Raw genomic sequence first — 144,179 nt, 5'->3', positions numbered from 1 at the left:
CCCCTGTCATGGTGGAGATCATTCAGGTCTGTGGATAAGGAGCTGCCCAATATCAATAAGTATATCTAAGGATATCTAACCTTTTTTAATGCAAATGTAACATTTCTATACACATCCATTTTTCGTAAATGTTGTACATTTTCCCATGGCCAGTTTTTCCATTATTGTACGGCCTGACTGTACTTTTTGAGATTTGGATCTTTAAAGTTGATCCTATGTTCTATTATTATGAGCTGCGCAGTGGTGGAGGCAGAGAGAGAAGAGTCTCTTAGCAGTGCTGCCCCACGGTGGAGCTGCAGGAAACACACTGATTCACTTCCTGAAGGGCAAACATCCCCTCTCTTCCAGGGGTATTTTCGTTCTCTTTATTTACACCATTGTGGAGCGTCTAAACTCTTGATGTGTGTGTTATTGTTGAGCACAGACTGGCTCCACTATAAAGAGGAACAGGAATAGGGGGAAATCACCAGAAGCCCCCGTGTAGCAGTCAGTCATGGACAGCTTCCATCAGTGCTATAGATCAGGAGTCTTCTAATGGAACAATTAAGGGTCAGCACAAGAGACTGCATGTCCATCTGCCTGTCTGCACTGGTTTTCTTGTGCGTAAGAATGGTTTTTTCATGTGGTATTTATAAACCAGCAGGAGGAACTGTAAGGTCCACAGAGACAGATAGAAGATAGGTGTGATTGAACAAGGACACCGCTGCATGTCTTCATACTAGATCATCTGTTCATGTAAAAAAAAAAGGGTATAAACACAAACAGCAAAAACATAGGCAACCAAACACGGCTATTATAGCAGTCACCATAGAATAAGTCTGTTTTCAACACTAGAAAACAAATGTTGTATTTGGTAGTGGACTAACAATATAGATGTGTTTCAGGAAACCATTAAAATGATCTCAGACCCCTACTCATTATCTCTGTAGTAACTGTGGTGAAACTAACTGTGATTTTGAACCATGTGATGAAGCTAACTGTGGTGAGGCTAACTCTGATGTGGAACAATGTGAAGAAGCTAACCGTGGTGAAGCTAACTGTGAATTTGAACCATCTAATGAAGCTAACTGCTGAAGCTAACCATTTCATCCGTGTTCTTCCTCCCCAGGCTTCGTGCTGGTCATCGGCCTGGTGACGTTCTATCGCATCGGGCCGTACACACACCTGTCCTACTCCTGCTACCTGGACATCGCCGCCTGTCTGCTCACCACTCTAGCTGCCGCCATGCTCATCTGGAACATTCTGCATCGCCGTGACGAGTGCATGGCGCCCAGGGTCATCGTCATCAGCCAAAGTTTGGCAGCGCCCTTCCACCCCCGACTGGACAACGATTATGTTGAGTCGCCCTGCTGAGCGGAACAAGCCCCGCCCCCTTGGGGATCGCCCATGTCTAATGGCCCATGGAACCGTGGCTCCTAGAACAGCACTGCCGGTAGACGGCCCAGTCCACATATAGCACATACAGCGTAGAGCTCTGCTCCTTCAGGGTTCACTAACTCTTTCTTCAGGTCTATGAGGAGATTTTCCAATTAGTGGCACATGAAAAGAAGAAATGCAATCTCAGCTGATTTGAATTCTTCAGTTCAGAGAAACAAAATCAGACCAACCAGTTGGAATAATCGGATTAGAATTGGAGATCACTCTGTTTAGGCGTGTTTTCCTGAATCTCATTAATGTATAAAAGTGCGTGGGGGGTGAAGGAACCTATGTTTCCATGATGACATGACTCTTGGACAAGCAAGGTGTGTCTAAGCTGTTGAGCAGCTTCAATTTGGGACCAAAGATGTAAAGACATGAACTACTATCTACTGTAGGCCTTCAGCGCTAGATTCTACACCACCAGTTGTCCCACTGGGGCGTGGACGGAACAGACTGGGGGGCTATGGAGCATGACTGTAGTCCCTGAGAAGGTGGATATCAAGCTGGATCTTGAGGCTCATGTAAAGTTATACCCCTACTGCCTGGCGCTACCCTGTCTTTGGAGTCAGTTTATATTGTAGGATTAGCATCCCTTCAGCTACATACATAGCTTTAGCATACCACTATGACTGCATGCTTGTTAAAGCTTATAGATTGGAGAATAAAAATGCTTCTAAACAGCGATACCAAAATACCTCAATAGTTTCATTGAGCCCAGGACTCCTGCGATCTGAAAGTTGTAGACAGAAAGTTATCTACAATGTTTCAGAACTAATACTTCAAGGCTCAACCTCTCTGGCCTAGCCCTGTTTTATCCCTCACATTTCCTCAGAACACATACCAAAGATTCTGATGATAGATTTGGTAAATTGAAGGCGATTGAAGACAAACAGACAAAGATGCTAATCAATCACAGATGAGTGGTTGGGTGCATAATTATTTAGGTAATATATTTTAGTAGACAACTCTAAGTTGTGGGATGGCAAAAAAACATGTTTTGATATTGAAGTACATTATTGGTGATGACTCAATTCTGCTTGCTTGTGGTACATGGAATTAAATTAAAAATAGTGCTATTGTTATTATTTTGCCCAACATAGGCATACATAAAAATAATGTAATATATCTAACCAATAAATCATTTCCTCATGGAAAAACACAGGCACATGCTGTTGCATTTCATTTCATATTTCCCCTGCCTCCCTGACTATCTGATGGTTTCCCAACACAAACTCTCTTAGAATTATCTGGTGGTTCCTCATACAAACACTCTAGAACTAACTAATGGTTCCTCATATAAACACTCTAGAACTAATTGATTGTTCCTCATGTAAACACTCTAGAACTATCTGGTGGTTCCTCATATAAACACTCTAGAACTGTCTGGTGGTTCCTCAGTACACACACACTCTTAGAATTATCTGGTGGTTATTCAGTACACACACACTCTAGACTGTGTGCACAATTATTAGGCAAGTTGTATTTTTGAGGATTCATTTTATTATTGAACAACTACAGTGTTCTCGGTCAATCCAAAATGTTAATGAACCTAAACCTGAATAATTATATATGTGCACAATTATTAGGCAACTATTAGTGTGCACAATTATTATGCAACTAAATGAAAAAACTAACATTTTCCCATCTCACTTGTTTATTTTCATCTGTTAAAGTGAGAATAATAGAACAACTCGAAATTTACAAATAAACCTTTCTGACGTCAAAAAAAATAATCAGTGACCAATATAGCCACCCTTCTTTTCAATAACTGTCACAAGCCTTTCATTCATGGAGTCTGTCAGTTTCTTGATCTGTTGACGATCAACTTTCTGTGCAGCAGCAACCACAGCCTCCCAGACACTGTTCAGAGAGGTGTACTGTTTTCCTTCACTGTAAATCTCCCGTTTAAGCAGGGCCCACAGCTTCTTAATAGGGTTTAGGTCAGGTGAGGAAGGGGGCCATGTCATTATTTTTTCATCCTTAAGGCCTTTACAGGCTAGCCATGCAGTGGAGTACTTCGATGCATGCATTGTCCTGCATAAAAATCATGGTCTTCTTGAAAGATAGACTTTTTCCTGTACCACTGCTTGAAGAAAGTGTCTTCTAAAAACTGGCAGTAGGTTTGGGAGTTGATTTTGAGGCCATCTTCAACCCGAAAAGGTCCAACTAGCTCATCTTTAATAATACCAGCCCATACCAGTACCCCACCTCCACCTTGCTTGCGTCTGAGTCGAAGTGGAGCGCTGTGTCCGTTACTGATCCAGCCACGGGCCCATCCATCTGGTCCATCAAGATTCACTCTCATCTCATCAGTCCATAAAACCTTTGATTGGCCTATTTTTTGGCCCAGTCTTGACGTTTCAACTTGTGTGTTTTGTTCAGTGGTGGTCGGGTTTCAGCCTTCCTTACCTTGGCCATGTCTCTAAGCACTGAACACCTTGTACTTCTGGGCACTCCGGGTAGGTTGCAGTTCTGGAACACACTCTTGGAGGGATGGTGGATTGACAGTCAGCATAGTCAAGGCCACCATGAATGAGAGGAAGTAGCCCAATGCTGGTGACAGCAGAAATAACATCCCTGACGTGACAGATTGTCTCTCAGGCACGGCTTGCGGAGTACGCATACGTGTGTGTGTGTGTGTGTGTCCATGGGTACCAAATTGTGTGTTTGCAGACTCCTGGGCTATGAACTGTACATACAGGTGTTTTACCATAGTGGATGAACAGGCTATTGACAAGATAAACTACCTTAACCATCTCTTGACCTCTTACCCACACTCTCTCTCTCTCTCTCTCTCTCTCTCTCATAAATATCATACATTACAGTCAAAAATAACATTGTCATGAATAGACAATTTTCATAATAAACAAGTTGTCTAAATCTGAATTAGATCCTGTGATATAATTAAAACACATCTACATATTGTATGGGTTTCTGGTGTCTTTATGGCCAGGAAAGACAAAGAGGAAGGTGTGTTGAAAAGGAGAGGGAAAGGCCGTAGCCCAGGACCTGCACAGGGAGTGTCTCTAGCAGGTTAGCACGCTAGCGGCCTGGACCTCCCTCCTACTACCATGAGTCTCCACATGAGACCTCTATGGGAGGGCGGGAGTTATTCTCACGCCCCGCATAGCCTGTCCCCAGCACCGATACGTGAGAGTACTGGGCAGTTCAAAGAGCGTTGCCGTGGAGACGTGTCCCAGAAGATACAGGACCAGCCGCCTGACACAACACAGGAAGTGCATCATCTCATAGCCGGGAAAGGGCACAATACCCATCCCTTAAAAAAAAAAAAAAAAAAGGATGTTTCTGGAATATAAATAGCATTGAATGAGGAACTTGCTAAAGCTGTCATCACGTCGGCTGAAATCACCGTCCGGAGTACATTCCCCTCCACTGTGTACTCTGTATAGGTATTTGCGTAGTACTCATACGTGCCAGGGGGGATACTGCAGTGGAGAGGGTGCCCTGTATCACGTATTCTTCTAGAGATCATATCGCATGATTGTTCAAATGAGTCTCATACATAAACTCAAGCAAACCCAGGAACACACACACACACACAGTCCTACAGGAAGGGAACAAGCACATCCTCTCTGTGACCCATTTGCTGTGAACAGGAAGGAATGGGCATGTTAGACACACACACACACACACACACACACACACACACACACACACACACACACACACACACACACACACACACACACAAACATACACACATGAAGCCCAGCAGGCCATGCTAAACAACAGCAGAAACAGTACCAGACCTTCTCATAGACCAGTGATGGAATGCAGAAGGGGTATGACCCCCAGGGGGGAGGTCAGGGCTTGATCAGTTCCTGTCCCTCCGCATCTCTCACTGTGGAGGCCATGAGAGACACAGGGTATGCTGAACTCTGGGGAACAACCTGTTTTTGCGGTTGCGCGCGTGCGTGCGTGCGTGCGTGCGTGTGTGTGTGTGTTGCCTCAGGGGGGCAGCATGCTGGAGTCAAGGTTGCAGTAACAATACACTCCCCTGGTCTTTCCTGAGGCTTTGAAGTTAATAGCAATCACTGCCGATTAACAGCAGCCTGGTGGGGGGCGGGACGGGGGTGGGGAGAGGGTAAGAGTGTAGGGGGGCGGTGGATGCTGGTTGGGTTAGTAGCGGGTCAGAGTGGTCTGGGTCTATGGGTGGGGTAGTAGCGGGGGGGGATGGTTCACGAACCAGTGATGGACAACATGGTCTTCTGATGATAGAGACAGAACACAACCCTGACTGATCAGTGACAAAAGAAAGGGGGGCAACAGGGCTGGGTTGCACCAACTGGGCGTAAGCCTGGTCTTAACTACGCCTGGTCGTAACTTGGCGTTCTAAGTCCGACCTAACCGTTACACCGGTTGCACCAACTGGGCTTAGCGTTGTTTTCACTAAGACCAGGCGTAAATCCTTCGCCTGGTCAGGGGCAGGCGTAGAGTTGAAATTCCAGGCTGTTTCTATAGCAATTACATCCAATCCAATGCAGCGCTACCACCATGCTTGCAACTGCTCATTGCGCTTCGCTTCTATGCAAACACGGCATTTCAAAACACAGCCGGCGATATGATCAGTGTTCACAGATCGACCGCCTGTCGGGTTATCCGGAGGGTTTCACTGCCTTCATGGGGAGATGCGGATGCACCCAGAACGGGTCTGCACAGAAATAGCTGCGTGCACGGTTCTGCACAACATCTCCAAGAGAATCCCTCTCCCCAGACACCATCAGCCACCGGCAGTCCCAGAGGAAGACGTGCGTCCAGCAAGAGCAATTGAAGATATCGCTGGCCGATTAGTCCGTGCTGAACTTATAATCAGTTGTGAATAACCGATCTCTCCTACAGTCTCAAAACAACTCAATTGTCATTTGATGATGTTCAATGCATTGCTTCTGTCAAAAAGAACCATTCCCGTCTAAATGCCTGCTCGTTGTAAACCAGACATTACAAATACATATTTTAATTACATTTGTTTGCAGTGTTTAATTGTTAGGCATTAACACAATTGATGAATGACAATGAATGAAAGAATGAGTTATTTATTTCGGTGTGCAACAGCATGTCAAGTAAAATAGTAAGTAGCAGTCGGCACGAAGTATCCTAGCAACGCAGTGATATGCGCATTCTATGGAACATTCACATGGCATGGCTAAGACCGGGCGTAGTTAAGACCAAGCTTAAGTCCCGTTGGTGCAACCGGCGTTAGTTCCATTCTAACGCCAGGTCTCGACTAAGACCTACTTAGCAGTTACGACCAGGTTTAGTTAAGACCAGTTAGTGCAACCGGCCCCAGGTGGTTGGTAGTTCAATTCCCAAGGCTGCCAGGGGGCTAGAGCCTGACCACTGCAAGTGCACGAGATGAGCTACTGTGAATGGTCCTTAAGTAGGACTCAATTTTCCACTGCTGTTTAAGATTGTAATAAATAATTGGTATATCGTTTTACGATTTGTTCTTCTTTAGTTTTCATGGGGATTATATTTATTTCAACAAAACTTCTCTGACAGTATTTTGTTATAAACGGGGTAATATGTCTTGTGTGATCTTCAACATAGTATGAATAATGTTATTCTTATTTAACCAGTTTTGAAACGTTCCATTCTGCCAGGAACGTACGTAACTTTGTCATGGAAGTGCCTTTAAGTATTCTCTACAACGTCACGACCAAGGGACACCGGCAGCGAGGTGTGTGGAGCTCGGTTTGGGCATCCTAACCCTCTGACCCTTACTGTATAACATAACGGTGTGTGGCCATTACATATACAACATCGCTCATTTTAAAGCTCACACCAACGATGGCACTCAAGAAGCATCACAAAGTTGTCCTCGGGTCTTAACCATGGGGACGACACGCCACCCCCTACCTCCTAGTCCTCTCAGCCTAAAACACATTTTGCTGAGTCTAATACTGTTGGGATGAGGTACTGTTCTACTGACTGATCCTCTGAGGGGCTCTCACCTCTTGATGAGCTTGATGGACCTGAAGGCCCCGTCCATGTTGCCCACCGTCAGGTAGAAGCTGAAGTTGAGCATGGCCTCTCGCGTGCTCTTCTCACAGCCCTCCAGGCCCACAAAGTCCCTCATGGGCCGTCTGGACACCATGTGGGGGGGGCGGCCAGCCGTGGCGGAGGGGGTGATTTCCTCCCCCGCACCCTGGCCGCTCTCTCCAGGCTGGGGGGGACCGTGTGGTTACTACCGATCATCTAACACACATCTAACACACACATTGTTCTCTACTAAACTTAACATCATGTCTTCATTAGGAGACATGATGCTACCCAGTAACATCAGTTACTCAGTGAATTCAGGTGCACGTCATTAAGGAGCAGGTATGGGCTAGGGGCGAGTTTCTCACGGGCATCAGGATGCCTACAGGATAGGATGTGGACCTTGGGAATTCTTCCAAGAAAAGGAATTATGAGCGGTCCTGGAATAAGCTGGTGATGTATTGGGCGTCGGTCTCTTTCATTGATAGGTTGGAATGTCATCCAGTAAACAACCCCTTAAGTGAACATTAAAAAGGCCTGCGTCATTACATGCCATTAGTAAATATCCCCCGCATTAGTGACATCACTAGTACGGACTAGGGGGGGTCCACCCAGATGGCCGTTGACGCAGGAAGATGAAGACGCTGTTCCCTCAGAGCTGGGCGCCATCAGGGAGAGGACCCAGGGCTTCCTGAGGAGCCCTGGAGCCTCTTCCTGGACCAGCGGAGGGAGCCACGGTTAGCGGACAGGATGCAGGCCGGGGACAGGGCGGATCAGCCTAGATGTTGGCAGCTCAGTGAACAGAGCTGTGCTGAGGCTCCTCAGTGTTTCGACAGCTCAGTGAACAGAGCTGTGCTGAGGCTCCTCAGTGTTTCTACAGCTCAGTTAACAGAGCTGTGCTGAGGCGTCTCAGTGTTTCTCTCCACTTAGTGCCACTTAGGTTGGTGTTTTTAAAGAGCTTACCCTAGGAACAATATTTCACACCAACATCAGTACTGTGGCTTTGCTTGTCGTCACTGTCAACTTGCTTTCATGAAAAATGACCTCATAATTCACCGATTAGTGCACAATAGAGTGGAACGAGAACATGTGATGTCAATCATGTAAGGTACTAATCCACATGGAGCCTGGTGGTAAGATGGGGCCAGTTAAAGCACAGGACAGGTCTACCACATCATCAGGTTCAGGAAGGGGGCCGCACGAGACACAGGGGACCACTGAACCACACTGAGGGGGGACGGAACTTAACATCGACAGGAACTTACTTCTGGCAGATAGACACCACCCCTCCAAAACAACAGCTGGGTGTGTTGTGTGTTGACAGAAAGAACATGTTCACACACCCGCCCACACTCACATACACACACACGCATTCATAGAGAGCGCAGCAGTTATCATTACTCACTGAAATATGAATTGCCGGCATTTATGAAGTTTGTTCCTAGCTTGCCACACAAAGCCCAGCAGTAAAACAGCTTGCATCGGGTCCCATCTCAGTAAGGGCAGTGGAGTGCCATGCTCAAACACAGAGGATCTCAAATGCTTCTACCCTAACCAGCATAGTCCCAGTAGTACAGACCAGCCTACCCAGAGGGCTTTGCGGCGCTTCCTTGTGTGGGAAACAGGACATTTAAAATTACATTTACTTTGAATCTTTGCATTTAGCAGACACTTTATTCCATAGTGTAGCGTTGTAGTAACTGCTTTGCAGCGCTACATGGTGTGTGAGGTAGCCAGCCCCACAACTATCTGCCTACCACTGTTGGTTTCTCTGGAGGTCAGGCCCGGGACATGTGGGTGCGGGTAGAGACGATGGAGGGTCAGTAGGGAGGGCTCGTCCATCTGGCCAATGTTTTATCCCCCAGAGCCCCAGGGGGGAAAAATGCCGCTCATTGCAGGAATAGGTGTTCTGCCAAATCCTCAACCTGCCTCCTAATCCATCATGACCCGTTAATCAGCCCTGGTCTTTTCCTTCCTGAGGAAAAGACCTTTGGGCGCATACGGGCTGCCATGCAGCACCCAAGTGGGAGCTCCACACTGGTAGTGGATGATGTGTGATGTGACCACACACACACACACACAGTCAGTATATAAAGCACTTTGACTGCTTTGAAAGGCGCTTTATAACTGCAGTTAATTATTACTAAAATGATAAGTAGTCAGGATCCACGAGGCATGTAAAAACAGATGCTAGGCAGGTGAGTGGGCCGCTGGATTCTGTGGTGGCAGGGGCCCAGAGGGAGTGGTGGGGCTACCTTGCGTGTGAAGAAGTAGTGGGGGACGTGGAGGGCCAGCAGACCCTGCAGGCCGGGGGGCTTGGGGAAGACGTCGTGAAGGAGGAGGCCGTGCTCCTGGGTGCAGAAGAAGGTAACCACGGAAACATCTGCCTGGGAGAAGAAGAAGAAGAAGACAGTGGACGCCGGTTCGAGGTGATCCCACCGTGGTGTTGACACAGAAGACCAGCAGGGGTGGGGTACCATGTCCGGGTGAGATGAGGTGGCAGACTCCGCCCCGACGGGGACCGTCTCGCAGACCAGCAGCCGCGCCTCGCTCTCGTCCCAGAAGTGGGACACGGGACAGCGGGCGCTCAGCTCTGGGAACTGAGGCTGCTGCCTGGAACACAACACACACACACACTTTAAGGAAATGCTGTCATTTAATACATTTGTGTTAGAAGGAAAATGTCCCTCCCATAAAAGGTTACTGAAGAAGAAATATTCTGACTCAGTAGACAATGAGTTAAGGGGAGCTACGGTAGAGTTCAATGATTGACTGAGAAAACGAGCGCCTTGCATCATGCATTCAGTAAACCAAGCCAAGCGGAAACTGTAAAACTGAAACCAGGTGAATCCACAGCATCTATAGAATCAATACAAGTGCCAAGTTAAGGTTGGTATCTGAAACATTGACAAAGTTTATGCCCAGGATTTATATCAATCAACTCCAAACTTTGAACGTCAGAAATGTGATTTCTTTTTGAAAAACATACAAGATCTACCAACACTAAAAAGAATCAAAGGAAGCAAATATAGCTCGGCCCATATCTATGGTGGAAATTGAGGCTGCATTGAAGTTAACAAACAAGGCAAATCACTAGGCCTAGGTGGGAAGTGTTACAAATGAGTTTTGGGAACTACTGGGACCAGTGATATATTGTTAATGTTGTCTGCTAATGAAAAGGGCTTTTTTTTTTTTTAAAAATCGGTGATTATTGTGTGTTGATCAATTGAACCCAGCCCTAAAAAATACAAGACAAACAAACGCTGCAAAGTGCATCTGTGGCAAGATGCGAATCGCATGGATGTGCAAATACGGGTGCATATGTGTAGGTTAGGAATGAATTGGTTTTCCCAATCACAGAAACGGCCTTTGGTATTCTTTAGAAGTATGGTACATTCAAAATAATATCTCTAGCCCTGGACCTATCTATCTATATATGGATCAGTGACATCAGTGATAGGTTAGGAATATTCCCTCATCAAACAATACGATTGGTTCCCTCTACACAAGTCAGGTAGGGAATCAAACCCTACCTGACTTGTGGGGGTTTTGAGAACCTTGCTCAAAGGTTACCGTTCAATGTCCTGGGATAGGCTGCTTAGGGGGCGTCCCATGAAGAAGTCAAAGTGCAGCATCGTGTCCATCTCCACGTCGTATACATACACCTTACGGTCCGGACGCCCGTTCACCTACACAGGAACCTCTGTTACAAAATCTGCATTACACCACGGCTAGTACACCAACTGCACTAGGTACATCACATCACCTGCACTGTTACAACACCGGCACTGCATTAAACCACGGCTAGTACACCACCCTGATCATGTCTAATACAACACCCTGATCATGTCTATTACCCCACCCTGATCATGTCTAATACAACATCCTGATCATGTCTATTTTACCACCATGATCATGTCTATTACACCAGCCTGATCATGTCTATTACACCACCGTGATCATGTCTATTACACCACTGTGATCATGTCTATTACACCACCTTGATCATGTCTATTACACCCTGATCATGTCTATTACACCACCCCGATCATGTCTATTACACCACCCTGATCATGTCCATTACACCACCCTGATCAAGTCTATTACACAACCGTGATCATGTCTATTACACCACCTTGATCATGTCCATTACACCACCCTGATCATGTCTATTACACCACCCTGATCATGTCTATTACACCACCTGCACTAAGTTGGTTCCATCACCTTTACTGTTCCATACCTGAGTGACAAGGAGGCTGACTTGGCTGCCGCTGGCGTTGCATTTGACCGAGTGCAGAGCACCCAGGTTGGGAATGAGCTCAGTCAGGTTCTTGGCGTTGCAGTGGGCTTTGGCTTCTCTGAAGACACACATTTTAACTCTTCATTTAGGTCCACAATTTAAAATAATAAAAGGGTAGCCATTTCAGGAAGGTACTATGATCTCTATTCTTCACATTATGGATGTTTTAATATAGATATTAGTGGGCCCCTAACACAGTATTTGAAGACGTTCCCAAAATTCATCCGTGGTGCAGAATTACAGCCTCTACGAGCCAGTTGCACATTGAGCTTTCCCCAAACGCGCCGTTTCGGTGTCTGTAGCTTTAATGCAAATGAGGAGGAGAGAGGCGGGTCAAGGAGTTTGGGGGTTTGGCCCTGAGCAGCTTGCGGCCACGGTACCATGTACTCTTTTTACAGTGGATGTATCGCAATGGCGAGGCCGCACAGCTTTTGGCCGTGTTCTGTAAATATTCTAGAACACTCCGGGTGCTCTGGAGGGAGTCCTGGAGCTATATATCTAAATAATATCATATTATACATAGATATCTATATCATATAATATATATTATCACGGCCAAAAGCTGTGTGCACCTCCAGACGATATTATGAATCAAACGACTGCGTCAGGTTCTCCGACGTCTCTGGTTCTTTAATTTCCACATCAATCTGAAGTAGACTGAACCGCGACATTAGGAGAAAGGGGGTTCCTCGGCAGCGGGCAGAGCCAAGGAACCAACGCCCCGCGGCGGTGGTGCCTCGCAGCGGTGGCGCCTCGCGGCGGTGGTGCCTCTCAGCAGTGGTCAGCGGGCAGCGCTGAAGCACCACCACCCCGCGGTAGTAGACAATATTTTAAATCTCAAACAACTGCGTCTGGTTTGTCAATGTCTCTGGTTCTTCCAATTCCACATAAATCTGAAGAAGACTGAAACGCGACATGGAGGAGAAAGAGGTTCTTGTCCGTGATTGTTGCCCGCGATTCTTTCCCGTTGGAGCCCCGCTGCCGCGAGGCACCACCTCCGCGATGCACCAACGCCGCAGGACCCCACCACCTGCTGTCTGCTGACCGCTGCCCGTAGCCCTGGCAGTGGTGCCTCGGCAGCGGGCAGCGGGGCTCCGGCGGGGGATGATCGCGGTCAATCCCTTTCTCCTCCATGTCGCTGTTCATGTAAACTACTTCAGGGAGTCAAAGCCAAAGTTCCTTTGCCCCCAATTCCTTCTCAACCATGGCTGAGATAAATCCCACTACGAGTCTCGAGTCTCGTTGTGGAAATATCAGAGACGTCAGAGAACCTGACGTGTTATGCGCCATAACACCAACAGCAGAAGAGTTATCCAAATAACAAAGAAGTGTACCACACTTGCGTTACAGTGTGCACATGTGCCGCTTGCACGGTCGTAGCTCATTGGGCAAAGCAAGGAAAGGAGAGATAGCATGTCTCCGTATGACGACATACGGGGAAAATTTCCTAAACAGCGCGTTTGAGCTTTGTTTTCTCAATGGCAGAGCAGGATAGCTAGTGCTCGTTTTACACCTAACGCAATTTCTAGCTACTGGGGTACCATAAGCAGGCTAGGTGAACTCAAAATAATGTCAGAAAAACCTAATAAAGTGAAATAGTCATGCCATGGGACCTTTAAACCAAGAGACTGGGAAAGCCCTTCCTTAATACTGTTTATCCATTAAGGCATCTTGCTCAAGAATGGCTACAGGTTACAATGCAGAAATTGGGGATCGAACTTGGAACCGTTAAGCTTGGAGTTGAACAGCCTTACCCATACTGTTTCACCCTATAATATTGTTTGAATGTTGTACCACATTAGAGTGGCCGAATTCCGTACCGTCTGGTCAGGTCGAAGACTTTGACGTGTGCAGTATCCGTGCCGACGGCCAGGTAGGTCTGGCACACACTGAGCAGCACAGGGTTCCCCTCGGCCTCCGAGAAGGCCAGCAGCTGCTTCACTGTGCCCTGCAGCACCGTGATAACCATAGGCTCACAAAGGTCCCCACAAACACCCACAGGTCCCAACAAACACCCACAGGTCCCAACAAACACCCACAGACTAGAGTCCGAGAGAAACTGACTGCACACCCATGAAATGCGCATGTGTGAATGTGTGATGTGTGATGAGTGTGCGTGTGCGTGTGTGTGTGTGTGTCTACTGACCTGTGGTGTGCGGACCTGCACCCTGTTAGGCTCCACAGTGTAGATGTTGTCAGCCTGCACCGCTAAAACCTGAGAATCACACTGGAACACACCTGGAGAGGAGAGGAGAGGAGAAGAGAGGAAAGGAGAGGAGAGGAAATGAGACGAGACGAAAGGAGAGGAGACGACAGGAAAGGAGACGAGAGGAGAAGAGAGGGGAAGAGAAGAAAGGATGGGAGAAGAGTGGAGGAAAGGAGAGGAGAGGAGACGACAGGAAAGGAGATGAGACAAGGGGAGAGGAGAGGAGAGCAGAGAAAAGTATAAGAGAGGGTAGGAGACAAGATGAGGTGAGAGAAAAAGAGAGTCATATCTATGCCGCAAGCTCATATATCTGCATGGATTTATCCGCGATAAGCATTGATAACTTTGTAGCATTTGTACTACTAATGTGTTTTATAAGTAGCAGTAGTGTGTTGTATTAGTACACGATTAGTGAGTGTGGAATATGTCCGTACCTGTACTACGTAGAGCACCGGCCGAGAGCTCGTAGACGATGACCTGCTTCCCACTCCACACAGTGACAGAGTCCTGTTGAAACACGGATCATACCTCAGGTATATCTCCATGGTGACACACATCAAGCAGTGCCTCCCGACCCGGAGCACTGGAACCCTACATGAGCAGCTCCAAGGGCCAGAACCTTTTCTTGATGTTACCTGTTACCTTGATGTAACTGTCCATAAGAATTAACACATGCAATACCACATGTGGACTCAAGGAACAACACAGCATGTTCTAGTCCCACAGCCCAGGACCCGGGGACCTGTGTTCATGTAAAACCCTGTCTGGGATGAAACATGCATGGCTGGATGCAGCGAGGATGTGTGTATGGTACGTATGTGTGTGCGTCCGTGTGGCGTTTGTTAGCGGTTACCGCGGTGACGCAGACCCCCTTGATGTGTATGTGGGTGCGTAGGGCGAGCGGGGGGTCCTCGGCGGAGAGGCTGACGCTGAGCTGGGAGGGGGCGAGCTGCACAGCTGCCACCTGCTGGCTGAAGTGGGCCAGCATCACGTGCTCCAGCAGGATGAGCACCGACGACACGCTGCCCACCGCCAGGAGGTTCAGGCTCGAGCCCCACTGGAGAGGGCAGAGGGCAGGGGTCAGGGGTCGGGAGACAGGAAGGGAAAAAGTCAGGAACATGGAGAAAGACAGAGAGACAGACGGAGAGACCGGCAGGCTGCAGGCAGGCAGGCAGACAGTACCTGGAGCTGGGTGACGTTGCCCTCTGTCTCGGTCGGGGTCTGGAGTTTCCAGGAGACCCTTGAATCAGTCCTGCTGTTGCTAGGCTGCAGCATCATCCTCCACATAGCAACCTTGCCCAGACTGGTCCCTGCTGCTAGCACCTCTACACACACACACACACTATGTATATAACATGCATGCTCTGCGTGCGTATGTGCTGAAAATATGTGCTGTGTGTGTGTATATGGGGGGGTTGAGTGTGTGTGTGTGTGTGTGTGTGTGTGTGGGGGTTGAGTGTGTGTGTGTGTGTGTGTGTGTGGGGGGGGGGGGGGGGGTGAGTGTGTGTGTGGGGGGGGGGTTGAGTGTGTGTGTGTGTTCAGTGTTGAGTGGCTGTGTGTGAGTGTGTGTTGAATGTGTGTGTTGAATGTGTGCGTGTGCCTGTGTCTTTGCGCGTGTGTGTGTGTGTGTGTGTGTGTGTGTGTGTGTGTGTGTGTGTGTGTGTGTGTGTGTGTGTGTGTGTGTGTGTGTCCGTTCTACCTTTAGCGCTGCAGTAGGAGACACAGTTGATGAGCTCCCCTCTCTGGAATCCCAGAGCCTCGTCCAGAGAGAGGACGTAGTTGTCATCCCTCTCCAGATCCCACACCCTGCATCAACACAACACTGTCAGCCTTTCTCAGAGGACTAACGTGCTCCAGCAGGGCACAGAGCCTGGGCCGCATGTCAAACACTGTCCCCCCTAGTTCCCTGGTTCATTTTAGAGATATTCTACCCAAGAAGACTCATGAGCAAGAGTGAGTACTGCTTTCACAGTAGCTCAGGAGGTAGAGGGGGTTGCTAGTTCGATCCCCGGCTCCTTCTAGCTGAGTGTTGAGGTGTCCCTGAGCATGACACCTCACCCTAACGGCTCCTGACAAGCTAGTTGGCCCTGCGTGGTTGACTCCGTCGTCAGTGTGTGAATTTGTTAATTAATGGTTGTAAGTTGCTTTGGATAAAAGCGTCTGAAAAAACCCAAAATGTTAACGTAAATGCTTTCAGAAGGGGATTTAATATGTGTATTTATACAGTGGACAGTCCACCCAGGGGCTGTGATCTAAACTGTGTTTTAGCTTAGGTTTACCAGGGCTGGCCAAGATTGTGTTTGCCGTTAGCCAATGACATGATTGATCCCCTTCTCAAGCAGCTTGATTGGTCTAAACAAATGTGTGAAAGAAAGTGAAGTTTCCCGTTAACACAGATTTGAGTTTTCTTTTGTTGTTTATGTAAAGTCTGATTTGTGAGAATATCATAGGACAAACCAGTAGACGGAAATGAGTGAAGGCATATTGAACTGGGCCTATGTGTCTCCTAGGACATGAAGCAGATTCCTCCTCAGTGCGTGTGTGTGTGTACCCACCTGATGACCTGTTCTCCGGTGGCGGTGAACAGCAGACCGCTGTCTGTCCAGACCACATCAGCCTTCCTCCCGCTCTGACCGCTCAGTTTCACCTGCAGACACAGTGCCTCTTCAGAATAACAGCGCACCAGTGCCCCTCTTCAGAATAACAGAACATCACAGCAACTCTTAACAATATGAGGGTATCACAGCACAATTTCATAATGGGGCTTGTATATCGATGCTAAATCACATCACAATGACCGCATCCATTTTGGAAGCATGGGAACATTGGAATGTTAGATATTGTTGGGGTAGAAATTATTATTTTGGAATGAATTAAAAATGTTGTCATTATGGGAAGACATTGTTGTTTTTTAAATGCCACAGCGTTTCTAATGCAAGAAATCCTTGTGATAAGCCCTCAAACAGCATATTATAGCCCCTTTTCACTAGCCTTGCCAGACCACCTCAATCGTAGATTGCACGTTGGTCTGGGGAAGCTGCTGTCATTTCCTTAAGCTCAAGAGGCGTGATCATCGGGCCTAGTTTAACTGACTCTGTACGCTGGCTGCTTGCCGCCGCTTCCCTGTCATCATTGTGTTAAACCAGCCAATAGCGCGCCAGGGGTAGGGAGAAGCCAGCTTGGTGATTGGTTCCCGCAAAAACGTATAGGAAGCAGAAAGAAATGTATTGCTCTTAACCAGACCCTTCAGCAGGGCGAATTCAATCGCCGGCAGAAAATGCGGGGATACCCAGTCTACCATTTCACAACATTATCACAGCATGTCCTCATCTTTTCAAAATTACAGCGCATCACTATTCACATTCCCCACTTCAAAATAATGGAGAATCTTGTCCTCACAAAGCTGCCTCTCCCAGGAAAACTACATTGTGTGCTGTGAGATTTTGGTATTTTTATTCTGTATCTATCAGAGAAACCTTTTCAGAATAACACCATACGGCTGCTTTTGGCTGTAAAGTAAGAACTTTTACTAACAGGTAGAGATTTCAGTTTTTGGCTATAAAGTAAGAACTTTTACTAACATCATGTAGAGATGTTGATTTTTGGCTTTAAAGTTAGAACTTTAGAACAGGTAGAGTTTAGGGGTGTAACGGTACACAAAAGTCACTGTTCGGTACGTACCTCAGTTTTGAAGTCACGGTACGGTACAGGACGGTACGGTTCATAGTTAAGGGAACATTTTTTAAAAACTGCTTGTTTGTCAACAACAGAGAATGGCCGTAGATCAGCAGCAATGAAAACACCAATAAACTTGGTTATGGCATTTGCATTTCTGAATTCCCAGACAGGGGTTGTTAACATAGTGTTGTGAGCTGGGTTTGCACAGCTCGTTTTTTTTTCACAGCAACGGTGATAGTAACACCTGGATGGTGCCTTTTCAAATGCGTGTGAAATGTTAAAGTGCTATAGTTAAAGTGACACGGAGAGCCCTCTCTATAGCTGGAGAGCCTGTCGGAAACCCTCTCCGTAGCTTACGTGCACATCCAATATTTTTTCCCTATCCGTCGACGCCATGGACCTATTGGTCGACGCAACGGAGACGGCAAGGGCTGTGATTGGTCCTCTAACAAAATCATTTCCGGAATCACTTCTCCGGTTTGACTTTGCACCATTACTTTGTACATTGTTTACTTTGCACCTTAAGGACCAATAAAACACCAAATAAGATTTGAAAAGCTTGGAAGTTAATTTACAGCACTGCTTATATGGTTTGTAGTCAACGTATAAGATCGGGCGGCGAATTGCATTGCGAATCCGACATTCCGACGGAGAGCTGCTGAGGGGTCTCCGTAGTTACGGAGTCGGATTACGGAGTCGGAGTAGTGTACTTTGGCTTAACGGTCCGGGGGGAACTCCGACTTCAAGTTTTAAATTCCGCATCGCAAAACAAGCCTTTTACATTCGCCATATTAACGCTATGTATAACACATTTACGCACCGCGGTCCACCTCTGTAACCACACCGAAGTGCCTGCACCGTGACGGTTCGGTACAAATACGTGTATCGTTACACCCCTAGTAGAGTCTGCTTTTGGCTGTAAGGTAAGAACTTTTACAAACATGTCTAAAGAGTAGTGTGTTTGACTCCGAGCTGAAACGTTCGCAGGTTCAACAGTACGCTCACTAAAGAAGACGCCCCTCCCCTTAGTGCCTGCTCCTCCATGACCTGTATCTAGTCCCTTTGGATACCAGCATCTGCTCAGCGACTCAATGAACCAGTCCTAGTGGTCTGACCTTCATGAGCTCCTGGGCGCCCCCCTCTGGCCCCAGAGTGTACTGCGACAGCGTGAGGCTCTCCGTGACCACAGCCAGCGCCTCTCTCTTCTCCAGGTAGAAGAGCTTCTGGACGGGGCTGTCCAACGCCAGCAGCCCTGCCGTCTTGCCGCGCTCATCCACACTGTGCACCTTGCCTACACACACAGCACACAAACACACACTACCTTTAATGGACTGCATAGTATGGTATAGTACACTAAAGTTTAGTTCGCCTTGTGCTGTGTGTTTGTATTGTGTGTATTATAGTGAAATGTATTGTTGTATTGTGTGCTGGTTATGCATAGCGTGTGGTGCATGTTGGTGACATGCTGTGTGTTGCATTGTGTGGTGTATGGTGGTGTCATGCTGTGTGTTGAATTGTGTGTTGGGTCATAGTGGGTGGTGCATGGTGGTTTTCATGCTGTGTCTTGTGTTGGGTGGTGCATGGTGGTGTCATGCTGTGTGTTATGTGTTGGGTCATAGTCGGTGGTGCATGGTGGTGCTAAGCCCACCGTCCACAGTGCTGACGTAGAACACCAGGCCCTCCTGCAGGCTGCTCTTTTGGCCCCTCCCCTCCTTCCCCTCCCTCCCCCAGGTGAACTGGTCCAGCGCTCTCTCGTCTCCACCCACCGCTGCTCTGGCCAGCACCGCCATGTCCCTGGAACCACACACACACACACACACACACACCTCAATGTACACTCTACCTCAACACACACACACCCTCTACTTCAACACACACACACCTCAATGTACACTCTACATCAACACACCTCAATGTACACTCTACATCAACACACACCTCAATGTACACTCTACCTCAACACACACACACCTCAATGTACACTGTACCTCAACACACACCTCAATATACACTCTACCTCAACACACACCTCAACACACACAATGGTCCTCAACCCACACCTTAATGTACACTCTACCTCAACACACACCTCAATATACACTCTACCTCAACACACATCTCAATACACACTCTACCTCAACACACACCTCAATATACACTCTACCTCAACACATACCTCAATACACACTCTACCTCAACACACCTCAATACACACTCTACCTCACTACACACACACCTTAATCTACACTCTACCTCAACATATACCTCAATGTACAGTTCTACCTCAAAATATACCTCAATGTACACTCTACCTCAACATATACCTCAATGTACACTCTACCTCAAAATATACCTCAATGTACACTCTACCTCGACACACACCTCAATAAACACTCTACATCACTACACACACCTCAATATACACACTACCTCAACACACTCACAAACACACCTCAATATACACTCTACCTCAACACACACTCTACCTCAAAACACACACAAGGCACCTCAATACCAGCTCAACATATCTCAACACCACACATACCACCAATACATTACCAATACATTCATAGGTGGCCTTATGGCTGTCCTAGCTATGTGTTGTCCTTCAAACCAATATATTTAGACTAAGATCTTTGGTTACGCATTAAACACCAGAAATATAGGGTATGCGTTCGTGCACATGTGCGAGTCCATGGGTGTGTTGTACATACTCTGCGGGAGGCGGGGCTCTGAAGATGCAGCAGCTCAGAGCTTTGCCGTAGTCGTGCTTCACCAGGGGGGTTCCCTGTACTCGTCCTCTGGCGTCCAGCTTCCACACTGCCAATACGCCCATCTAAACACAACACATTACACTGGTTAAACAGAAGCTACAGTCCAGCTTCCACACTGCCACACGCCCATCTAAACACACCACATTACACTGGTTACACACAGGAGCTACGTTCCAGCTTTGGGACAGGAATGAAACAAGAGCTTAAAACACTGGGACATCTCCGTTGGAGGGGATTCTTCTTCCATGTTGTGACACTTTTCGTAAACACATTTTTGGTAAAACTAGGTATTGGGGCAGCAATTGGGGCAGCAATATAGGAAGGAATGGGGTTTGGTCATTGAGGATGTAGTGGTCGTCTTACTGGTGGGCTTAAGCGGAGTGATTAGCGTCCAGTGAGTGTTCAAGCACCTGAGCTGGTGAACACTAGCATAACAATCAATGGAAGGTGCTTTTAGTGAGTGGTGAACGCTAGCATCACAATCAATGGAAGGTGCTTCTAGTGAGTGGTGAACGCTAGCATCACAATCAATGGAAGGTGCTTCTAGTGAGTGGTGAACGCTAGCATCACAATCAATGGAAGGTGCTTCTAGTGAGTGGTGAACGCTAGTATCACAATCAATGGAAGGCGCTTCTAGTGAGTGGTGAACGCTAGTATCACAATCAATGGAAGGTTCTTCTAGTTTGGACTTTTAGTTTATTTTGCTAAATGTTTGTAGACAGAGCCATCGAACGCACCTTGCCCGGTTTCCTCAGATCTCGAAGCGAGCGCAAGCATCAACCCACCATTTTCCCTCATAAATTACATCGTTCTTTGTCTATTTCTTGCTTCCAATCTCAGCGAAAGGTTCTTTGCTGACCGTGTGTGGGTTCCACGGTCGCTCTCACCTGGTCCCCGGTGACGAGGCGGCTCCCGGAGCAGCTCCACTCCAGCAGGGTGATGTGGGCGGCGTGCGTGGGGGGCAGGGGGTTCTGCTCCCCAGAGGGGTGAGAGAGGAGCAGGACCTCGCCGCTCTCCCAGCCCAGCACCAGCAGCGGCTTCATGGGGTGCCAGCGCAACACCGTGGCCTGGTCTGGACGCTCCAGGTGGCAGCTCTCCACAAACTCCCCCTGCAGAACAACCACCAGTCAACTTCCTAGATATACATATACAACCTACACAGGTACTGACAACATACCAGGTACGAATGTATGCGTTCAGCTAGTATAGAAAGAGACATTTTCAATAAGTCTATTGTACTACGTTTTGGATTCTTTTTTGTTAGCACCTTTGTTAGCACCTGTGGGGGCCAGTGAATATTCAAAATACTTGCCACTATACAATCCAACCAACTACCAAGCATTTGAGATGACCATTACAAAAACGACTGGAGTATGTTACACATCCTCAAAGTCTGTAACACCATGTAGTAGAATGTTACACATAATCTGAGTATGTTACACATAATCAGAGTATATTATACATCATCCCAGTATGTTACAAATCATTGATACAAATGGCAGCAGTATGTTACACAGGTCCTCTCTGACTGCTCGTTCACCTGCTGGAGGTAGAGGTCCACGTTGCCTCCGGACGTGGAACTGCTGGAGGCGACGGCCAGGATGGGGTGCCTGGGGTGCCATGCCAACTGGGAGGGCACCTCGCTGCTGGGAGGGGCCTCGATGCGGTGGTCGAAGTACACCGCCATGGGTGGGCCACTCTGCAAAACGGAGGAGTGTTTAACCTCACCTCAATCTGGCGGTTGGTAAGACTGCAAACAAGTTAGCACCACATTAGTACTACATTATAACTAGCAGCTGGTTCCCTCCCATTATATAATTCCATTAGTATTAGTACTATATACTACTTTTTAGTAGTATAGTACTAAATAGTATACAGTACTAACGTTGAGTCTACGTAACCTTCGAACTGTATTAGGTTAAAGTCATCCCAGCACACACATACACATTGGCACACCTTTAAAGCTCATGAATGGAATGAATTCTAATCGTCTTACTGATACAATCCTTACACATCACGCTATGAAGCTGAGGTACAGAGTTGAATTACATTAAGGATTATTCTTTAACTAGCAGACACACAAGTTAGCATTCACGGTATGCACTGTTTGAATAGGTTTCGCGTTTTAAAAGATACAGTGCACGATACACTGTGGCTCGACCTCTAACGTGTGTCTCGAGAATACACTAACATAATAACAATTTATGTTATCAATAACAATAACAACGTGACACTAATCCACTGATGTGGTTAGCATGACAGCTAGCTAAGGTTAGCATCCGAGGCTAACCCTTATTGGAGCGCACATAATAATTATAATAACATAAACCACTTCATACGACAGAGAGATTATCACACTGCTACCTGCGGACAGTCCTCGCCTTTCTGTCGAGGTCAGATAGCTTTAATCCACTAAAACCCGGAGCAAGGCATCACTTTATGATGGGTGTTTAGCACCGTAGGTGCGCGAAGAAGCGTCGCTCTGCCGTTACCCTGACAACTACTTCTGACGCTGCAGGGGGCGGGGTCGGTCTCCCGTTACCCTGACAACCACTTCTGACGCTGAATGGGCGGGGGCTACAGTCATTGATAAAGCCCTGATCGTTTATCCACGTTTCAGAATCAGAATCAGAGTAACTTTTACTAAACCTTAAGTACACAAGAGTAAAATTCTTAGGCTTGGTTCCTCAACACTCACATAGCAGCCACAATACAAGATAAAGCAAATAAAGACGTAAAAAAATTAGCAGCATCAATAGAATAAATAACAAAAACAAATAAATTAAGTAATTTAAGTAGAGAAACTAAAACGGTGTTATAGTTAATGAATGTTGACACGTGTGTGATGAAAGAATGAACTGGATGGAACTTTGATATGAACTCGACAATGGGTTAACTTGCCGTTCAAGCTATACTCAGGCAAACTCATCCGTCTTTGGTTATCTCCATGGACCAATCAACAGGTGGAGAGCACAGACCATCAGCGGTTTAATCAGCATTACCGTAACCATTACCGCCAACGGATCAGAAAAACAAGCCCATATCTACTGAAGAGGAGTAGGGTCATATGTGAGTTTAAATAATGAGATTAAGAGTTCTGAATCAAAAAACCTGAATTCTGGCTTTGAACTCAGAACTCAAAAATTAATCACATGTGGTCCTAATCCTTCTCCTTACATATCCTAAGTGTTAAGGCTGGAATAGTTTGTGTTGTACTGTACTTCTTGTGTCTGGGTGAGTGCTTCCCAGGACATCCTTCATAAACACGATGCAGTGCAGGGAGGGAGATGTTTCTTCACAGGAAGTGGTCAAAGAGAACATCCTTTGCTCTAGCACAATAAGAGTATCCTGTGATTCAGTCTCAATAATTTCAGCCTGACCAAGTGGTGGTCCTCATAGGATGCGAGGGTTTGTGTTATCCGACGCTTTAACCCAAGGCAGGGTGGGTCTTGTCTCGTGTGTTCAGTGGTCGAGCAATCATACATTCTTGAGAGTGCCTTTGCTATGGCAATTTGGTCATGACCAAAGAATCTTATAGCCATAGAGTCAGGGAGGGTCAAAACATATAACACTGTCATGGCAACAGCACGGTGGCACGACAACTGCCCGTGGGCACGGCAACATCACACATCCACCAGGTGTCCATTCTCAACAGCCACGGATTGTGTATCAAAGCAAAAAGCTCAGTATTATGGAATGTTTTTTATTTTATCAAAAAATAAAGATATATCCATGGGGCATAGAGCTCTTCCTAATATAGTATCACAATTCTCTCCACCTTACAACCATCCGTACTTAAAATCATTTCAGTGAACCAATCCCTCCTGGAGGGCCGGTGGGGGTCGGAGATCCTCCAGACCAAGACGTGAGCTTCATGGAGCCTCTAGCTGTCTCTTCAGACTCTTCTCCAGGAGAACAAGGCTCTGAACGGCCAGACTCCTGCAGTCTGCATCGGTATCGGCTTCAGCCACGTCTAGAGAGAGACACGACTATTTAGACATAGTTCCCCCTGTCAGGCTAGCAGAGACTCAACAGGACATGCATTTACATAAAATCGTTTTTGGGTCGAACTCAAAATAATAGTTGATTAGGATGCTTTGAAAAGTATTAAGTATACGATAATATCAACTAATAATAACTATTGTTCTTAAAGTTATAAGTTAGCATCCTGCCAGATGTCTAACCCCTACCTGCTCCTTAATAACATGTATCTGAATTCACTAACTCTGGAGAGAAGTATGTGCTATGAGTTAATATTAAAATAGTTATTCTGGTAATTTCCTGACTGAATCCTCTTTTTTCCTTCAATTAAAAACTGAGGATGTGATCCCTGGAGCGTTCAAAGTAAAAAATAAATAGGATGAATCTAACGGAAGATGAGCTAATCCTGTCACTGCTGGTCTGCACAGGACATCCTGGAACACTCTTCATTTCCCAGAAGTCTTCGCAGCTGGGCGCGCGTGTGTGAGTGTGGGTCCATGTGCGTGCAAAGTGGGGAGGTAACTTTCTGATGTCTAGCAGCTGCTGTCTGAGGTGACTTTGCAGCTACCTACTAGCCTACATGCCTTGAGTACTAGAGCACCACAAACGGCACACATAGCCTTTCAAAAGCTAACTTAGCCTATACCTGCATAATGAACAGCATTGCTTTTACTGGCTAGCGTGAGTGGGTGTTTGATGACCTGTGCGTTTGGTGCCCTGTTATCTTGGCAGCAGTGTTGACTATGCATGAGTTTGACGCAAAATGAAACAGAGTCTGTTAAAAACAGGTGGAGGAAACAGGTTGGGCAGTAGAGCAGAAAGGGTTGGACAATAGAGCAGAACAGAGAAGAATAAAAAACAATAAACATCTAACATAGCATTTACCTACCAGCCAGGCTCTGATACAAACATGGCGGTATAAGCTAATGTTTACCTGCTAGCCAGGCGCGGGTCTCAAACAGCGTCTTGCTGAGCTCCGTCAGGAGGCTCTCACTGGGCATGCTCAGAAAGATGGAGCAGACAGCGAAGAGGACACCACGCCTCACCATCCTATCACAGAGAGATCAGGTCAAAGGTCAGTTAGAGAGGGGTGGAAAAGGCTGGACACCCCCATCACATCTACACCTACTTACTGGTCGGCGTGGTAACGCAGTGCCCAAACGAAGTCCAGGAGTGCTCGGCCCATCTGAGGGGCCACCTACAGGAGCCAATCAGAACAGAATAGAGATGAGCACAACTGAATACAAGCACTGTTTTCTTGCTGTAAATAGATGAATATATATATATATATTATATTTTACATGGCAGGATATATAATGTTTGTGTAATATATGTTGAATTTATATATGAACAACCGATAAGACATGATCAAAGAGCACAAAAAACAAGAACATTTTATAGATTAAATATCTAAACTGTTTATGTTAGAAAATGTTCGTTTCAGTCCTCTGTGTTCTGTGTGTGAATTCAGCGCCCCCCAGTGGGAAGCCATGCTAATAACTTCTTTATAATTTGTAATTTGGCTGCTCACCGGAGCGTTGACCGCCAGGTGCACCAGGAGTCCCAGGGTGTGGATGAGCCGTCCAAGAACCAGGTGGTCGCTGCCCAAAAGGTCGAAGGTCACCTGTGGCCTATGGGAGATGTAGGTGACATTCAGGGGACTGCACTGTGCAGGTGTGTCTCCAGGGAGTTTTGTGACACCCTGGAGAGCTCCTACCTGTCGTGGTTCTGCAGCAGGGGGAAGAAGAAGTGTCCGGCCACAGGGGCATAGCGGTTGGCTGTCCCCTTAGCCGGAGGGCGTGTGACCCCCTGTTAGAGAGAGAGAGAGAGTCAGGGGGAGCACAACTCACCAACCCACACAACCTATGACAGCAAGACCAGTGTTGCCAGATTCGGCCAGATTCGGCCGGATTGAGCGGGGAATCTGGCACAATCTGGCAACACTGAGCCAGACACACACCTGATGCCTCCAGAACAGACCCCATTGGACACCAAGCAACACACCACACACCCCTTTTTAATAAATATCTTTATATAATACATATATATACACATATATACATATAAATATACATACACATGTAACTGTAGCCATTTTGAAATCAATTCTAGTACTATACTCATAAATACTGGTAGGATAATAATGGTATTCGTAGTAGTCGATACTACTGTGCATTGATTCTTGTCAGCCCCCCCCTCAGCTTGTTTGTAATACAGAAGTGGTCGCCATAGGAACACATCTGTGTAGGTCTAGTCTGGTCTGGTCAGGTCTAGTAGCCGATAGAGGAGTGAATAACCTTGATGATGCGTCGGGTCTTGCCCTGGATCCGTTTCTCCACCACCTGTCTCCAGTGGACTGGGTCGTCTCCAGGATATGACGTGACTTCCGCCACCAGCGCCGCCCTCTCGTTCAGAGCCTCTCCTGCTCTGATTGGTTGAGAGAGCTCCTGGGCGGACATGGCCAGCACCTGATAATGTACATAAAGATTATATTATTTAAATTCTTCATTTACTATTTAGCCATCTAGCGGAACTAAGCTTATTCCGAACAGCCAAAGCAACTTCAAGTGATTTCTAGTGGTGGGGGAAAAAATTGTATTGCCGTATTTAATAAAAATAAATAGAATAATGGATTTTCATTTATGTGCTTGGAGCTCAGCATTCATGTGAAATGACTACTATTCACAGAATAATTACTAAGGTCCTGTGTCCTGAATTTTTCAAGGAACAAGTGTTTGCACTACCCTCCTAAGTTTTTGCACTTCAGTTAATGTGTAGAAGATGATGTTCACAGAATTAAATGTGACATTTGAAGTGAGTTGAGCAGTCTTATTTTCCTCATTTTTTGTAATGCCTTTAAATGATATGGGGGACATGAAGCACAATATATTGCAGAATCGAATCGCAATACCTGCTGTGTCGCTATATGTCAAGAATTGCAATAATATTGAGTAATAGTATTGAGCCCAAATATTGCAATACTATCAAATCATCACATTTTTGACAATTCCCACCCCTTGCGATTTCAGACGTCATTAAGGAGCATGTAAGGGCTAAGGCAACTAGCTCTAGGATGGGTTGGGGTTGGGGTTTGAACCCAGATCCTTTTGTTTAGTCATCAGTAGACTATACTAGCCACGCGGGACCAACCAGATATTCAAGATTGCATTTCTAATGATTATCAGGCTGCCCTCAGCTTGGCTGCCGTCTATTTCTTCAGGTGAACGTGGCCTCATGTTGACTACCCAACTCCAGTTCAGGGTCTGGATGAACCGTTTGCCCACCAGCCTCTGAGGGCTCTAGCAGGGTTAGCAGGGATTTGGTCGTACCTCCAACATGTCCAGGCGCTGGCGGAGGCTGTAGTTGAGAGAGTAGAACTCTGAGGTCAGATACTTCGCCACCTGTCCAGGAGATAACCAACACGACCGGTTAGTTTAATCAAATCGATTGACCAAAATACTGCAGAGTATCTAGAGAACACACACAGCCCCAGTATATGCATGAGGGGTAGTCGAGTGGCTGGTAGGGGTTAGCACAACGGGATCCAGCCGCTGGGCGGTAGTTGTGTTTCACAGAGCTTCACTCCTGGATGGTGAACGCCGCTTTCCACTCACCACTTTCACTCCTAAGCACAGCATTTTAGCATACATGCAGGGATGGTTTTCGATGTACAATGTACATGCGTTCTGTGGTGCCCCCTGTGGAGCCCATGTTAACCGTGAGCTGAGGGTCGCTGATAGGGCGCAGCAGCAGTTCCAGGGGAGCCCCGGGCTGCTTGTTCCATAGTGTTAGATGGTGTCATGGGTTAGCTGGTGGCTGGTTAGCGTTAGAGAGTGTAGGTGAGCCCTTACAGGAGCGGGGTCGGTCACAGCGAGGGCCACCATGGTGGTGTGTCTGAGGGAGAGGAACCCGGGCGTGCTGAACCGGTCCTCCAGGTGGAGCAGGACCCGGGCCATCTGGACGCTGACCTGGACACACACACACACACACACACACAGGGGTGTTGAAGATAAATAAAGTAAGAGGGTGTGTGTGTGTGTTAGTGATGGGTCGGTCGCGAACGATTCGGTCAGAACCAACTAATCCCGAAGGTGAACAACGAGAACTGATTCTTTTTTTTTTAACATATAACAAAAATATGGTCACGTAAATAAAATATACAAACGAACAGCGCTTTGTCTCCCTGCGAGCTTATATTGATTGAGTCTAAAACGTTCTCATCGATTCAGCCAATGAGAGTACTACAGCAGGTAGCAATCGCTTTGCCATGGCACAACAAATGATAAGGCACCACCACAGAAGTTAACTAACGATCGCTGTAGGCTTCAATATCATGCAAGCACTTTGTTTTCTTTTTATTTTGTTCTACATCGCAATTGTTTTTACCTATCATTACGAGTCTCGTTTGGTCTAGTAGGGAATTCGCACAATGGTGATTCACTGCTTATTAGCACTACTTGGACGATACCATTTAATTCTTACTGCACCCCATTATGTATTAAGGATATTTATGAAAAAAAAGGCACGTATTTGCTTTATATATATGCTTAATATTTAAACTTAACCTGGGTAATTTCGCCAGAACATTAGAAAGTAGTAGGCTACATGCATGTTGATTAACATTTATTCCATCATTTCTGATTCCCTGTGTGTGTGTGTGTGTGTGTGTGTGTGTGTGTGTGTGTGTGTGTGTGTGTGTGTGTGTGTGTGTGTGTGTGTGTGTGTGTGTGTGTGTGTGTGTTATTTGAGGAACTGAAGGTGTGCGGCTGATATTTCGCTCCGTCATAGACCCAGGGACTTCTACTGGTTTTACTGGGTTCTGACCTCTTTGGTGGTGGAGATGTTCTTCCTCACCAGACCTTCGGCGGCCCTCAGACTAAGCTCCACGTGCCCCACATCGGAGGAGGTCTGCAGGGCTGGGGGGGGGGGAGCAATACAGCATTGCTTCACCACTATGAACAGACAGCAGGAGCCACTACTACCTGGCTGGTACCGCAGGCCTAGGGGTCCTAGCCACTATTACCCATTAGTCGGTAGGCTGATCTATCCAAAGTAGACCGTATCAACACACTGGACTGTACCAACTGGTAAGTTGGTACAGTACCAACTACAAGTCCAATGGATTGGCTGGCCATTCACTGACCAAGCAACATCACACCTGGAGGTAAAATATGGATTGGCTACATATTGTAAGTACTGAAAATATAATATGAGATGTGTTAAAATCCCGATACCGTCCATGCAGTCTCTCAGGTAGCGAGGGGGTGTTGCTTTGCTCAACTCCTGGTCGCAGGACATGTCGTAGGGAGTGAGGTCATCGTCACTGGACACAGACAAGAAATCTCATTGTCCATCAGGAGAACACTTCCTGGTTACTGTCAGGTTAAGTATGTAGAGCTACCTGTACAAGACATTTTTATGTTCATGTTTCCTTAGAATCATCCACTCTAGATCAGATCAATCAGTTTCTATAGATTTTTGACAGTAGCCTGTAGCTTATACATTACGAAAACAGTCTGCCCGGTATCGTCAACTACAGGTATGTCACAGTATATCTTGTGGGGCTTGCTGATTGGCCGATTGAGTGTTTCTCCGAGCCTAGCTGCCTGCGCCACACTGCTGTGTCACCATCTCATGGCAAAACTGGAAGTGAGCTCGCACGATGGAGGCTGGCTTGGCGAGGCCAATAGTTACCTGTACAGGCGAGCATGAGGTGAGCAGCTGAAGTTACCTGTCCAGGTCAGAGTCTGGCTCTGCTGGTGTCTTCTCCAGCTCAGGGAGCATTGGGGACTCCCTGGAGACTGGAGTCACATCTGGACAGGGGTTTATTCTACATTTTGGGGCAAAGTCAAATCCTAATATCAAAACGAGAATCCGGTCAGATTTAATTACTGCCATGCTAGATATGTAAAGGAATGTTTACTGACCCGTCCTCAGGGTCGGGGTCCGACTCCTTGTCCTCCTGGGGTGTCATCAGCGACCTGAGCTCCTCCGTCTCCTCATCTCGCTCAAACTAACACAACACCACCACCACCATCATCATCATCATCATCATCTTACACCAACACAGGACATCGCCCTCGAACCCTGCTCATTAACACAAAACCTTCTTCATCATCTAAAAACTAACAAGTAGCCTTCATCATCCTCCACCTTATAGTAACACCAAAATCACCATGGTCATCATCACACTGATTTTGCCCGCATACACATCATCATAACCCGAGCTTGATAAGCACCTAGCTAGCAGTTAGCGGTCACCTCAAAGGCTAGCTTGGTGCCATTAAGGTCCATACAGGAGCTGAGACACTCGCCCACCACCATGCCCAACCTCCGCAGCCGCACCACACCACTGTCCAGGTGAGACTGCATGCCTCCCAGCATGCACTGCAGCAGCTCTGACAGAGAGAGAGGGAAAGGGAGCAGTTCAATCAGAAGCTTTGAGTGATTGAGTGTGTGAGTGAGTGAGTGAGTCAGTGAGTGAGGGGGTGAGTGTGTGTGTGTGTGTGTACCAGAGCGTAGCAGTGTTATCTCCTCTCCTCTCAGCAGGGAGGCAGACAGCAGCAGGACTCTGCTGATGTAGAGCTGCTGTTCTACTGGAGTGTTTCTCACTGAGCTGGGGCTGGACCACGTCTGACACACACTTCTTAATACCTACAAAATATATGCGTTACAAAATATACCATATATCATACTACTTATACTATATGCAAACAAACGTTACTGCCTGAATGTAAATACATCCTGTACAAAACAAACAACAACACCTCAACTCTTCCACGGATTGACAGGTCTGGGGACGCTTGAGATCCACAGTGGACTCAGAAACACACACCTGACCTGTGGGGCTCACCTCTGGGAGGAGGGCGTGTCTTTGTGAAGTCAAAATTCAAAATTTCAAAGTTTCTCACTTGTATGAGCAGAGGTCTTCTCTCCCTGTCGGCTGCCAGGTATCCCAGGATGGTCCTCAATACGGCCGTCTGTAGGGAACCACCACCATCAGTCCAGCACCACCCATCAGTCCAACACCACCCATAGGTCCAACACCACCCATCAGTCTAGTCCAACACCACCCATCAGTCTAGTCCAACACCACCCATCAGTCTAGTCCAACACCACCCATCAGTCTAGTCAAACAACACCCATCAGTCTAGTCCAACACCACCCATCAGTCCAACACCACCCATCAGTCTAGTCCAACACCACCCATCAGTCTAGTCCAACACCACCCATCAGTCTAGTCCAACACCACCCATCAGTCTAGTCAAACAACACCCATCAGTCTAGTCCAACACCACCCATCAGTCTAGTCCAACACCACCCATCAGTCTAGTCCAACACCACCCATCAGTCTAGTCGAACAACACCCATCAGTCTAGTCCAACACCACCCATCAGTCTAGTCCAACACCACCCATCAGTCTAGTCCAACACCACCCATCAGTCTAGTCCAACACCACCCATCAGTCTAGTCCAACACCACCATCAGTCTAGTCCAACACCACCCATCAGTCCAACACCACCCATCAGTCTAGTCCAACACCACCCATCAGTCCAACACCACCCATCAGTCTAGTCAAACACCAGCCATTAATCTAGTCCAACACCACCCATCAGTCCAAAACCAACCATCAGTCCAACACCACCAATCAGTCCAGTCAAAGAAAACCTTATGTTTCATGCATGACCTCCTCGCTTGGCACCAGGTTTGAGAGACTTACACAGAGAAAGAGACAGACAAACAGAGAGAGAGAGAGAGAGAGAGAGAGAGGGAGAGAGAGAGAGAGAGAGAGAGTGAGAGTGAGAGTGAAAGAGAGAGAGAGAGAACAGACACAGAGAGAGATACAGACAGAGAGAGACAGAGAGAGATAGAGACAGACAGACAGACAGACAGACAGAGAGAGAGAGAGACACAGAGAGAGAGAGAGAGAGAGACACAGAGAGAGAAACAGACAGACAGAGACAGAGAGAGATAGAGACAGAGAGAGAGACAGACAGACACAGAGAGATACAGACACACAGAGGGAGAGAGACAGGGTTCTGTAATGGCGTCTCACCTGGTGGTGATACTGCAGCAACAGCATCTTGTGAGTCAGGAGGAACTGGGCCTTCTTGTTCTTCAGCACCAGGTTCCCTAGCACCCTGGACAGAGCTGCAGGTCTGGGAGACAGAGGAGCACAGGGCCCACGGTTAGGATCACTCTCAAGAGGAAATCAAGTGTTAAGCTGAGCGTTGGTAGGATGGAGTACGAGGAGATAAAGATCCCATATCATGCTTTTTTTAAGGGTTAATAATTGCATTTGGGGGTACTGATAGAATAGGGTTACATGTCTGTATGTTAGAACCTTAACCAGGTTTCTTATTACTCTCACACTGTTCATTTCTGCAAAAACAATTTAAACATCTTTGAAAAAACTTTCTGTTTTGTGTCATGTCGCTGAAACGGGCCCCCCTCCTGAGTAGCCCAGTCTGCTGTGATTGGTCAGCATGCCCACTCTGTTGCGATTGGTCGAAGACTTTGCGCATGTGTCTGCAAATGCGCACCCCCGAGAAGTTGAAAACATTGCTGGTAGCCGGCTGGCGCGACTTCTGAACTTCAGCAGCGCCCACAGTCTGTTGTCACACTACTACTATGGAGGTATTGTTTGAGTGCATACTAGCTGTTTCACACAATTATTGAGGGGCGTTCTCGGTTGGAGCAAATTGTTCCCCTGGCTCGGACTTAGAATTTTCTAGCTTAGCAGACGTAAAACATGTATACATACGTCATATAACAGTCTAGAGCAAAGGGAAAAGTCTGACCTAACTCTTATGAATATTCCGAAGGAAGTATTTGTGGAATCAAATAGAAAGGGAAAGAGGAGCAGTGTAGAAGGATTTGCAGAGTTAACAAAAAGTCACAATGTCTTCTTCTGCCCAGTACATCTAGCAACCGCGGCGACATACCTGTGCAAAGATATTCTGTACATCAGTGACCAGTATAGGCCTGTCTATGAGATGGTTGGTGTATTATTTATTGTACTTTTGTGTATTATTGTGCATTATCTTTTGCATTGTATTGCATTGAATTGTGGAATGTTTTGTTTATAGTCTTGTATTGTGTGTTACATTGTTTATTCTATAGCCACAGGTTGCAAGTTTGACTCCCTACCTGCCAATGGCCAGCACCATCCCAGTGACCACGGGCTCGAGCCAGCGTTCCGGAACATTCTCCATCAGCTTCCAGCTCACACGCTGCCACACAACGTCTGAGCGCGTGCAGAGGGAAAGGCGTGGCGCCAGCAGCCCTAACACCAGCGCTGGGGGCAGAGAGGACCCACACACAGGAAGCTCACCTCAACACCACCTCCGTCTCAGAGATCCCCACTCAAACAGAAAGGCCTCCGACCACAATCCACTCTCTGTAGTTGACTACTCACCACTGTTTCCATGGATACACACTTTACCCAGCACCTGGGCCACGAACACCAGGGAGCAGTCGCAGCCATCTGGTGGAACAAGATACAAGTATTACACACACACACACACACACACACACACACACACACACACACATACACACATACACACACACACACACACACACACACACACACACACACACACACACTTCTCAGCGCTTGGCAGGTGTTCTCCAGGCCGTGGAGCAGGGCGGTGGCCAGCAGGGTGCAGTATCTCTCGGGGAGGAACAGCTCCCGGTTGTGGGGGTGGAGCCGGTTGGCCGTGAGGTCGGGCAGCCCCGCCAGACGCCCCAGCAGGGCCTCTCTAAGCTGGGGGGAGTCGCGCGGACCCTGGCCCTGACAGTAGGACCAGAGTAACCGGTCCAGACCCCCGCTCCTAAGGAACTCCTCCAAGATGTCGACCAGGTGGTCCCTCCCGGCGCTAGGGCTGATGGGTATATTTTGATTAATCTGTTTTATTGGCATTTTCTTCATAATTTAGTCTTGTTTTTATTTGCTCCTTCAATTATATTTCAATAGCTTGGAAAGCACTATGTAAAAATACAATCTATTTAAATAAATAATAAAGTATTATTATTATTATAAAGCACAAACACAGAACTAATATTAAAACCACCGCCGATCAACAAGACCCACCTCAGCGTCCCCAAACCGTCCGTCAGGACCAGCAGAGCCTGTTCGGGGGGACCATGGAAGAACAAGCCATCCCACAGGTCCCTGCGCTGGGCGACCGTCAGCTGCTGCACCCAGTCGGCGTTTATCCTGCTGATCAGGACTTGGAGAGTGCGGGTGTAGTAGGAGCTCTTAAATTCCGCGCTGGCGGCGCCGCACGGCACATCGGCCGTGAGGTCGTTGAGGGTCTGGAGGGTGGAGATTAGCTCTCTGGTGTCCGAGGAGGATTTGAGGGTCTGGAGGGTGGCAATCAGCTCTCTGGTGTCCGAGGAGGAGGAGGTGAGGGTGCGGACGCAACGACCCAGAGACGCAGGGATCTCCTCTTCTCTTGTCATTGACTGCATGTCGACATCTAGATTCTAGTGCCCAAATAAGACAATATACCACGAAACCATTACCATTACTGAATATTTACTATAGAGAGGATGTCAGGTAAGTCAACCTTAACCAGGTTTCTGGTTGACGAACATGACATCCCTACTAAGTTATAGTGAAGAGGTATTTTGTAGTCCTCATATTGAAACCAACATGTGTTGTGTGCAGTTAATAGCAGAATTAAGGATAGATTATTAATATCCATGAAAAACTACATGTTTTAGCGATAACATCGCTTACCTCTGCTGCGCGTTGTATTCGGTGTACCTTCAAAATATGTCCGACATCGACCGACAGTAAACGGCCAAAGGTTCCGGGTAACATGGTCCGCCACGGTTCTTGTGAAATCTCCCGTTTGGTACGTTATGTTATACACGTTTAAACTATATTATATTCTGATGTGTATTATTATTCGCGTCAATCACTTCCTTGTCTGACTACGAAAGTTGATTCTGTATAAACGTTGCTGTCGACTCCTTTGTTGTTGTTGTTGTTCCTAATAATGTGTATAACTTACTTTGCGTTACCTTTTGATCACCAACAAGGTTGTGGTTGGCTCAGGGTGTCCCCTAATAGTAATCAACCCCTATTGCAGGCGGACGACGGTAATCTCTATTTTATGATCTTGCATTAATTCTTGCAATAATTGTCTGTATTGTTAAAAAGTAAACCGATCTTGGATTGCAACTCTTTGTCTTTTTGTTTCATTATTGGTATTGATCTAGTCGGATCCACTTGTTAAAGCATGTCTCTGGGTGAGTGGCAGGGAAGGTTGCATTGTCTATTTAACAAGGCCAAAGTGCACAACCTGGCTTAATATAGAACAGTTCCTGACTGAGTGACTTAGCTATGATAGGAGCTGGTAGAAGGCTCTTAATGCCAATGAGAGGTGCTTCAATGCTTCCTGTCTTGTCTCCTTTAGCAACGGGTACACTGGGACATCCTCTAAGTAGCAGAAGGAGAGACCTCTCGGAAAAGTGGTTAGGAAAATACATAGGGAGCAACGCTTTGGACTATTCTACTGGAGCCTAGGTTTTGACACTGAAGGGACACAGTCACAGTGCTTGCTTGTATATTCTACAAACAACTGGCCATGTGTCTCTGCAGTCACTTATAGAGTTGACTTCGATTATCACTCAAAACCAGACTTTTTTCTGAAGTGGGACTTGATTGCTCACATTTGGAATGTTCTTGCTGAAAGAGGTGACCGGGCAGAAGCCATGGCGGGCCATCACCAGAACACCTCCACAACCCCAGGACTCCAGATGGCCATCACCAGAACACCTCTACAACCCCAGGACTCCAGATGGTCATCACCAGAACACCTCCACAACCCCAGGACTCCAGATGGTCATCACCAGAACACCTCCACAACCCCAGGACTCCAGATGGTCATCACCAGAACACCTCCACAACCCCAGGACTCCAGATGGTCATCACCAGAACACTTCCACAACCCCAGGACTCCAGATGGTCATCACCAGAACACCTCTACAACCCCAGGACTCCAGATGGTCATCAGCAGAACACCTCCACAACCCCAGGACTCCAGAGGGGAGGCACCAGAACACCTCCTCACCTGCAGGACTCAGGCACCCAGAACACCTCCATGCGCCCTTCCAGATGAAAGCTACGGGTCTCCATTATAGATGTCTGCAGCCTACCTGTGTGTGGGCGTCCTTAAGATGCCTAACATCGGCCTGTTTCTGACGTGTCTATTAGATCACTGTGAGTGGCTTGAATAAAGGCTGACAGATCAGCACCATGGCTAGCTCCATTACCTGCAGACTGCTGTGCTGCACGTTCTGCAGTGTGTTGTTTAAAATAGTCTTCTTTTAAATAGGGGATCCATAGTCCAGCCTGAGGGAATGTTGTGTCTGATGACTCTGGACATTTACAGGCATCATGTGATTTGGCTGGGCTCTCCCCAAGCAGAACAGATCATGTTGATACATTAATAATTAATTTTAACTTTTGATTGTACTCATTAACAAATCCAGGAAGTTTACTGAAAATACTAATACTGAATGTACACCTAAAATACCATTAATTAACCAATTATCTAGAACAAATATAATGCGTTAAGAACAACCAGCTCTAACAATTAAAAAATATAAACCAATAATTATATTTATGTTAGGTGCCAAAAGATGAAGGAGGAGCGCTTAATCAGAGCTCTCTTCAGGAAAGAGCCCGCTACAGGAGTGAGAGACCACCATGCAGAACCCGGAGCGCCCCCTTCAGGAAAGAGCCCGCTATGATAGGCTGATCAGGATGGCGAGACTACCATGCAGTACCCGGTATGACAGACAGGCCCCACCAGAGCTGGCTTCAGTCCGGTGCTAGGGCTCCCATCCCCCACCCCTATCAACATGCCATCCCCCATCCCTCACCTCACAGCCTCCCCCACCCTCCGTCTCAGCCTCAGAGCCTGCATCCCCAAAGGCAGTGCACTACCGCATGAACAGCATCAGCACTCCCCCACCCCCATTTTGTCTCTTATGCTCTCCTTTCTCACCCTCCTGTCTCTCTCTGCTTCCATTTCTCTTTCAGACCTGCTTCTAAGTTAAGATTGTCTTTGCCAGTCAATGTAGAGGCTCTCTCTCTGTCTCTCTCCCCCGCCCCCCCCCCCCCCCCCCCCCCCCCCCAGGGTTGAGCTCTGCGCAGACGCACAGCCGCGGTTGCTCCAGTAATGAGCACGTTGTCCCACGGGTGGGCATCTTGCGTCACTCCGCTCAGCAGAAGGGCTGGCGAGGGGAGATGGGAGGGGGGGAAGACAGGCGAGTGGAGGAGAGAGAGGGGAGGAGGGGAGAGAGGGGAGGAGGAGAGAGAGGGAAGGAGGAGCCTCTGCGAGCACACGCTCCATCTCAGCTGCATCAGCATCCACGTCGCCACTTCTACGCCCCTTATCACCAGAAAGGAAAAAAAAAACGCAATCACGCGGACGGTGGAAGAGAGTAGCATAATAACAGCAGCAGCCTTATTCCGTCAGCCTCGTGCGCACATCAAGGGGACTCCACCGAGCGCCTGCACATTTCCCCGCGATGGGAGCGGCTGTGCTCTGCATGGCCTGAGAGCAGCAGCCTCCCAGAGACATGGGCAACCAGGAGGCTAAACACAGGAAGGCTGCAGCCGCCGCGTCATCGGGGGAAGGAAGCAACACCGCTCTAGACGAGGGATGGAGAGAAGGAGACAAAACAAAAAGAGGCAAGAAAGGGGGGGGCGGAGGGGGGGAGCCGGGCACATGGCCAGCCAAGAAGAAAAACAAATCCGAGTCCAAGTCGTCCGTTTTCTCGATCCGCAAGAGAAAGAGCAACCTTAAGGGGAAAGGAGGAGCGGGCTCCAAGGAGGATGTGTTGGCATGGCAACAAGACGAGCTGGACAGCGCTCAATCCCAGGGCACCAAAACACCGGACCTGTCTGCGGAAAAGCTCGGCTCGTCCAACGCGGCTACGCAGCGCGGGGCGGAGGGGCAGAGGAGGGACCCCCCCCTCCAGAGAGAGGCCGGTGGAAGGGCACTAGAGGACGGCACACGCAAAGCACAGCCGCTGGCCCCCGCGGAGCCGGCCTCCCCCGCGGAGGAGGGCGGGCCCAAGGGGGCCAGCTCGGGGTCCGACACGGACATCTACAGCTTCCACTCTGCCACCGACCAGGAGGACCTCCTGGCCGACATCCAGCAGGCCATCAGACTCCAGCACCAACAGAAGCACAACGGGGGGCAGCTGCTCCCCGAGCCCAGTGGAGGGCAGGGCCCGAACCAGAGACCCGCTGGAGGACAGAAGAGCAGGCCGGACGATGGAGGGGAGGCCAGCAGCCTGACCTCCCCGGTGTTGCAGCTGAGCCCAGAGTTGGAGCTGGGCTCAGACGCGCTGTCGTTCCTAGACACCGGGAGGCCACTGAGTTCTGCCCGGCAAAACGGCCTCCCACCAACTCCTTGTCTCCCTCTGGCTGTAGCAGAGCCAGGGGGAGGGGGAGGGAGAGGGGAGCTGGGGATACAGCAGAGGGAGGGCGCACATGGGGAGGGGACGACACAGAGCGTACCGGAGGACCCTGAGGTCTCCCCAGGACAAAAGGACTGGTGTGTTTTGGAGGAGCACACCTCTCCTCATGCGTCCATCCCCACAGCAGACAATGGCGCTGCTTCGGAAGGCTTGGTTGCCGAGACGACAACAAGAGTCCTTCCCGATCTCTCGGCGTCATCGGAGAGTGTTGTTGAACCTCCAGCTCAGGAGCAGGGAGGGGACGGAGGTGTTGAGTGGATGATTGAGGAGGTTCAGGTTGGTCTGGATGGACCCAGTTGTTCTGCGGACGGCCGTGGTGAAGAAGACTCTCCGAGTGATGAGCCAATCGAGGGCTTGATCTCGGAGAGGGCCTCGCGAGAGGGGGGCGGCCCCCTTGGCACGGGGACCAGTGTGGAGTCTCTGTCGGAGTGTCTGAGTGCTGAGTCACAACAACACTGCTTCAGCAGCACCAGCGCCTTCGTTCCTGTTCCCCAGCCCAGGAGGGGCCCCAGTCAGTGGCCCCCACAGGAGAGCCCCACAGTCTCAGCACGGCTCCTCAAGATGTCTACGTGTTCAGCTCCTAGCTACTCCACACTGGGTTCCAGCGTCAAACCCTACCCCCCTATCTTCCCCTCGTACATCAAGACCACCACCCGCCAGCTCAGCTCCCCGGGCCACTCTCCGGGTCTGTCTCCCTCACAGAGTCCCCAGTCTCCCCGCAGGGTCCACAGCCAGGTGCACAGGTACGTGGACCCAGGGCCCCTGGCTCTCTTCTCTTTGTGTCGCACTTCAACCAAACTTCAGTGTATTCAGTTTAACTTTCGCTTTTGCTGTCTTCCTCATTTAAAAAGGGCAGGCAGGTTAGAGATGAAGGGGCATTTCTTTGGTTATTAAACTCTTCTCTGCTCTATTCCTTCCTACAGCGGCTTAATGCATTAAGGTTGATTGATTGATTCAGGTGCATTGGAAAGATTGTGTTTACAGTAGAATTAAACAAAGATCATACTAGCGGTGGACAAAGCAAAAATGGATGAGTACAGGAAGCAAGGTTGTAATAACAATATCTATTATCTATTCAGGTCATTAGAATGAAATGTATTCACAGCGGTGAAACTGCCAACATGTTTTTTGATGTGGTTATTAAAGGATGTTTTTTGAGCTCATATGTGGGATATATGACAAGCTGTTTTTTTAATATTATCATATCAAACATGCCACACATACTACTGTCCTAAAGCCATATCCTGTCTAGTTCAAACACACTTATTCAATCTTTATGAAACATTTCTTTATTTTCAGTGAGTTTAAAAGATAATACCAGTCTGTGATGAAAGCAAAGTAACAAAAACATTCCTATACCAATAGCATTTCTTAAAATCCCTTTGCTTATCAGATTCTGCCAAATTATTTCCTATGAGCTTGTTAGTCAGGATATGAACAGCAGTAGAACCATGGTCTTTGTGATGACATGTTTGTTATAGTGCAGTTTTTAATCTGTCTGTATTAATTACAAAATAACAAATTGCTATATTGCTATTTTCCCCATTTGTGGTCCGAGCACGCTTGAGCTAAACGCTATTTGGTACGAGCAGGTGGTTTAGACCAATGATATTTGTAACAGATGTTTTTGTGAAGCCAGGAGAGACAGTTACTATGGTTCAGTCACCCAGCCCGGAACTGCCTTTAAGAGGATGGGCAGCTACATCAGCACTGGGTCCTTTATTAGCTGCAAAGTGGAGCTGTCTGATGCGCCAGTGATGTACACAGAACGTCTGATGTCTGTGGGCCAGAGGGGCAGTCTATAGGCCACTTCACGGTTCCTCTGCCCTAGTGGCGGCCTAGTAGGAGCCTTACACTTTGGTTTGTAACATAGTCTAGACTCTAGAGGCACAATCACCTCACAGTGTTGTCTGTAACATAGTCTAAAGGTCCGACTAACAGTGTTGTAACATAGTCAGAGGTCCACCTTACAGTGTTGTAACATAGTCAGAGGTCCACCTTACAGCATTGTCTGTAACAGAGTCTAGAGGTCCACCTCACAGTGTTGTCGGAGGAGCATCCTAAAGGGAACTTCTTAGCATTTTCTGTCATAGTAGTATCCCAGTTAGTACCCTTTATTACTTTTTCTGTAACCTAGAGCACTTTGAGTTACTTTGGACTGTGGGCCCCATTTGATTGTCTCTACACCACGACCTGGTTCAGCCGCCCCTGCATCTGCTCCCCCACCGACCCTGGGTAGGGGAGGGGGTCACCTCAACGTGGCCGTACTTGGCCTATCGGTTTCACTCTGTTGTTGCCGGTTGTCATGGTGGTCGATGTCGCTGATATGAAATCAAAGCTCTTCCCTGATTGTTTTTCTGGCCTTCCTGTACGCTTGTCAGAGGCCAAACGGAGAGGCGCAGAGTCCAGCGCCGCCAGGGCCCCCGCTGCCTGGGGCGGCCCCTGAGCCTCTCGGCCGACTGGACGGAGGAGCTGGAGCTGGAGAGGGGTCTGCGGGGCCGGGGGCCCGGCGAGGGGAGCGAGGGCTCCTGGGAGTTTCTGGAGGGATACGGAGCCGGCTCGGAGGACCCGCTGCGGGGGGGCAGCCAGCCGCTGTGCTGCAGCGCCCGGCGGCCGTCCCTCGCTCACGCCCCCGCCTGCGGCCTGCAGGACGTCTTCAGCGGTGAGTGGCGGCCCAGACCAGGCCTGCTGTGGGGAAGGACTTCAACAGGAAGAACCTCAGCTTAAACACTTCTGGAGTAGACCCAAACTGGGTTAGACGGCCACAATCAGGAGTCAAGCTGAGTTACTGGAGCTGTTCCACTTTGGTCCATCAAATATTTAGTCCGTTGGCTGTAGAAATGCAGGCTGTCTCCAATTGCAGCCACTGAGCTTTTATTTGTTAAACTCTGCACCAAAAGGAGGACACTGCACACTGGTTATCCTTGTTCTGTGGGGTGACAGATGGAGTGTAGGGTGCAATTGTTCCTTCCCCCTCTCATGCCAAACTACCCCTCCTCCACCCTCTCCTCCACCCTTTCCTCCACCATCTGCTCCACCCTCTGCTCCACCCTCTCCTCAACCCTCTCCTCCACACGCTCCTCCATCCACTCCTCCAACCTCTCCTCCACCCTCTGCTCCACCCTCTCCTCAACCCTCTCCTCCACACGCTCCTCCATCCACTCCTCCACCCTCTCCTCCACCCTCTCCTCCACCCACTCCTCCACCCTCTCCTCCACCCTCTCCTCCACCCACTCCTCCAACCTCTCCTCCACCCTCTCCTCCACCCTCTCCTCCAACCACTCCTCCACCCTCTGCTCCACCCTCTCCTCAACCTCTCCTCCACCCTCTCCTCCACCCTCTCCTCCACCCTCTCCTCCACCCACTCCTCCACCCTCTCCTCCACCCTCTCCTCCATCCACTCCTCCACCCACTCCTCCACCCTCTCCTCCACCCGTCCTATCCCCTCAGGCCGGACCCTCCTCGAGAAGTTGTTCACGCAGCAGGAGCAGGCGGAGCCCGAGGAGGCTGAGAGGATGTGCTCCAGGATCCTGGCCATGGGCCTCCTCCTCCCCTTCACCGAGTGCTTCAGGCAGCAGCTGGGGGGCAGCCCCGCCCACATGACCTCCAGCACCACCACCGCTATGGCCAGGTTTGATGTGAGTGGACACAGTCACTACTGGGTACTGGTACTGGGGAAACAACATCCTCGCTGCGTCTCTGTCGTTTATCTCATTTTATTTAGCTCTTTTGGTTAGAACTATTTGAAAATAGGAAGAACAAAAGAGCAACATTAGAACAAAATCACGTTGCAGAAAATAGAAATAGTTAACCGAAACTGAATCAATGGAATTCATAAACCAAAAATACTTTTTGGTTTTCCATAGAGAAGAGCTCTGGAAGAGACAAGAGGTTGACAAGAGGTTGACAAGAGGGAGACCAGAGGGAGACAAGAGGGAGACCAGAGGGAGACAGGAGGAAGACCAGAGGGAGACAAGAGGGAGCCTAGAGAGAAACAAGAGGGAGAGAGGAGGGAGACGAGAGGGAGACGAGGGGGAGGAAGGGGGAAGACAGGAGGGAGACAGAAGGGAGACAGGAGGGAGACAGGAGGGAGATAAGAGGGAGACAAGAGGGAGACAGGAGGGAGACAAGAGGGAGACAGTAGGGAGACCGAAGGGAAACAATAGGGAGACAGGAGGGAGACAGGAGGGAGATAAGAGGGAGACAAGAGGGAGACAGGAGGGAGACAAGATGGAGACAGTAGGGATACAGGAGGGAGACAAGAGGGAGACAGTAGGGATACAGGAGGGAGACGGAAGGGAAACAATAGGGAGACAGGAGGGAGACAGGAGGGAGATAAGAGGGAGACAAGAGGGAGACAGGAGGGAGACAAGAGGGAGACAGTAGGGATACAGGAGGGAGGCTGAGCCGTTGGGCCTTGGACCCAGAACGTACGGTGAAAGCATAAGAAGATTTCTCTGTGGTCAGTCACCCTTCCTCCTCGTTCTCACCACTGTGTCTAAGCAGCAGGAGCAGCTGTACACATGGGCAGCAGTCAGCCAGCCCCCCAACTCCATGGAGCACTTTGAGGGACGCCTGCCTGCTCAGGTCAGGGGTCTTTGGCCCTCAGTAAGAGCCGGAGAACCTGACAGGACCAGACTACAACACACAGACAGCGGTAGGGGAGAGAGAATGCGACCACACGCATCCTTTGCTGTCTAACTTGGTCCGACTCTTTCCATTTCATGAAAGTATCTCTTTTAACAATTTTTCATCAATTGTTTCCTTTCTATATTTAACCGTCTTTAGAGGAATGCGAAGGTGAGTGTGAATAGAGTGTTATTCATTTAGGAGATGTATATTTGGATTTAGTTTTATTTATTGCCTGATCTAAGGTGTCAAAAGCACACACACACACACGTGCATGCACGCACACACACACACACAAACACACACACACATGCGCATGCACACTCACACACACGCACGCCTGCACACACCCACAAACACGCATACGCGGATGTGCACACACACACATAAACACACACAGCATGCACAAGAACACGAACACATACGCGTATGCAAACACACACACACACACATATGTATACAACCCGAACACAAACACACACACACACACACCCGCATGGACACAAAACGAACACACACAGACACACACACACATACACATACACACATGCGCATGCACACACACACACACACGCGCATGCACACACACACACACACACACGCGCATGCACACACACACACACGCGCACACACATACACCCACACACACACGAACAGACACGCACACACACACACACACTATTGTTTTGACTGTTCTAGCCACTGTGGCCAGATTGTGATTTCTATTTCTTGCATTGATGAAGAATGAAGCCATGTTGAGCTCTCTGCCTCACTTGGAGGTGGTCCTGGATGAAGGTGTCTAGTGTGAACATGTTAACCTTCTGTCCCCCAGAACATCTGTCAGAAACTATGGATCCAGAAACCAAGGAGGAGGGGATGAAATACCTTCCGGTAAATATATTTTCAGAGAAAATAGGCTTGGAAGATGACGGGGGAGCAAGCACACTATCAATGAGTAGCTGCAAAGAACCTTTAGAGCACTGGGCAATATGGACAAATATTAGATCACTATAATCATAATCATAATGTTTACAATATCTATATCAATGACTATATGCTTATGAATTATAAATTCAGTTGTGAAAAGTTCATGTGAGGGTAAATTCATTAGTAAGTGTTACATGGTCATTTTATGGTATTTTGTTCCTGATATTTGGATTTGATTTTCCTACCTCAACATAATATAAATTAGACTTCAAAACCCTATCAACGATAACTTAATAGCTTTTTGCAATGACTAAACAACAACGTCACAATACTGAACAATAACATTGAATCATTTGTATTATTATCCGGCCTTAGTTTTCCCACCTCTAGATGGCAGTAGCGTCATTTATTGTTTTGAGCGCTGTTTAAAGTAAGGGACCCCTTCCTCAATATGAATCTAGACGGGATGGTAACTCTTTGTGTTGTACTAAAATGTATTCACCATGTCCTTATTTTATTATAATGTGCAGTGGTTGTAATTTGGCATTTTTCTGGACACTCTTTCCCGTTTTCTACTTGCTGTTTAATGTATTATGCCCTTGTGTTTTTATAACACAAGGGCAGTGTTATAAAACGTTCCACAATGCATCACTGTACTCTGTCCGTCATGGCTGGCCTGTGTCTCTGCCCCTTCTGCTCGGAGTTGCTCCAGGATGACCTCAACATGATTTAGATGGTCTATGCATGACGGACCCAGAGTTGGCCTCAACAGCCTGTCAATGTTCTAGTCGTCACCTTACCTGGGGGAGCTCTATGAGTGATGGATGATTGATGTGCTTTACACTGTGACTCTTTATTAATGGAGAGGTTCAGTCAAAGCTCTAATGTTGTCCTCTGTCCAGGAGGAGTCTCTCCTGAAGACGGTCCATCTGAAGGAGGAGCACGTCAACGTCATCCAGCAGCTGGAGCAGACCATCGAGGACCTCCGCACCAAGATCGCCGAGCTGGAGCGCCCCGCCTCTCCGCCCGCGGCGGCACCCGACGCCACGGAGCTCACGGTGGACCACCCCGAGCGGGAGGGTGGGGAAGGCGAGGAGGCCCCCCCCCGGGCAGTGTGTGACGTCCATCTCCAGACGGAGGCCTGCGGGGGGGTCCTGCAGGCCAAGTCGGTGCAGACGTCGCCCATGGAAGACAGCTACCGGTTCGGAGTGCCCTGCACTGCGGACCCGCTGATGGTGAACGGCTTCACAGGAGAGGAGCAGCTGCTCCGGGAACACGGCCTCCCCGTTCCCACCTCGCCCAAAGCCGTGCAGGCCGAGTTTCAGTGTACATGCCAGCTACAGAGCGGAGCACCAGCTCTACCAGGGAACATGATGTCCCCTCCTCCACCCCCACCACCTCCACCTCTTCCAGGGCACATGTCAATCGCTCCACCCGCTTCCCTCCCACCACCATCAATACCAGCAGTTGCAATGGCACCACCCCCACCTTGGCCTGGCATGCCTGGAGCACCTCCTCCTCCTCCTCCTCCTCCAGCTCCTCCACTACCAGGTGGATTTGCACCTCCTCCTCCTCCTCCACTACCAGGTGGATTTGCACCTCCTCCTCCTCCACTTCCAGGTGGATTTGCACCTCCTCCTCCTCCTCCTCCTCCACTACCAGGTGGATTTGCACCTCCTCCTCCTCCTCCTCCACTACCAGGTGGATTTGCACCTCCTCCTCCTCCTCCTCCACTACCAGGTGGACTTGCACCTCCTCCTCCTCCTCCTCCGTTACCAGGTGGACTTGCACCTCCTCCTCCACCTCCTTTACCCGGATCAGGGGCTGGCTGTCCGCCCCCACCCCCGCCTCCGGGCGGCGGCCCCCCGGCCCCTCCCCTGTTCGGAGCGCCGGGGGCGCTGGGCAGCCTGCCCCCTCCTCTGCCCATGGGGCTGTTCGCTCTGGGCATGATGCAGGACAAAACCCCCCGGAAGGCGGCCCTGGAGCCCCCCAGGCCCATGAAGCCCCTCTACTGGACGCGCATACAGCTGCTGACCAAGAAGTACCTGCTACTTATTCAAATCATTAATAATGAGTACCTGCTACTTATTCAAATCAATAACACTGAATACCTCCTAGAATAGAATTCTCTTTATTCTGGTTGCACATAGTACAGCAAAATCGAAAGTTCATCCAAACGGTGCCATTCACAACAACAACATTTTAAGTATATAAGAAAGGTAAAAAATATGCGTATCAAATAAAGTTAAAATAATACAAAATAACAAATAAAGATGAAATATATAGATAAATAAGAATAGCAGCTGAGGTAAACGTCTTTACAGAAGTGTTAATTTTTTTTGGTGCAAATTGGTACATTCAGGATGTACTACTTAATCAAACCAATTATACTGAGTACCTCATACCTATTCAAATCAGTGATAATGAGCCCTTCCTACTTATTCTAATCAGTGATAATGAGTACCTCCTACTTATTCTAATCAGTGATAATGAGTACCTCCTACTTATTCTAATCAGTGATGGGTTAATGTATTAAAGGTGCTGTAGGATCGAGAGCAACTATGGGGAGACAGTGTTAGACAGGGCCTAGCCCACGATTAGCTGTCAGTGATTGTCAGCTGACTTTCTCGAACCACCTTCTTAACTCCCGACAGAATGATGTATACATGATGTATAAGTGCAGATGTGTCTAACATTAGTGTGTGTTGGTGTTGTCAGGGAGGTGGCGTCCACGCTGGTCTGGGAGAGCATCGAGGAACCCCCGGTGGACTTCCAGGAGTTTGTGGATTTATTCTCCAAGACGGCCGTGAAGGAGAAGAAGAAGCCGCTGTCAGACACCATCACCAAGTCCAAGGCCAAGCAGGTGAGTGAGGCGGGCGCAGGGGAACACATGAAGAACATGCTCCATGCTCCTGGGGGTCTACTCACCTTCACCCCCAGAAGCCCTGACCTTCCTCCTAACCCTTCGTCATTCACTGTATCCACCAGTCTGAGGTGAGTGCGACAGGAATATACTGGCCTAAACTATGGATCAAAGAATGGTCAGCTACTACAGACTTATACGCTGAACACTTTTTCAAAATAAATCTTAAAATGCAACTAAATAAATAAATCCCATGTTAACTTACAACGTGCCCCAAACAGGAGAGAGAAGCCCAGGACACATAAGGAACTATTTCATGAATAGTATTGTATGATATATCCCCATGCAACGCTGGGGTCTCAGGCCCTGCCAACTCCAGTACAGCACCAGTACAGCACCAGTACAGCACCAGTACAGGAAGCAGCAGCTCTTCCATAAGAGGGGGCTACTTAAGATTATGGGGAACACACTTCCAATGATGAAGTCAGATATATAGTTATTTAGTTATTTCCTTATTTTGTAAGGATTCTGTGTTCATCTTTATCCTCCCATTGTGTGCGTTTGGGTGTGTGTGTGTGTGTGTGTTTTGTGCGCATTTGTGTGTGTGTTTGTGTGTGTGTGTGTCTGTGTGTGTGCGTGTGTGTGTGTGTGTGTGTGTGTGTGTGTGGGTGTGTGTGTGTGTGTGTGCGTGCGTGCGTGTGTGTGTGTGTGTGTGTGTGTATTTCCCCAGGTTGTGAAATTACTCAACAACAAGCGATCACAAGCTGTGGGGATTCTGATGTCTTCTCTCCACCTGGACATGAAGGACATCCAGCATGGTAACTTTAACTTTAATTGACTTTAACTAATCATAATCATGAGACGAGACTCTGGCATTATCTTGGTTGTTTGACACCTTTTTATGAAGTCAATAGTTGAACTCTTTGTGGCCCATATGTTCCAGAAGCTAAAATATCTGTGTTATCCTCAGGTGAGCTCATGGAGGACAGAAAGCCCCTGTTGAGCAGAAGGGCAAAAGCTTGATTGATCGATTTATTGAATTCATAAGGTTGGGGTTGTTCTTGGCTGGGCTTCAACTGATTTCCACATATGAACATGTTGAAATTGGAGCCAATCAGATTCAAACTCTTCGTCATGCAAGATCCGGCCTGAAGTAAACCCAAGACATCTCAGAGGAAAGCCCTCAGTGCCATTCCGTTTATCTTTAAACATTGTTCCCCTTTGATTCCTCTGGGAATGTGGGCTGGACCTGTGAACGGGCCCATACAGTAATGTATAACAGATACCATCGCTGTACCAGTGGGCATACATGTGGGGGTGGTGTGGGAGTCTGTCCATTAGCAGATTGGACCCTATGCAGCTGTCACCAGGATTAGGTCTGCCCACTGGCTTGGGGGCTTTAAAGCTTTAGGTTGTCTCTCTGCTCTTTGAGGCTGTAGTTCTTTGCTGTTACACCATATAGCCATGACTTTTATTCACCTTGCTGCATCAAAGTACATTCAATACTGGAAAGTCCAAAAGCTGTTCTAGTTTCAGCTGACTGAGACAACCTCTCATTGTGGCTGAGCTTGACTTAGCCGTTGGCGTTATCCCTCCGACTGCGTGTCACTAACGTTGACCTTTCTCCAACCTCCACCGTACATTTCCTGTGTTTTTGCTCTCTGAATAATTTTTTCTGTTTCTCAGTTCATTATAGAACTGATTATGATGTATCAGTATGACCAGGTTAAACTCTAAGTAGAGCCAAAACATATCAGAGATGTAAAGCCCATGTGTGCCCTGTGGTCCCCAGCCATCCTGAACCTGGATAATTCTGTAGTGGATCTGGAGACCTTGCAGGCCCTCTACGAAAACGTAAGGAATATATTTACTGGTGTTATTGCTCATTTCCTTCCACATAGCCCTTTTAACCAAATGTATTTTTGAATTGTAGAGAGCACAACAGGAGGAGATGGAGAAGATCGATAAACATCTCAAGTCTTCAAAAGAGAAGGACCACGCCAAGCCCCTAGACAAACCTGAACAGTACGTCTTCCTGCGTCCACGCTAATGCTACCAGTAACATGTACAAACCAGATAGCAGCCCACCATGGTACCACCAGCAAGCCTTGTCCTTTCTTTCCTCCTTTAAACAACTAACTGTAACATGTTGGCTGGGTTTGATGCTGCCCGCCTGTCTCGTTCTTTCTCAGGTTCCTGTTCCAGCTGGCCCAGATCCCCAACTTCCACGAGCGAGTTTTTTGCATCCTCTTCCAGTCCAGCTTCACGGAATGTATTTCCTCGATAGTCCGTAAGCTGGACATTATGCAGCGAGTGTGCAAGGTAACAGAACCCTTCAGTTACAACTCCAGCATCTTGAAATCTCAGCAATTCAATAATAACAATACAAATCTATACCCACACACAACTTAAACTTCCATTATACTTTCTACAGCAGCTATTTACTCCAGGACAAAATATCTGACCTCAAAAGTTCCTCAGGAACAAAACAAGCCCATCCACGTGTGAATCCATCCAGGGTATTTGTATCTATACATCCTTTTTTTTCTGGTCCACTTTCACCCTAACCTTCAAAGCATCTCGATTGGCGAGATCACGTTCATCTAGAATCCATCTGGCCAAGCACCAAGTACTGTGCTTTTGGCTGAACCACAATGTTTCTGACCGATCAGCATCCTTTGAGGATTAGGTTTAGAGCCAAATGGTCCAACCCCCAGGAACGTTTTTTTCTTTTCCTTTTTGCAGATCAACGATTTCAGAACTTTGACTGTCGGAGTTTCAAAACGAATGCGCGACAGAACACTGCCAATAATCACGTGACTCAAAGCTTGCGCCTATGTGGTCAAATCTCTGAAAAGTCAGTGCTGAAAAGTTAGTTCTGAAAAAATACATTGCAATGGTGTAAATTTACACCTTTACAAGTTTTTAAAAATAAATATTCAACCTTTCAAAACTTATTTATCAATATATGAACACCTGTTTGCAGAATCCCATTTACAACCGGGAAACAATGAAATACACTGTTAGAACAGTGCTAGATTTGAAACTCTGCAAATGCGCTGGTGACATTTTTTAAACTTTGAAAATGTGTTGGTGAAAATGATGAAGAAGATAAAATAGAACACAAAATCATGTTTGCAGATGTTTTAATTTTTTTTTCAGGCTATTATCTCTTTTTTCAGTGTTGCAAAACCTTTTTCACAAGGTGTTGAGTTTTCAAACCCAGACTTACAAGCCTTTTTTTCAGGTTTGAATTATGGCAGGATACTGGCTCCATAGGAGGCAAGCCTGGTCTTACCAGACTCACGTACTTCATTTCATTTGAGAGAGAGACCAGAGAGTCTGGCCTCTCTCCATTGACAAACATTAACTCACTTAAGGCGGGTGTCTATTGGAGTTTAAAACTATTGGATCTGCCCAGTGCCACTCTGGATCTGCCATAACCAATCGCTAACGTTTGGCTACAGCTGAAACTAGCGCACAACCTCAACGTCATTGTTCTCAGCCACTCCCTCTGTTTGCTGATTGGACCGGCAAAATTTGGCCGGAGAAAACTTTCGAATATACCACAAACACAGACATAGTACTGAAGGGAAATGAAAATTGAGCGGAAGTAAGTAGGCGGGCGGAGCCAGGCTAGTGAGAGGCAAGCCAGGGACCGATCTCAGATCGGTCTCAGATTGACCTTTATTGTTCCCAGACTTTAAACAAGTGGTCTGATCTGCTGGCCTCCACTATGCCGAATGGGATAGAAACTGAATTCTATCCCATTTCGGCATAGTTACATTCATATTGGTCTTTGTTGCTCTCCTACTTGACCTTTAATAAGGGTTTGAGAACCTTGCTGACTCGTTGAATCAACTTCAAAACGTCAGTGGTCCTCACCCCAGTTTGACCACATTGGTCTGGATTTCCTTTGTGGTTTGCCTGTCTGTAAGGCTGAAATGTGTGATCAAGTATATTGCTTATCTGATCACAAGCCCATTGAAGAAGCCATAATTAGGTTTTCTGCATTTTGTCTTGACATTATTAGTTAAGTTATAATTATTTGTAATTAAGTTTATGAGAAATGATGTCAGTTTTTTTTTTTTACTCATGAATCAATGTACTTAATACTATATTTTGTTATTCACCTAGGACTCACCTGCATGTGTTACCGTAACCCCCTAGCCACTCCCTCTCAACGTGCCTCTGTGTAGAGCTTAATTGGCCCATTGAGGGTGACTGTATCAGGTTAGATGGCGGAGAAGGAACAGTTTTCCGACCGCATACGCATAACCATACGCATACGCATTAGCATACTCAAATACTTTCATATTGTTTAGTAAACGGTATTTGTAATTCTTTATTTTGAACTGCTGGAAAGTCAACCGGACTGTTAGAATAAACTCTCAACAAGAATTCTGCTCTCCGTGCGTGCTTCTTCAGAATGTGTGGAGAACTCCGCATCAGCCTCATGGCCAAAAAACCTGGTAGAATGGCCACAACACCCATTGTGTTTGATGCCCTGCCAAACGCTAGAGCTCATCTGCCTGGTCGTTGCTCTTTCTATATGAACTTTCTATATGGCTTCCAGACAGTTCTTAAACCCCAATATTGCAGCTTCTCCCAGGAGCCTGGAAAAACTGAAAGGACTTTGGTGGGAATCAATGAATTAGACAAAGACCAAACATCGAGGCTGGTCTTTTAATGAACAAAAATTTAGTAGTGGCATGTGTTCTAAACAGTATTTCCAAATATGTACACTACATGGTAGTCTAGTATTGTGAATTATTCAATGATATGCCACTACATTAGCCACCTTCTGTTTAATAGTTGAGCTATTCAACTCAAAAGATATCTACATACAATTATGTAAATGATATTTACCCAAAAAACATTTACATTACTTGTTTTTTCAAACTAACAAGGAAGAGGCAGTCCTGCCTTGCACACCAAGTCAAAGGGTTGGTTGAACCATTTTCTCTATATTGCCTCAGTTCCTAAAACACTAACAAAATAGTCACGCAGTATTTTAATCTGGGGCGGACCAGAAGATGAGAAGATAGCTGTTGTTCTGCCACCCTCTGCGATGACAAGTGGTCTGCAATGGTCACTGAGTGACGTGGTCAGATCTGCGTTTTGACTTGGTTTATTCAACATTACTATATTTTCTCCCACCCCCGGCTCCCCTTCCAGACTCTCCGGACCGGAGATGGCGTCATGAAGGTGCTGGGCCTGATCCTGGCCTTTGGTAACTTCATGAACGGAGGGAACCGCAGCAGAGGGCAGGCGGACGGCTTCAACCTGGACATCCTCCCCAAGATCAAGGACGTCAAGAGCGCCGTGAGTCAAACCAGACAGTGATTGACTGACACCAGACAGACAGACAGACTGGGGACTGTGTGAGGGGTGGCACTAGACAGACAGACAGACAGACAGACAGACAGACAGACAGACAGACAGACAGACAGACTAGGGACTGTGTGAGGGGTGGCACTGGACAGACAGACAGACAGAATGACACCAGACAGACAAACAGACTGAGGACTGTGTGAGGGGTGGCACCAGACAGACAGACAGACAGACAGACAGACAGACAGACAGACACCAGACAGACAGACAGACTGACTGACATCAGACAGACAACCAGACTGAGGACTGTGTGAGGGGTGGGACCAGACAGACAGAGGGACAGAATGATAACCAGACAGACTGACTGACTGAGGACCTTGTGAAGGGTGGCACCAGACAGACCGACAGACAGACAGACTGAGGACTGTGTGATGTGGCACCAGATAGACAGACAGACAAACCGAGGACTGTATGTACTTGTTATATTTATAGGATCAATATAGAGGCTGTAAACATAAAATACTTGATGTAGGATCAATATAGAGGCTGTATCTACATGTAATACTTGATATTGGATCAATATAGAGGCTGTATCTACATATAATACTAGATATAGGATGAATATAGAGGCTGTACACGTAAAATAATTGATGTAGGATCAACATAGAGGCTGTATCTACATGTAATACTTGATATAGGATCAATATAGAGGCTGTATCTACATGTAATACTAGATATAGGATCAATATAGAGGCTGTATCTACATGCAATACTTGATGTAGGATCAATATAGAGGCTGTATCTACATGTGATACTTGATATAGGATCAATATAGAGGCTGTATTTACATGTACTACTTGGTATAGGATCAATATAGAGGCTGTATCTACATGTAATACTTGATGTAGGATCAATATAGAGGCTGTATCTACATGTAATACTTGTTATAGGATAAATAAAGAGGCTGTATCTACCCTGTGGGCTGGTTGGTCAGTGAACATTTATTTAGTGTGTAAGGAGAAATAACTTAATAACGGTGTATATATAAATGTTTAAATGTTTAAATGTTTGCTCTCTGTTCACAGGATAACACCAGAAGTCTTCTGTCGTATATCGTTGCTTACTATCTCCAACACTTTGACGAGGTAGATAACCTTATCTTCCTACACATCTCTACGCTCCAATTTACACCATGTTGAAATGAAAGCAGCAGGAGCTACAAGGGGCTCACTGTGAACAGGATGTAACGTTCTCTGTTGTTGTTGCTGTTGTTGTCAGGATGCTGGGAAGGAGACGTGCGTCTACCCCCTCCCCGAACCCCAGGACCTGTTCCAGGCGTCGCAGATGAAGTTTGAGGAGTTCCACAAGGACATGCTGCGACTGAGAAAGGACCTCCGAGGTAATGAACTAACAATGAGCAGCTAGCTGAGCAGGTGGTAGAAGAAGAACAGAAGGAGTTCCACTCTGAGAATACATTGCAGAGGGGGAAGAGAGAACCTGAGGCTTCACTCTACCAGAGCGTCTGTAGATCTTCTGTAGATCTGCTCTCCAGAAGATATGAGAATGCATTACAGAGGTTGGGGTAACCTGAGGCTAGGGAAGATCTGAGAGATGTAAAGAGGGAGAAGGAAAAGGTTTTGGAAGATGAACAACCAATAAAAGGTCCCCTCCCTTTCAGCTCCCTCCCTCCTCCCCCTCCATAAGTTCTCCAACATTGAGAAGTCTTGCATTTCTGTGATCGACAGGCTAGATGGATTTGTTAAACCAATAAGGGAAGAGATGCCCTTATTGGACATGAGCTGAATCTAAATGGTCTCATACAGAGGCAGGCCACTCTAAATATTTTTTGTTTTCATTTCGATAAATACAGAAACACACTCAAGTTGAAATAGAAAGATAAAAGAAAACCGACCCCCCACCCTCTCTCCTAGGTAATACAAAAGGAAATATATATCAGAGTAAGTAGAATAAATATTGCGTATAGCACAAGGCCAGGCCCTGTCGCATACAACCTACAACACACATTGTAACGTGAGCGTTTGGCTGAACCCAAGTGCACAGACGGGCGAAGAGCGTGGAACAGTGTCAATCGTTTATTCGGATTCAGGATCGGCAGGCAGGATAGTCGGACAGGCGGGGATCAGGAACCGGCAGAATAGTCAGACAGGCGGGGGTCAGGAGCAGGCAGAATAGTCAGACAGGCGGGGATCAGGAACCGGCAGAATAGTCAGACAGGCGGGGATCAGGAGCAGGCAGGATAGTCAGACAGGCGAGGATCAGGAACCGGCAGAATAGTCAGACAGGCGGGGATCAGGAGCAGGCAGGATAGTCAGACAGGCGAGGATCAGGAGCAGGCAGGATAGTCAGACAGGCGAGGATCAGAGAGAAGGCAGGATAGGTGGTAGGTCAGGATTCGAATTGCGGGAAAGCACTGTGAAACACAAGAGACAATCTGGCAGGGAATGTTTGGGAGGAAAGGACTGATATAGGGGAAACACAGGTGAAGGTGGTTGGGTTAATTGGGAGTGATCAGGGTGGCAGACAGGTGAATGGGAAAACCAGGGGCGGATCATGACACACATACCCCATGTCAAAGAAATAATATACCATACACTCCCCATGTCACAGATATAATACACCATATATACCCCATGTCACAGGTATAAGACATACCCAACGTCACAGATATAATAAACCACAAGGATCAGAGACCACTCCCAAATACAAAAGACCACACTCTAGGCTGAAGACTAAAGAAAGGAACCCAGATCTCACCGTTCTCTGTCTAAATCCTGCCATGAGGTACCCTCTCAAGCGGCCATGAGGAAAGAACTTATGGGCCGTCTCTCAAGGAGCAGAGGCAGACTGACATTCAAAAGGATTCTTTAGTCAACCACCATGCTGGTGGTTGACTATTCAAATATACACCTTTTTTTGATCAAAACCAAAATCCGGGTGAAAGGTAACCATCTGATGCCACACCTCTATCACAGAAGGGTACCGTGGAACTGAGGGTTAATTATGATTTAGCTTCCTCTTGGAGTAATGAACTCTGTGCACAACCTTGAACTGTATAAGTTGGACCATGGCATCAATAGAGCATTGAGGAATTCTGCTTAGCCCTTCCTCCCACACCATGCTCTGTGCACCAGGCATCCTATGAGTGGAAGAAACATTTTATCAGACTGAAAAGTAATAAAAACAAAACAAAATACAACTGAAGGGTTTGGAGCCTGGTGCTGGGTTCAATAGATCACCAAACGGAGGCAAAGCAGGACAGCTTTTGTGATTGAGATATTGTGATGGACATATTGCTAACCTTAGTACCTGAGGAAATGGGAACAGGGAAGATGAAATATAGCTTGCAGCTGACTGAAGGAAGCTGAACATCAATGTGAAGGTCTTTCATTATACAAAGTCTTGTTCTTCCCGGATGAAAACCCTTATCAGAGTTTTGGAACGAAAATATGATTATTTAACATTTAGTTACATGCTAATTAGTTTGCTGCTTCCCCCTTAGATAATAGCATTGCAAAAAGATAGGTTTTTCGATTTTCATATTCTTCCATATGAAGCCACACACTAAGGATGTTTCCCCAAGGCAGTGATCTTGCCTGAACACGACAGCTGTTGCCTTAGTAGCCCAGCAATAGTGTTGGAAACAGGAGGGCTAGCCCTCCCGATCTCCAAGCTCCTGCTAGAGAGACGCCAAGTGCTTGATATCCCCAGATAGAAGGCAGTATCTGTTTAAACAATGAAGCAGATGGGCAGCTCCTGAAAGATAAAGGGATCTAGGGAGGGAGAGCATCGTTCTTGGGTCCCCGAGCCCTATCAGAGCTGCTCTCAATGAGCTCTCTACATTCACCCAAAATTAATTGAATATGAAAAAAATAAAAGTGGTTGTTTACAATTTCCAAAGGAAGTGAGCAGGTCCTCAAGTACAGAGAGATACAGCTCTCTGAACAGTCTGGATACCGCTGATATGAAGGGGATTTCTTATTCTAAGGGCTAGTGTTTCAAGCGCTAAATCCAAAATACAAGAGCTCATGCAGCAACCCTACCTTGTCCCATTATGCAGTGGAAAGGCATTTGATTTATCGTGTTACAACGGACGGTTTGGGGAGTGCACCCAACATTTCATTCCGAGGAACCCAAAAAGGCACCCAAACCAAAGCACTGGAGGACCTTCAACAGTTATTTAAAAATGTAGAAAGGTATATGATGCTATTATGGCAGGGTCGTTGCTTTCTATCAGGTTCTATTTTAAGCTTATGAAAAATACTTTTGGAGTAATTTTGGAGTATAATTAGTATCCTTTCCTGTCTCATACCCAGCTTTTCCTTACTATAGACGTTGTGCTTTTTAGTCTGCTGCTTAATACATGCATCCTTTTAAAGTGTCTGGTGCATCACTATGGTTCACTCCTGTCCTCCCCAGCGTGCATGGCCGAGGTGGAGAAGGTGGTGCGGCTTTCAGAAGAAGAGCATCTTCAGCCCTTCAAGGACAACATGGAGGAGTTCCTGAGCAAAGGTAGAGCTGCAGAACACCCTCATGGAGTTAATTCTACTCCTCTTCCTGTGTTCATCTCACTCCCTTTCCTATGTGTTGACCTCATGTGGCCCTGATCCACTCACTCCTCTTCCTGTGTTCTTCTCACTCCTCTTCCTCTGTGTTCATCTCACTCCTCTTCCTCTGTGTTCATCTCACTCCTTTTCCCCTGTGTTCATCTCACTCCTCTTCCTCTGTGTTCCTCTCACTCCTCTTCCTCTGTGCTCACCCTCATTTAAAGGTGGTTTGAGTTCCACTGAAATCATTTCATTTCCTTGGTTGACCCAAAGTGGAAGCGCCCATGGCGCTGTCAGTGCGTCACGTGCTGAGGGGGTACTCAAACTACACATAACATGTGCATCATTTATCATTGACTGGTAAACAAAGTGTCATTTAGGGTATGTTAAGTTATAGTATGGATGAACAAAGTCACGTGCCAGATGAGGGCTCTTATTTGTTTTTTACCGGTACATTTAATTGTGTGTGTATGTGTTCTTTTTTAACAGCCAAAAGTGAACTGGAGACACAAGACACACTACTCAACAGCACTCACAAAACGTGAGTGACCTCTGACCTCTAAGGGAGTTATTGCGCCATGTGCCTTTAGTAGTGGTTAGGTCATGGATTCATACAGCATGCTTTATTCATAACTCATACCATACCAGAATCAAACCAGTGTTTCAGGGACACTGGGTTTGATATGTGGTACGACGTTTGTCTAACAAACATCTGATAAACAATCACCATCTGGTGAGCAGACCAATCAAACAAACCTCTATGTTGTTACGATACAGGGACGTGTTGTGTGAGAGCTAACTGGCTGAGCTGGGTCCTGTGTAGACTGACTGGGTGAACTGGGTCCCGTGTAGACTGACTGGGTGAACTGGGTCCTGTGTAGACTGACTGGGTGAACTGGGTCCTGTGTAGACTGACTGGGTGAACTGGGTCCTGTGTAGACTGACTGGGTGAACTGGGTCCTGTGTAGACTGACTGGGTGAACTGGTACCGGTGTAGACTGACTGGTGAACTGGTCCCGGTGTAGACTGACTGGTGAACTGGTTCCTGTAGACTGACTGGTGAACTGGTTCCTGTAGACTGACTGGTGAACTGGTTCTAGGTTCCTGGAGCTGAGCGTGTCCTTCTCGGTGAAGGCCCGGTCAGGGGAGAAGGAGATCTCCCCTGGAACCTTCTTCACCCTCTGGCACGAGTTCTCCTCTGACTTCAAGGACCAGTGGAAGAGGGAGAACAAGCAGATGCTCCAGTACAGGTAGGCTCAGTACAGGTAGACTCAGTACAGGCAGACTCAGTACAGGCAGACTCAGTACAGGCAGACTCAGTACAGGCAGACTCAGTACAGGCAGGCTCAGTACAGGTTGGCTCAGTACAGGTAGGCTACGTACAGGATGTATAAGTACAGGCGGGCTCAGTACAGATAGGCTCAGTACAGGTAGGCTCAGTACAGGTAGGCTACGTACAGGCAGGCTACGTACAGGCAGGCTACGTACAGGCAGGCTACGTACAGGTTGGCTACATACAGGATGTATAAGTACAGGTAGGCTCAGTACAGGTAGGCTAGGTAGGTAGGTTTTCCATTAGCCAGCATACATACACACAACACAACACATATATAATAATACATTTTATTTATAGTGCCCTTTTCATCCGAAGATCTCAAAGGGATACATGTTAAAAGCAGTGGGTTTTTTTTGTTTTTGTTTTTTTAAACAAAAATAAAAAGGGGTTTAAAAACATCTAAGAGTGGGAGCCAAAGGTTTTCTTATAAAATACCCTTCTGCGATAGATAAATAAAAGTTTTAAGAACTTTTTAAAAACAATCAGTGGATTGTTTTGCCCTCAAGGTGTCAGGGAGGGCATTCAACAGGCGTGGGGCGGCAGCACTGAAGGCACTATCTCCCATGGTCCTAAGTTTAGTTTTCGGTACGTGAAGGAGGTTTGAGTGAGTGGAGTGGAGGGGGCATGTTGTGTTATGTTAGTTGAGAAGTTCTTTGAGGTAGGGGGGGGCATGTCCATGGATACATTGGTGGGTGAGGAGGGAAACCTTGTTCTCAATCCTGGTGGTAACGGGAAGCCAGTGGAGTGAGTGGAGGATGGGAGTAATTTGCTCATGTTTGCGCACTCTCATCAGGATCCTAGCTGCAGAGCTTTGTATGTATTGGAACTTCTTCAGGCTCTTGCTAGGGATCCCGATGAGTAGCGTGTTAAAGTAGTCCAGTCTGGAGGAGATAAAGGCATAAACCAGCTTTTCGGAGTCTGAGAGGGAGAGAATTGGGCAGAGTTTGGAAAAGTTGTGGAGGTGATAGAAGGAGGTCTTGAAGAGGTGGTTGATATGGGATTCAAAAGTGAGTTGAGGGTCCATTTTTACACCAAGATTTGTGATTGTTGATGAGAGAGGGATATTGGAGCCAGAAAAGCTGATGCTGGTTATGGATGATGATTTGGTCTGGTGAGAGGTGCCGACCAGGATGGCTTCGGTTTTGGAGCTGTTGAGTTGGAGGTAACTGTGCTTCATCCATACCTTTATCTCCTCCAGAAATTTGGTGAGTTTTTAGGGGGATGACGGTGATGTTGAAGGTGGGGTGGCAGCTGTGGTATTGACATAGAGCTGTGTGTCGTCAGTGTAGCAGTGGAATGAAAATCCATGGCGGCTGATGACCTTACCAAGGGGGATGAGGTAGAGGATGAAGATGATGAGGCCAAGGACTGACCCCTGGGGGACACCGCAAGTGACTGTGTGTGAGTTCAATTTGGAGGGACCCAGGGAAATGCATTCTATCCGGTTTGTGAGGTATGACTGGAACCAACTGAGGGGAGTGCCAGTGAGTCCAGTGGTGAGGTGGAGGCAGTTGAGAAGAATGTCATGGTCGACTGTCTCAAATGAAGCAGAGAGATCCAGATGGATGAGGAGGGAGGGGGAGCCAGCATCGGATGACCTCAGGAGGTCGTTTGTAACTCTTATGAGTGCAGTTTCTGTTCTGTTGGCGGAGCGAAAACCGGACTGGAATTTTTCGTAGAGGTTGTTTAGTTTAAGGTGGTTTTGAAGGTGGGTGGTAACTGCTTTCTCAAGTCACAATCTTTGATGTGAAAAAATCCATGAAGTGATTGCACTGTTCTTCTGTGGTGCCAGATGGTGGGGGGATTGTGGTTTGAGAAGAAGGTTGACAGTAGATAAGAGCTGTTTGGAATTTCTTGGATTGTTTCTGATGGCGTCAGAGTAAAAAAGTGACTTTGTCTCTTGAAGGGACTTTAAATATTGTAGTTGGTGCTCCCAGTAGATTTGATTGTGAACAGTGAGGCCAGATGTTTTGTATCGCCGCTCAAGGATTCGCCCTGCTGCCTTCATCTTCCGAAGCCCATCTGAGAACCAGGGCGCTGAGTGGGTGAAGGTGACTGCTCTGGTTTTAACAGGTGCATGGTGATCCAGGAGGCTACTCAGATGGCTGTTGTAGTAGTCCGATGCTTCGTCGGCTGATGAGAAAAGTGTGGAGAGATGCTGAAAGTCTGCTGCCAGGTGTTCTTGGTTAATGTTTTGGAGGTTTCTAAAGCTAATATTTCGTTTAGGCTCGGAGAGGCTGGATGAGGATGGCAACTCCATAGAAATTATCTTCTGGTCAGAGACACCAAGGTCATACACCTGCAGGTTTGTGAGAGGGGCAGAGTTTGTGATGGCCAGGTCCAAAGTGTGCCCCCTGGTGTGTGTGGGGACATCAACAAGTTGCTTTATATTAAAGCAGTCCAATAGTTGAAGGAATTCAGACGCAAAGCGGCAGGAGGGGGTGTCGACGTGGATGTTCATATCACCTAAAATGTTAACGTCGGCAGAGGATGTGCAGAAAGTTGTGAGGAGATTTGACATCTCAGGGATGAAAGATGAGTTTGGTTTTGGTGGTCGGTAAATAATGAAGAACAGAACGGAGGAAGGGGGCTTACATTTAAAAGCAAGGCATTCTAACAAAGAGAGTTCAGGCAGGGGCTGCAGAGATAGCTCCAGATCACTGCGATGGATGACTGACAAGCCGCCACCACGACCTGTACTGCAGGCTTTCTGGAGGTATCTATATCCTGGGGGACAGCTCTCATTTAAAGAGGAGAAAGTATCTGGTTGGTGCCAGGTCTCTGTGATGCACATAAAATCCAGACATTTATCCAGTATATGATCATATATGAGGCAGGATTTGTTGCTGATTGATTGGGCATTAAACATTTAAATGATGCTGCTGGATGAAGCAACAAATCTTTGCAGTGGCCGTAGCAGACTAGAGTCCACTCCATGTTTTCCATCCAGCTCCCTGAGAGGTGTTGCCATGGAGACGCCCAAACTGCTTATCCAGTAGTAGACAACGCTCTGATGACGTGTGTATGGTGCGACAGCTCGCGTGACTGACCAGCGAGTCGGGATATGCATACATACATATCCCACCTATACAAGAAAACATGCGCCCACAGTACATATCCCGGATAGTAAAGAAGAAAAGAAAGTGGTATGGATGGTCCATGTGCATAAGTAGCTATTACTTTTAGATAACAATACAAAATACTAGCTCTGCCAATGCATAATATGATGGATAAATAAAAAAATATAATGAAAAAGTGTGCAAATATACAGGTGCAAAAATACTGTTTAATGTATGCAGTTCAGGCTAAAGTTTAAATAGAGCTAAGTACAGGTAGGCTCAGTACAGGTAGGCCTAAGTACAGGTAGGCCTAAGTACAGATAGACCTCACCGGTAGGTAGGCTAAGTACAGGTAGGCTAAGTATAGCTAGGCCTAAGTACAGGTAGGTCTCACCTGTAGGTGATCTCCTTACATGTTGTCACTGGTCTGTTAATCGCTCAGTAGTGCTTGGATGCCAAATTGCGAATTTTGCCTCATGCATAACAATACTTCTCAGAATACAAAGGGAATAAGCAATTTGTTAGATACTGTTAATACATTTATCCAGTCCTTATCTTTCAATCTTATCAACAGCATCATTCCCTTCCTGAATATTCAACTGTGAATTCTAGGTTGATAAAGTCTTATTAAGCCTTGAACCTCCCACCCTCTGCCTCATCCTCCAGGCTGAAGGCTGCAGAGGAACGCTTCAAGCAGGCCAAGGAGAAGGCCACCTTCAGTGTCAAGCCCAAACAAGCCTCAGGGATTGTAAGTGTGTGTGGGGTCCACCAGAGCCTGTTATTGATCTGCATGAACTAGTTTCACTCATTTAGACCTGTGTTTCTTAGAAAACAGAAATGTTAAATCTTGTTTCCAACTGGGTAAACTACACTAAGCAGTTGTTAGTGTAGTTTACACTAACAACTGCGGTTAAGAAAACAAAAATGTTAAATCTTGTTTCAAACTGGGTAAACTACACTAAGCAGTTGTTATTCCTTCCTAACAGAAAGCCAAACTGGGAATGAAGACCTGACGGTTGCTCGTCCAATCACGCTGAAGGTGTATTTGCTCTTGCAGTAGCTCATCTACGTACGTTACAAATGTACTTAATTTCACTTCAATAAAATCCTGTATTTTAAAATTTGTATTTCATGGTTGTCAATTGTGTAAGGTAGTGAATTGGTCCGTGTACAAAGAATATCTGCAAAAGTCATCTTTTTGGAAGGACATCTTGTGCTTCATGTAAAGTTAAATGTCTTTATAATTCATTCTTTATGTCTGGTTTCACGACCAAATACGTTTGCTTGTATTCAAAGCATCAGCTCATGTTTCTTCTTTTAAAGACAAAGATGAGGGTTGTTTTGTATTAATAAACTGGAACCCATATGTCTTGTGGTTTGATTCCACTTTATCATGTTGTTGAATCCATACACAGATGAGCCGTGTTATGGATGGTCTAAGTTCAATGTTATAATAATGCATTATTATTTTCCGTTCTATAGAATCTATTCTCAAGTTTCAGCACTAGCTGTGCTGGACAGCGCAACCGCTGAATCGATCCCTTCAACAGGGACGTTAACTTTAGCAGCGGCATCTCGCTCACAATAGCGTTTGAGCATGTTGATATGACCAGTGGCGGTGGGTCAATAGAGGGCGCTAGGGCGCCGCCCCTCCGTGAAATATTCACTTGAATATATCTGCCAACCAGGGGCGTAGGAATGAGTTTAACAATGGGGGGGACACATATCGGAAACCTGACAGATCCGTTAATGGTTTGAACAGAAATATGTCATAAATTAACTACACTGAAAAAAATCACAAATATATTTTATTCTACTTAAAAGATACATTTGTAAATGTAAAGGAAAACACATTTTGAATGGCAGTAATGAACTGATAAATATCAAATCAATTATTTAATTGCACGCTCAATCATCCAGTTTTTTAGAATAAGAAGCAGTGACAAGACGCTGTGTTGCGCTTTCAAAATAAAATAAAATATTTTTCTCCCCCGGTATAATTTTTAGGTGGGACAGATGCGCCTGTCTCCAATATTGCAGGGGACACGTCCCCTCCGTCCCCCCTGGTACCTACGCCCTTGCTGCCAACTATTAATCAACTATTATCAATACGAAATAAATCAACAAAAATATATAGCGTTTATCCTTGTTTAATTGCGTGATATACTTGTCACTGCCAGCAACCATTTAAATGCGTCTGAATTTCAATGATTTGGGCTATGCTAGTTATTGGTCATTCATTATAAAGCCCTCCTCCAATTCAGGGGCGCCGGCCACGTTAAAGTCAATGTAAGCTCGCTAACTTTTTGCTGTCTATCAAGCAGAGACAGCTTTTCATTGGCGCAAGAAAATTCGCCCTCGGGTTGCACCAGTGTGCGCCCCAGGCCAATGGTATCGCTTTTTTTTTCTGGTATCACCACATGATTGGACAATTCAGCGAATCAATCAAATAGGCTACCTCCCTCAGCAGCACTCGCGCAACACAACTACATATAGAGAAGAGATAGATCGCTAAATAGCAGAGTTGTAAGCACTTTCCACCCTTTTCAGTGGAGGAATTGGACTCCCCATGCAATGTTATACTTAAAAGGAGCAAGTAAGTTACATATTAATTTAGTCTTTCAGCCTGTAGCATATCAACAAAATGAAGCAACTGTCCCATATTTCTAACTGCATTTAGAGTAGACATTGAGACTCACAAAGAATGGACGCTATAGGACAGTGATCATGATTTGTCTCAATATCTGAATAACAACAATGGGTCAAATAGCAATGGCTGGTGGAATGGCCATGAAGTACGTCTGTATATGCAGTGTAAGCTTGTCTAGGCCCTGCAAGTCAGGATGTAGGCTATGAATCTGAATGAATAGTAGGTAAATAGTTAGTGGCCATCCCCAAAATGCACCAGAATACAGGAAATCAAATCTATTAAATTCAATTTTTTTTATGGGGGGGGGATCCCCAGACCCCCTGCCTATTACTGTGCCCCACCAAGATTTTTTATCACCAGCCGCCACTGGATATGACACAAGCGAGATGTCTTCCTTCTGTCTGGTGTGTCTATGACGTAATTAACCTCACCGACACGTCTTTCGACACGATATGGACCGGTGTAGCGCGGTTGAAGAGCGGAGCCGAGAATGGGGGAGAAACACCATCACCTCATCCCCAGGTTTAAACTCACGCAGGACAGCTTTTTGATCGTAACGCTGTTTCATTAGTTTCTGGCTGAAGCCAAGGTTTTCCTTAGCCAATTCGCAAGCTCGGTGAAGCCTTACACTAATTTTGGACACACACTTCGAGGAGGAGATGTGTTCTCGGCCAGCATCGATTCTCTGAGCACCTTCAACAGGCCACAGACAGTATGCCCGAAAACAAGTTCCGATGGGCTAAAAGCCTAAAACCCAGCGACTCCCCACTTCACGCACAGCAAACAAGGCAAAAGGAATGCCTTCGTCCCAATCGCGCTTGAACTCGAGACAGAATGAGCGAAGCATTGATTTTAACGTTCGAGTGCGCCTTGTGTCTGCGGGTGATAACAGCTAGACGTGATGTGTTTAATACCTAGTTGTTGCATGGCTTGTTTAACCACTTTGGACAGTTAGTGCCCTGATCGGTTTGCACGATTTTCGGGAGGCCAAAGGTAGAGGAAAACGCCACGAGTACCCTAATGACGGCAGAGGCGGTGATCGTTCGGAGTGGGATGGCCTCGGGAAAACGTGCGCATAGCGGTGAGCAAGTACTCCTTGCCTGACAGTTCGCGGCAACGGACCAACGCAGTCGAGAATGACGTGTTCAAACGGTTCAGTCATGAGGTATCGGCTGCAATGGAGCTGGGGGAATAAGCTGGTTAGGCTTGCCTGTGACTTGGCAGAGGTGCAGTGGCGAACTTAGGCCTTCAGGGGCTGCAGGCGAACAGTCATTTTGGGGCCCCTGCATCTACCGGTCTAATGTACCTAATATGGCATAATGAGATACTCCATACAAAAGATGAGCAAAAGTCACTTTTCTTCTTTCATGCAACTGTTAATTATTTATTTACCTTAGGTTTCCAGTAAGTCACAGTAGGGGGTTGGACAGGGCATTGTGGTCTATTTGTGTCACCTGCAAAGTGAGAATAGCATACAAAACAAAAGGCTAGTTATGGTGACACATATTACACTGGCTGTTAACCTAAGATGTCATCATTTACCTTAGGTATCCTGTAGGTCACAGCAGGGGGTTGGACAGGGCATTGTGGTCTATTTTGTGTCACCTGCAAAAATACAAAAAGCATACAAAACAATAAGATAAATTATGCGGACACATATTACACTGACTGTTAACCTAAGATGTCCTCTCTCTCTCTCTCTCTCTCTCTCCTTCACTGCCCCTCTCTCTCTCTCTCTCTCTCTCTCTCTCTCTCTCAAAACTTGACTTACCGGTGACTGAGAGCAAACGATGTAGACGGCTGCTCTTGTTCCGCTGACGGTCCCGCTGTAAATAAACTCCTGCCTTTCATCTTTCTTATTATTATTTTTCTGTGACCCGCTTTGGTACGTTCCCTTCATTTCTCACTCGATTTATCTCTCTCTCTCTCTCTGCTATTTACTGTTTTGAATTTTACATAATTTCCGTATACTCGGGATGAGCGTGATGCGCGTAACATGGAATAATCCATGTAGTAATAATAATAAAGGATTTAATTTATATAGCGCTTTTCTAGACACTCAAAGACGCTTTACAGTGAAGGGGGGACCTCACTAACCTCCACCAGTGTCTAATTACTCAAAACATGAGTAATTAGACATCCCGATGCTACTAGATGTTGTGGATAGATTTTTATAAAAACAATAAATACGGGGAAAAAATATAGAGAGGGCATTTTGGGGGCCCCCAAAGGCCTTCAATGGGGCCCGGGGCACCAGGCAAATGCCTGATTTGCCTAATAGTACGGCCCACCTCTGCATATGTGACACGTCTTGCAATATTTTGCAACATCACCTTTGAGACCTGGCCAAAAGAATTGGCGCAAGATGCGATCCGACGTTTTATTAATGCCTAAATGACTGGAGAAATGATTATCATGGGCCAAGCACAGGATATCATTCCTAAAAGGGGTGGGTACAGCGACCTGCTTAAGCACCCGCCACTCATCTTTCTCAGACACACGTCCGTACATAGAGACGAGAGGGAGGAATAATTATTTTGTTGAGTGATGAGTGGTTCGCGATTAAGAGACGTTTTAGGAATGCAAGGAAGCACCGACAGTGGAGCAGACTTATTTGATTTCTCCACACTACTGACAGGCAAAGGACGAGCAATAAAAGTATCATACAGATGAACAAGCTCATCATCGCATTCCTGGACAGAGGTCTCGCTTACCTTTTGGGCCATTGCGCGCGTAACAACATTGGCGTGAAACACCTGCGGGAAATTCACGCTCAAATCGTCAGGACAAACAGGTTCTGGTGAGTTCGTTACGACAGGTCTTGGAAAAACAATTCCTCCCATTATATCATTTCCAAGCAACACGTGCACGTCTTTGACAGGGAGAGAAGGACGAACGCCCATCTTAAATTCACCGGTAATTAAACTGGAAACGAGTGAAACCTCATGGAGAGGGACATTAACAAAACCCATTTCAAAACCTTGTACAAGTACATTTTCTCTGGTATAAGACTTGTCATTGAAAGGCAACACACCCTCCAACACGAAACTCTGTGAAGCCGCAGTGTCACGAAGCATTTTTATAGGCACGCGCACATCAGGGGCACCCGGCAAAGTGACAAACGCATCCGTAAAAAACGGTGAGGAAGCCTGACTAACGTCCTCGTCTTTCCAAGACGTCGGGGGAAGCGAAGTAATACAATTAGCATTCTCATGGAACGAAGTGGACTGAGAGCTATTCTTACGCTTCAATTGAAAGCAGTTTGCAAGTACATGCCCATGCCTTTTACAATGTCCACAGTAACGCTGCCTTTGATTTCTGAAAGGCAACGTATGGAGGTGTAGCAGGACAAGAATTCGTACCTCTATGAGCTAAAGCATATTCATCCGCCCTCACAGCAGCATCGGATGGTTTGGAATCCTTGTGCTCACCCAAGTAAGTCGAGACATTTTTAGGAAGGCAGCTTTTGAAATCTTCCATAATTATTAGATCACGAAGACCCTCAAAAGATGTAATATTCTGAGAACCAACCCATCTATCAAACAACGTCTCTTTCTCACGGACGAACTCAACATAAGTAAGGGATTCAGGCTTTTGATAGTTGCGGTATTTATGCCGGTATGCTTCACGGACAAGCGAGTAAATACGCAATACTGCTTCCTTCACCTTGTCATACTCAGCAGCATCCTCCAAAGATACCGAGGCATACGCCCAGGGCCGTGTCTAACGAATGGGCTGACCGGGCTGTAGCCCCAGGCCTCGCCGCTAGGGGTCCTCCGGTCGCTGAAGGTCAAATGACAAAAATCCATAAAAAAAAACGAGCGAAAATGCCGGGCCAAAGGAAACACGAGAGCGGAGCAAAAAAACGAAAATTAGATGAAATAAAAAAGGAAAGAGCGAAAGAATTATTACAGAAAACACCCAAATTAACCAACATGTGGAGGAGTAATCAGCCCGCTGTAGCAGCTACCACCAACAAAAATACAACTGTCAGTGACGGAGAGCAGCCAACCACCGCTAGCCAACTAACCAGCCCAACTAGCCAGTCTGCTAGCAATAGTGCTACAATCTCTGAGGAAACAAGGGATGGAGAAGAAGCAGTGGGTAATGTAGCAGATGAGCCTGTTGATTCTGAGGCTGGGGCGAAAACAGATATATCAACAGACATTGCCTGCTGGGGAGAAGTTAATGAGGAGACGCGAAGCTATTGGGTCGGAAAGGGAATTGAAGCACCTACACAATGTCAACATAAAGATGACGATTTTTCGGCTTCTGAAAGGAGCTATAAAAATCAGAAGCGATGTCTGAGCAAAACATTGTTCTGTCGCTCGCTCAGAAATGGAGAGAAGGTGGCAAGAGAATGGGTGTCTTACTCCCCATCTACTGGAAATGTGTTTTGTTTTTTTTGCAAACTATTCAGTAACGATTCGTCCGCTTTCACGCACGGATTCTCTGATTGGAAACACTCAGTTGACCGAGTCGAGATGCACAAAGCGGGTCAGCCCCACAGAAAGGCTGTTCTTACTTGGCTTGCGCGCACCCAGGTGCATGGGATCGACGCGGGCCTGCAGGATCAACTGAAAGATGAGGCGAATTACTGGAAGGAGGTATTGAGGAGAGTTGTGGCCGTGATAAAATTTCTGTCAGAGCGTGGGCTCGCTTTCAGGGGAGAAAATGAAACACTGGGCTCAGTGCACAACGGCAATTATTTGGGCATCTTAGAGTTGCTGGCCAAGTTTGACCCTTTTTTGGATGAACACTTAAAACGTTTTGGAAACAAGGGGCGGGGGACACCCTCATATTTGTCATCGACTGTATGCACTGAGTTCATTGCACTCATGGGCCAGCGAGTACAATCAGAGATAATAATGCAGCTTCGACACGCAAAGTATTTTTCACTTATTGTGGATTCTACACCGGATTTGAGTCACACTGACCAACTAACATTTGTGGTGCGTTACGTGTCTCAGGAGGGCATGATCTTTGAGAGATTTTTGAAATTTCTGCCCATTTTTAGCCATACAGGCGAGTCCCTTTTTGACTCAGTCACAGGTGCGCTGCAGGACATGCACATAGACATTAAAAATTGCAGGGGACAGTGCTATGACAACGCGTCTAACATGGCAGGTGCATACAAGGGATTGCGTGCCCGAATTCAGGAAATAAACCCACTTGCTGATTGGATTCCATGCGCGGCCCACTCCCTGAACCTTGTTGGGGTCTGTAGTGTGGATTGTTGCCGTGACGCCAGCTCTTTTTTTAGGCTAGTTCAATCCATCTTCACTTTTTTCTCAGCTTCGCCTAGCCGCTGGAAAGTATTAATGGATGGACTGGAGTCTAACGAGAACAAGCGCATGGAGATGGTCAAGGGACTTTCATCGACGCGATGGGCAGCACACGCCCGGGCTGCAAAAGCTCTCCGTTTAAATTTCAAAAATATCCACGACACTTTAAACGAGATAGCAGAAGACGACCATCAGAAATCAGCCGCACGAGATGAGGCGAAGTCTCTAGCAAACAAATTGAATAGATTCGAGACAGCATTCCTCGCCATCATATGGGATACCATGCTGCAAAGATTTGACATCACAAGCAGGGCCCTGCAGAAGGTGGAGTTGGACCTAGTTACTGCTGTGGAATTGCTCCAGTCCCTCATAGACTTTGTGTCCAATTTACGCTCCCAGTACAAACACTTGGAATCCCAGGCCAAATCACTATCACTGTCACAGCAGTACACTGTGACTCGACAGGTGAAGCGCACCACCCCGGCTGATGACACAGACGAACCAACCCTTGTGTCCAATGCGGGAGAAAATCGCTTTCGGGAGACATTCTTTGTCATCATAGACAAACTGATCAGTGCATTACAACAGAGACACGCAGTGTACAAAGAAACGTCCACCTACTTCGGATTTCTAACGCAACTGGACACATTGTCTGTCAGTGAAATACGCGAGAAAAGCGTCAACCTGCAGGCAAAATACCACGAAGACCTGGCTGATGATTTCCCTGATGAACTAGGACAGTTTTTGCATTTCGCAAAAGTCTCCACTGTAAACAGGCAGCCGATGAACCTACTGTCATTCATTCGAGAAAGGAATCTACAACAAGTTTTTCCAAATGTCGACATAGCACTGCGGATCTACCTTACATTGCCTGTCAGCAATGCCAGCGGGGAGAGGTCATTTTCCAAACTTGGAATTATCAAGAACAGGCTGAGAACGACAATGTTGGAGGAGAAACTTAACAATCTGACTTTAATGTCAATTGAGCACGACATGCTGGCCCAAATGGACTTTGAGGAGCTCATTAATGATTTCGCACGGAAGAAGAGCAGAAGACGGACCTCCTGAAGTCCCTTGGTGATTCATGTTTGACGCGGCGGCCTCCTCTATATGACCCAGCTCATTAATGTGTAAAATAGTTTTAGCTTGTTTGTGTGCACATTTCAAACAGCTCACCCCAAATATGTTGCATCGTACATTCCTGCCTGTCTTCTTGCTTGGGGTTTGTTGTGCGTAACCGGACATGTAGCCTACCAGGGCGTTACTCCCGGAGTAAATTAACCATTCAATGCCCAAACCGTTTGAGCCATAGCCGGGGCCTTCATTGACCTTTGTTTAATAGCCTACAATAGGCCCTACATTGTTTTATAGTTTTTGATGAGTTTACAAAAACAGGATGCATTTCTATAAATTAAGTAACTTTCAAAAAACAGTTCATTTATGTTGTCTGGGCCTAACTTGCTGTACTTGATAGCAAATGCATTGTAGGGCCTATTACTTTTTCTGTAATGATTTGCCAAAGTCACCGAATCACCAATTTCATACTTTCTTTTTTCCTACATTTTCAAGTCGGCCAATTCAGATACATTTTGTTTCCCCATCCTCATTCTGTCAGCTTTGTCAACACTACTGCAATTATAATAAAGCTACCCTTGAATTGAAATGAATTTAATTAAATTGAAATCATTTTACCAGTTCACTTTAAATAGTCTGTCATAGATTGGTAGGCCTACTGTGTACGCTGATGTGTTAGTGGGTTTGTGTGAGGTCATGCGTCAGAACATCATGATATGAAGGGCCTCACCCGGGTAATTAGCCCCGGGCCTCAGAAAGTGTTAATCCGGCCCTGCATACGCCTGCTGGGCCTTGCCTGTGAAAATACTGGCGAGTTATTCTAGAGTTATTGTCTATACGTTGCGTGGCCACTTCATAACAGTAGCGACCTTCTCGAAATGCGCAAAAAATGAATCAACCTCCTTTTCGTTAAAAGGAGGCACCTTTTCGTTAACCTCAAGTCTGAGGTTGCGAATGACATCAAAATGATCAGTTGGAACCAAACTACAGTAGATTCCCGAGCTTTTATCTCAAGCTCTTTTAGACGAAGGGCCTGCTGCTGCAATTCCAGGTCCTTCATTCTATAGTCATGCTCTCTCCGTTCTCGCTCGCGAACTAACTCCCACTCCATCTCCTTCTCTCTTACTTGCAAGTGACGGAGCTCGAGTTCAGCCATAGAAACAGAAGCCGTAGTTGGACGTTTGGGTGAAGCAAGTGAGCAAGGCTTGGAACCGTCGATAGGCCCTTTACCGCCGACACTTTCTAAAACACCCCGAGCAGACAAAGTATCAATTAGGACCTCCAACAGATCTGCTTTAGCCAGACTACCAGCGACCTCAATTTTATCATGACCCCGCAATCATCACTAGTTGATCACGGGTGAAGTAGTTATGGCTTCTATTGTTGGATAAGCCACAACCTCCTCTAAAAAAAATATCGCAACACAGCAAGTTAAGCAGCCAAAAATGCAGGAAAGAAAAAAAAACACGATTGCAAGCGCAACTAGGCGAAAAAATGAAAACGACGGAGCTTGGCACACACTAGCAAATTACCCACCGATAACTGTGCAGCCAACGCGCACATAACAGAAAGGGAAAAACATCCTCTATTGAAAAAAACTATTAGTGGAGAACAATCCCGGATGAGCCCCCATTTTATGTTACGTGTCCAATATACATAAAATCAGCAGCCATTGGACAACCCAACATAAAGACAGACAACAATGTTTTATGGTTGACAGTGATCTTAAGGTTTCGCGCAAGTGAAACAAGTAACAGCAACCAAAAAACGTCGGCAGAAAAGGCCTAGGTGGTTACCACATAACAGAAAGGGAAAAACGCAAAGGAAAAACCTCACGCTAACTGCCTGGGAGGTTCATCTCATCTAACTTCCGTGCAAACAAACAAAAACAGCACAAGACCCAGCACTACCAAGTAACATGCGCCATTAACACTCAATCACTCAGGTGGCTCCTCTTGTCTTGCTGGATGTTTTGCCGTCCTGTCAGAGGTGCTACACACCTTTAGATGATACCAGTACTGATCTTTTACATGTTGACGCCAGCTGGGACACTTTGGGACAATCGGTCGTACTAGAACCCTCCCTCTACATTCTGAGTGTGAAGGTGGTTGTGGGTGCTGGATAGTTTGGATCTCGGTTGGTCCATTAAGGAAGTTACAATAACAAATAGCAATATTTTAGTATATAAAGGCTATTGTTTATAGAGTAATGCCAATTCAGTTACACGCTTAAGACTGCAAAAGACATATAGTCCTGACTTAAGAGAGGCTTACACCAAAAACTGAAGGCTTTCTATGTACCTAAACACATCAATTGCAGAATTATTACGATTTTATAAAGCATTAACACATTGTAAATATTCAGAATTCAGTATTTTTTATGCTCTATTAATGCTTCAAAGGTTGCAGTTATTCTAAAGTGCTCCCCTCCCCTCAAGCGGTCACATGACAAAGATATATGTCAGTTAAACAATCTGTTCGAAAGAATTAACGCATTTCCTACCACAACCCCAGGCTTAATCAGTCCCTCCAGAAAAACGCGATTATGCGATCGCATAATTCAACGCATAATCAGCCAAAGTCTGCATATTCATGCGGGGGCGCATTTTTTCAAATATGCCGCACTTTCACCGCATAAATTGCCGATTTCCGCGCAAAATATGCGGGGCTTGTATGATTTCATAATCCCTGTATTTTCGTTGCAAAAAAGTCACATATGTCTTAGCAGAAAGTTGAAAAATGTTGCGTTTACTTCACACAAGTGCAGCCATTTCCCCCTGTTGCCATGGGAACGTTATGAAGTTACGTAATTACGCGACGTGAACGTTATCGAAAAGCTGCATTTTTCGCAAGTTCCCGCATTTTTTCGCATGAAATTGCTTAAGTATGCCGCATATTTCATCGCATTTTTTAAGAAAACGTGCCACATAATCAAGGATTTTTGGCCGCAACAATCACAAAAAAACGCCGCATTTTCTGGAGGGACTGCTTAATGGCTTCATTTACACTGACCAGCGGGACAATATAGTGGGAAAAGATAGCTCGTAATGGTCTTTAGCTCTTGGGGTAAGTAAAGCAGGATAATCAGGGACTTCCAGTAAAATGAGGGATACAAATTCAAAGAATTGAATTCTAGGCTGTGCTTCATTAAATTGCTATCACATAATTTATTACATTAGTATGTCATGATATCCAGTCAAATGTCAAACAAACATTCATGAGCTGCTTCATAACTGAAGCCATATAAATAGTACACCCTTAATAGGACGTTTCATACTTTTCTAGTATTAAGATCCTCAAAATCTGAAAAAGCGAAATAGCTATAAAAGGTATAAATATCAGAGACCTGCCTTGACAATAAATCCTACCAACCTTTAACCCCATTTGGTTTTCAACATTTACCTTTGACATCATTGAGTTTAGCTCTGTTTGAACAACAAATATCAATTATTCTCCAAAGGCCTAATATCAAGAAACCTTCGTTTCTGCTACCAGACATCCCTTCAGGTCTCCCACTCTTGGTTCCTTCTGGAGGTTCTACCGTTTGGATTAGAGTTTCTTCAAACTGTGATTTAGGGCTGTACAAATAAGATGGACAGGACCTTGTCTCTCGTTACTCTACTGTAGCCATGAGCCCTTGAAGACAATCATCTCACTCACCAGCAGTGTTTCAAACCACAAACATTAGTGAAAGAAAAACACATTGAGGTTTCTTATTAAAGTATTCCTAATATCTTTGATCCATAAACATCCCATTATTTATTTTAAGTGTAATGTCTTAAATAAACCTAAATAAATAACTGAGTCTGATCTCATTCAGACTGGGTTCTCCATCACAGTCTTCATCCCAGACTGGGATCTCCATCGCAGACTGGGATCTCCATACCAGTCTGAGCTAACTCATTAAACCATGACTACAGCATTGCTTCCCTTGCGTTGGTGTTCTCTGTGAAGATGGCATGTATGCAAGGAGTAGGAAAACTACATGATTCATTTTAGTCATTTGTGGAAATGTTCCCAAGAATTGTTCTCATATGATTGGTTTCCAGTTGGGGATGTCTGGAAAATGTCAATGAAACACACACATATGCACATAGGATCCACTGGCTACAGTTCATAAGAGACGTCTCGATGGCTACAGTTCATATGAGATGTCTCCATGGCTACAGTTCATATGAGACGTCTCCATGGCCACTGGCTACAGTTGATATTGTCGAGAGCTGATCTTTGTGGTCCTGACAAAAAATGACAGAAGATCCAATTAGAATTATTTATGATATAGTACATTATATCAAATATGATATAGTGCAATGTCAAATATGATATGGATCATCATGTAATTTGACCTTCAGCAATGTCTGAATGAAGTAATGCTGGGAGATCTTACCTGTGTACTTCAGAACAAGGTTTTGCTTTTCTGTGGACAGAGAAGGGAATAAAAAAAGCAATAAGACAACAATAAATAAGAAGACATTTGAAGAATACAATTATTTAACATTCTAGGTTTTTATGAACAACCATTTACAGAATTATTGAAAATGCTTTGTAGCTCATTTAGCAGAAAGCATGATTTTCCCTAATGGCAAATGTTTCTTTCTCTCTAAGGAATCACTTACCGCTTTACAAAACAATCGCTCAAATTGGCAGACGGCTTCGTTCGAATATCAAGACAAAAACAACAGAAAAGACACAACAGCAAAAAACATGCAAAGCAAACCAGCGAATGACATGCTGGGAGGAGGTGCAACACAGAGAGCAGAGAGCTACAGCTGCAGGGAACACAACAAGCCAAGCAATAAAGCAACAACCAGACATGAGAAGGACATCCATCAGAATATTAGGAAACCAAAACCAAAAGGAACCACATTCCACAGTACTGCAACTGTGGCAGCTTAGACTGAGGCACAATGGAGAGCGTGAGTCTGTAAGATGTGTTGGAGACACCAGTGGTTAAGTTCACCCTATGGCACCTCATATACACAATATTTTAGGACAGGGGTCCCACAATCTTTCTTAAAAAAAGGCCAGGTCAAAATGATCGTCCTACATTAAAAAAATGCTAAACATATATTTATTTATTTTTATTTATATATACTGAGTGCATATTCTGATGACTTGCACTGAATGGAGTCCGCCAGGGTTGCATCTTCCGGACAGTAGCTGCTGGTAGCTAGTCTCAAGCAGGCTTCCAAATGTCCATCCGTCATGGTGGAATGGTATTTAGAATGTGGGATGTGGGAAAAGGCTGACTGGCAAAAATAAGTAGAGCCAAATAATGCAGTCAAGGAGGTAGCATATTTCCTAATGTTTGGATACTTTTCCTATTTGAGTATTTCCCAAATTGTCCATGAGCCCTCGACTTAAGCTCAATATCAACTTGTACTGTAAAAATCTCATCCTCCACTGCAGACATGTTCAGGTGAAACAGTGCTGTTTGATGCGAGTACATCAACCTCAACATCATCCCTAAATGGATAGCTCATAAATGTAGCGTTTGGCTCGAGTAAAGCTAAGTCTTGAAACCATTGGTCAAAGTCTGACAGACAATTTTCGTCAATGAAGTGGTAAATGCCGTAGGGATGATCCTTTTTTTATTTTTATTTAATTATTTTTTTGGAATGTCTCCCAATCTATCTGCACTAACTTTTCGATCGACCGGTCGATCGCGATCACCATTTTTGGCACCCCTGTTCTATGACATTAAAGTCAGGCCAAGACATATTGATAAAAAAACGAATGAACAAATTGGCAAGCCTCAACAGAGATGACCCAGCTAGTGTGAGCTTTAGCAGAAAGTGGAACAGGACAGAGACATGATGTTCCTGTTTTAAGACTGAGGATAGCCCCGATACGGAGCTGTGTTCAGAGGCACGGAATGATCTCCTTGATACGGTTTGGAGCTCTTCACTCAAACAGATGAGTGTTCAGACACAGGTCTCCTGTTCAGACACAGCTCTCCTGTTCAGACACAGCTCTCCTGTTCAGACACAGCTCTCCTGTTCAGACATAGCTCTCCTGTTCAGACACAGCTCTCCTGTTCAGACACAGCTCTCCTGTTTAGGTCTCACCTTCTTTCTGGCCTGCAGCAGCTCCTGGTAGCAGCTGGAGCGGAGGAAGCGGCTGTACGAGTCGCTCTTCATCAGCTTGTAGATGTGCTCCTGCAGGGGGAACAGAAGGAAGGATCTCCTTCAAACTCTGTTGTTCACCGTTTCTCTTTGCTTTGTTTAAAGGAACAGAAAGTGAGTGGGTGACAGCGGACATTATTTGGGATCACCTGTGCGTCCTCAAAGGTGTAGCGGCCGGGGTCTTTGATATTGTGGGTGGTCTTGGCATAGCTTTTGGAATCCACGTTGATGGCACTTAGTGCCCCCGGAGCCAGGAACTCCTGCCAGATGTTGTGGACCAGAGTCGCTACTTCTCTGACGGGCCGCTTCTTCAGCTCCTGCACCGCCAGCCAGAACCTGAGCAACAGTCCAGCGCTCATTGTGTGAACACATGATGAATGGATGACTTATTGAGCCTTCTAAGACCGTATTCAAACACAACAGGAACCTGGAGATCAGGAGGGCCTCACCAGGCTAACACATCCTAGCTCCTAGCATAGGGAGGGTCTCACCAGGCTAACACATCCTAGCTCCTAGCATAGGGAGGGTCTCACCAGGCTAACACTTCCTAGCTCCTAGCATAGGGAGGGTCTCAGAAGGCTAACACATCCTAGCTCCTAGCATAGGGAGGGTCTCAGGAGGCTAACACATCCTAGTTCCTAGCATAGGGAGGGTCTCACCAGGCTAATACATCCTAGCTCGTAGCATAGGGAGGGTCTCAGGAGGCTAACACATCCTAGCTCGTAGCATAGGGAGGGTCTCAGGAGGCTAACACATCCAAGCTCCTAGCATAGGGTTATGAAGTGTTGTTTTCATGACCAACCTGAGGTTCTCTGAGCTGAATTCAGACTCCAAGAACTTGAGGAACTGTTCTCGGCCGGCCGGATCCTTCAGAACCTCGTTGAAGCCAAATCCCCATCGCCGCACTCTCTGTTGCCCTGGCTCTTTACTACACACACATCACAGACACACAGGCACACACACACTAATGTAAAGCTATGATATGATGATATTCTCTGGACCCTGTGCTCTACATGTCATTGCGATGTCTTTTGACGGGGCCAAAAGGCTCCTTGCTGGGCAATGCCTCAGCTGTCTGATTGAACGCTGTTAACGACAGGCCTGAGCCACGTCCACACGCCGCTGCATCCCATGTGGATGAAGTTGAAAAAAGGGTTTTATTAAATTATACGACAATATAAGCAGAAGCGAGCTCCATGTGGTCTGGGCATGCAGAGATCTCCTCCTGAGCTCCCGGCTGATCCCCACAGCCCCTGGAGGTAGGGTGTGTATTCATGGGGGCGTGACCTGGTCTCCAGCTCCCAGCAGGTGGTGTCGTCAGAGGTCCAGGGGTTGGAGGGCTCCGGGGAGGTGAAGCAGGGGTCGTACTCCGTGTACTGCTGGCAGTAGCTGATCAGGCTAAGGGGAGCAGAGGACATGTTCAGAGGCTTTTGATTTAGCCCATTCAGTGTTTATGGTGCAGTTTCTTTGTCCTTTGTCAGGTTGATAACACATTGTGATGATGAAATAAAACAAGTTCAATGGAGATAGAGAGAAAAGGACGAGTCAGGATACAGTGAGGACCCGTGAGGTGAACAAAGGGGTTACCTGTCTGCTGCCTTAGACATCTTTAACCGATGTCTCTCCAGCTGGGCCTGCCAACATTGAATCTGATGAAAAAACAAAAAAGGAAACAAAGGAGGAGTAAATAGAGGTGCTGTCAGGTTGAAGGGAAGAGGCCGAAGGTCTCAAGTACTTTATCATTATCTGCTTTAATCAAATGAGGAAACTTTGTTCCTTTATTCCATGAGGCCGTATCAGTGTGGGCCTTGCCTGTTGCCGTAGCTCCTCCTTCGTTGGCTCTTTGGTCACTGGTGTAGCAGTGTTCACAGGACTGTGACAGCCAACGTCGTTCTGCAAGCCATACACTGACTGGGACCACACACACAGAACAATGGTGGAGCACCACCGACAGAAGATAGGGGGGAGGTGGCAGGAGGAGGGAGAAAGATGGCGTTAGGGTGGCAGTGTGAACACCCTGACCTCTTACTCTCTCGTCTGGCTCCCTCTCTAGATCCCCAGAGGGGGGGCGTTAAGATGGTCTAAGGAAACAATGAAAACAAAATGTCCCCTAAAATTCACATTGTGGAACAGCCAACTTAGTTTTTTTGTCTCATATTTTTGCAGGTTATTACCTGATTATTTATATTTCAAATGTTCAGTATTGAGACTCACCTTCCTGGTTTTATGCGGTTCTTTCATCCGAGAGGATTTCTTGATGTCCGTCTCTGTGGTGTTGACGCAGCCCGGCTTGAGGGGAACAAGAGGAGACGTCGTTCATGTGAATAGCACCCATTTAAATGCTGCAGGTCAGATTAAAGAGCTATCATTTGAGGGTGATGTGTTAGAAATGGCCGAGCCATCCGTCAGCAACTAGTGGCTGTAATTAGCCTCAAGGATCTGTTCAGGCCATCTCTTCTCTGGGGAAGAGATGTTCCCTTTGGGGAATCCATCTCACCTGTCAGTCACAGGAGAGTGACATGTTAGCCATGTCAAAGGCAAACAAATGTAGCGTTGTAGCAGAGAGGGATAGGACACGTCATCAATCTTCTGAATCTTGCCCTCTTCTGCTCTCTCTCTTTGAAGCTCTAACATACAGCAGCTTTAACTGACTGCATTGAGCAGCACCTGCGCTACTAGCAGTGGTACAGCTAGCAGAGGATACTGTTAGATATGCAATGGATAGTTGCATTGTTATTCCCATGCCTTAGGGGGCGCTCTCGGCACCTGTTAAGTGTAACTTGTAACATTTTGTGTTAAAATGGATATCAACGTCTCGCCCTGCGATCTCGTGTCACTCCAGTACTACAAGTTACTCTTATATTATATTACAAACATAATAGGTTAGGACAAAAAAAACTCATGAACATACACAAACATATTTCAAACATTTCTTTTACGTTCATTTGAGACAATTGACTTAAAAAAGTATAATAGGGTTAAAAACATTGTTTTCAGTACACATAGACATGTTCGTAGCACTGATTAGAAATTCCTTCCATCACACTGGATATAAATTAGATTATCCAGCATAAGGCCTCTCACCACAGGCCGGTGGACGTCCCAGAAGGCCCTCTCCTGGCTGTCCAGAACCTTCCTCTCCACCTTGTCCCTCTTCTTGTCTACCCTGAGCAGGGGCAGAAGCAGAGAGGGATGTGTTCCGTGACGTGCTGACATCGGCTCTGTGTTTGTGTGAAGGCAGATGGTTGGTCCGACCTACTTAGCTTGTGCTTCTGCTTGCATGAAGATGAACTCCCATTTACGAGCATAGGCTCTCTGAAGTCGAGCTAAACTCTCCTGAATGACACACGCACATGCACACATACACAATCATGCAGACACACACTCACGCAAATATACACAATCACACACACACACACACACACACAAACACTTATTTACTCCTTGCAAACAATATTACCAATTCTAACAAATTCAATACGAACTATCTGAATAGAGGTAGTTGGTAACACATTTAAATAAGGGTACAGTAAAGAACTTTTAACTCATGGTCTAGTAATCATTTACTAACCATGTTTATATGGTTGCGTTCATGTTAACTATGGTGTTTATTTATACAAGATTGAATAGGGTAAGGGTTTTAGAAGGCAAGGGTTAGTGTTTACCCTTACCCTATCATATAATTTGTAAATTAACGCCAGAGTTAACATGAACCCCATCAGTCAATTATTACTAGACCATTAGTTAGCTGTAAAATAAATTATACTTACTTCTGCATTAGCTAATTTTGATTAATGATTCATTATTCTATCCTTATTGTTAAGTGTTACCAAGACATCGTGAATGAGAATTTCTTAGAAATGCAGGTAACATCTTGCATGAGAATGTATTTGCCTTTTTAATATATTCCCTACTTTCTGTATTAACTATAAGAAAGATATGAAGATATATCTTCATATCCTTTCTAATAAAATGTATCTTTATATATAAAATATAGAAGACAAAAGCTGCCAACATGACCTAATAATGCTGAAGAGCTCCTGTCAGATGGTGAGGGGAGGCTGCTACATGATAGCCTACTGTCAGATGGTGAGGGGGGGCTGCTACATGATAGCCTACTGTCAGATGATGAGGGGGGGCTGCTACATAGCCTACTGTCAGATGGTGAGGGGGTGCTGCTACATCATAGCCTACTGTCAGACGATGAGGGGGGGCTGCTACATGATAGCCTACTGTCAGATGGTGAGGGCGTGCTGCTACATTATAGCCTACTGTCAGATGGTCAGGGCGTGCTGCTACATGATAGCCTACTGTCAGATGGTGAGATCATAGCCTACTGTCAGATCGCGCAGCAAGAAGGCTTGCAGCACGCTACATGATAGCCTACCGCTTCGTAGTCGGCCAGCTCCAGCCTGGCCTTGTTCTGCATGGTCCTCTTGCACAGGTAGACGGCTGGGCCCCGCCGCATGGAGAGGACATGGAACAGAGAGGACACCTCTGAGCTACGAGAGGGGACCTCTGACCTCTGAGCTACGAGAGAGAGGATACTGGAGGATACTGGGCTCTTTGATTACATTCTCTTCAAACTCTTCATTATTCATCATTATTAAATTAAACACATGGCTGTGTTTTCTGTTCTCCTGACCCGATTTGAAGGAAGCCCTTTGTTAGCTTGCTCTTGGGGACGTTCACTTTGGGTTTGTATCGGTTGTCTCTGGCGAAAGGGACTGAAAAGATCTAGCAAGGTAGATTGGTAGAATAAGAACACATGCAATGTTTTTAATTATTTAAATTATCTACATAGTGTAATCTATCTCTCTTCTGACTTTTAACAAACCCTGTGAATGTTGAAATGTTTTTCTCCCGTGCAACTTATTAATAAAATCAGTTTTCATCTGCTAATGTATTTTATACCCACTCATATATATATATATATACATACATACATACACACAAATATTTATTAATGGTGGCATTCCGTCCAGTCTGTTGACAGTTCGAAGGCAGGCGATTTCATTGACCATTCAGAGGAGTATTTTATACAATCTGTTCACATACTGACTGACCTACAACTTCAATACAAAGTAGATATGGTATTTCAAAATGAAAAGTGTAATTGAAACTAATTCTGCAGTACAATACAAACCATTGCAGTCTCTCACCATAATCTGTGTTCTCTGGCTCCCAGCAGTTTGAGGGCCAGAAGTATGGAGTCTGACGGCAGGAAGAGAGAGAACCAACAGATGGGGAGAGAAACAAACTAACAAGTTGAGTGGCAGCAAGGAGTTAGTGGACAAACACTTTTTAGTTTCCTATTTCCTTTTTACTAATACTAGAGATTTCTCTAGATCTCTGCTGTCCTCGGTGTCCATACAGAACGAATGTCTGTCTGTCTGCCGCATCAGGACAGGTTGGGGCTGGGAACACAAGCCTTACCTGGAACCGGTAGAAGGTGCCGTCGTCCTTCAAGGACAGGACGTGGTCAGAGATGGGGAAGAAGTAGCCATGAGCAGCCATCAATGTTCCCAGATGAAGAGCCTCGACTAGAGACAGAGAGAGAGAGAGAGAGAGAGAGAGAGAGAGAGAGAGAGAGAGAGAGAGAGAGAGAGAGAATGAGATACAATTACCACCCGTTTAACTACATTTCTGTGTGTACAAGGGTAGTCTTCCAAATCAGAATTTTGATAAATAATCTCAAGTCCTATGGCAGACACCGTTTGCCAGTGGAAAGATAAGTGAAAGCATACTGTTTGGATGCTAACGTTCTGAGAAGAAGTGACTGTAAAGGTTTCAAGTCCACATGGTGTTGAATGGCCAATGGTGAAATCCCTCCTATGAGTCCAATCTCTCTGCATGCAAACACAAAGATGGGACCAGCCTTGGGCGGGCAGCAGGAGATTCTCACAAGCCTTAATTTAGTGTTTGGGGTCTGTGGGAATGTATGGTGGCTGGTGGTGGTATGGCTGGTTTAAACAGCCTCACTAGGCCGAGTCTGATTGGACTCCGGGTGAGGTTGCACACCTGTGGTGTATTTAGTTATCAGTGTGCAACAGGTTAATCCAGCCATCACTAGTGTTGAAAAATAAATCCTAATAAAATTAATAGAGAAAAGCTAAAGCGCATGTCTCTAAGTCACCAGCCTTAATGGTGAGTTACTCTGAGTGAGTGGCTGATATTCCACTCCACTAATGACACTGCTCTGATTGGTCCCCAGGTCGCTGAACACCAGCCATCACATCAGCTTCAGTACAACAGGAACAGTCGACAGTCTCTCACCTGGATCCTCCATGTTTAGATGTGTAAGCATCCACTGGACAATGTCTGACCCTGAAAAACCCAGGTATTAATGGTTACATAACATTGTTTCATAACATCCATTTCCTCAGCACCATCACTGTTCTGTTGGCAGAATATCATTGAGAGAACACTTCTGATTGCAGGGATGGGGACAGCTATTCATCTGAGTATCAGGTTGACCTGAAATATGTATATTAATTAAATGCTTTTAAAGTGAAAGACAAAAGGAACTAAAAATGTAAAATGACCATCTCACTGGGGGTTGTATCCGCTCAACATAGATAGCTTGTGTTTATTTTTATATTCTATTCTATTCTATTACAAGTATATTAAAGGAACAGTGTGTAGAATTGATTGGCATCTGTTACGTAAGGCAAGGGTTAATGAAGTAGACAGAGACGGAGCTGCAAACAACGTGTTTACTCTTGAACCGCAAGTCGTCTGTGTCCCCCCTAAACGGGTCCGTGCAACAACATACATATAGCTCCGCTATATTCTTTACACAACATCTCCCCCTTAAGTAATAAGTCCCTCCAATAACAAACAGGGTTCACTGTTAACACTCGAACAGTTATCTCAACCTATATAACTATATATTACCTAAAGCTTAATATTGTAGGATCCTTAGTAACACTCTCGTAAGGTATCACATAAAGCACAAAGCTGTAAACATAAACAAAACTTAAACCCTCTTACAGGTATCATATAAAGCATAAAGCTGTAAACGTAAACAGAGAACTTAAACCCTCCTACAGGTATCACATAAAGCATAGAGCTGTAAACATAAACAGAGAACTTAAATCTAACAAGTGCACAACTTTCCGCAGTTTTTTCTCTTCACCAGCTCATACCACAGACCAACAGTCCTTAGAGATCCAGACGCTCCGGCGGGCGTGAGACACGACCTGTAGAGGTCACATATGTGTTATTTGCCTCTGTATGTGTGTGGCTCTTTGATTCCCTAGTAGTGTCAGTGGGTGTGTCTGTGTTACCTGGATTTTGGCCTGTATAAGGTGTTTCGTCTGTGTCTGGTGTTGTCTGGGGCTGTGTATTTTGTACTGGGCGCAAGTGGGTGCGATTAGGCCTGAGCTGTCCTTCATCAGTGTGAATGAGGTAGGACCTAGGTGTTACCGCCTTCTGAATGACAGTGCCCTGCTTCCTCTCTCTTGTCAGCCACACGTCCTGACCTGGCTGCAGCTGTGGCAGGGAGCGAACTCTGTGACGCAAGTTGTAACGGCGTTGTTGGTCCTCCTTCGCCTGCTTTTCAGACCTTCTGAAGCCCTTGATGTTCGGCCACCGAGGACGGAGCGTTGCTGGATGTTGTGGTATGTCGGAGCGAATTTTTCTTCCCATAAGAAGTTGTGCTGGGGAGTAGCCACTCTCCAACGGTGTAGCCCGATATGTCTGTAGCGCTTTTGCTTTGTCACCTCCTCCTTTCCACAATCCTTTAACTGTGGCCACCGCCCGCTCTGCCTCTCCGTTTTCCTGGGGGTATCTGGGGCTACTTGTGACATGAGTAAACCCATACTCCATGGCAAAGGACTTGAACAGTGAACAACTGTATTGCGGCCCATTGTCAGAAACGACAGTCTCTGGTGTTCCATGGCGACCAAAAACATCCTTGAGGGCAGCTACAACAGTCACAGTTGAAGCTACCTTGAGACGGGCTACCTCTATGTACCGTGAAAAATAGTCCACTTCAAGAAGATATGTCTCATTTTCCCAGAAAAACAAGTCTGAGCCGACTCGTTTCCAGGGTCTATCTTGCACAGGTGTGGTCAGCAACGGTTCTCGCTGTTCTGCCCTATGCTGTGAGCACATGCTGCAGTTTTCCACCATCTGACTGATTTGGACAGATAGTCCTGGCCACCAGACTGACTGGCGGGCCCTCCCTCTGCATTTTACGATCCCTTGGTGCCCACAGTGGAGATTATGAAGAATCTCCCGTCTCATGTCACGTGGGATCACAATCCTTTGGCCTCTGAGAAGTAGCTGTCCAGTCAGTGTGATGTTACCCTTTTCAGACCAGAAGGGGGCCAGCTCTGGGGTGAGCATATGTCTTTCTAGCCACCCCATCTCACAGTACCTGATCAGCTTCGCACAGACCGGGTCAGTTTTCTGTCTCTCTATAATTTCTTTCAATCTGGGCTCTGTGGCAGGAAGACTTTGAGTGACCGCATCCACGAACACGGTTACCGCAGCCTCGTTCTCGCTTTCCTCCTGTGTGAAAATATGCTCTATAGGGGCCCTTGACAATGTGTCAGCAGTTATCAAGCTTTTACCCGGCACATGTACAATGTCATAAGTAAACCTCAGCAGCCTCAGTCTAAATCTCAGCACTCTCGGGGGAAGTTTGTCGAGAGCCTTGGTGCTTAGCAATGGCACTAGTGGCTTGTGGTCTCTAATCTGAATTTCAGTCCGATGAGATAGGAGGACAGACGCTCACATGCCCACGTAGCTGCCAGAGCTTCTTTCTCTATTTGTGCATAGTGTTTTTCGGTATCAGACATACCTCTCGAGATGAACACAATGGGTCTCCATGTTCCATCTGGCTGCTGTTGAGTTAGGACCCCCCGTAGTCCAAACGATGAGGCGTCCGCCGACACGCACGTTTCAGCTGTCGGTGAGTATGCAGCCAACACCTGTGTGGAACTCAGTTTTGCTTTGAGCCATTGAAAGGCCTCCTTCTGTGGCTCTTCCCAACACCACTCGTTCTTTCCACATAGCAGGTCTTTGATCGGGCGTGTGTAGGATGCAAGATGGGGCAAAAACTTACTGAGGTAATTGGCCATTCCCATCACTCTCTTCACCCCTTCGATATCTGTTGGTGCAGGCATCTCTTGTATCGCTTTAATCTTCCCTGGGTCAGGTGTCACCCCGTCCACAGTGACACAATGGCCCAGAAACATCATGCTGTCTTTTGCAAACTCACATTTTTCCCCATTTAGTGTCAGTCCCTCTTCCTTGAGTTTTCGTAGGACCTGACGCAGTCTCTCATTGTGCTGGGTCTCGTTCTTGCCATACACAAGTATGTAATCTGCGTGATACACTGCACCTGCGCATCCTTCCAGAATCTGAAACATGCGACGCTGAAAGTGTTCGGGCGCCGAGCTGATTCCAAACGGTAGCCTATTGAACGCATACCGCCCGAACGGGGTAATGAAAGTCGTCAGCAGCTTGCTTTCATCTGACAATGGATCTGCCAGAAGCCCGACGTGGCATCCAGCTTTGAGAAGATTTTCGCCCCAGCGAGCATTCCCAGAGTATGATCTACGGCTGGGAGAATGTGTCTCTCTCTCAGAACCCACTTATTTAAGTGTGTTAAGTCCACGCACAGCCATATTTTTCCATTGGGCTTGGGTACGACGACAAGGCCAGCACACCATGGTGTAGGTTGTGTCACTTTGGAAACCACCCCCATGCTTTGCATACGGTCAAGCTCTGTTCTCACCTTATCACGCAATGGGAGAGGCACACGCCGTCCTTCTCGGTCGACATCAAGCCCAGTTTGAGACACTTGAGAGGTCTTTGGAGGCCATCACCACCAACATCAGAGACCTGGCTGCCCAGCTGCAGCAGGCCCAACTGGCCCTGGTGCCGCCACCCCAGCCTCAACTGCCAACACCGCCCGACCCACCTGGTCCATCTGGTAACCCGCTCCGAGAGCCCCAACTGCCAGCTCCTGCACTTTATGCCGGGGAACCAGGAACATGCAGATCGTTCCTTTCGCAATGTTCCAGCTGCAACCCGCCACCTTTCCGTCGGATCAGTCCCGGGTAGCATACGTCATAACCCTCTTGACGGGCCGTGCAAGAGAGTGGGGAACTGCGGTTTGGGACTCCAACTCGCCAGTCTGTCTCAGCTATCAGGCATTCATAGGTGAGATGAAGAAGGTCTTCGATCGCTCGGTGCATGGGAGAGAGGCTGCCAGAGTGATGTTGCAGATCCGTCAAGGCAAGAGCTCTGCCTCCGACTATGCTATAGACTTCTGCACCCTCGCCACCACCAGTGGCTGGAATCCAGATGCCCAGTATGATGCCTTCATTTATGGACTCTCTGAGGCCATCAAGGATGAGATCGCCACCCGTGAACTACCTTCCACCTTTGACGACCTCGTTGAGCTTGCCATCCGAGTGGAAAACCGCCTGAAGCAGCGCGCCGGGGAGCGAGAGTTCCGTCCTCCTCCGAGGTCATCCTCCTCGGGGGTCCCTCTCCGATCCCTGCCAGTGCCTGCTGACCCCAGCGTACCAGAGCCCATGCAAGTGGACCGTACCCATCTGTCCCCAGCCAAGAGACAGAGAAGAAGGGACACCAATGCTTGCATGTATTGTGGTAAACCGGGCCACTACTCCGCCCAATGCCCAGCAAAAGGCAACGCTCACCCGTAGAAGGGGATTACTGGTGAGCGTCACTCCTCTTCATCCCTCTTCTACCGTCCGTACCCTTGTCCCTGCCATGCTCGTTACAGGAGCTCATTCCCACCTCTTGTCCGCACTTATTGACTCGGGAGCTGATGGCAATTTCATGGACACCTCTCTGGCCTCTGAGCTACACCTCGTCCCAGCCCAGCTGAAGACACCCCTGGAGGCAAGAGCACTAACCGGAGAAAGGTTCTCCCAGATAACCCATGTCACGCCCCCGGTGAGTCTACTCATTTCTGGCAACCATCAAGAGAACCTAGTGTTCCATATGTTAGACTCACCGACTGCTCCCATCGTCCTCGGCCGGCCCTGGCTGGTAAAGCACAATCCACATATTGATTGGGCTAATAACACCATCCTAGGCTGGAGCCCATTCTGTCTGAATAACTGCCTTAAGAATGCTCTTACCCCCCTGCCCGCAATCTCACAAGCCCACGTCGACTTAAATAAACCAGAAAACCAAAGGAAAGAAATGTGGGAATTTTTCACCTATTTTCGAATACTTTTGTGCCTAAGGGACTATTGGAGGCAACATATTCAGAGATTGGTTCAGGATTGAGTGAGAACGCTGCAGCCGTGAGACAGGCTGAGTTCTACTCCTTTGAGGCGATAGCTCCACGTCAATGTACCGCCTTTTTAAGCCCAGCTTCAGCTCCCTGGAGCAAACCAAAGGGACTGGAGGAAGAAGAAAGCAGATTTAGACCCCAGAAAAAGGAAGCTAGGAGGCTGGGACAGGAGACAGGAGAACGGAGCACAACAGGAAGGAGAGAGCTAGGGCCGTGGGGGCCCCTGAGGTCCTCAGGAGCCCAGAGGACTCAAGATACTCAAGAAATAATGAAAAGGGACGTTGAAGATGAGTGCAATGAATTACATGAATTCAGGAAGTTTGAAGATTGAAAAAGCCATGTGCGTGCCTGGCTGCGTGTGTGCGTGCGTGTGTGTGTTGACCACAGGCAGTTGAGGATACCTGCATCCATGCAGCACTCTGCATGGAGTTATGATTATAGCTTTTGTTATGTCAGCCTTGAGTGTCAAAAGCTACAGGATTTAAGAGTGAATTTCAATTAGTATGACACACACACACACACACACACACACACACACACACACACACACACACACACACACACACACACACACACACACACACACACACACACACACACACACACACACACACACACCACCTCGACCCAAGCCATTAATACCTGCTCATGTTAATCCATTTGTGCACCGGTGCATCTGCCCGCAATCTCACAAGCCACAGATGATTCCATGGATCTGTCTGATGTACCACCTGAGTACCTGGATCTCAAGGCCGTGTTCAGTAAAGCCCGTGCAACCTCCCTGCCACCACACCGACCCTATGACCTGGCCATCGATATTCTACCTGGTACGTCACCTCCTAGGGACCGTCTCTATTCCTTGTCCCCCCCGAAACCGCAGCTATGAACAAATACATTGGTGAATCACTAGCTGCCGGTATCAGCCGCCCCTCTTCCTCGCCTGCTGGTGCCGGGTTTTTCTTCGTACGGAAGAAGGACGGCGCCCTGCGTCCTTGTCTCACCAACTGCTCAGCTGTGTTCCAGGGTCTAATTAATGATGTCCTGAGGGATATGCTTAACAAGTTTGTTTTTGTTTACCTAGATGACATTGTAATTTTTTCTCCGTCGGTTTCCCAGCACTCCCAACAAGTTCGAAGTGTCCTGCAGCGCCTTTTGGAGAACCAACTGTTCGTTAAAGCGGAGAAATGTGAATTTCACAAAGAGACTGTTTCCTTCCTGGGGTATGTCATCACAGCAGGAGGGGTCCAGATGGATGGTCCGAAAGTAAAAGCAGTCACCGACTGGGAGCGTCCAATGTCTAGGCGGGAGCTACAAAGATTCCTGGGATTTGCTAACTTCTACCGGCTGTTCATCCGCAACTATGGTTCAGTGGCTGCTCCCCTAACCGCTCTAACCTCCTCCAGGGCGAAATTCTCTTGGACACCAGCTGCCGAAGCAGCGTTCAACGACCTGAAGAGTCGTTTCACATTGGCCCCGATCTTGAGCCAACTTGACCCTGACCCTGACCATCAATTTATCGTTGAGGTGGATGCCTCAGATGTTGGGGTGGGTGCTATTCTCCCTCAGAAGTCTGGGGCAGATCAGAAGACCCACCCCTGTGCATTCTACTCCCACAAACTCACTCCCACTGAACGCAATTACGACATTGGGGACAGAGCTATTGGCAGTAAAATTGGCCCTAGAGGAGTGGCGTCATTGGCTGGAGGGAGCTAAGGAGCCATTTTTAGTTTGGACGGATCATAAGAATCTGGAGTATCTCCGTTCGGCTAAACGTTTAAACCCCAGGCAATCTCATTGGTCTCTGTTTTTCTCCCGTTTTAACTTTTGTCTGTCCTACCGACCTGGCTCCAAGAATGGTAAACCGGATGCCTTGTCTCGTCAGTTCCCAGATTCGGATCCTGCTCCTGCACCTAGCACCGTCCTGTCTCCACAGTGCCTCATGGGGGCTGCTAGATGGGATATTGAGACCATTGTCCGCACAGCCCTGTCTGGTGAGTCCAGCCCCAGGGCTTGCCCTCCTAACCGTCTTTTTGTACCACAATCCGTCCGCCCCTAGGTCCTGCAATGGGGTCACTCATCCAAGCTGGCCTGCCACCCAGGTGTCAGACGTACCACTGCGTTAATCGAGCAACGCTTCTGGTGGCCTGCTATGGAGGGGAGTGTGCGTGAGTTTGTGGAGGCCTGTTCTGAATGTGCCCGGAATAAACCACTCCAACCACCTGCTGGCTTACTGCAACCCCTACCAGTACCCAGGAGACCCTGGTCCCACATTGCCCTGGACTTTGTCACTGGTTTGCCACCTTCTCACGGTAACGCAACAATCCTCACTATTGTTGACCGCTTTTCCAAATCTGTGTACTTGGTCCCCTTACCCAAGTTACCCTCTGCCAAAGAGACAGTGGACTTACTTGTGCAGCATGTCTTCAGGCTACACGGGCTTCCAGTGGATGTGGTCTCAGACAGAGGTCCCCAGTTCACCTCTAATTTTTGGCGTGCTTTTTGCAACCTTCTCGGTGCTAAAGTCAGTCTGTCCTCAGGTTTTCATCCCCAGTCAAATGGCCAGACGGAGCAAGCCTACCAGCAGATGGAGACAGCGTTGCGGTGCCTGACGTCACAGGACCCTACAGCCTGGAGCCTTCAGCTGCCATGGGTGGAGTACTCCATGAACTCCTTGCCATCTGCTTCAACTGGTTTGTCACCGTTCCAGTGCTGCCTCGGCTACCAGCCTCCATTGTTCCCGGCCCAGGAGAAGGAGGTTGAGATTCCCTCAGCACAGACATTCATCCGACGCTGTCGCAGAATGTGGAGGCGGACCCGGGCCGCCATTCTTCGCACACAGACCAGAACGAAGAGTCAGGCAGACCGTTGCCGCACCAGGGCTCCCCACTACACCCAGGGGCAGCGGGTGTGGCTTTCCACGCATGACCTTCCTCTGAAGGTGACTACCCCAAAATTGAACCCACGCTTCATCGGCCCCTACAATATCTCCAAGGTGGTCAATCCCTCGGCGGTTCGCTTGAACCTCCCTCCTGCCCTCCGCCGCATCCACCCCACCTTCCATGTGTCCAGTGTCAAGCCCTTCCGGGGTAGGCATCTGGGTCCCGACCCCAAACCCCCCCCACCCCCCAGACTCGTTAATGGGTCTGAGGTTTACACAGTTCGCCGCCTACTCGAAGTCCGCCGTTGGGGTAGGGGCCACCAGTACCTGGTGGACTGGGAGGGCTACGGCCCAGAATAGAGGAGCTGGGTCCCTGTCCGGAACATTGTTGACCCCTCGCTCATCAAAGACTTTCACCGTCAGCACCCTGCTCCTTCCACGGTCAACGCCAGGAGGTGTTGGTAGAGGAGGGGGTACTGTCAGGATTCTCGTATGGACTGTTGTTTTTGTCTCCCCCTACCTGTTGTAGTGTGATAATTCTGGACTTTGTCTATGTTTGTAGCCATGTGTTGGTCATGTGCCCGGAGTAACACCCATGTCCTTATTTGGGCAACTTCCTGCCTTTGTTTGTTTCCCTCCATTTTCTCTTCACCTGTCTCTTATTTGGTATTGATTGGTGGAGTATTTAAACACTGCCCTTTCTGTTCACTTTGTCAGATCGTCATGGTATGTACTGTTTGCTACCTGACTGCCACGTGAGTGAGACTAACGTGAAGCTCTTTAAAGAGAAGTTATAGTTTACTGTTCTTCCTGGTTTTGAACCCTGCCTGTTTTGGACTAAGTCTTCTGCCTATCGGTTTTGGATCTCTTGCCCGTACCTGTCCGTCTGTATCTGTCTGCCTGCCTGCCTGTTTACGAACCCTGCCTGTACCTGGAATCTGATTTGCCTGCTGGACTGTTTGGGAATAAATCCTTTCGATCTGCAATTGATTCCTGTTCTGAGTCGTGACAACTACAGGCAAACCCCTCGTTACTATTATTTCTAAAATCCAAAATGACTTAATTAACTTTTTCTGTTTTATTTTTTACATGTTTGTAACCAACGACTTCATCTAGCAATAATCAAAAAATAATATTTCCACGGCCACAGTCTGCAGCGCAGGGTATAGCAGCTTTTAGTTCTGTGATGTAGGAGGCGCTGCAGACAGTAATGAAGAGAGAGATCTTCGTTAAGACGTATGATGCTGATCAATACATTGTTTTCTTGACTCGTCACTATTTGATATTACGACACCACAAATCCTCGCCAATTCACGACATCGCCCATCCGCCTGTTGTAGCTGAGGCTTTCAGGGTGTCTCAGGTGTCAAACAGGGGTGTTCGGCCCCCTGTATTTCTCCCACTGAGCCCCCCCTTCTCTCCTCTACTCACCTATGAAGACGAGCACGCTCCATGCTTCTACGAAACATCCTATGTATTCAGACCTTGCAGTGATACTGGAATTTTACTCTTTAATCCAAGGGTAAGATTATGTAAGGATTATGATACATGGGTGTGCATTCTTTCATACATCAGGGGACATTTGTTTTTGAGGTAGTGTCCTGTTTTATAGCACTTATTCTGAGAAAGTTGGTATCCAAAAGGAAACTGTTGCCACGTCGACTTAAATAAACCAGAAAACCAAAGGAAAGAAATGTGGGAATTTTTCACCTATTTTCGAATCCTTTTGTGCCTAAGGGACTATTGGAGGCAACATATTCAGAGATTGGTTCAGGATTGAGTGAGAACGCTGCAGCCGTGAGACAGGCTGAGATCTACTCCTTTGAGGCGATAGCTCCACGTCAATGTACCGCCTTTTTAAGCCCAGCTTCAGCTCCCTGGAGCAAACCAAAGGGACTGGAGGAAGAAGAAAGCAGATTTAGACCCCAGAAAAAGGAAGCTAGGAGGCTGGGACAGGAGACAGGAGAACGGAGCACAACAGGAAGGAGAGAGCTAGGGCCGTGGGGGCCCCTGAGGTCCTCAGGAGCCCAGAGGACTCAAGATACTCAAGAAATAATGAAAAGGGACGTTGAAGATGAGTGCAATGAATTACATGAATTCAGGAAGTTTGAAGATTGAAAAAGCCATGTGCGTGCCTGGCTGCGTGTGTGCGTGCGTGTGTGTGTTGACCACAGGCAGTTGAGGATACCTGCATCCATGCAGCACTCTGCATGGAGTTATGATTATAGCTTTTGTTATGTCAGCCTTGAGTGTCAAAAGCTACAGGATTTAAGAGTGAATTTCAATTAGTATGACACACACACACACACACACACACACACACACACACACACACACACACACACACACACACACACACACACACACACACACACCACCTCGACCCAAGCCATTAATACCTGCTCATGTTAATCCATTTGTGCACCGGTGCATCTGTCGGCCCATTCTGTATCCTCTCCATCCTGATCCTCTTTCTCTGGTCTCCATCCTGATCCTCTTTCGCTGGTATCTGATCCTCTTTCTCTGGTCTCTGATCTTCTTTCTCTGGTCTCTGATCCTCTTTCTCTGGTCCCATCCTGATCCTCTTTCTCTGGTCCCATCCTGATCCTCTTTCTCTGGTCTCTGATCCTCTTTCTCTGGTCTCTGATCTTCTTTCTCTGGTCTCTGATCCTCTTTCTCTGGTCCCATCCTGATCCTCTTTCTCTGGTCTCTGATCCTCTTTCTCTGGTCTCTGATCCTCTTTCTCTGGTCTCTGATACTATTTCTCTGGTCTCTGATCCTCTTTCTCTGGTCTCTGATCCTCTTTCTCTGGTCTCCATCCTGATCCTCTTTCTCTGGTCTCTGATCCTTTTTCTCTGGCCTCTGATCCTTTCTCTGGTCTCTGATCCTCTTTCTCTGGTCTCCATCCTGATCCTCTTTCTCTGGTCTCCTCATCATCCATCCATCCTCTAATCCCTCCATTACCACCTCTGTAACATTTTCGTCTTCGATCCACTCTCTCCTCCTCCACTGCAGAAACACTCATTCACGCCTTCATTACCTCCAGACTGGATAAATGCAACAGCATTCTCTACGCCTCCCCTCCACCGACTTCCATAAACTCCAATAGGTTCAGAACTCTGCTGCCAGATAACTCAACCATACCCGCTCCAGAGAACACATAACCCCCATCCTCAAACATCTTCACTGGCTCCCAATACACCACCGAATTCATTTCAAGATCCTGCTCATCACCAACAAAGTCCTCAATAACCTTGCCCCCCTCTACCTTACAGACCTCCAAAAGACCTCCAATCTGCCATAAAAAAATAACCTAATTCAAAAGTCAATTCAAAACCAACCTCTTCAAGAAGCATATGACACCTGACCCCACCCATATCACCTGACCCTATCCCAAACCTTATTTTGAATTTTTCTGTATTTTGTTTTCTTGTTTTTCTTTTCTATAGGTATTCTCTATGATGTAAAGTTACTTTGAGTGACCTCCAGAAAAAAAGCTCGATATAAATCCTATAAATTATTATTATTATTATTATTACGATTCCTGTAGAACAACTCTTGCAGTATTTTTGCACAGAAGCTCTATTTGAACACATTTAGAGATTGATCCATGGATCCAAACCACTGAAAAATTTAACATTATTGACAAATATAATTGATTTAACAAGAATCAAACAATAAAGGGGGGGGGGGGGGGGGCTTACGCAGTCGCTTGTACCACTCATAGCCATAAACGGCTTGCCTGTTACACATCATTGGAGAGCCTCTGAGTGTGCCACTCTGAGTGTGTTCCCTGCTGGCCTGAACAGCCTGTGGTGGTTAAACGTTTCCAGTATTTGTATTGCATGTATGAGATTTGCAATGAAGGCCATCAATGTGAAAATAGCAATTGATCTTCGCTTGCACACAAACATTTTTGATGCACCACAGGCAATCTATTGAATACTACATTATTTATTGTTTTGGAATCCGATCTGTAAAACATTTATTGAAAGTCAACTTCCGTCTCTAAAGGCTGCAACTAATAACCGTGATCGTGTGTCTGGTTATGACTAGTGCTATGTGATTAGGTCTTATGATTCAGCCTTAATGTATTGCATCAACTATTTATGAAACCAAGCCAATAATTAACAGTGGACTTTGACAACATTATTTTTTGGCGGTTCTTCTTCAACAGATGGTGATTCTTGTGGTGTTAGGGTTAGAGCCTGGGTTAGAGCCTGTATCACTAGTGATGTTCTGTTGACAGTTGAATCTACAAACTATGATCAGTGCTGGCTCGGTGACAGAATCTATCTCCAGCGCAGTTATTGTCTCTCCTGTCCTCACTAGAGACCTTATGAAGGTTGAAGAGCCCATGAATTACCATACCGTGAGCGTAGCGAGGCTGCGCAGAAGAAGCCCTACCTGATATGACGCTGGGGATCTTGGATAAAAAACTCTTCACAGTCCTGATGGGAATTCCATTCTTCTCCTCCTGCATACGAGCAACCACGTCTTCCATCTGAAAACAGGAATCAGAGCTATTTCAGTATGATTATCATGTACGGAGGATATTCAGTATGAGTATCATGTACCAAAGATATTTTAGGATGAGTATCAGGTACCAAAGATATTTCAGTATGAGTATCATGTACGGAGGATATTCAGTATGAGTATCATGTACCAAAGATATTTCAGGATGAGTATCATGTACCAAAGATATTTTAGTATGAGAATCAGGTACCAAAGATATTTCAGTATGAGTATCATGTACCAAAGATATTTCCGTATGAGTATCGTGTACCAAAGATATTTCAGGATGAGTATCATGTACCAAAGATATTTTTGTATGAGTATCAGGTACCAGATATTTCAGTTTGAGTATCATGTACCAGACATATTTGAGTATTATGTACCAAAGATATTTCATTATGAGCATCAGGTCCCAAAGATATTTCAGTATGAGTATCATGTACCAAAGATATTTCAGTATCATTTACCAAAGATATTTCATTATGAGTATCATGTCCTAATGATATTACAGGATGAGTATCATGTAACAAAGATACTTCAGTATGAGTATCATGTACCAAAGATACTTCAGTATGAGTATCATGTACCAAAGATATTTCATTATGAGCATCAGGTACCAAAGATATTTCATTATCAGTATCAGGTACCAAAGATATTTCAGTATGAGTATCATGTACCAAAGATATTTGAGTATCATTTACCAAAGATTTTTCCTTATGAGTATCATGTACCAAAGATAATTCAGTATGACGATCATGTACAACCATGAGGTCCTGTCTGCTCAGACAGACAGAGGGAGGAAGCTTAGCTTAGTGTGACTTCTGCTACGCCACTCCACCTTGGAGGCTGCTACACCCCACCTAGGAGGCTGCTACACCACCTAAGAGGCTGCTACACCACCTAGGGTGGTGGTGTTGAAGCCAGTCTTCTTTTAAGTGTGTAAAGGATGATAACCTGGTGCTCCATGTTGTTCTAGAGGCTGCTTCACGAGGCTGCTTCATTTTACCTACACACCCACACACAACACCTTATGGAGCATACAACTCCCCCCTGCCACCCAAGAACTCTGGCAAGGGTTACCATACCCAACTCAAAGCACAGACACCCTCCAGGGTTACCATACCCAACTCAAACCACAGACTCCCTCCAGGGTTACCATACCCAACTCAAACCAAAGACTCCCTCCACGTAAACAAACCTAACACAAACCACAGATTCTCTCCAGGGTTATTATCCTTAAAATAAATAAACCAACCCCAAACCCCATTGTCCCCCCACCCCCCTCCTCCTTCCTCCGCCCTGGGAGCAGGGGCCTGGGCTGCTGCCTTGCCCTGCGGATGTGGCGGTGGCGGTGGCCTGGCGGTGGCAGGGCTGTCTGGACGAGCTGGGTGGAGGATGAGCTGGGTGGAGGTTCAGTAGGTAGATCCTCTGAGCTACCTCCATCAATTTAACATTTAAAGTAGTACCTCCAGTAAAATGTAGAAAATGAATGGGTTGAAAATGTACAACCTGGCTCAATCTGATATGAATAAATGAACAAACCAAACATATTAGAGATGAGGAGATTGCCTTTCAATGGCAATGCAGAACCCATTTACTAATGAATTATAATGGACTCATGAATTGAGTCCTTAAGTTATGTGAAAGAGATTAACGAAGCAAAGCTTGAAATTATATGAATAGAATTGGAGGGACAGAGCTAGTGACAGACTGGGATGGGTGGAGAGCTGACTGTAGTAGTAGTGATCATGTGTGTAAAGGTTTCAGCTCCCAGCAAGGGGTGGCAGGAGTTGACATCATTAGGGATTATATCGGAAAACACAACACGGGGGTAAACAGCCTCACATGAAATCCAAGCTTAGCTCTAGAAGTGTACATGGCATTTAGGATAGGCTAGGTCACGCTGTGGTTGCCGTGCGTATGCGTGCGTGTGCATGCATGCATGCGTGCATGCGTGCTTTTGTGTGTGTGTGTTTGTGTATGTGCAAGCGTTAATGAGGGTGGATGATTATAGCTTGAGAAGTAAATGGAGGAATATAGTGTGAAGAATAAGACATAGAGAATGTGAAGAGCAGATAAACATCCCAGGACAAGGAGCCAGGATACGACCGTTTACCAACATGACTAACTTGTTAGCCTCGAAAGTAACACCATTTAACAAATATTTGCCAGGTTTAAAGATGTCAAAAAGGTTATACGATGTTACCAGCAGCGGCCCTATCGTACCATTGGCGCTGGTGAAGTGATTCTTTTTCATCTTTTGCAATCTCTTTTTCAATGTTTTCATTTACTTATCTATTATTTAATTTTATTGTATGACAATGTTTATATGTGAAGCACTTTGAGTGTGCCTTGTGTATGAAAAGTACTAGATAAATAAAGTTGCCTTGCCTTGCCTTGTATTTTTCCATTTCATAATATCAGTAAATTACATCTGTATGTCTTTACGTCTTTTTAACGATGCAGGTTTTGTCATGATGTGAATAAGGTGTGTAATCAGACAGAACAGAGCTCTGCCTCCACAAAGACCAGACCAAGCTTGATTTCATAGCAGTATTATAGCCTATTATTCTTTATATTATGCAAACCTGAAACGACTTAGCCTAGAACACCCCTAGTGTAAAGTAAGGGTGCATTTCACAGCTAAAAATGGTAATCAAATAACCCTAAAATGACACACAGAAAAGCTCCTTATCTATTTACTTCTACATTCAATATAATACATATGCAGAGGAGAGTAAATTGGAATTTGCTTGCTTGAATAAATCAAACCCTAAAACGTATTGAGAATGTAAAGTGATAGGGTTAGGGTTAGGGCAGGTTACATGTTAATGCTATAGATCGATCTGATTCCTGGTAGATATCTCGACCCAAAAACACATGCTACACATGTTATTGGAAATGTGTGTTACCAGGTAACATCAATATAACCTTCTGGCCCAACACCGGAAAGAAGCGAGTGAGAGGGCTCTGGGCAAGAAACAAGGAAGCCTGGATAGCAACAAAGCTCCAAACCTAAATGAAGAGAGGGTCTATAAGGAGTCAGACAGACAACATTTGAAAATGGGCGGTGTGGGGGGACGTGCGGCGTCTGGCCTGCAGGGCGAGTATGGGCAGGCTGGGAGCGCACCGGATCGGCTGGGGAGGATTGGGCCTGATTGCGGGCACCTGCTCGCAATCAGGTTAATCAGGGAGTGTGTATTTATGTGCCTGCTTTGTTTTGTAGTAAGGAACCGAGAGCAGAGAGAGAGAGGGAGAGATCCAACGCGATCCCCAGCAGAGATCGCAGATCGCGGAGCGCTGAACGCGAGGACTCTTTGTTGATTTATAGTTTCAAGCCTCCGTTCTGTTTTGTTATCATTTTAATAAACAAGCTCCCAGTGAGGGACGACGAACTTGGTCTCCGCGCGCTCACTGATCCTGCTACAGTGGCGCCCAATGTGGGGCGAGCACAGAGCTGGCCCAGTCCTTGGCGGCCGCTCGGACCGTCCTACGGGAGCTCCTCGCCTCCGGGGGACGGAGCGAGGGACCCAAAGGAGCGGGACCCGTGGCAAACATCCACGTCCCAAAGATGGGGGAGGCGGACGATGCGGAGGCCGGCCTGGAGACTATTCAGGGGGTGGCCGAGGTCTCCGCGTGGCCTCGTCAGGAGTGGGCTCACCATCTCCTGACGGGGGAGGCCCAGCTTGCAGCCCACAGTCTGCCGGCCGGGGCCCAGCGGGACTATGGGACCATCGCCAGGGCCATCCGGGACCGGCTTGGCCTCTACCCGGAAGAACATCGTCGCCGGTTCCGGACACTGGCTTCCACCGAGGGTGGAGCAGGTAGCCCTGAAGAGGTTCGTTGAGGGGCTTCCGGCCAGGACCTCCGCCTGAGTCCGGTACCACCGGCCCGAGAGCCTCTCCGCTGCGGTCGACCTGGCGGAGAGCCACCTGCAGCCCCCACCGACGGCCCAGCGACCACCAACACCAGTCCCGCCCACCGGTGCAGCTGCCCTACTTCGGGACAGGCCAAGCCCATCACCGAGGGCGAGAGGGTCCCCGTTCCGGAGCAGGCACATGAATCACCTCCCACCCCGTCTCCGCAGACGGGCACTCAGACGGCAGGGGAGGGGTGTTGGCGGTGGGGGCGGCCAGGTCACTTCCGGCGGGATTGCCCTCTAATGGAGGTAGGCCAGGTCATCCGCGTCACCGGTGCCCCGTCTCCTCCCCACGGTCCCGGCGAGGCGTACCGTATCCCAGTGAGGATACAGCGGGATATGTACCAGGCGCTTTTGGACTCGGGCTGCATGCAGACCATGATCCATCAGCGCCTGGTGCGGTCTGAGGCATTGGTGGAGGCGTTGAGCGTTTCAGTGAGGTGTATACACGGCGATGTGCACGAGTATCCTTTGGTCCCTATCGAAATTCGTTATGGGGGGAGAAAATATAGTGTCGAGGTGGCGGTTAGCCTGAGCCTCACGCATCCCCTGATTCTTGGGTTGGATTGGGCGGGGTTTCCACAGGCTGTTAGGGGGACTACCGGGATGCGGACACGACAGGTAGGGACAAGTAAGTCGTGTGCTGTGTTCTGCGCCGAGGCGGGGGCGTCCGACACTGCTCAGGGATCGGGGGAGGCGAGGGGTCCTCAACCCGAGGTCCCAGTGCCGAGGTTCCTACCTGTGGAGGATTTCCCCCTCGAGCAGTCTCGTGACGCCACCCTAAGCTCAGCCTACGACCAGGTGATAGTAATTGATGGGAGTCGGGTCCGGCCAGACACAGCGCTGACTTACCCACACTTTATGGTGGTTAGGGATAGGCTTTATCGGGTGAGTCGTGACAACCAGAGTGAGGAGGTTATCACCCCGTTGCTAATACCCAGGAGCCGCCGGGAAATGTTTTTTCAGGCGGCGCATTATAACCCAATGTTGGGCCATTTGGGGTACGATAAAACACTTGGCCCGGTTCTATTGGCCGGGGATTCGGGCGGAGGTGCGCAGGTGGTGCGCATCCTGCCCCCAGTGCCAGTTAGTGAATCCCCCGGCCGCCCCCAGGGCTCCCTTGCGGCCCCTTCCCCTGGTGGAAGCCCCCTTCGACCACATTGGCATGGACATTATCGGGCCATTAGAACGTTCCGCACACAGGTTGTGTCTGTCCTGATCGACTGCGCAACCCGATACCCGGAAGCAATTCCGTTGCGCAACATCTCTGCGAAGAGTGTTGCGCAGGCGTTGTTTCATGTCATATCGCGGGTGGGAGTCCCGAAAGAGATTCTCACTGACCAGGGCACCAATTTCATGTCACGCACGATTAGGGAACTTTACGGGTTGTTGAAGGTCAAGGCCAACGCACAAGCGTCTATCACCCAGCCACGGACGGCTTGTGTGAGAGGTTTAACCGGACGTTAAAGTCCATGATCCGTAAGTTCACACAAGAGGATGCTCGAAATTGGCATCAATGGCTAGACGCTCTGTTGTTTGCAGTGCGGAAAGTGCCTCAGGCTTCCACAGGGTTTTCCCCATTTGAGTTACTCTATGGGCGCAAGCCCAGGGGCGTCCTGGACCTCATTAAAGAAAACTGGGAGGAGGGGTCCAGTGACAGAAAAAACGAAATCCAGTACGTCATGGACTTGCGTGCAAAGCTTCACTCATTAGGGGTATTGTCACGTGAGCACTTGCACCGAGCCCAGGAGAGTCAAAGACGCCTGTACGACAGAGGGACTAGGTTGCGCGATCTCACCCCGAGGGATAAGGTCCTTGTACTGTTGCCCACCTCTAGCACCGAATTACTCGCGAAGTGGCAAGGGCCCTTTGTGGTCACGCGGCGAGTCGGGGACGTGGATTACGAGGTAGCGTGGTCGGACAGGGGCGAAAACAAGCAGGTCTACCACATCAATCTCCTTAAGAGGTGGAACGATGCGGCCCCTGTCGCGTTTGCGTCGACGCTACCAGAAAGAGAGGAGCTTGGACCGGAAGTCCCTGGTCCAGGCCCCATCCCTCCAGTCGGTCAAGGTGAGAATCTCTCAGGGAGTCAGGCGCGGGACGTTGCCAGCCTGCAACTCCAGTTCGCAGATGTCTTTTCGCCCCTGCCCGGTCGCACCCTGTTAATTACTCATGACATCGAGACGCAGCCCGGGTTAACGGTGCGGACACGCCCCTACAGGCTGCCCATCCACAAACAAGACGTGGTACGGCGCAAATTAGCAACCATGTTAGAGTTGGGTGTGGTCGAGGAGTCTCACAGTGACTGGTGCAGTCCCTTCATGCTTGTGGGGAAGCCGGACGTGTCTGTCCGGTTCTGTGTGGACTACCGTAGGGTGAACGCGTCATCGAAGTTTGACGCCTACCCAATGCCTCAGATCGACAAGCTTGTGGACCGGCTTGGTATGGCCACCTATTGCACGACTCTGGACTGCACGAAGGGCAACTGGCAGATTCCGCTGTCTCCAGCAGCCCGGGAAAAAACGGCGTTCTCCACTCCGCTCGGTCTATACATATTCAAGGTACTTGAATTCGTACCGTTCGGGTTGTTCGGGGCCCCGGCCACGTTTCAGCAGCTGATGGACCATGTGTTACGGCCCCACACCGCGTATGCTGCTGTCTACATCGATGACATCGTTATCGATGGTGAGACGTGGGGGCAACATATGCGGCAGATGGCGGCCGACCTTCAGTCGCTGAGACGGGCGGGGCTCACGGCCAACCCCGAGGAAGTGGGACCAAGGACCAAGAAGGAGGTGAGACGGTTCTTGGGGCTGGCAGGGTACTACCGGCAGTTTGTGCCGCACTTCTCGGACCTGGCCAGCACCTTGACCGACCTCACCCGTAAGAGGGCCCCAGATACAGTCCAGTGGTCGGAGCCATGTCAGGTGTCGTTTGAGGCTATTAAAACAGCCCTCTGTGGGAAGTCGGTCCTGTGTGCTCCTAACTTTGATCTCCCTTTTTCCCTGCAGACGGACGCGTCGGATAGGGGGTTGGGCGCGGACCTGACCCAGCAGGTGGAGGGGGTCGACCGGCCGGTGCTGTACCTGAGCCGAAAACTATCAGACCAGGAGGGTCGGTACAGCACGGAGGAGAAGGAGTGTCTCGCCATCCGATGGGTGGTTGGCGCCCTTCGCTACTACTTGCTGGGTCGCACGTTCACCCTCTATTCCGAACACGCCCCCCTCCAGTGGCTCCAACGCATGAAGGATGCCAACGCGAGGATTACCTGGTGGTACCTCACATTGCAGCTCTTCAACTTCCGGGTCGTGCACAGGCCTGGGGCGCAGATGGCCGTGGCGAACTTCCTCTCCCGTTCCGGGCGGGGGGGAGTGAGTTGGCGGCCGGATGTGCCCCCGGCCTGTGTCGGGCGGTGGGGCAGGTTGGGAGCGCACCGGATCGGCTGGGGGGGATTGGGCCTGATTGCGGGCACCTGCTCGCAATCAGGCCAATCAGGGAGTGTGTATTTATGCACCTGCTTTGTTTTGTAGTAAGGAACGGGGAGCAGAGAGACAGAGAGGGAGAGCTCCAACGCGATCCCTAGCAGAGATCACAGATCGCTGAACGCGAGGACTCTCCCGGACTTTGTTGATTTAAAGTTTCAAGCCTCTGTTCTGTTTTGCTTTTCATTTAAATAAACGAGCTCAAAGTGAGGGACGACGAACTTGGTCTCCGCACGCTCACTGATCCTGCTACAGGAGCTCAAACAGCTAAAATATCATTGGGTTGCCCATAATATTGGCCGATTTTGTCATGTTGAAAATATATGCATTGGCCGATGATGATGATGTCATTGCCGAATAAAAATGACTTAAACTTGAGGAAATTAATTGCAATACAGCTTTAGAGCCTGTCAGAAAATCGAATAATATGGAGTGAGAAATCTCACTGACTCTTAAACAGCTTTTTAGAGATAAAGAAAATGACATTGTCTTAATTTCATCAGGGTCAAAATAAACCACCAAGTTAATCAGAAACACACAGCAGATGTGTGAAGGGAGAACCCAAACACCTTTTATATTAAACCTGCTGTCAACGTCAGGAATCGGTAGAAAACCAAACAGGTGAATGCCCCCACCTCTCCTCTGCTGAGATATAATCCGGCTCCACCCCCTGCTGGGTGTGTCCCCAGGGCCCTCGCTCTCAGAGGGGGGCTCCGGGGGACAGCATTACTAGATGCATGAGCCACCTGGGCCCCGCTCCTGCCCTCTGTGCCTCGCCCTCATCAATGGCATGTTCAGAGAACAGTGCACAGTGTCAGTCCTCCCCTCAGTCACCACTCTGGAACACTTAGAGCCTATCATTTAGGGTCATTCTCGGCACAAGCATCGCAGAACCAAACGGCTTCAGGAGAAGAGATACCTGGAAAGATGCCTTGTGGATGGACTGGTTTTACTCACGCCAGCAACTGAGTAACTGAGGAAGTATGATCTAGAAACCTAACCCTATCTTCCTTTCAAACAAACTAACCCAATTGAATTGAATTGAAATTGAATCCGTCCTTGCCCTATCCATTCCGTGTGGAGTGCACCTGCTATCAAACATGAAACCAAACATACATTAAGTTACTCCAATAGACCCCCACGCATCAACACAGCCAGAGTACCGGACCCTGGAAAGGTTTCTGTATGAAAAGTGAATCAATCTCAACCTCCATCAGAGCTCCTGTTCCTGTTCCTATAAAGTTTGCCTTGTTTGGCTCTCAATGCACTTATCTTGCAGTTGCACCAAATTTAACCTTCTTCCAGAATAATTGACAGAATATGCACTGCACTTTTTATATAGCTAAAGGTTGTTTATTTGTTGTGTTGTATTTATGTATAACTTGTTGTCTCCTACAGTTCTGTTCTGTTATCTGGCTTTGAGATGATGCACCAGAAGCCAACCCCACCAGCCTTTACTGGTCATTAAACTGTTGAATTTGTTGTGTTTTATTTGTATTTGACTTTTAACCTGATCTTTTATGTTGTTCTGTGGAGGAAAACAACAATGGATGTTAAATCTGCTATTAAATCAAACACATTAGCTCCAAAAAGACAGTTGTTGTCAGATCGCCCCTCACTGTCACATCAGAATAATAAAAAAAAAATCTGAATTCATCTCAATAGAGCGAGCTAACATTTTAATATTTTTATTTGACTCCACTTCGTAGCAGAAAGTAGAAGCAATATTATTCATGCTGAAATTCAGTCTTCCATGTTGGCTACTCTAGATAACAGACTTCTAAATATTTCACCCGCAGACAAATGTACACATTATATACAATTATTACATTTGTAATAAAAATGTCTGTCTTTAAGACAAAAGTTTGTCTGCCTATCTGTCTGTCTTTGTGTCTACCTGCCTGCGTGCGCGTATGCGTGCGTGGCTGTGCGTGCGCGAGTGTGCGTGCGTGCAGTGACATTAGTTCTGTCCTAATAAGTGGTGCTAGCTCTCCTTCCTGGGGTGTTTCTGGTTAAAGGTTAAGTGAAATATGAACCTCATTAAGGACTGCAGCAGAATGCAGAGGGGCTAATCAAAAGGCTCACACCGCTCACACCGCAATACCAATCAACCTCACTCATTCTGCTTCCTGGCCTGCATACGGCGGGTCAGCTGGGGCAAAAGAATGAGGACAGCAAAGAACACGACAGAAAGAAGGAAAATAGTTTCTGTAAAGAAATTGACCAGGCCACAATGTAACTTACAGGGGAATCACTCCCTCAGAAATCTATCCTCAGGAGATGGAGAGGGTTGACTGATAACCGGAAGGTTGCTAGTTCGATCGCCGGCTCCTCCTTTCGGAGTGCCGAGGTGTCCTTGAGCAACACGCCTCAACCTACCTGCTCTTGACTCCGCCGTCGCTGTGTCAATGTGTGAATGAATGGTTGTCGCTTTGGATAAAAGAGTCATATTATTATAAATAGAAATCCTCCCTCTGGGCCAAACCAGACTAGGAACCCCCCGTTGGCTCAGTGGTGGGTAAGAGTGCCCGGGCACCTGGTTCATCTGTTCAGTCAGCAAAACTTCTCCGACACCATGCTGACATCCTCCCACCATAGCTCACACTGTATCATGCTCAGGCTCACTGAGCTCCGTGTGGATCAGGCTTGAGTAGGGGATGTCTAATGGAACAGCATCCAGCCCCCCCCTGGTCCGTCCTGCGACCCACAAGCCGTCCAGTCTCATTCCCCCATGCTGACTTCATGAGTGCTCAGCAGTCACCTCTCCATGGCCTAGGGCCAGCTAGAGCTGGCCCTAGAGCTTACTTATAGAGCTTACTTACAGAGCTTACTTATACTTTCACTATGTGGTGCCCCTTATATCCAAGCCAGCAGTAGGAACTGTATTTAATGTACTGTGTGTGTGTCTCTGAGACAGAGATAGAGATAGAGAGACAGAGACAGAGACAGAGAGAGAGAGAGGGAGAGAGAGACAGACAGACAGACAGAGAGAGAGAGAGAGAGAGAGAGAGAGAGAGAGAGAGAGAGAGAGAGAATACCTTCCTGTAGACCAGCATGTTGGGCGAGTCCTCCAGCGCTCCAAGGGGGCTGCTGGTGTTGGTCTGGGCCATGGCGGACCACCAGGACCTGTGGAGGTCTTCAGCAGTCCTGAGGGACAGAGTCGTTAGGGTTAGTCAGTCTGCTCCCAGTACAGGCCACATAACAAACACATCTGGTTGTACACTTCATGCCTTCAAATGCTCCAAATAATGCCATCGGTCTGTGTTATATTACTACCACTTAAAGCCTGTGGAAAATGCATTTCTTGCCTGTTATAGAAACAGCAGAAAAATATTTGTCATCGATGAGGCTATAAAGCTGCAAAACAAAACTCCTGGTTAAAGACGATGTCCCCGAATGACGGTGGCTGTACTGTTATCAAACTGATCCTATGTTCTGTTGACTATTGGTTGACAGCCACAATCCGATCATCAGTCCAGTTGCACATCGGACCCCATCGGATCTGGTCGGAGGGCGCGGCAGGTGGTCCGTCAGAAAAATCAAAACACACCAACATGCTCCTAACTTCCCCACCTCGGTCCCGCCTGCTCTGTGGACCAGTGGACTGATCCACACGGGCCGTTCTACCAACACCCTCTCGGGTTCCTGACCCGTCGGACCGCACCGTTCAAAGGTCACTCGGGTTCTGATCTCTTACTTCTTCAGTCGTCCTGCGCGCGAAGAGGAGGAAATTCAAAGATGATGACGTCAACCGTCACGAGCCTTCTATCGTTGTGCACCTGTTATTACGGTTCTCCTAGAACCCGGTGCTGCTCGCTTGGTCGGTGTCCACCCAAGGCAAACACACGGGCATAACGGCTCTAGATGGTGCGAGAGAGCGGAACAGCCCGCGAGAAAGAGGTTTACCGCACGAGACGAGTTTTACACCGCGCTGCCGCGCACCAGTCAAGGTTTCGCGAGCGCGCATCATTCGTGGGGGCCAATCACGGCGGAGTGACGTCATCAGCGCCTTGGTAACGTTACGGTTGGGAATTGCGACCGATCAGACGGAACGGGCAAGTATTATATAATTGACCATGAAAACACACGATCTTTCACGCGCTTTGCTCCTTCGGGACGGCGACTGCTCACGCGCTTACCATGTAACGCGCGAGACGATCCGGACAACCTGGTACCCGGAGCGTGACGCGGGCCCGGGTCCGAGGGGGAACGGTGACGGTGCGATGGGTGGAGGTGATGGCTCTGCAGTAGGCCAGCCTCGTTATTCTAAATGCGTGTTTCGTGACCGTCAGGCCTTTATGAGAACAGGTCCAGGCTTTATTATATGACAGCCTGGATATTTGATGTTCGTCAATCCTCAGACATCAAGAAATCTTCTGCTCCTTGTTAAGTCCTCTCCGCCCCTGGTCAGAGGAACAACACCTGGTCGTCACCTTATCTTCTCCATTTCCTCCTTGTTTTCCCTCCCAGTATAACCTTCTCTCATTTACTCGGGTTCTTATCAGCATCGCTTCTAACAGCTCCATCATATACTCTATGGAAGAATATAAAGACTCAAGGCTAACCAAACATATCCCTTCAGACCGTTCCTGACATATAAACGGAATCAGGCCTGGAGTGTAAATAATTAATGATAGCCTCGTTAAGACAACATGTCTGCTTTTAAGTTGATCTTAACTCATGCAACTTTGAGCCCGCTGAAATACTGATCTAATACATAACTGCACATATTCACTTCTAATATTTCTATATTTTGATGTGCATGCGATATTTTTGCAACAATATAAATATATATATAATATATGTAAAGTACCACCCATCTACTTATTGACCTTTTCTTCTATATTTTTTTTCCTAGATATTTTTTCTTATATTATCTCACATTTAGATTGTAATAACACGTTAAACACATTATAACAACACATGTAACCTGGCGCCTTGTCGAGAAACAGGCCTCTGCTGCACTCTTGTGTCTGAGGTCTTAATTACAACACTTAATGGTCTTAATTAGTAAGAGGGCAACACGTGATGGTGTTAATTAGTTAGAGGGGCAATGCGTGATGGTCTTAATTAGTTAGATGGGCAACACGTGATGGTCTTAATTAGATAGGGGGCAACACTTGTTGGTCTTAATTAGATTTGAGGGGCAACACCTGATGGTCTTAATTAGTAAGAGGGGCAACAGGGATGATCTTAACTTGTTAGAGGGGCAACAAGTGATGGTCTTAATTAGTTAGAGGGGCAACACGTGATGGTCCTTATTAACTAGAGGGGCAACACGTGTTGGGCAAAGAGAGTTAAGGAAAATTTATATTCAAAAAGCAGGTCACAGGCTAATAATCTTAAAGTGTTCAAATACTAGTGTGTCTGTTAAATGCTTAATACTTAGTATCTATAGTGTTTTCAGTGTATAGTATGATAGTGAGTTATTGGTCAGTGGAGCTTAGAACAGCAGGAGTTGATCGATCAGGGGGCTGATAGATCAATTAGGGGGCTGAGTTATGTCACTGAGGCGGGAAAGAGGCCTAGCCCTATGCCTCTTCCAATGCAAAATGAGTGATCTATAAAAACAAACCTGCCAGGACGATGTTCCACCTGTACTAAACTAAACTGACAGCTGTGTACCAACACTTCAGAGAGGAATTGAAGAGATTGAATACTGATACCTCACATATTGAATTTAATTGAATAAGTCTTATAGGACCACGTTCTAATAAACCTTCCCTCCAGCAGTGTTATTAACTTGTAGCGTGCAGTAACGGCTGGATTTGAAAGGATGTAGCCTGAGCCAACTCAAAGCTTGCAACAAAGTCAATATGTCATGTCTATCATCAGCTGTAGAAAATACATTTTAAAAGTAGGACAACACACTTTCATTTCTCAAACCAACTTTATTCAGATATACTTCGATCAGTATCAACACGTCATCAATCCGGCCAGCGCCATGCAGAGCTTTGGTATAGTCTTTTAAAACAGGAGGCAACACTTTATGTAAATTTCTGCTCCCAAAAGGTTTTTAGTGTCGACACATGAAGCGAGCCAGGTAGGCAAAGGTCTTCTCTGTGCACATCGCTCCCGACATCAGGACCCACCACGCATAGTCTTGTAAGACAAGTCAATCTGTTAACATTACCGGAGGAGTTTAAAGCTAGGGTTTATTAGGAGTGTAATTCCACGTTAGTCTGTTAACGCCTCCTGATAAGCACTGGTTATGAAGGCACTTGGTCAACCCATTGGAGTCCTGGTTCTTAGCCCTTAGCTCTTCATAGTGGCATTAATGCTGTTATGTGAGCAAAACAGGCAATGTGCATGAAAACAAAAACGCTGAGGGTGTTGCTTTTGCATTCCCCTGGGGTGCATAGCTGGATTCCTCCTATCAAAGGATTACATTCTAATTGAGATGAAACGCTGTGACAATCCTGTGTGCAAAAAGAGTGGTCACAATACAGAGCTCTTAAAAAGAAAGGAACGCAATATCAAAAGCATACTGATAAATCTATGCAAGCATCCCAAAACATTGGTCTCAAATGATACATACAAAGTATAAATGTTCATATTTACAACCAGAGATGTTAACAGGAAAAAGACCTCATCTCCAAATAGTTTTACACGGTGTTAAGGCTGTAGATACCAGAGGACTGCTGTCACATGACACCAGACTCCACTTGACAAAATCAACACTTTCAACTGGCCTTGGACTTAAACGCCAATGACTCGTGGCTTCACTTGGACCTGAAACTACGTGGTACCTTCCCCAAAGCTGAAAAGGTATGTTATTTAAAAAGTGTACCACGACTCAATTGGTTTCCCTTAAATGTCCCCGATTCAAAAAAGGTTTGCGTTCTTCATTCCCAGCAGGTCACTGAATTCCCCAGATCCACTTTGTCTGAGACAATGCCACAGCATCCAATCAAGCTGAGGCCCAGAACCTTGAAGAAGCTCTAGTCAGAGAATAATTATACCAAATATAATTTTGTTGGCGTACAGAAATTACAGACGCAACATCTTCCAACGGAGTTCAAAATTTGAAGTTGCACAACGCTAATTAGAGGCTGATCCTGGAGCTAATGCTCAGCAAATGTTTTTTATGTTATTAAGTACTTGATCAGTACTTGTTTTAAAATATAACTTTGTTTTAAAAAGCATTGATGAGTTATGTCAATTTAATCTATAAATAGGATAAAATGAAATAACATTTGGTGTAGGGCGCATAATGACTTGTTTTGTAATCAAAAACCAAAGTTGGGGAAATGGGTCTTGACATGGGTTTGCCTCTCTTGACGAGGGACTTGAGTGCAAAGACTTATTTGTGACTTGTAAAACAACGACATGGTCCCACCCTAGCCTGGCTTCGCCCGCCTAAGTACTTCCGCTCAATTTGAATTTCCCTTCAGTACTAGGTCTGGTTCTGCAGTATGTTAGTGGGTTTTCTCAGTCTAAATTTTCTGCGTCCAATCAGCGAACAGAGGGAATGGCTGAGATCAATGACGTTAAAGTCAGCTCTCGTTGATGGACATCTTCACAAACGGTGTTTGGTTTGTTACAGCTTGCGCGCAACGTGATTCCCGGCCAAACATTAGCGATTGGTTATGGTAGATCCAGAGTGGCACTGGGAAGATCCAATAGTTTTAAACTTCAACAGACACCCGCCTTCAAGTGAGTTAACCTTTGTCAATTGAGTAGGTCCAGGCTAGTCCCACCCCTGGTAAATACTGAAATGTCCCAGAATGCAAAGCGCTCAAGGAGATGACATAAATAAAGTAAGTAAGTTACACATGTTATTGATCTGTTCCTCTTCATTGGTATGGCTGTGTTTGACTGGGTTTATGCAACAGTTTTCAATCAACGTCTTTATGAAAATATGTTGAACAAAATGTATTCTTGGCTCCCAAAATTAATCCTGTTCACCAATAGTTGTGGGTGGGATTTGCCTGATTTCTTTGGAAGTAAACCCTCAAGCAACAACAACCAGAATAATATACACTCAGAACAGAAAAAATTAAATATCATACAAAGCATCCAAATAGCCAACAGTAGATCTTAATTAGAATGCAAAAAATGAAAAAGATCAGCTGGTGATTCATTATGTAATGAAAAGACAAATAATTGTGAATAAAATGTCTGAGAGTCTTTCCATGAAAGAGTTCAGCATATAGATATTTAAAACAATAAAAAATAAACGGGAACCAATATATGTGCAGTTCTAGTAAAGGACATCTTCCTGCAATGACTTCAACCTCTTGTCAACAGCACTGTGAGTGTGTGAGAGAGAGAGAGAGAGAGAGAGAGAGAGAGAGAGAGAGAGAGAGAGAGAGAGAGAGAGAGAGAGAGAGAGAGAGAGAGAGAGAGAGAGAGAGGCAGTGAAGGAGAGAGAGAGAGAGAGAGAGAGAGAGAGAGAGAGAGAGAGAGAGAGAGTGTGTGTGTGTCTACGGTGCGTAGTTAACAGAAGTCAGTGTTGGTCTCTTCTTGCTTTTGACTTTGAGGGATCCATAGCGTGGCTAATAAAAGACAAAAGTAAAATTCATTACATTCATTTTTAAATCAAGCAACCATAATACAGCAACAAATGTCCCTTTTTGTGAATTAAACTAAGACATTCCAAGGGAATTTGCTGTTTTTATTAACAAAGGCAAAGATATCATTCGAATTGTGCTCACGTTTGATGGCCATGGTTCAAATCAGATGCATTGTGGGATACCTCTTCTAGCCCTACCTCACACAGCCAGTATCTGGTAACGCCAGATATATACTTTGGAGGGCATAACGGCACTACATCCATGTGTACTATGCCCTGGACTGGCGGTGGGAATCACAGGGTACCTCACGATACGACACGACATATACAAATCGATATATTGTTAGACAATCGTTTACGATTCATCACGACATATGCCTAACCATGAATACAAAAGGAATGTGAAAAGGTAAAGCGTTGGTTTTCGGTCTTTATCACTCATTCTAAACTGACTTTTTCAGTTACTCGTCTTTGGCTAGCCAACTTCCGTTCAAGTTTCCTTCATTCATGTGTTGAACGCCACCACAAGGAGCAAGGAAAGTGTGCCTTATTTTATTGTTTAAAATATTGATATTTGGGGTGATATGTCCTGCTCTTCATGAATAAAGCATAAAAAAAATCGTAAAAATAAATATGTACAATATATCGATATTTGGCGCCAGCTTATCCTTTCTCTTATCGAAGGGCGAAGAAGGGCGACGATATATCACCGTTTCGATATTTTGTCAACCCCCTAGCATGGACTAGTGGAAATATTTTTCCAGAGCGGTTAAATCTTTGGATTAAGTGCCATGCTGCCTCTATTGAGTCGCGCATGCTGCCTGATAGGTCGCGTTTCCACCGCCAAAAGTGGGCGTGATGCGGCCTGAGCCGTACTTGTCTCGCATCAGTTCCGTGCGACAGGGGGATAATAACAAACAAAAGCAGTACCCGCAAGGTGTTTCTGTACAACGGCGAAAGTTTTGTTTATTGAAAAACGTGTTGCGCAAAAGTTTGACGCCCCTCTTGGACGTCCTACATTGTTGCTCTATGTTCATTGTGTCTCGTTCTTCTTTTTCCTTGGATTTAATAGCAGGATACACTGTGTCGGGCTGCTATGAGGTCACAATGCTTACATAGCTGCCGCGGCTATCCCAAATCGGTTCAAATCCCGCCCACTGCACTCCTGACCGTCCCTGGAAGAAGGGATCCCCTACTATGCGTTTCTTCTCAAGATTTCTTCTTGTTAATTTCAAGGGAGTTTTTTCTTGCCCTTGTGGGGGCTTGGGTAAAGGGGGTGTCATAAATATTTGGCCTGTTAAGCCCTTTGAGACTGTAATGGTGATTAAGGGCTATACAATAAATTTGAATTTAATTATTGTCGCAAGTAACTGAGCTGGGCTATACCACGCCCTCACTACTGGGCTGAGGCGTGCTGGGTCCGAAGCGTACCCGCCAGTGGAAAAGGGGCACAACAGACTCCACTGTCCGAACCATTCAGAATTAGGACGAATTTCAGCTAATGCGTATAGACATATTACATATGGTAAAATATATATACTTTAAAAGGTAGTAGTTCAAACGTTGGATTCATAAATATGTATGTCTTGTACAAATCATTGTGGGAGAGGGAGTAGGGCAGTGGGAGGGAGGGGGACATTAGTGAGAGAGGGAGGGAGACAAAGTGAGAGAGGGAGGGAGACATGGTGGGACATTAGTGAGAAAGGGAGGGAGACATCGTGGGACATTAATGAGAGAGGGAGGGAGACAGTGGAAGGGAGGGGGACATTAGTGAGAGAGGGAGGGAGACATCGTGGGACATTAATGAGAGAGGGAGGGAGACAGTGGAAGGGAGGGGGACATTAGTGAGAGAGGGAGGGAGACATTGTGGGACATTAATGAGAGAGGGAGGGAGACAGTGGGAGGGAGGGGGACATTAGTGAGAGAGGGAGGGAGACATTGTGGGACATTAATGAGAGAGGGAGGGAGAACGTGGGAGGGAGGGGGACATTAGTGAGAGAGGGAGGGAGACAGTGGGAGGGAGGGGGACAATAGTGAGAGAGGGAGGGAGACAGTGGGAGGGAGGGGGACATTAGTGAGAGAGGGAGGGAGACAGTGGGAGGGAGGGGGACAATAGTGAGAGAGAGAGGGAGACAGTGGGAGGGAGGGGGACATTAGTGAGAGAGGGAGGGAGACAGTGGGAGGGAGGGGGACATTAGTGAGAGAGGGAGGGAGACGTAGTAGGACATTGTTGCTGGTGCTCCCGGCCACTCACGTCTTTGCGGACCCGGGAGCGGGTGATCTTGACACTCTGCGAGCGCCTCAGGCCCCTCTGGGTGACGGCCTCATCCTCTGAGAAGATAGGGTCCGCCTCGTCGTCGGTGCGATCGTCCTGGTCGTAGTAGTACTCTGCACACACAGGTCCCATGTTAGCACCTCCTCCCAGACACTACCTGAGTGGTGGACGTATGACGCCCACAGTCCTCCAGCAGGGGGAGGCAGAGACACACAGGAACCACTAAAGCATCTCCTTTGTTCCTGGAGTCGGGAAAACACCAAAGAAAAACAACAACAAAGATGTCCTTTGGAGTCCTGGAGAACTGGCAGAAAACAGAGCTTTAAGTACAGGGACATGTAGTCCCATTGTAGCAGAGCTAAATAAAAGGGCCAGACTCCCCAGCAGGCTGCTTTCCCTCATGCCCTGGTCTGCGGAGCCTCCCTGCCGCGCTGGGCTGTTGTTGCTGCCACATCTGGAGTCTATTAGACCAGGAAGAGGAAGAGGGAAAAATCCCCTGCGTCGCCAGAGAAAGGCTGGAATCTGAGCCAGGCACAGAGTTTGTGTGTGTGCATGTGTGAAAGGATTCATTTGGCAGCAGAGTCTTCATATATCTACACAGATGTACATAAAGCATTTCACTAGCCCATTGCTGTTGAATGGTGTTCAATGCTGAGGTAGCCACCTCTCCCAGAACCACGGCCATAGGGGTATAGGTGAGAGGTAACGTTCTCCACATAGGAAGGGTGTGGTACTTCACAACAACACCACCTAGTCCAGGAATATTGGCTGCCAATCAGGACTCTAGTCCCTGCCTACTTGAGCAGTGGTACAGAGAGGTCCACCAGTCCTCTAATAAGATACTACAGTACTACAGAGTCTTAATTGCTTTAGTTATCTTTAGCACAGAGCTCTATAGCACACTACCATTCTGGCCAAGGCAGATTTAAATATGGAAAGCCACTCTTCTACAGAGCTTGCCAGTGAAAAAGGTTCAGCCTTTCACCCTGATGAAGGGCTGCATGTTGGGCCATGTTGGTCAGCCCCTAGGGGCCTCTTATCAGGGTCCTGACCGGCTCCCCATGTCTGAAGGTCTGGACAGCCAGCCAACTGGCCCCTTGCCAAGCAGGATCACACACAAAGAAAAACTCCCAACATGAGGAGAACACTGAGTTGGGCTACAGAATACTTTTTTACCATGACTGAGCTTTCTGGGAATTCTAGATTCCAGCCATTCCTCAACGTTACAAGTCGGAGGTTGGAATTCTCAAATTTCCTGAATCAGGGAGGGTCAGAGCCTTCTGGCCCGTCCCTAGACCGCAGAAAAGGATAGCAATAGTCATAAAACATTCCCTTAACAGTGAGTGTGTGAACCTCATACTCCTGTCTGTGTGTCTGTGTATGTGTGGGTCGGTGCGTGTGCGTAAAGTATCTCTCTTCCATGCTTAATTATTGCTATTCTCTTCCTGTCCTTTCCCCTTGTTTCTGCTGGGTCAGCTGGATTCACAGCGGCCCTCCCTGCCCCTCCCTCCCCCCCTCTCTCCAGCGAGCGGTTGTCACCTGGCCTGCTGTGCCCCTTCTCCTCCTCCTCCTCCTCCTCCTCCCCGTTTCAGGGCCCGCCCATTCTCTCTCCATCCATCACTTCCAACAGTACCACTCGGTACAGCCCACCTAAGCCGCCCCTCCCCCAACACTTCCTGTTCTCTTCCCCCTTCTCTTCACCTTCAACCCCCCCCCCCCCCCACACCATCCATCACACCCAGCAAAATGGATGGCAGCCACGAGGACGTGGAGGCAGAGGGCGCTCTGAGAGTCCGACGGTGAGATGTGTTGTTCTGGGTCTCTCTGGAGCGGGCTCAGAGTCAGAGTGTACACAAGGGTACGTCACCCAGATAATGAGAGACAGACCCAGAGTGCAGATGGATGTTTGAATGTCGCACACAATGTGTGCATTAGGACTCCTACGGTCTCCCCTGAGGACAGAGCAGACGGATCCTCAACAGAAAACCTCCAGTCTGACTCACAGGAGAACACAAAGCAACACCCAACCCCACATGGACGGAGAAACAAACAGGAAGGTCACATGAGACCTAAGGTAGCATTAAATAGTAGTGCACTAACCACTTCCAATAGGAAAGGATTCACTGATTAATCACTAATTCCATAATTGAACATGTGTGCGTGTGTTTACACTGTGGCCTCTGTGTCTTTTCTTAGACTCTCCTATAAACCCAGCCCTCTCTCCACCCACTGCCTTTTCCTCTCTCCAAGTAAGTGTTATGACTCACAAAGTGAAGCCACATTCCACGGTCACATGACCCTGTGTCTGGGCGTAGCCCTCTGAAGGTCATGTGCTGCTCTCCCAGGAGGGGCCGTCCCCCCCCCCGGGGGCGTGTCCAGCCTCGGTCACGTGCCTGAGGGGGACTGATCACAGCCTGCAGGACCACCCTGCAGGGCTTACGGGTCTTCAGAACAAAGGAGGGTACCTGGTCCGTCCACAGCGTCCGAGTTCTGAGCCCTCTTCACAGCTGGGTTGGAGGAGCTGTACAGGTACAGCTGGTTGCCCCGGGACTCGTCCTGCTGTCCGATCTGGGTCAGGTCATGCATGCTCAGACTCCGCAGCTTCTCCGTGATGGCACCTTGACCCTACACACACGAGCACGCACACGCACACACACACCCAGTCAGTAACCCAACTCAAACCCAATCAGGACCCACTTGTATAACACTTGTATTAAACCACATGCAGATGAATACAAGTCTGTTTCAATGGGCGGATAGTGCTTACGCACAAAAGGAAAAACTACAAAAGCTACAATAAATATAAAGCACAATTTGGACAACAAGGACATTTGCCTAAGGGACCCGTTGCATAATCCTATTGATGGCAAATGCCGCACTGGTATAGTGGTCTGACTTACCCAGGAAACTTGTTCATTACTGTAGTGTCTGACTTATACAGGAAACTGGTTTGTTACTGTATTGGTCTGACTTATACAGGAAATTATTTTATTACTGTAGAGGTCTGACTTATACAAGAAACTGGTTCATCACTGTAGTGGTCTGACTTGACAGGAAACTGGTTTATTAATGTAGTGGTCTAACCCTTATTACGGTAGTCGTCTTGTTTAGATGCCCCACAGGCGTTTGAAATATGACTCAGGAAAAAGGAGGGGAGTGCCCATCCATGCTTGTTTCTTCTGTGAGAGAACAGGAGAGGACCTGTCCCTGAAGACGTGTGCCAACAAAGGGAACGCAGCCTGAGGTCCATACAACGCCATCCCACCCCGGCTCAGGGACCAGGAGACCAATGAGATGTGACAGAGTTCTGTCTGTACATATTAGAACCCAAGTAAAACTCATCTGCTCTTGATGAATCACGCATTCCATGGTTCCCCTTTTCTCACTGGCCCGTGGTTCTATATTAATCTATGGGCGGGTACGAAGGAGCGCCACATATTTAACAGTTGTATGTGTGTAACATGCGTTACACACATCACTCCAGACTGGGTTAGTTTACTCCTAAAGCTGCTTTAGGCAGGTTCCATCTAAAATGACCCCTCCATCCATCCATCTGCACTGGAGAACAAGGCTTTAGGTCATCTCACGGGCAAGGGAGGCGAGAGAAGAGTGTGGAGACATCAGTAAGGGAATGCCATGCAGATTGCTGAAACATGAAAGGGTGTAGATGGGGAAGCAGAATAGGGGCTTTCATGCTGTCAACACTTGAAGTTGTGGATGCTTTACCTCCCCGAGGGGCCGGGTGAAGAACAGGGGTCCTAAAGACAGAGGGGGTCAGTACCAGAGGGGGGAAAACGGAGAGAGCAGAGAGGTAACTGGCACCAGCAGAAAGATTCCAATATTAATGATGTTTATACATCCATCTCTTTTTGAGTGTGTGCAGCAGAGTTTGGGGAAGGAAGTGCCCCAAATAAGGCTTAGGATTGGATTCATATCCAGTAGCATGTTAACAACATATTAGATAGTAATGTACGGTATACTTTATTGAAGTACTAAATACTACAATACTGTGGCCTCATTATAATATTAGCACCATCACCTGGCCCAAATCCCACATTATTTTGAACAGATCTGTCAAATATATATATATATATATATATTTTTTTTTTAATATATATTCATCCAATCTACAGCCCCGGCAAAGCCCTGCATGTGATGAAACGTTGTTACATCATCACTTTGACCTAGAGCCCAATAGTAGTTTGACCAACATCGCTAGTTACAGCAAGAGACTGAATGTTAAATGTACACGTGTACAAAGTTCATGCTCTGGAAACTAGCTGGTATGGCTGACATAAGTTGACATCCACAATGAGCTCATTGCTGGCCCCGTTTAAAGAGCTGCACCTCATTCATATATACATAAAAGAGGCTCCTCTTTCAGCCCAACAACACCATTGAACACTCTTCCAAATGTTTTGTTTGAGATTTTCAGCCAAGTTCCACACAGAGAGCTGGACGGCAGACAAACAAAGTTCAAATTAAAAAAAGGTACACACACACAGACACACACACACGAAGCTTGACATAAAAAAATGAAGGTATTCTGGGAATTGGCTTACTGTCACCCATTAGAGCCAGAGGGAAACATTGGACTTCTCTATGTGTTCAAGACTAATCACCTGGCATCACCTGTGCATGGTAAAGTCTGAGTGTGAGGGTCCGAAGTCTGTGCCACTAGCACAACACTGTGTATGCTCAAACACCGACCTACACACACACACACACACTTGCCTTCACAGCGGCGGTCACAGCAGCAGTGGCCGCTATACTCAGGCCCTGCTTGCCAAAGTTGACCATGGTCTCATAGCTCCGCTCCTTGGCCTGGACTATATAGTCATCGATCTCCTGAGAGGGCAGAAAGAGGAAGAGCGAGAGGGTGAGCTCCTAATAACACATAAGCACATTTCAATATATATATCAATAAGGAAAGGCCTCTCCACTGACGGTCACCCAAGACCCTTCACAGAGGAGCCCGAGTGCCAGAGCTTAAGGCTTGGAGTCCTTTACCCTCTCTCTGGAGGACAGCAGGGGGTGGAGCAGCTTCCTGTAGATTAGGCCGGCTCCTCTGGTGTACGGAGACAGCAGCCAGATGACGAAGGCTATCTTCAGCTCATAGTAGAGAGGGAACCTGTGAGACAGACGCATGCATTGAGCTTTGACCACCCATCTCTACGCATCAGCGGTGGGTCAAGATACGGCCCAGGAGTTTTTTGTGACTTTAGAATGACCTTGTGATGCACAGCAAATCCACAACTTACCAGGCCAGGGTAGAGTCGGTGATGGTCTCCACCACGGTGTACAGAGCGAAGACGATCCAGTACATCATCCACCTGACCTGCAGGGGGACAGACAGACAGGCTGAGCAGACGCACACTGTACAGGAAACGTTACCTATGATGTCAAACCTTCTGAAGCCAGACAAATGGCTCTTAAAACGGCCATTGTGAAGCACTAGATAAATGATAGTTATGTTATTACAACTCTAGTTCTATGATCGTAGGAGTAGCCGTCTAGGCTTTGCCTACGCCCACATGAAATATAACCTCATTTCAAGTTTGGGTATAACCTCAGATCCAGCAGTCATTCCACAGCCTCGTAGGACCATCCACATATTCATGTTGCCTGTCTACATGGGGTCTATCTGAAACTCTAAGCCACTTCTTCAAGGACAGGATGTTTCGGTCCCGCTCCCCAGGAGAAGTTGACTATCGCTGGCTGAGTCTGTGTTGGCACTTGGCCAATGATGTGCTTCACCGCCTCCAGCAACATGATAGGTCCAGATATGAAGTCAGAGAGAGCGAACAGACCTGTTCACCCAGACTGTAGCTCCTCTGCCATCACATTTAAGATCATTCATCTGATTCCTGATTGGTAAGATAACAAAAATAAGTAAGAAAAGACTTGACACTGGAATTGAATGGTGCTTTTGACGTTTAATTTCAGCAAGCCAAACAAGTTGAAATATCATTCACTATTGAGTGAATGAACTATCACATCCAAGATCTTTTCAAAGAGGTGAAGGTGATGCTAGCGGTTCACGGAGTAGAAATTTATTTCACAATGGTAGTGGAACATAAAAGATAAAACAGGTTAATCAAACAATCTGTTTACATGCTTCCAGGGTCTTCTGGTGAGGCGCTCTGTAGGAGAAGCTAGGTCGGCTTGTACTGGCCAATAGGGTGCCAGTAGGATGTTAAGAGATGATGTCATCGTCAGCCCATTGTCAAGTGAAGAGGCTCCTTGATATATTTATAAACTCAATGAGGTTATCAAGTCTATAAAACTATAGGTTATAGCTTACATGTAATATAGTGCTTCAGAAGGCCTCTAGAGAGATGTCTGTCCTTCTTGTGTTTGGACAGAATGATCCCATGGCCATGCTCCCTATGCATGTATAGAGGGCTCATTCTAAGGGGACCAATACATATGGCTGGACCAGAAATCTAAATTAAGATATGCAGTTACAATGATATGGTTAGGTGATTTCCGATTAATTTAACTGCAGTAAACCCTGACGTAGGGCTGCTCGATTAAGGAAAAAATCATAATCACGATTATTTTGGTCAATATTGAAATCACGATTAATCAAAACGATTATTTTTGAAAATTTTGCCTTAAAAAAATTCACAAAATGGTCAAAAAGAAAATGATCAAATCTAAAATAATGTACAGATATGTATCCAGCTGCACTTTCTAGAAAACATTTTATAAATAAAAGTTAAAAAAAACGACAATTTGTCTAGTTTGTTTGACGCTAAAATCGAAATTGCGATTAAGATGTTGATTAATCGCCCAGCCCTACCCTGACGGCATCAGAGCATTATAGAACGTAGGCTACAATAGGCAACGTCGGTGTGTGATGACGGCAGCAACTCCCAAAATAAATGGTGAAATCCCCATGTGGAAATCCCAGTACTCCTAGCGGCATGCTGGTATTTTGTCAGCAGAATGAGTGACCCTGACCGGGCCGGTACATGGGAGTCTAAGCCAGGCCTCAGCCAACCGGAGAGCGTACTGACACTTGAAGAAGATCCACTATTCTTTTCCTAAGCCGATATGAAGGACAATTTTCTCTCTATAAACAGAGAGAGAGAGAGAGAGAGAGAGAGAGAGAACGTCATTTGCAAATATTATATTATAAATATTATAACTACTTTGGATTATAGCAAGCAAACAGTCGTATCCTTAAGGTATAAGAGACATACATTATAAGATGTAGATATAGGAGGATAGGAGACATTGCTTATGAATTACATTTCAGCAATTTGCGTTTGAGTGATAAAACATTAGGTAGCTAACGCCGTCACAATGTTAAGCCCATATGCTCATCTACATTAGAGGTTTGCAAGTATATCACCTCGTAAAGGAGATAAACATTAGCATCACCTCATAACCGACTAAAAAACAAGGAAGAGAGTTTGCCACAACGTGCTCTCAGTCCATGAACGGTCATTGAAAGCATCAGCGTCTAAACTAATTGCTTGCAAAATAAGGATCCAATCGGAGTCAGATTAAATATTGTACATCCAGTAAAATCCAGTAAAAAAGGGATTGCTGAATAAATATATTTTGTTATGCAATCATAAAACTGTATCCAGGGCAAGTAAAACGATTAGAGCATCTGGAATCTAAGATCATCGTTATCCGCCGATCTCGATCCCTGTGTGACATTAGGATTCAAACATGATGTGCACGTGTGTTGTGGACAAAAAGACAAATCAGGACCAGCAGCGGCACACAGCTCCATTCAGCCAACGTGCTTTGGAAAAAATGTGTGTGTGTGTGTGTGTGTGTGTGTGTGTGTGTGTGTGTGTGTGTGTGTGTGTGTGTGTGTGTGTGTGTGTGTGTGTGTGTGTGTGTGTGTGTGTGTGTGTGTGTGTGTGTGTGTGTGTGGGTCTGTGTGTGTGTGTGTGTGTGTCTGTGTGTGTGTGTGTCAGTGTTAAAATCTTGGTAGCTCATATACTTACATATTCTTTGACATTTTTGGTCTTCACTGCTTTGTAAGAGTAGTATGCAGGATAGAGAGTGCCAAACAGCAGCCTAGGAAACAAAACAAAAGGGTCCATCTCATTAAAACCACTTCAGCTTGTTAAATGTTCTCTCATCAATATTGGTATGCTACGAATGTAGACTACGAATGCCAAGCTAAGTGTGTGTGCTGTATCCAATTGAGATTATACAAGCGTCCGATGAAAGTATATAGAATAATCAAGCACTCCTAGCCAGTGAACACGTAAACTCAAGAGTCTCTAAAGGGACATACACAAGATAATCCCATGTTCAATTCAGTTTGGGACAAACAGGAGAAATTGACTCAGGCTTCCCTCTTCCGTCTCTGACAGAGAGCTGCTGTTGAATCCTGCCCTGATAATATAGGGGGACCGTTTGGGCTTGGTTCACTGCCAGTGAGGCCCAGTCGTGACTCGACAGGACGAGCGCCCAAAGGTCTATCCACACCATTATTATGCTGCCTGGCCGTCATGTACGACGTTGTTTTGATTTGTTTGAATGTTAAATGTTGAACTTTAGGCTAGGTTAAATAGAAGTCATATCCAAAGTATACTTTTTATTTCACTTCAGTCAGTGTATCGTGCACATGCAGTGATGCAGATTTAACAGGCCACAATGGCTGATCAGTACATAAGCTAGTCCCATAGAGCTACATTAGCTGATCAGTTGAGACGCTAGCCCCATAGAGCTTTAGTTTAGTGATCATCAGTACAGAAGCTGTTTAGGTTTAGTGGCCACTGTATAGTCAACAATACAATCAAATACTCAACTATCTTCTCATGCACAATTTTTTTTAGCTCATCAGCCAAATATGTGTTTATAAGCCACCTGACTGGTCGAAAAGTGAAATGCCCAGTTCACCCAAATTAGAGCTGGTCTGCTATCAGGCTTTAAATTATTAATTGAACGTCTTATTTATGAAAATACCATAGCAACAATACTTCACCTAGCACATTACCCCCTCTTTATTATGATTTATAGGTACAAAAACAAAAACGGACCAGAAACAGAAACTCGGTCCCATTATATATGGTTTCATCCCTAAAAAACGATGTTTAACGTGAACTTGATCAAATAATTGTTTGCATCATGGGTCGTTTGAGTTCTGTAGCTTCCCTTTAACCCAAATCATACAATGTTGTTTGTGTCATTTTAAGACATTGAGGCATTATTTCTAAGAGTGTATGTCTCTTAACAAGCGCAAATAAAAAATATGTGTCGCGGTACAAGTTAAAAAAACTATGTTTAATGCATTTTATAGTTTGTTTAATTGACACCTAGGGGGGCTGAACTTTGATCTCCACTGCATGACTTAGTAGCTGTAGTGGTTTTGGTTTGCGGTCTCATGTTGCCTCTAAAGGCAATCAGACAAGTACTCACATCAGTTCACTTGACCTTAGAGAAGATGAACACAGAAGACACAACAGATACTGGTGGTGTAACTGAGAAAAACTGAGAAAATAATTGAACCGGACACCCACTATGAAAACCTACTACACCATTTTATTTAAGGGTCTAGGATTGGATAGTGCAGTATGGCCCAACAATGAAAAAAAACATTTACCTTCGTCACACATCTGCATTAAAAAAAACTGTGCATCTGTGTTTTTTCAGGCCTGTAACAAGCCTGTCCAATAATTTAATCCGGCCCAATTTAAATGATTGGACAGGCATGCCTTATGCCTTTCCATCTACCTACCTGGCTAACATAGTCCTGCTCTCATTAGGCCCTAGTCTCCACCAGGCTAGATGACTTGTGGCTAAAGCTAGAGCTAAAGCTAGCCGAGTGACGTGTTCTGGGGGAGGGGCTTTGGAGAAAGGCCTGAAGGGAGGGGAGGATTTCTACAGATGTATACTAAATCTAGCTTGCTCTGGCTGGTTTCTGTCATTGTTCTATCCTAGCTGTAGACCTTGATTTGAATAGAAGACCAACATGTATTTGTAAAAAACATAATCTTTCTGGAAGTCCCTTATGGTGTGTTCCAGATGCCTCGTACACCACCCGTACGAGTTGCAAGTGATGAAATCTCCCAGCTTTCTTGGGGCATTTCACGGTGGAACGCCCCCGGTGGAATGTCGTTTAATTTTAAATGCTCCTACACACTTGATAACATTACTACTTTATTAATGTCACCAATTTATGCATTGCACGGTCTTGCTGTGTGTGCAATACAATGTAAAGCTGTGTTGTTTGTTTTCGAGCTGGTTTGCTAAAGAGGTTAATGTAGCTAACAATAACAATGACTGTCCAATGACATGACACAATCACAAAGATCAATGGGAACGCTATAAGTGCTACAACACAGGAAATTACATCAAAAGTGCAACTCGTAAGGCTGGTGTACGAGGCATCTGGAAAACACCATTACACTCTGTATCTTTGGAAGCGATGTAAAGAATAACATAAGTCTCCAACAGCCACCTGGGTTAGTGGAAGGCTGGTTTCTTTCTGCTGCCTTGTATTCTCCTGCTGTTGCTATGGAAACCACAGCCTGCTGGAGCCAGCTCTCTGTCTCTCCAACTGAGGCCCTTGCTCTTCTCACCTATCTTTATGAGCCAGTGGAGCCACTGTTTAAGATGAATTCAACACTATGGGATTTAAAACCATGGATTTTGGGCTGGGAGTTCTATGACAGAGCTGGGGGGTGGGGGGTGATGTCATCTCCATGGTTACGACCCACGCCAACTTTAGGAAACTTCTTTAGTACAGTTGTTGTCTAATTTATGAGCGATGTCGATCTGAAATCCGCCACACACCGTAGCGTTATTCTATTCTATGAGTCTGGGAAGCCTAACTCTCACCTCCGGACATTAAAAACATTGCTGCTCATACGGAGCTTCACCATCCACACACACACCATAGCGTTATAATAAAGTAAGTGACTTCTTTCGGACGCCACAGTCAACCACTGCCCAGACAGAGCTCCACAAGTCCACACACACACACACACCGCGCCCCAGACAGAGCTCCACAAGTCCACACACACACCGCCCAGACAGAGATCCATATGTCCACACACACATCGCCCAGACAGAGCTCCACACGTCCACACACACACCGCCCAGACAGAGATCCATATGTCCACACACACACCGCCCAGACAGAGATCCACACACACATCGACCAGACAGAGCTCCACACGTCCACACACACACCACCCAGACAGAGCTCCACATGTCCACACACACACCGCCCAGACAGAGATCCACACACACACCACCCAGACAGAGATCCACACACACACACCGCCCAGACAGAGCTACACACTTCCACACACATGGTCGGAATTTCAGAGTGCCTCGGAAAAGGCACGACCAAGCGGCTAAAACATAGGCTTTTACCCCTTTTCTCTTTCTCTCTCTTCAGTACTTATTTCAGTAACGGTGATCAAATGGCACAAATACTATGTTGACACTCATATAAGACAAATGACCATATTTAAAACCAAAGGAAGTGGTTTTGGGGTCACTGGTTCTTAAGTCCCTCTGGTAACTTCCTGTATTCTATGTCTATACTGTTGGGAGCCAGGCCTGGACCAGAAGAGAAGAGTAGAAAACATGAGTAATGCACCAGTTTTACTGCTGTGATGATAGCAGGGAAAAGGTTTCCAATTGCTGATTTTCATTCACTTAAAAAGAGTCTCTCCATCACATGCCATACTACAACAGTCAACCTGACGTTATAAGTAAGAGGACTCATGGTATGAAGTGAAAGAGAAACTTAAAGCAGCAGTCACAAAACAATCCAAAACATCTGGACAACAGCAAGTAGGGCTGAGGCAGAACATCCAGATGTGTGTTCCTCAGGGATGTATTCTCATCCCAAAACAAGCTGCTTCTCAAAGAACGCCCATGTATACGCCCCTGCGTAGAAGGTTGGGATGCATTTTTCTGATGTAGAGGTGATGGGCCTATCCCAGGGATACACTTATAATATATGTAATCATAACCAATATGTACAACGTTCCTCAGTCTGAGAAGCTTTAGTTGAGGTAGAGGTATCATCAACTATGACCTGGGCCAACATTAGATGGCCAAATTATCCTTGGTTAGATTTGTATTGGGATATGAACAAATTATTAGAATAGTCACAATAGCACTGACACTTGCCGTCAGGAGAATCAGCAAGACCCACGCAGAAAGAAGCCCATTTCATGAATTGAACATTTAATAAATAGGCTACCAGGGTTTTCCAGAACCTTGCACAAGGTTCAAACCACCCATTTCATATGAGATGATTGGAAGTAGGCCTTATAAATACTTTGGCTACACTGAAAATCTGCTGTCACCGAGTTAGACCCGGATCGATGAGTGAAACCAAAGCCCCCCACAAAGCGAATACTAGGCGGAATTGTATTTTTTTCCTGCCTTATTAACACAACACTGTAGGAATTAAAAGGGAAAACGATCAGTTGATAAAAACTTGATTCTGCAGCAGTAATAGCAAACCAAAGTGCTATTACACTTTTAGTAATTCAATTTAGTTTTTCAAGACTAGATTAACCAAATAAGTGACTAGATTAACCAAATTAACCAATATAATTTGTATATGATGTGGAATTAGGGCAAAGGGTTCAACATACTTGACTATTAACAAATTTTACTATAAGGTCATTGTTGTCCCAGGTTCTGTGCTGGCGATTGAGTTCTCTTCCACACCAACCCCATCTTATCACACACTCTAATTGTAACACACAACCACACACAGAGGGATGAAGTTATTAAAACAATTGAATAATTGTTTGAAGAAAGCACCCATGCCATCTTGCCATTCATCCTGTTCTCTTCGTTCTTCAGCCCCGAAACTCCCCAAACTCCCAAAATCTCCTCTCTGAGAACACAGGGCCCCACTGAGCAGGCTGGGCTCCGGCTCCCTGAGACCCCTGGGTGCCCCGTTTGCAGGGAGCCAGATGTACTGAGGTGCAGCGGGGAGGCTGGACCTGAGGAGCGGGTCTATACCATTTGAGGATAATAAAGTAGAAGTATAATACGAAGTGGTAGTGCAGACAATATCTGCCCTATCCCTGGTAGAGAATGTAGAAACACAATATAGAATATAAACCGGCTTGAAAGACTGGTCTTCACATCACACACCCTGCTCTGAAATAACACCTTGTGACTAGCATCAGCATGCAGACTCATTGTTGTATAAATAGGCAGGTCACTTATCAAACTATCTAGGGTTGTTTTGCAGCTGTATCCTTGTCTAAGGATTTATTTAAAGCCAAGGGCGTAGGATCCGGGGGGGACGGAGGGGACGTGTCCCCTCCAATATTGAGACAGGTGCATTTGTCCCACCTAAAAATTATACCGGGGGGAGAAAAATATTTTATTTTATTTCGAAAGCGCAACACAGCGTCTTGTCACCGCTTCTTATTCTACAAAACTGGATGATTGAGCGTGCAATTAAATAATTGATTTGATATTTCTCAGTTCATTACTGACATTCAAAATGTGTTTTCCTTTACATTGACAAATGTATCTTTTTAGTAGAATAAAATATATTTGTGAATTTTTTCAGTGTAGTTAAATTATGACATATTTCTGTTCAAACCATTAACGGATCTGTCAGGTTTCCGATATGTGTCCCCCCCAATGTTAAACTCATTCCTACGCCCCTGTTTAAAGCTATGGTAGAGCATTTGGTAGAGCATTTCCTGACTGGGGGGGGGGGGAGGGAGATTAGAAGTGGAGTCCTGGGGGGTGATTTGCTCATTCGCATAATTTCGCATTTGCTCATTCGCATAATCGAGCACAAAATACATTTCAAAGTCGACCAGCTCACTTTCCGATCTTCGCGATCTCCAGTCCCTGAAGCAGAGCGAATTCAAATCGCTGGCACAACGGGCTGATGGTCACCAGTTAACACGGTCACGAGTTGAACTGAAACAGCGGCAGCCGGAGCTGTGCCCCGCAACCTCTCAATCAACATACGCAACAAACTGTCAACGTCGCAACCAAGTCAATTTTGTCTAGTGGGGAGTAACTGAGCGCGCCCCCCAAAGTGGTACAGCCCAGGTGGGCATTGAACTGCGATTGGCCAGAAAGACGTAACAGCATTGAACTCTCGTGCAGGCGTGACACACCAACACACACTTTTAAGGAGTTCTTCATCCGCTCCGAATCCTTGCTTGCCCCAACAAGTTTGGGCGGCGTGCTTGTTGTTTTGTTTCCGGTGTAGCTAGATCCGGTATGGTGTTGTAGTTTTTCTAACGTGACTAGTAATTGCTAGACAGCAGGTGAAAAAACTACAACGTTTGCCAAGCCAAAAGAGCGCTAATCGTGCGATAGAAAAATTAACGACGTTAAAGTTGGTTTGCTTTAACGCCGTTAATAACGCGTTAAACTGACAGCACTAATATAAACTATAACCGCATTTCACATTAATCGCAAATATCCCGCTGCTTCGGGTTTTCCTTTGTCGGCGCGTTGAGAGGAGGCGCGGGCGAATCCGCTGTCAGTGCGTGTGCATGTATCAGTGATACGCGGGTTTATCCAATATGTGGTAGTGTCCCCATAGCCTTATCCTACCAGACTCTCGTACTTCATTTAGGGAAATCAAAATATCGTACTAAAGTGTGACGTCCCGTTTCCATAGCAACCCATGTTCGGTTCTACACAAACCAAATTAACAAGGGGAAATCCTATGCCACACGAACGTTTTATAGAAAATGAATAATTTATTTGCGAATTGATTTGCGAGTTTGCTTTACTTTAATTGAGCGGAAGTACTTAGGCGGGCAGAGCCAGGCTAGTGCCCGCTCACCATAGAGTACTAAAGTGAAAACGTCACGTTGCCCTGGCAACCGGATTTTCAGTTTTTAAACAACCGAACGAGAGATGGCGTTTTCCATTGCTGCCATGTGTTGTTTCTTTCAAAATGAAAATAAATCAATTTCAAGAGGTGAAAATCACTACCAATCGAAACATGTCGAGGCTTTCATGTATTCCCCTGGGGTATTAAAAGGAAAAGTTTGACGACGTTACTTTAGTTTTTCTTTTATATATATATATATATATATATATATTGTAATGACCACAGGCGAGGTAGTGAGCGAAGTAAGTCCATAGGAGCTTTATTAGATTCCTCAAAAAGGACAGACAGGCGCAGCTCAACCGGAACACTCAACAACCGGACACACCCACCCGGAAGGAAACCCCCGGGACCCCCCTCTCAGAAGGCCACTTCCTCCCAAACCCTGTGACGCTACATTATATATATATATATAAATATATACATTCTCAATATTACTTACATCATTGGTAAAGCAAACTCGCAAATCAATTCGCAAAAAAATCATTAATTTTCTATAAAACGTTCGTGTGGCATAGGATTTCCCCTTGTTAATTTGGTTTGTGTAGAACCGAAAATCGGTTGCAATGGAAACGTGACGTCACACTTTAGTACTCTATTGGCATGTATGCGCGCTTGTCTCTGTGTTCGTGTGCGTGTGTGAACGACAATGACAGGGAGAAAGAGTGCTATGCGGAGATGAATGAATGGAACGATATTTATATTTCAAAATTGCAAAAAAATGTATGTATGTAGGTATGGGAAACACTGCTATGTGTTCATGCCATTCAGGTTGTCCCCGTGCACAGGCTCAGGTAAGCAGAGCTTACCTAAAAATCAACTTGCATTTCATTTGACAGAAAATTTAGGCGAACATTAGCCTAATATCCTATAAAGTAAGCTTTTATAATATACCATAACTAATATAAACCTCTATGCGATCAATCGGTGGCGGTTGAGACGGAGAGCTCCGGTTTGTTTCAGCACAGTGATCACATCCCCACAAATATCACGACAAAACAAGATGAGACTGGTTTTAGCAGCTATTTCAATGATTAACAAGGTAAAAATATACAAAAAAGCTCAGCTTACTATAGTATTAATGGTTTGGTAATTCATTAAGCATGAAAAGAACAGGCAGCAGTAATGTTTTATCCCTTTATGGTTGACCAACGAATGAGTGATTTCTCTCTTGGTAAATAGTGCTCGTTCTGCCGTGGAATGCCATTCCAAACTTTTCACAACGTTCAAACCACCTATTACTTTGTGCTGACTAGGAGAAGGCCGACATGTCTTCTGAACAGTTGAAGATACCTTTAAGCTCTTCCATTAGCATGTCCGACTTGGACGAGTGGATCGCAAAGCCACTGATGTCAAGAAAATAATCCTAAATGATGTTGTTCTTTAGCTTTTTATGTTTTTTCCTCTCTTTTTGGTCACCCAATCTTATAATATTCGTTTAGAAATCCAAACTATCAACCAAAATTTGAAATTAGGTTTTCCTACAGCGAATTCAATCATGGAAGAGCTTGTTGCAAGAAAGAATAGAAAATTGGTATAATCTGGGATTATACAGACGGTCCGTGATTGGGGTGGCTGGGGTCTTTGATAATCCTGAAGGCTTTACTGGCCGTTCCCGTATAACTTGTGGCTGGAGGGAAGCTCCCACCCAGTGAGGCGCTGGGATGCCCGCACTCTCCTCTCCAGCGCCACCAACAGTTGAGGGTCGACATGAACAGGCTGTTAGAGGACCAGGGGGCCCAAACACTTTTTGGTGTAGTTCTCAAATGATTTTTGAATTGACTTTTTCAGCACCAATTGATCGGACAGCAACCGCATAAGACATCTTATTAAGGGCGCAGTCACACCTATTGTTGGGTTGACTTTGTCAGGACCATGGTCGCTGTCCTCCAATAAACCAAGGACACCCATCTTGAAATCGCTCTTGCACTTAAAAGAAAGGTAACAAAGGTGGACATTGATCGGACACATGAGCTACGGCGGATGTAAAACGCTTTGCAGAGCACCTCCAGTGGAACGAGGAACAAGAGAACAATCATAAATAAAACATGAGGATTCATGTGAGACGGAGCTAGACAATATATAAATGAACATGAGGATTCATGTGAGACAGAGTTGGAGCTGTGCTGCCTTGAGACGGTGGTGGTTTGTTTCCTGTAGATTGTTGGACGTCCTCACCTCAAGCAAATCCAAACGTTGTTTAGATGAAAGCGGAGGAGACCCACGTCTTTCTAGCAGACCAGTCTGACGGTTTGGTCCGCAACAAAGTTGACCCACCACCCCAAGACAAACCCAACATTGGACAGGCTTTGAGTGTGAACAGACCAGATTTGTCTCCTTGGCACATATAGCAGCACCATCCTCTGGGACCCATTATACTTAACACAGAACTAAACCTAGAATAGCATCTCACAACGTGTGGTGTTGACTATGAAATGCTACCTGACACAGTGCTTTGTGGCTCGTCTGGCGAGTCAGACCAGGGACAAAACAGGGATCTGAAACCGGCTGCCTTCCTCCAAGGAGCTAAGCTCAGCACAGGTGCATTTGGGCAACACTTCTCAATGGCAGAGAAACTTAGGGAGGGAGCTTCCTTTGGAGTTTATATTGTAGTCTTCTGCTCTCCTTCTAGATTAAAATATGACCTACAGTCACCTCTGTAATCCTAAATCCTCCCGTTCTGTCGTTTTTGCTGCCGTTGTACATGAAGACATAAAGGGATGTTGCCAAATATTAAAATAATCCAAGTATCCTTCATTAGTTTAGTATTTTAATATTATTTCAATAGTGGTTGAGGTCAAGTACATCATCATAATTAGATTTGGAAGTTTATCTAGTTGTTACATGAAGCCAATAGTCAAACAACCATCACTATCAACAGCATTACCACTCGGTCAAACACAATACGCACACACTCAAGAAAATTATATATGCAGCGTCTACATAGACGCTGGCTGTTTAGCAGGTTAAACACCTCTGTGACCTGTTTTACCTCCAGGTCCCGTGTATTTCAGCGGTACGCCTCTTGTGATTGCCTGACAGAACTATTAAGAGGCCAGCCCTAAAATGTTTTCACGTTGCTTTGCATTTAAGATTGTCGTCATCTTTGATAACCAAGGTAGTCAACGATGATGCTCTCTTGGAGGTATTTAGGTCATTTCTGCCACTCAATCAAAACAATAACAAAAGCCGTAGTTTGGTGACAAGATCATTGGGTTGAATCTATTGTTTGTTTCAGAGTCGTTGTCATGACCACCATTTCCGGAGAAAATGTATCTGCATGGCTCCACATGGACCAACCTAGTCTATGGTAATAAAGAATTAAAGTTTATCTTTGTTAAGCTTATTCATGAGGATTCGTTACGATGACTAGCAGAACGACCACTTACATGCCACATGTCATTACATTTATCTGAATGCAATATTTAGTATTACTCATTTAAAGTGTGTTTCCTGGGCTATTCCTTGCATTCTGAAGAGTTGAGGCCACACAGAAGGATGTATTGTTTTCAGGTGCATATCAGAAGAGTGGTGTTCACTCATTGCCGTGTCTAAACTCGCTGGTTACCCCTGGTCGTGGTCGCTGGGTTCAAATACAAAATACTCCCAAACTGCGATGATACATTTGGCTTTGTAACAAGATCCACGTTTTAAGAGGCAACTAGAGCCGCTCCAGGCTCCGCTTCTGGCTCCATTACACCTCTACCACTAGGCCTCCGAGGTTGCAAATAGTCTTATTCAGGCTTCAATTGTATCTTAAGAATTTCAATTTCTCCCGTTTAAACAGCAGACTGGTTCACTGATCTTCTCAGGGTGAGTGTCCTTGATTGATTTGATTGGTCAGGAGGACAGGAATTTTCCAATGTCGGCTTCCCTTGATAGATGTAATGTGTACACTCCGTCAAGAGACCTGGGCATATGGATGGGTCATCTTTAGTGTGACGAGAGATTTACAAAGTATATATATAAAAAGACCTGTGAGCTCAGCTGGCGGTGAACCTCCTAAAAAGCCGGTATGGCGGGGATGGGCACTGCGGCGCACCTCCTAGTCTGGCGGGGATGGTTATTGCTGCAGTCCTAATAGCAGCACATCGTAGTAAGCTAGGTGGATATTGACATATATAATGAATTAGGTCTACTTTACTATGGTTTCCCAGGAAATTATGGGTTATAGAAGGTATGATGACTATGCTGCAATCAACTCAAGTTACCTTTAAATAAAATGTAGAACATAGTTCTGGTTGTTTTTATATACTTGAAAGTGGAAATGTTAAGATACCTTTAAGGCATTGTGTGTAATTGTCTTTGCGCAATATACATTCACACTTTTAGCAACAAGAAGCTTAGCTCACATCGGAGAACCTATGCTTAACCTTGTCGTCAAAAAGCAACTTCTCTATCAACACACAGCAAGAAACCACACCGACGTCAGTAGGAAATCTAGCAGAAGATTTTGCACAAAGGGTATTGCAAAATCTCCCACAACTTATTCAAACTAAACCTAAATCTTGATAACATTTTTTTTGGGAGTTGTGTTTGACTTGGAATAAAAAAGCGTCCCATCTAGTACTGACATTACCCACATCATGTTCCATCTAGTCTGGACAGCAGTACTGACATCATGTCCCATCTAGTCTGGACAGTAGTACTGACATTACCCACATCACAATCTTTTTTCATATGGAAGGGAAAGTTGCGACCATTAGATTTTGGTCAGCAAAAAATCATGCATGAAATATGCTTCCTGCTCATCTCTGCAGATACAACACCAAGATGCACAAATAGAAAAGGAGGATCCATGACCAACAAAATTGTTAGAATTATATCGGCTTCCATTCCACACCGACCACGGCTTTGCCCAACAATGGTAGACTAGATGATTACGCTAGCATGTCAACCGATCAGGCAGACTGGTTGGATGTTCTTTCAGGGGGAAAATACAGTTTGCAGAATTGAATACGTGTAAAAAGTTACATGCAAAGGAATATCCTTTAGGAGTACATTCTGCACCAGACCACCATGATGCTTGTGCAATATCATCGCAAAGACAAAATACTTAATACTTTTAAATGACTTAAGAACTAATCAGATGGATATTAGAAAGTCTTAATAAGAAGGGAACCCAGTGGTCTAAAATACAGGCCTACAGTCCATGGGTCCTGCTCGGGAGGCTCTGTTTAGTAGAAAAGCTTGTTAAAAACAAGAAAGCTATTCGACCATCGCTGATCACATTGGCATGCAACTATTAACACTTTGTTCTATGCACCAGGAAGCCTATTGGAGATGAGACGATGTCCAACTGGCCCAAAGACCGATGAGGACTGACGGCAGCCTCCGTTAATTTACGGCAGTCTCCCTTAACTCAGGCTAACTCCGACCTAAGACCGACGAAGGATAACAGTATCTATAAGATTAAATCTCTATATAGATAAAGATATGTTGCAGACGTGTCTGCGAAATAGAGATGTTTATACGTCCGACGTCTCAGCTCTTCAAGTGACTCACACCCGAGTCACACGTTTCAGCTCGACGAGTTCAACAGGTTCGGCTCGTAAGCTCGCATCACAGCTCCCGGAATAACCACAACAGCACAAGCATCACACAACCACTAAACTAACCCCCATGCCTACCTTCGTTGACATGGGGTCTACATGTTTGTATCCAACAGTGTGTCCAAAGCATAGGTCCAAAGAAAAACACACAGCTTGTTGTCTGGATGGAAATAGCTTAGCATGCTAACACAGCCCGGCGTTAGTAATCGTGTGTATAAAAGGTGCTTTCATCTACTAAGCAGTAGGTCGATTGAAATTCAACTTACACAACGCTTCGTGAGATCATCCAGGACACCATGGCTCTCTTCGTTTGGACGGTGTTGATATCTTTAGATGAGAGGCCCAAAGACCGATGAGGACTAACGGCAGCCTCCCTTAATTTACGGCAGCCTCCCTTAACTCAGGCTAACTCCGACCTAAGACCGACCGAGGATCAAAGTATCTATCAGATTAGATCTCTCTCTATCTATATATAGATATATGTGGCAGACGTGTCTGCGAAATGGAGGTGTGTATATGTCCGATAAGGTTGAGTTCTCAGCGCTCCTTCACCTCCTCCGGGGACCGCCTCACCTCTCTGTCTGGCACAGCGCAGAGAGGTGCGCAGTGTTGCCAGATTGGGTCAGATTTCCCGGCTACTCTGGCAACGCTGGATGCGGCGCGCTGCAGCCACGTGTTGCCAAGTTGACCGGGAAATCTGGCTCAATCTGGCAACAATTGAGGTGCGCCCACCTTCAGTGACGTAGAGGAAGAACAACCCCAGCATCATTTCGATTGGTTCGGTCCGGTCTGTTTACACTTAATACACGAAGGCCATTGGTTCGGTTCATTTTGACAGCGGTGGTTTATTGAAATCCATTTTCTACATTGACAACGAATTGCTTTACAAAGCTACAGAGTTGGAAAGTTTATTTTTTTTTCATTGCTGTTGAAATAAAGTGCCCTGTGTAAATCTGTTTACTCTTTTGATAGGAAAGGTCTGCCCTTAAATGGCACAGTGAGCAATAATTATAGAAATGGAAAGCAGGTCTCTCTTGTGACATTTCAATTAACTTTATTTTACTTATGCATATATTTTACTTTACTTACTATATGTATAAATCACATGAACCGGGTCAATTTACACGCACCCAGAGGTTACAAATCGTTTAGGTTGCATGTTAGTTAAAAAGAAAATGGGGCTAGGAAAATACATTAGAAACATGGTTGAATCAATTTGTTAATAACTAGTTGAAACTAATCATAAATACAGTAAGTAAAGAATCCCTATTTATTCTTTTGCTTTGATATGGTACGATAATTCTCTATTCTTAAAGTAGCCTAGGGACAAAATGTAACCGCTGTTACTGTTGTATTGAGAGTATGTTTTACCAATACATGCCAGGCCCATCTGTGAGCTTCTGTGTGTGTGTGTGTGTGTGTGTGTGTGTGTGTGTGTGTGTGTGTGTGTGTGTGTGTGTGTGTGTGTGTGGGTGTGAGTGTGGGTGTGGGTGGGTGTCTGGGTGGGTGTGTTTGTATATAATTATATGTAATTGTTGCATGTAGCTTGCATGTGTGATAAATATTGTAAGCCAGACAGAAGGAGTGGGGATATTGTGTGGGGTTGTGTATTTCTGGATCTGTGTTATGAATCCCTTTGTGTCAGTTATTTATTGTTTTCATTATTTAATGCATTGTATTACTGCGCATACTTTACTGTGCATTTTTGAATGATTGTGATGTGTGTGTGTGTGTGTGTGTGTGTGTGTGTGTGTGTGTGTGTGTGTGTGTGTGTGTGTGTGTGTGTGTGTGTGTGTGTGTGTGTGTTGCATTTGAGCATATTCTGGTGGCTAGGTCCATAGCTACTTGTTATTCATGAAGGTGCACAGGCTGCAGTGGGGAGCAGTGTTCTTGAGGGAGATTCCCAGCAGAGGATTGCTAGCCATAGACAGCCTGAGACAGAGCCAAACATGCAGCAGAAATACTGAAATACTACTTCAAGATAACCTTCACCAAACATGCCTATCCATTTATCTATCTGTCTATCTATTTGTCTGCCTGTGTGTCGGTATGTTTATAGGTCTGACGTCTCCATTTCTGTCTGAAGATCTTCCTGTCATTTTTCATTAAATTTGCAAAAGTATTACTTGATTTGCCCCTTCATTGATGCCCCTCCAGATATATTTTGTTCATCTATCTATCTTTTTACATCCCTGTGTCCATTGCCCTTTAAAAATGTTGTCCATCTTTTTCTTTTCAAACTTCCCGAAACCCTACCCTTAAGGTTCATCCAGGGAGATGTCTTCTTAAGTACTACTAGACGCACAGGCACACATGTTTGTTGCTTCGCCACCTTCTTTCATATTACTTTATTTTCTTTGTCTCACCATTCTTTGTTATTATTCTCTGTCTTGCCTTCAACCCTTTTTACACAACCCTTTTGTCATCAACAGAAAACATTCCTAATTCAAACCCATCTTATGAAATAGACAATGCCACTAAATTGTCACACACACACTAATAATTGTTGAATATGTAAATACTTAGGTTCGATTAAAGCGTGAATGGGAAGTTTAATGAGTGTGTTAATTCATTCGATTTGGTATGTGGCCACTGTGAGATGTTACTTGAACCTCAATTCAAGAAAAACACATCCATAGCTTATTTTAAGACAGATGTGCGATGAGGTTCAAGACGGTGTTTTCGTCAGGGCACTATTTAACACGACTGTGAGGCAGCAAAACATTGGATATTTGCATTGAATCGTCCAACCATAGGTTTCCCCATGGATTAACAGGGTCATGATGTAATTAGGCAGTGTAGTAACACAGTCAAAACGACAATTAAAGCAATGCATTCCATAGTGAGATTCTGTGTGGCCGATGTAATCACACGTCCGCTGCCACACTACAAGTCGGGGCGCTGCAGCGGAGGAACACCTCGGCGAATGCAGCGGTGGTTAGACCCGCTCCCACCGCTTCACTCAGAGCGAACAGAGACGAACGTTGAGCGGGCGGAGGAGACGCTAGATATTTAAACCCCCCGGGTCGTTTTGCAGATTTTACTCACACATATCGGCTCTTTTTTGTTTTCTTTATTTGGTATGATTCAAGAGCTGGTTTCATGTAGTAAATGACAGATCGTTAAGGGCGTCGTTGTCGAGGTTTGTCGAGGTTTGGGACCAGTGAAGGGCCATGGCAGCCGAGGCTCGGCCGGAGCTGGTCGGGAAGCGGTTCCTCTGCGTGAGCGGGGACGAGCCGCCGGGGAGCGGGGACATCGGCCGGTGGCCCTGGAGGTCCGGGGTCATACGAGCCGTCAGCCACCGGGACAACGACAACCCCGACCTTACGGTAAGACTGAACCACAGGTTTATCCTGACTGTTATATGCAAAGTAAGATGCAAAACCCTCGGTAGCTGGGCTGGTCATGGTGGTCTGAGGGACAGCAGAAACCTGGTGTGGAGGCTCACCGTGGTGGGGGGCTGAGGGACAGCGGAAACCTGGTGTGGAGGCTCACCGTGGTGGGGGCTGAGGGATAGCGGAGACCTGGTGTGGAGGCTCACCGTGGTGGGCTGAGCGACAGCAGAAACCTGGTGTTGAGGCTCACCGTGGTGGGGGGCTGAGGGACAGCGGAGACCTGGTGTGGAGGCTCATCGTGGTGGGGGGCTGAGGGACAGCGGAGACCTGGTGTGGAGGCTCATCGTGGTGGGGGGCTGATGGACAGCGGAGACCTGGTGTGGAGGCTCATCGTGGCGGGGGGCTGAGGGACAGCGGAGACCTGGTGTAGAGGCTACCCGTGGTGGGCTGAGGGACAGCAGAGACCTGGTGTTGAGGCTCAACGTGGTAGATGAATGAGTAGGGATGTTATGTTATGTTATGTTATTACAGCTTATTGGTTCATTATCACGTGCTTATTACATGTGGCTGGGTGTCTGAGACATCTCACTGTGATATCCATAGCATTGTGTCCACTTATTGGACCCCAGAAGCACTAGGCGCCCAGAAGGGGGTCGCTCTCAGCAGACCCTGGCTCCTTAGAACTACCTCTTCAAATGCAGACCACACATTAAAGGATTAGACTGTTATTAGTACAAATGTCAAGTTCATATCGACGAAATTGAATAGGAAACCTTCATCAGGGATTGTTTCCTACCTGGTGCTTTTGTCCACACAATCTACCTGATTCAAAGACAAGCCCTGAGACACACAGGTAAAACAATCATGACATTAAAACACATCTGTAACAACTTACTATTACATAGCAGGGATATTTGGAAACTCTTTTTCAGGTAGTTCGATTTCAAGCAGACTACATTTCGTAATCACTTCTACACTGTTGATACACTGACTGTTTACACTGAATGTCAGCCTTCTAGAACTTCATTTAGATGTACTGTCTCTTCACTAGTTGAATGTTGCCGTTAAATGCAGAACTATTGGTCTGTCCTCGAGCTGGGGTCTGTCCTCTGACGAGCCGGGGTCTGTCCTCTGACGAGCCGGAGTCTGTCCTCGACAACAACCCTTGCTCCGACTTGGACCCGGCCTGAGGAATTCATGACTTGTAAAAACATAAAACTATCGTGCTGCAGGCTGAACAATAGTCAGTTTGTCTGGAGTTTAAATGCTTTTTGTCATTTAAGACCACTTTTGTTTCTTTGAAAGCTTTGTGAAATAGCCCTAACCGTGTAGTCAATTTGAATTAAATCACCATTTTAGGAGCAGACCACATATCTGTAAAGATACTGTTAGCTATTTTCTGGCTACCATCACATTTGGTCTATTTCCCAATACAAACAATGACATGTTTGCCCTGACAAACCTTTTTTATGGGGATACTTACTGCACAGTGTGTGCATATACTCCCTACTTCCTTTTGTTCAGAGAAGAAATTTAGCTTTCCATGTCAACATTTAGGCCTTTTATACTACTACTACTACTACTACTACTATTTAAACAAGGTAACCTACTAATTAACAGGTCACAGTAGGTACAGTTAGTATAAATAGTACAACAGACAATATGGTGGTTGTTTTGGTTTTGAGGGAGTGTTATCTGTCACTGAATGTCTGTGTGTGCTGTTTGGCTTTAATGTTAACATCATAACGTTACAGATATTTCAATATGTAATAACCGTACCAATCTTTGAATAGAGGGTTGCAAGTGATTTGAACCTTGTGTACCGTTTTATATTTCTTCAAGTTGTGTTTGGTATCATGGCAAAAGGGCTGTAGTCTATTAGTTATGCTAGAATGTATTTTATTAACTAAATATTTTAGATGAAGGCCAATACATTTAACGATAATTTAATGTTCCATTTATGGAATCTCTTAAATTACCTATATTGTATTTATATTGTTTTCTATGTTTGACCATTGCAAAAGACATGTTCCCCTTTAACACTAGCATGTTTTCTAATTCCCCTGTAGAATGGGGTCTTTACATGTGACAGGATTTAGTCCGTGAGTAGATGTCTGGTTTAATTCCATACAATAGGGCAAAGTCTCATTAGCAAGCATCTTAACTATCTGACTGAATACAGTGGAAGAGGATTGGAGATTAGATTAGAAGAAGTGTGTCAAGCCAGGCTGTCAGACCTTTGTCAAGTGTCTCTGGTCATAATTCTAGAGCAGACTTGTACTCGGATCGCCATGTTTCACATTTGATTAAATGGTTCATAGTGCTGTATTGTAATACAACAGACATGAAATTATGTCAATGAAACTATTAACTATTACTTACTTCTATATTCAATTTGACAGTAGTGTAATTATTTACGCTCAAAGTTTCAACCAAAACAATGTTGGTATGCTAATAATTCTGGTATTTTGCATTGTTAACTGTGGTAGTTTGGTAAACGACAGCTGGACTGGCAATTGGTTTACCACAGCCTGACTGGCCCAGAGCCAGCTCAATGTGGGACGTATAGAGTAAGGTTAATGGAGGTCATGTTGGATAATTCATTTGGCTCAATTAGATGGAAGTATTAGAAGAGATCATGCAAAAGTTAAATCATTACTGTCTGGACAAAATTGGTAGCAACAGTGTAAATTAAGGTCTATCATATACAGTTAACGTTGTACGACAACCTAGTCTTATTAAGTTAAACAATCATGTTTTATACTGAGTTAAACTACCGGTATAAAAATCCACTCTTAATAATGATTACATGTTAGAACATTATGTTAGCTCTTTCCTGTGATTATCTATATCTTTATTAAGTAGGTCACCGATTATTATACATATCTACCTAAGTCAACCCATTTTGCAAGGAAGGTGGTTTGAGAAGTACAAAACACAGGACGTTGATATGAAAGGTAACATTTCCTCCTAAAATGGTCCATGGAATTTTAGCAGACATGTCATCCAGAATCAACTGATATAGACCATGTTGCAGCCTCCTCTTCTCTTGGTGGCCTTGTTTGTAGACCTCCAGGGACAAAGATACAGGGGGTCGAACCAGAAGGAAAAGTCCCTCAGTGGCAAAACTTTTGCACATTCATCAGAAAATGGCCCCGCTCATGTGTATTCACAAAGGATGAGATAGCAGGGCACCAGGTCACCCTATAGCGCCCATTGTCTTCATTACAGTTGTAGCGTGTCTTTGTGTTTATGCATGTGTGTGAACAGTAGCAGGCAATGCCACTGTTGGACCTTTTCCTGACTGTATTTACATTTCTCTTTTCTCTGAAATTCTATTCTGTAATTACAATAAATGTGTTTTCGATAACCACACACAGAACCTACAAATAGCGTGTTTAACTTGAAAATATGTTTGGTTGTCTTGATCCAGCCGATCATCTGTGCTTTAATTCGAACAGAGTCAAGGCACAAAAGACTTTCACTTTCTGATTGAGATTATATAAAACCTTTACAGTGACTGGCTTCAGTGAATGTTTAAAAGTATCCATGTCATTGTACTTATGCTGCGATCCATTTGTATCGTACACCAGCCTTACAAGTGGCAATTGGGGAAATCTCCCAGTTTTCTTGCCGCATTTCAGGGAGGAACGCCCTCTTTTGGTCGGTCCCACTCGTAGTTTGGAGAGTATACCGAGTTCAGTGAGGCTGACCGTACGACTCGACAACAAAAATGGCTGTGCCCGTAAAGAGATTTATTTTCTTTGTATTTGTACCACGTTGGTCATTTTAATGTCGTTTATAAATGCTCTTACAAACGGGATTACATTGCTACTTTATTCCACTCACCAATTAATGCATTGCACGGTCTTGCTGTGCGTGCAATACAATGTAAAGTTCTGTTTGTTTTCAAGCTGGTTTGCTAAAGAGGCTAGTGAAGCTAACAATAACAATGACTAGCCAATGACAAACAGGAACACTATAAGTGCTGTAAACCAGAAAAATACGTAACGATGTCTCTCGAGCAGGTCAGGCGTACCGGTGTACCATACAAATGGAGCATCAATGCATCAATGCGTATGTAGTAATCAAGCCTCCTAGCACAGAACCTCCTCTTTCTTGAAGGACTATTCTGTTCACGTGCAATATTCTGTTTTTTAGAAACTGTCCTATGATAAAAATCATAGGATTACGCATATCAAGGCTTATATATTTCTCAATATAGGCTGCGACCGGCTTTTACCAATTTTTATAATCTCTAAAATAGTGTTAGGTTTGTGTTAACATTTTCTATACAACGTCCATGGAGATAATGACGGTAAAGCATGGTAGCGTGGGTTGACGACCTTGATATTGGAAGTATTAATCTTGCAGGAGTGCTTTGTGCTGCCTAGTGTTCTGTGGCGTTCTGTGGCACTGATGCAACTGGATACTGAGAGTGTTAGTGGTGTGTTTTCTGGTGCCTAAGGAAACAAAATGTAATCTGAAACCAGGATGGACTCGCTGGCTGTTTGGCTGGCTAACTGCCCTTCCCCCATCCCCCCCACTCTGTCTCTCTCTCTCTTTCTTGCGCTACGCTACACCAGAGGACGACATAAGGCAGCCATAAAGCACTCGCTCTAAAGTCTGAGAGGCCTCCCAGATAACCCTGGGAATACATTAGGGCTTGTACCACTCACCAGCTGCTATCATTTCCTGTATGAATGACTGGGCCTGAGTGGTCTACCCAGAGAAACACCTACAATGATACCTTCTCCACATCCATGACAGCATTCTTTCTGTTTCGGAATGCTTCCCCGTTAAAAACACTAGGATTGGGCTGGAGGCAAATATCAAGTATCACCAATAGTATGTTGCATAAAAGTGTCTATTTGTCATTAAGCACATGCTTTTTTCTGAAGTGACCTACATGATTTGAGATGCATGTCATTACAGGTGCAGTATGTAAGATTAAGGAGCTATGATTTGAGTGTAATTTGTATGAAATGCAATAGCCACATGTCAGCTGTTAGTGAGTGAAATGCTCTGTGAGAATATATATTCTGGGTGACTGCATACCTGCCTCTGTATGCAACAATTTAGATGTTAGACCACCCCCAGCTTTCTGACAACTCAGAACCTCTTCCCTGATTGGTTCAGGGAATCCTCTTGCCTGTGGATCACATTTGCGCTCACAGCATTATTGTACAGGGCATGGATACAGACATCCCAAGGAGGCAGCAGAGATGGAGTGCATGACCTGCTGGGTTTGGTTCCAAATCATAGTACGACTTTTCCATGCTGCACCTTGAAGGCGTCTAGGAAGCCTACGGACATTTCCATTGGCCCCAACGGTATTAGAGATGGACATGAATGATTATCTTTCTAGATAAACTTTGTTGACTATGGGAGCATACTGCTGCTGTTATCTTCTGGTTCCATGTTGACCGTCAATATGTTTACATTCACTACTTAGTTTGGTTAATTCTAAATAAACTGATGTGCTCGTTGACATGACCAGTAAAGTAATGTGTGCGAAACACAAAAAAAGTCTGCACTTGTTAAAATACAAAATACAGGTACATTAATCTGAACATGGCACATATGGAGTTGATAGTAATCAATGTAAAAAGAAAGGGACATTGGGAAAAAGATTGCTCCAGAACTATTTGCACTCGCACAATTCTCCCAATTATAATTTGTGGTCACTCGGATTACATTTCAGGAGCATATGTGACCAAACGGTCACCATTTCAAGCACTGAGATATTCTAAGAAGCCTCCTTGTTCGAATTTTGACTTTTTTAGGACTACTTCTTTCTTGGACGCAGTGGAAATGTCCAATAAAGTTTAGAGGACTCCTGCCAAACTATGGTGGCTTGGCTGCAATAACGAACGGTTTTACCAACGATTTGGAGGAAAGCTGTTATATCATTGCCAGTAACTCTGAGCAATTAATAAACAGGGTTTATTCTGTTTGATTCCTTCCTTTCCTATCATGTAATTGTGGCTTCCAATTACTGTTGATAATCAGCTTTGTCTCAATTAGACTGCAGCAGTAGAGTGCTTGTTGTCAGGCCTAACATTTCATTGTTAGTTTTTTAGTGGAGAGTCCACCGTACTGTGTAATGAGTGGGACATTTGTATAATGAAGAAGCAGGTCTTTATAAGTATGACATTGTCTTGTTAAGAAGGGTCTAACTGCATAAGTCACTAGCTCTGGAAGCCAAAGGAGCTAGGTTGTGGTAAAGAGGGACCACAGGTCTTCTCCATTGAATCTTAGGAAGCTCCTTCATTTATAAGATACCCACCAGACATGCATACACCTTACCATAATACAGAGCTTGTTCATTTGCCCCCTAGTTGTCAGAGTAATCTAGTTGGGCCATCCCTCTTTGAGTCCTGCAGGGAACAGGGGAGGTCTGAGGGGGAGTTCCCCTGAACGGAGGTCTGCATGGCTATAGTAGGGTCCTTGTGTATTTGTCACCAGGTTGTCAGAGAGGCAGACTTCAGGCCCTCCTTGTTTTCTCCGCCTGGTAAATCTTGCCCTGGGAAAATGGCAGGATAAAAACACATTGATGTCACATGGGGTTCCGAGTCAACAAAGGTTGTGACTGCTGTATTCTTGTGTGTGAGATCTGGAGGTTGGAACAAGGTGCTGTCATGCTTTCCCCTGCTGTATGCCTTTACCCTGACATCAGATGACCCTGGGATGGAACGACGCAATCCTGTTGTGAAATAACTGAACTCATTAGCATCTGCTTACCGTGTATGCTTTCGCCTCTTCATTTTCTGTTTATTTCGGTCTGGATTCGGATAAGTAATATACATACGAACTAGCTAATATTGCTGTGCGATCTACCAAAACCATTGCAGACCATGCAGATGGAAGGGAAGGCTGCAC

The 144,179-nt window shown here is 46.2% G+C and overlaps 7 protein-coding genes across 8 annotated transcripts in view; 3 read left to right on the top strand and 4 right to left on the bottom strand.

Annotated features, from left to right (window-relative positions):
* The window catches only part of tmem204 (transmembrane protein 204), a 7,554-nt gene extending 4,777 nt beyond the window's left edge, over positions 1-2,777 (top strand). The window contains exon 3 of the mRNA XM_079756648.1: positions 1,109-2,777. Coding sequence (XP_079612774.1) covers positions 1,109-1,353 — 245 coding nt within the window. The 3' untranslated portion in view covers positions 1,354-2,777. The remainder of the gene's footprint in view (positions 1-1,108) is intronic.
* Positions 1-22,884, bottom strand: part of ift140 (intraflagellar transport 140 homolog (Chlamydomonas)) — a 39,953-nt gene extending 17,069 nt beyond the window's left edge. The window contains exons 1-18 of the mRNA XM_079757332.1: positions 22,745-22,884; positions 21,921-22,079; positions 21,268-21,489; positions 20,321-20,442; positions 19,255-19,400; positions 18,722-18,897; positions 16,484-16,575; positions 15,628-15,734; positions 15,111-15,253; positions 14,782-14,985; positions 14,363-14,435; positions 13,869-13,960; positions 13,543-13,670; positions 11,663-11,780; positions 10,993-11,108; positions 9,897-10,032; positions 9,675-9,806; positions 7,392-7,603 (exon numbers count right to left, since the gene is read on the bottom strand). Coding sequence (XP_079613458.1) covers positions 7,392-7,603; positions 9,675-9,806; positions 9,897-10,032; positions 10,993-11,108; positions 11,663-11,780; positions 13,543-13,670; positions 13,869-13,960; positions 14,363-14,435; positions 14,782-14,985; positions 15,111-15,253; positions 15,628-15,734; positions 16,484-16,575; positions 18,722-18,897; positions 19,255-19,400; positions 20,321-20,442; positions 21,268-21,489; positions 21,921-22,067 — 2,366 coding nt within the window. The 5' untranslated portion in view covers positions 22,068-22,079; positions 22,745-22,884. The remainder of the gene's footprint in view (positions 1-7,391; positions 7,604-9,674; positions 9,807-9,896; positions 10,033-10,992; positions 11,109-11,662; positions 11,781-13,542; positions 13,671-13,868; positions 13,961-14,362; positions 14,436-14,781; positions 14,986-15,110; positions 15,254-15,627; positions 15,735-16,483; positions 16,576-18,721; positions 18,898-19,254; positions 19,401-20,320; positions 20,443-21,267; positions 21,490-21,920; positions 22,080-22,744) is intronic.
* A 1,251-nt stretch (positions 22,885-24,135) lies between these two features.
* Positions 24,136-35,126, bottom strand: telo2 (TEL2, telomere maintenance 2, homolog). The gene is made up of 21 exons (XM_079756435.1): positions 35,109-35,126; positions 34,458-34,852; positions 33,971-34,248; positions 33,780-33,848; positions 33,512-33,659; positions 32,418-32,520; positions 31,273-31,341; positions 30,874-31,015; positions 30,623-30,759; positions 30,289-30,374; positions 30,093-30,191; positions 29,596-29,684; positions 29,186-29,277; positions 28,213-28,329; positions 27,691-27,762; positions 26,659-26,829; positions 26,079-26,170; positions 25,893-25,992; positions 25,495-25,559; positions 25,296-25,411; positions 24,136-24,353 (listed from the first exon to the last, which is right to left on the bottom strand). The coding sequence occupies exons 2-21, from the start codon at positions 34,835-34,837 to the stop codon at positions 24,253-24,255; spliced, it is 2,526 nt and encodes an 841-aa protein (XP_079612561.1). The 5' UTR covers positions 34,838-34,852; positions 35,109-35,126; the 3' UTR covers positions 24,136-24,252.
* Positions 35,127-37,963: 2,837 nt separating this feature from the next.
* Positions 37,964-62,595, top strand: fmn2b (formin 2b; the record flags this gene model as incomplete). Its single annotated transcript, XM_079756935.1, has 20 exons — positions 37,964-39,612; positions 41,251-41,531; positions 42,320-42,507; positions 43,376-43,526; positions 43,658-43,669; positions 44,331-44,389; positions 45,328-46,466; positions 47,144-47,288; positions 48,019-48,106; positions 49,081-49,142; positions 49,222-49,313; positions 49,481-49,610; positions 52,467-52,613; positions 53,708-53,767; positions 53,901-54,021; positions 57,060-57,152; positions 57,677-57,728; positions 58,288-58,437; positions 62,249-62,330; positions 62,569-62,595. The coding sequence occupies 20 exons, from the start codon at positions 37,964-37,966 to the stop codon at positions 62,593-62,595; spliced, it is 4,728 nt and encodes a 1,575-aa protein (XP_079613061.1).
* A 12,131-nt stretch (positions 62,596-74,726) lies between these two features.
* On the bottom strand, positions 74,727-105,903 carry rgs7b (regulator of G protein signaling 7b; the record flags this gene model as incomplete). The annotated part of the gene is made up of 17 exons (XM_079756936.1): positions 74,727-74,825; positions 74,978-75,007; positions 76,659-76,748; positions 76,865-77,051; positions 77,518-77,643; positions 78,003-78,113; positions 78,303-78,364; positions 78,528-78,626; positions 78,930-79,004; positions 79,800-79,881; positions 79,975-80,051; positions 81,103-81,167; positions 81,878-81,929; positions 82,152-82,258; positions 82,992-83,042; positions 95,285-95,381; positions 105,832-105,903. 16 exons carry the CDS (start codon positions 105,901-105,903, stop codon positions 74,987-74,989), a joined length of 1,374 nt encoding a protein of 457 aa, XP_079613062.1. The 3' UTR covers positions 74,727-74,825; positions 74,978-74,986.
* Positions 105,904-108,675: 2,772 nt separating this feature from the next.
* Positions 108,676-134,540, bottom strand: reep3b (receptor accessory protein 3b). Its single transcript, XM_079756937.1, has 8 exons — positions 134,229-134,540; positions 121,554-121,626; positions 118,845-118,921; positions 118,594-118,714; positions 118,318-118,431; positions 116,049-116,208; positions 113,563-113,696; positions 108,676-111,291 (listed from the first exon to the last, which is right to left on the bottom strand). Exons 1-8 carry the CDS (start codon positions 134,258-134,260, stop codon positions 111,220-111,222), a joined length of 783 nt encoding a protein of 260 aa, XP_079613063.1. The 5' UTR covers positions 134,261-134,540; the 3' UTR covers positions 108,676-111,219.
* A 2,411-nt stretch (positions 134,541-136,951) lies between these two features.
* The window catches only part of jmjd1cb (jumonji domain containing 1Cb), a 98,471-nt gene continuing 91,243 nt past the window's right edge, over positions 136,952-144,179 (top strand). For both annotated transcript variants that reach the window (XM_079756933.1, XM_079756932.1), the window contains exon 1: positions 136,952-137,291. In XM_079756933.1, the coding sequence (XP_079613059.1) occupies positions 137,136-137,291 (156 nt within the window). In that variant the 5' untranslated portion in view covers positions 136,952-137,135. The remainder of the gene's footprint in view (positions 137,292-144,179) is intronic.

Source organism: Pollachius pollachius (genome assembly GCF_949987615.1).
Source record: "Pollachius pollachius genome assembly, chromosome: 19".
Lineage (NCBI taxonomy): Eukaryota > Metazoa > Chordata > Actinopteri > Gadiformes > Gadidae > Pollachius > Pollachius pollachius.
Note: the sequence above shows the minus strand (reverse complement) of the source record. Positions and strands in the feature narration are given on the sequence as shown.

Bases quoted from the DNA above. Each gene is read 5' to 3' on its own strand.
- telo2 (XM_079756435.1), bottom strand. From the start codon at position 34,837: ATGCAGTCAATGACAAGAGAAGAGGAGATCCCTGCGTCTCTGGGTCGT. The intron at 34,249-34,457 runs GTGGGTCTTGTT...TATACCCATCAG, and splicing joins GACGGTTTGGGGACGCTGAG to CCCTAGCGCCGGGAGGGACC. The intron at 28,330-29,185 runs GTCAGAACCCAG...GTGTGTGTCCAG, and splicing joins ACATCTCCACCACCAAAGAG to GTCAGCGTCCAGATGGCCCG.
- reep3b (XM_079756937.1), bottom strand. From the start codon at position 134,260: ATGGTGTCCTGGATGATCTCACGAAGCGTTGT. The intron at 118,922-121,553 runs GTAAGTATATGA...GTCCCCCTGCAG, and splicing joins CCAAAAATGTCAAAGAATAT to GTCAGGTGGATGATGTACTG. The intron at 111,292-113,562 runs GTGAGTGGCCGG...GTCTTTTATTAG, and splicing joins GCTCCCGGGTCCGCAAAGAC to CCACGCTATGGATCCCTCAA.